The sequence below is a fragment of the Seriola aureovittata genome, chromosome 13, assembly GCF_021018895.1.
Source record: "Seriola aureovittata isolate HTS-2021-v1 ecotype China chromosome 13, ASM2101889v1, whole genome shotgun sequence".
Classification (NCBI taxonomy): domain Eukaryota; kingdom Metazoa; phylum Chordata; class Actinopteri; order Carangiformes; family Carangidae; genus Seriola; species Seriola aureovittata.
The window spans coordinates 3582746-3726321 of record NC_079376.1 but is presented as its reverse complement, the minus strand read 5'-3'; the positions used below and the strand labels follow the sequence as shown (position 1 = coordinate 3726321).

The 143576-nt window shown below is 40.6% G+C and overlaps 8 protein-coding genes, 1 long non-coding RNA gene and 1 gene segment (V, D, J or C); 7 read left to right on the top strand and 3 right to left on the bottom strand.

Moving 5' to 3' along the window:
- The window catches only part of vti1b (vesicle transport through interaction with t-SNAREs 1B), a 4184-nt gene extending 3524 nt beyond the window's left edge, over positions 1 to 660 (top strand). The window contains exon 6 of the mRNA XM_056393498.1: positions 1 to 660. This exon is cut by the window's left edge and continues 258 nt beyond it. The gene's annotated coding sequence lies outside the window, so the exon portion shown is untranslated.
- A 1795-nt stretch (positions 661 to 2455) lies between these two features.
- On the bottom strand, positions 2456 to 9165 carry arg2 (arginase 2). Its single transcript, XM_056393496.1, has 8 exons — positions 8808 to 9165; positions 8621 to 8693; positions 5072 to 5246; positions 4696 to 4855; positions 4113 to 4207; positions 3888 to 3992; positions 3603 to 3739; positions 2456 to 3463 (listed from the first exon to the last, which is right to left on the bottom strand). Exons 1-8 carry the CDS (start codon positions 8919 to 8921, stop codon positions 3273 to 3275), a joined length of 1050 nt encoding a protein of 349 aa, XP_056249471.1. The 5' UTR covers positions 8922 to 9165; the 3' UTR covers positions 2456 to 3272.
- A 1977-nt stretch (positions 9166 to 11142) lies between these two features.
- Positions 11143 to 21418, top strand: rbm25a (RNA binding motif protein 25a). 2 transcript variants are annotated; one of them, XM_056393753.1, is made up of 18 exons: positions 11143 to 11319; positions 11598 to 11721; positions 12063 to 12112; positions 12363 to 12533; positions 12932 to 12989; positions 13121 to 13281; positions 13394 to 13588; positions 13730 to 13810; positions 17427 to 17701; positions 18343 to 18454; positions 18552 to 18641; positions 18724 to 18797; positions 18896 to 19046; positions 19263 to 19671; positions 19774 to 20078; positions 20268 to 20366; positions 20530 to 20577; positions 20953 to 21418. In XM_056393753.1, the coding sequence occupies exons 2-18, from the start codon at positions 11616 to 11618 to the stop codon at positions 21043 to 21045; spliced, it is 2478 nt and encodes an 825-aa protein (XP_056249728.1). In that variant the 5' UTR covers positions 11143 to 11319; positions 11598 to 11615; the 3' UTR covers positions 21046 to 21418. The 2 variants fall into 2 exon arrangements, with proteins under 2 accessions (XP_056249728.1, XP_056249727.1); XM_056393752.1 differs by having other exon boundaries at positions 13727 to 13810.
- Positions 21419 to 42609: 21191 nt separating this feature from the next.
- On the top strand, positions 42610 to 47969 carry slc39a9 (solute carrier family 39 member 9). Its single transcript, XM_056393812.1, has 7 exons — positions 42610 to 43108; positions 43340 to 43448; positions 44328 to 44531; positions 44900 to 44968; positions 45245 to 45330; positions 45560 to 45694; positions 46027 to 47969. The coding sequence occupies exons 1-7, from the start codon at positions 43013 to 43015 to the stop codon at positions 46258 to 46260; spliced, it is 933 nt and encodes a 310-aa protein (XP_056249787.1). The 5' UTR covers positions 42610 to 43012; the 3' UTR covers positions 46261 to 47969.
- Positions 47970 to 49986: 2017 nt separating this feature from the next.
- Positions 49987 to 60403, top strand: plekhd1 (pleckstrin homology domain containing, family D (with coiled-coil domains) member 1). Its single transcript, XM_056392919.1, has 13 exons — positions 49987 to 50417; positions 51657 to 51750; positions 51914 to 52003; positions 52648 to 52724; positions 53602 to 53693; positions 53799 to 53851; positions 54207 to 54301; positions 54407 to 54500; positions 54800 to 54993; positions 56101 to 56233; positions 57310 to 57454; positions 58367 to 58510; positions 59247 to 60403. The coding sequence occupies exons 1-13, from the start codon at positions 50263 to 50265 to the stop codon at positions 59402 to 59404; spliced, it is 1524 nt and encodes a 507-aa protein (XP_056248894.1). The 5' UTR covers positions 49987 to 50262; the 3' UTR covers positions 59405 to 60403.
- Positions 50893 to 55182, bottom strand: LOC130179837 (uncharacterized). The gene is made up of 5 exons (XR_008829330.1): positions 55020 to 55182; positions 54771 to 54931; positions 54341 to 54431; positions 53564 to 53689; positions 50893 to 51778 (listed from the first exon to the last, which is right to left on the bottom strand). It is a non-coding gene; the product is annotated as an uncharacterized LOC130179837 (long non-coding RNA).
- Positions 60404 to 60554: 151 nt separating the features above from the next.
- On the bottom strand, positions 60555 to 67699 carry ccdc177 (coiled-coil domain containing 177). 2 transcript variants are annotated; one of them, XM_056392910.1, is made up of 4 exons: positions 67187 to 67699; positions 66855 to 66990; positions 63055 to 66454; positions 60555 to 61103 (listed from the first exon to the last, which is right to left on the bottom strand). In XM_056392910.1, the coding sequence occupies exon 3, from the start codon at positions 66440 to 66442 to the stop codon at positions 63899 to 63901; it is 2544 nt and encodes an 847-aa protein (XP_056248885.1). In that variant the 5' UTR covers positions 66443 to 66454; positions 66855 to 66990; positions 67187 to 67699; the 3' UTR covers positions 60555 to 61103; positions 63055 to 63898. The 2 variants fall into 2 exon arrangements, with proteins under 2 accessions (XP_056248885.1, XP_056248884.1); XM_056392909.1 differs by lacking the exon at positions 66855 to 66990 and having other exon boundaries at positions 67187 to 67698.
- Positions 67700 to 76378: 8679 nt separating this feature from the next.
- smoc1 (SPARC related modular calcium binding 1) lies at positions 76379 to 124929 on the top strand. 6 transcript variants are annotated; one of them, XM_056392913.1, is made up of 15 exons: positions 76379 to 77384; positions 93261 to 93426; positions 94141 to 94224; positions 96304 to 96416; positions 96578 to 96677; positions 99135 to 99185; positions 99729 to 99776; positions 101630 to 101719; positions 102186 to 102254; positions 108196 to 108388; positions 110452 to 110534; positions 113734 to 113839; positions 114594 to 114838; positions 115731 to 115764; positions 121288 to 124929. In XM_056392913.1, exons 1-15 carry the CDS (start codon positions 77283 to 77285, stop codon positions 121322 to 121324), a joined length of 1521 nt encoding a protein of 506 aa, XP_056248888.1. In that variant the 5' UTR covers positions 76379 to 77282; the 3' UTR covers positions 121325 to 124929. The 6 variants fall into 6 exon arrangements, with proteins under 6 accessions (XP_056248888.1, XP_056248887.1, XP_056248886.1 ...); XM_056392912.1 differs by having other exon boundaries at positions 76381 to 77384; positions 115731 to 115784; positions 121285 to 124929; XM_056392911.1 differs by having other exon boundaries at positions 76383 to 77384; positions 121285 to 124929.
- A 4533-nt stretch (positions 124930 to 129462) lies between these two features.
- LOC130180354 (solute carrier family 2, facilitated glucose transporter member 1) lies at positions 129463 to 133872 on the top strand. The gene is made up of 9 exons (XM_056393847.1): positions 129463 to 129606; positions 130736 to 130896; positions 130985 to 131225; positions 131312 to 131474; positions 131727 to 131911; positions 132162 to 132263; positions 132597 to 132698; positions 132936 to 133139; positions 133686 to 133872. Exons 1-9 carry the CDS (start codon positions 129463 to 129465, stop codon positions 133863 to 133865), a joined length of 1482 nt encoding a protein of 493 aa, XP_056249822.1. The 3' UTR covers positions 133866 to 133872.
- Positions 133873 to 141374: 7502 nt separating this feature from the next.
- On the top strand, positions 141375 to 141859 carry LOC130180353 (T cell receptor beta variable 24-1-like). The segment is given in 2 exon segments: positions 141375 to 141436; positions 141525 to 141859. Coding segments are annotated over 2 exon segments (393 nt in total).
- The last annotated feature ends 1717 nt before the right edge of the window (positions 141860 to 143576 follow it).

Below are 143576 nucleotides of genomic sequence, written 5' to 3'. Positions count from 1 at the left end.
TGAACGTTTACTGAGAGACGATTCTGTCCCTGGCCGGGTGATGTCCATTTGACAAGAATAACATATTGTTGAACCTGTTAATGGACCGAACCCACAGGAGCTCCGTGGTCAAACTGTGAACTGAGATTTGCACTGTTTGCTCAGACTGTTTTCTCCAGTGATGCCCTGCAGGACGATGTGCTGGACTTGGCTGCTACAGATCCCACAGATCGTTCTCTGTGAGGTTTCAGTCGAGACTCAGTCCCCCGTGTGAAGACTCTGTGAAGTGATACTGACGCACAGCAGTTCTGTGAGTTTTATAAATTCTCACAGTGGGATGACTGTTAGTATTCAGCACCATTCTATTGTTGATTATCTTTATAAAACTAACAGTATGTGATAAAATGGCACCAGCTATCTGTTTTTCTAGTGTCTTCATGCACAGTATCCAGATGGTTGGATTGAGTTGATTTTTCCAAATCTGAGATGTGAGGAAGAATTTGTCAGTCAGAGGTGTGAACAGAGAAAAAGTTGGGGGGGGGGGCTCTTAACACAGATACTATGTTCTTAAAGGTCAATAATGTTGTTTAATCTCTGTATAATTCAAACATCATTGTTAGAAATAGGGTTCAGTGTTCTTTATTTGACATTTACACATCATTAAAGCTAATCTTTAACCTCTGTTTGCTTTGCGATATTTTGATTTTTAAGGCTGCCAAACAGGTCATGGTTGAAAACAAACACTATGGAGCTGACATGGCCAAAATTATTTACAGGCTAAAGCTTGAGAGCGGGTCAGGTTAGTGCTGGGTAAACAGCATCTGTTACTATGGAATTAAATCTGAAATAATGGGTGATAAGGTTATTTTTAGTGACGTGTTCCTGAAGTGGCACAGCTGCCGCAATGTTGTTCTTCCGGATAGATATCATGCCTTCCTAGAGTGATGCCAAGTACAACAACACGTCTGGTGACCTGGCCGTGTGGATGAGATACAGAGCGGGAGTTTGGGTAGAAGAAAAGTTTTTAGTTTTTTTTTTTGCTTTTATCTGAAATATTCCTTCACATTCCCTTAAAAAAACTAAACAAAAAGCACACCTGCTGCTCCAGGTTTATAGAGGATTCAAAGGGTAATACTGAAGTTGTATAACCTCTTGTAAATTAATTAGGATTTTATTAATACAACCAATCATATAACTATGTTACCAGCAATAATAACAGTTTATATAAAAGTCCAAACATTTACCAAGCCTTTTTTTCAGATACTTGCATCATTTTTCAGCCATGTCTGATCAGTCCAAACTGAAATATCTCAACATTTTCATGTATTTAATTAGGCCTTAAAGATCATTGAGGTCCCTCTTATTTGCTATGATGTTGAAATACTACTGGGGGACTTGAAGCATAAGACTTAGTAGATCGAGTTCAGTCTGATCCTGTGGTCCAGTCCACCATAGATCATTATATGTGGTGGCAAATGTCCAATCAGGGCTTAATGAATGAAAAGGTTCAGGTGTTTATCAGAGAGGACCAATAAACTTTGTTATTCAAATGCAGAGGTGAGTGTCAGAGAGATCTCTGATAATGAATCTGAGGGCAGAGTGATAGACTGAGTCTGGGGGTTTGAGAGTGAGAGCAGCAGCATGTCTATAGATAATATCACCATAATCTAGGGCTGATAGAAAAACTTTTAACACAGTTCAACCAGAAGCTGGATCTGTTTCTGTACAAAAATCCAGGGTTTTGCTGCAGTTATATAAATACCAACATATTTATACTGTGACTCTTTTGATATTGCTACCATTTAGTGTGGATAGGTGTAGGCTGTTTAAATCTATATCTCTTACTCTAGAGAAAAACATGAAGTTAGGTTTGCTTGCATCGAGCAGCAGCTTTAGGTTGATACAGTAAGTGCATCTTTAATTGCACTAAAAGAGATTTGTAGGTTCTCAACAGCAAGTTGCAGAGTCAGATAAAACAATACAGAACAGTGTCATCAGCGTAAAGATGGACATTACAGTTGGTTAGGGAAGAGACAATATTATGACTATAAATTGTAAATGAAACAGGACCCAGAACTGTTCCCTGTGGAACACCTGATCAGGTTCTTTCCAGCTTTGAGACACTGAATTCTGTCAAAAAGCTGATTTTGAACCATCTACATAGTGTGGCTGACAATGCCTCAGTGCACCCCCAGTTTTAAAATTCAAAACTGATATTGCAATTACATTATAGCGTTTAAATATAAAATACATTAGTAGACTAGAAAAATATATAGATTAAGGCAGATAGCTTATTTTTAATATACCAGTCCATGTAAGAGTAGATAATTAGATATAAATAAAGTTGTCCTCCCAAGAGTCCAATCACAGCAGTCTAGAACCGGACCTGGTGGCTAAAGGCTCTTGTGAAGTCTTGTTCAAATATGTGGAAATGAAACAAACGAGGGAGGAAATAAGACGCCTGTACACGTGAAGAAAAAATGTAATCACATTTATGGAAGACCAAAATATAAACTCTGTTACAAGGACAAGTCATTCAGTGGCCACATCAAGTCAAATATCGACCAGGCATTCGATCAATTCAAGCTTAATTAAGCAAATCATTTGGGGTTTTTTTTTTCCCAGCATTTTTTAGCAAACTTGGATATTACAGTGTTCAAGCCAATCAATACTGATGTAGTAAGTAAATATTTGTACACGCAGTAATCCTAGTACATGTACTGGTAGGTTCATACAAAAGTAAACTCTAAAGAAAATACAGTAACCACACCTGGTCCAAAAGTGCAAACACATCATTACTAGTTTTTAATATCTGGCACAGCCACAAGAGTCCATTTTAAACTGTGGACTTCACACCACGTCAGACTTGGTTTATCATACCTCTGAGGCAGGTTCATTCTCTTGGAAACCATCCACATAACAAAAATGTGGCGGCTCTGTCCTCTAACACTTCACTCATTACTTATTACTTTGTACATAAAGGAGCAAAATAAGTTAGCGTTGCTGTTAAAATGAGTGGTAATCCCATTGCTATGTGTAGTAGTTTCTATGTCCACGGCTTTTCACAATTATCTATGTGAATTTTCTCTCCACAAAATAGTAAAGCCTCCTCACAGGTTTCCATAAATCAAGACATGTTTCATGGTTTAAACATTACACTAAACAGCAAAGAGAAGGGAACAAAAAGTTCAAAACTTGAGCTACTATTAGATTCAGTCTTTGCAGTCTTGTATTCAAAATTGCGGAATGCTCAGGGATGACGTTGATAAAGTTCATAGCGCTGCTTCATGCTCTTAGATGCGGAGCTGCTCTGTGTCGTCCTTTGCAGACGGGCTCTCGTCGATGGACGCGTGAGCCCCTTCTCTCGTCCGTCCGAGAGACGACGCGATGACGTCAACCGCTAAAGATGCGGTGGCCTCCACGGCTTCAGGGGTGGCCCCCAGCACGGGGTTTACTTCCACCAGGTCCATGGCTGACAGCAGGCCTGCCCATCAATACATTCACAAGTTAGATACTAAAACCCCACAATAAAAGTCTTTTAAGGACAGAAAATCGGATAAAATAAGGTGTCTGTTATCTGTCTTTTTAGGCTTTTGCAACCATATATTTGTAGTCATTTGTACCTGTGTTGTGGATTTCCTCTGTGATGTAGATTCCCTCCCTGTAGGTCAAACCTCCATTCACTGGCGTTCCTGTGGCGGGGGCCAGAGACGGGTCGAACGCATCGATGTCAAAGCTCAAGTGGATCGGTCGCTGTTTTCTGTCCAGGAAGGTGAGAAAGTTAAAGTTCATTTCAATTCAGACATGGGCAATCATTTATATTAAATCTTAAAAATAATCATCCAATCATATTAAAATGTTACAGTACCGGAATATCAGCATATATCATAGGTAACACTTAGACATACCTTGCCAACAGATGGTCAAAAGTGACTTCCATAACTCTTTGGATGCCTAGTCTGTCGATATCCCTCATGGTGAAGTACTGGATACCCAGGTTCTTCAGGATGTGGCTGCAAAAAACAACATTGAAAAAACATTAACATCAATTCTCACAGTGCTTAAATGTTGGAAAATAACAGTTATCATACATCAGCCACATGTGCTGAAAGTTTTTATAAGTAACTACTCACTGCTCTCCAGGGTCGACGTCCCGCAGACCGATGTACACCAGGTCCCTCGAGGTGAGGAAAGGCTTTGTCCAGGAGAACCCTGGGATATCTGGCATCTGTGGTAGACGGAGATAATGTAATATAGAATTTATATAAATATAGGAAAACAAAAAAAAAGGGTGATATCTAGACTTTTCTTTAATGTTGGCCCATGATTTACACAAAGGTTATTTTTAACACCTGGAAAACAAGGCTTTAAAAAAATGACAGACACTCCATTATCAAATATTATAATAAAAATGTTTACTGCTTCATAATAAAATATAGAACTGTAGAAACCGTAGAAAGTAAAAGTGTCTGCATTTTTACGTTTTAATTCCTTATTGATAGAGGCAATTAACCTTCTAAATACAGGTGAAGTGTCTGCTTGAGAACCTCGTAACAACCAAACATTTACATATAAGAATGGATTAGTGAAAGCGCCTACAGGCCACGGGCCCCTGGGCCAGACGCTTTGTTCAGTCATTCAGACTGATAAGAGCTGAGGGGGACTGCGTCGGTGGGGGCATGTTTGATTTAATGAGGCCTAATATTTTTTCCTCACCTTATCCTGCAGCTCTTTGAGCATGAACGCCACAGGCTGTCCGTGGAGGTTTCCCGATGGCGAGGTCATGGGCGTGTTCACGTCGGCGTGAGCGTCGACCCAGATGAGACACAGGTCGGGACACTGCTGAGCATGGCCGCTCACCGATCCGATGGCAAGGCTATGAAAGGACAGGGACAGTCTTTAAAATATCTGGTGTCTGTATTGGACAAATTGAGAGACTGAGTACGTCTTTGCAGGAGAGTCAAAGCAGTAACATATGGTGAAGTGATATGCAGTAGCCGTGTAATACTATAGTAGTTGTACTGCATGATTTCTTGCTCTTGACATGCAGTACATTCAGTACTCTGTGCAGTCCACATTCTGAGATAATTACCTGTGATCACCTCCGAGCATGACGAGAGTGTGTCCAGCACCGATGGCTCTGCTCACTGCGCCGGACAGCATCTTATTTGCTGCGCCCACGTTGCGTGGAAATTTCACGTCCATGTAGGGTTCGTCCTTCTCAAGGTGGCGAAAGTTGAGGTCGCCAAAGTCGTGGACAGAGTAATCTGAGGAAGCAAAAACAAGGTGCTATTACATGAAGACAGAAGTGCAGAGTCACCCTTTTGGTGTTGTTTACAAGGACTCAGCAGGGGTTCAATGTTTCACTGTTTAAGGACACACACCAGCTGTTGCACAGAGGGAACCTGTAATTAAATCTCTTCTTGACAGTCTCCAACAGCCCTAATGTCTGTTATGAGAAAAACATTTGTATTTTGAAGACAGCGGGTGTCGCTTTGAGATCAAAAGGCTGCTTAATCCCCAGCTTCTATAGCATGACTTCACCTGCATCTGTCTGACCCTGCAGTCTGATGAGGCTGAGTCATTCAATGCCAGTGGAACATTAGTGACGGAGCACTTTCCACTCGTTTCCCCACCTCAGCTCCGGTTTCAGTCAGAGCCGGTCGCCCTGTGCCGGGGCGGCTGCAGAAGTCAAACACTGAAAAATTTCCACTTAGTTTGGGACACAGACTGCGGCGCAAACAAGTGATGTGATCCACCATAATTGGGGCTTCATCTGGCAATGTGAGCCTTGATGGCAGTGTAGTGTTACTCTGCTGATCTAAGGGGAACCGATGTGGTTCATTGCCATTCGTAGACGGGACAGGAATAGCCCTTGTCTTGTTGCAGCATCTATTGCAGGACAATTCAAAGAGTCTGTTACAGCAGGAACCAGCTGCGAGTTCCGCATGTTTACTGTGAAATTCGCCTTCACGGCTGCTACGTGCACCAAGGATTTACTAGGTTCAAATCCCAATGATTATGAGTTTGATTATATGAATGAATGTTTTATTGAAACAGTTTGTACAAACTGAAACTGACCCTGAGAGTGTAAAGACTTAAAGACGACATGGTATTTAGTGCGGTCAGGGTTTGGTTTCATGTGTTGGGCTCAGTTAGTGACATAGCAGCGATCATATATCTTTTTACACTGCTGCCAATTTTACATCAGGACACCTGGAGAATGACTCCTCACCCACTCACTGCCTCCAGCTTCAGTCCACTTAGATCATTTCTAAAACCTTCGATTTTAAACTTGAAGGTTTTTTTAATAGAACATTTAATATTAAACCCAACAGTTGCAGGCTTTTTCTTTAATTGAAATTTAATTTTTCAAAAAGCAAAAAGCAAGGATTTAATTTCCTATAGTAAAAGAGGTTTTAAGAAACTCATATTTGAAATCAAAGAAAAAAGTAAAAAATAATGTTTGGTTTCCCAATAATCAAAAGAATTGATCACCTGCACCTAGAAATATATCTGTGCCTAAGAAGGAAAATATATTTTTATATAATATATGACTTATTGAATTATGAACAATATTTCTTCACCGTATTCTAGACCAAGTTTAAACACATTGAACCTAACTCTGGTGACTGTGTCAGTTTCAGAAAACAAAATGATGATGTCTGAACTCTGGAACGTGTGATGAGGACAGACAGGGCCGCGCCTGTTGCACAACAGCTGATGTTTACAACTGATAACCAGATGCCAGGGGCCGGGGGCCAGGATTACCTGGCAAATACTTGAACTCTCTGGCTCTGTTCAATGGGCTCCAACACAGGAACAGGTGCTAACATCCTTACCTGTCACACATCTACATCATCTATTGTTTGAACACACACATAATGAATCTGCCATTTTTCTATTAAATTCATATAAGAACTAACAGTCTGTGGAGCTTGGTGAGTTGGTGATATTAGGCTTATACTTGTGCATGGTGCTATTCTCTATAGTGCGTGTATTTATATTTATATATTTTAACCTCCAAGCACTGTTGGCTTCAGACTTACATTTATATTTATTCAAAGCCTATAATATCTTTCTTTTCTTTGGAGTAATTATACTGTTTATAAGTTTATAATTACTTTCATTTCGTAATTTTTTAAAGCAAAGTAATTATTCCTTCAGATAACATTGTTATTGTTATTGTTATTTTTTACTTTTTAACCAAAAACCTGTTACTGTCTGCAGGTCATCCTGCCTCCAGAGCTGCAGAGTCTAGATCTGCACCTAGCACCTGCTGCTAATTTTACTACACTAAATGATCATTATTATTACTGTTATTACCTTTCATTATTACTCACAGTATATGAATAGGATTAGCATTAGTAGCATTACAGTTAGCATTATATTATTATTGCTGTTACTGCTGCTACCATCACTATTATTAATATTACTATCATTGCGTGCTGCCAACCGGCTGTTGTTGGGTCCCTATAAACAATATAAGATAGATAGATAGATATCTGTTGTAAAGTGGCACCGTACAAATAAATAACTTGAAATAAAAAAAAGATTAATTATTAATTAATTACTGTGAATTACAGATCATTAGTTGAAGCTCTGTTGTCTTTATTGGACTGAATGGTTTTATATCTGCTTTGGCACCATATTAATCTACTGTGTCCTTGGTGCTCGGAGAGGAGTTATCTGTGTTTGGACCACAGCCAGACTGTAAGTGTCCTGGGCTGACTATATCATACTAACAGGTATATTTAAACCTCCTACAGCTCTCTGCCCTTACATAACTCCTGGCGGTCTATCGTAGGTCATTTTAATTTCAAGCACAATGCCACCGGGGCAGAGCTAGGTGTCCTCTTTCTTCTACAAAGCAGCCTTCTGCTGGATAATGGAGGCGTTTCCACTGAGACCACAAGAAGAAACAGAAGAAGAAGAAGAAGAAGAAAAAGAAGAAGAAGAGTTGAACAGCGCGTGTGACTCAGCCCGCAGTGACGACACAGTGGAAATAAATGAGCCACCCTCTTCCTGCGCCCTTCTGAGCATGTGCCGGGACCCAGGGTGACTAGACGAGACATGTGGCAACCCGAAAGACATGATTTAGAGCTGCCACAGTGTCCTCTCACAATAAGGCTGTTTCACACTGTCGCTCTGTGCTTCTTTGTGCTTTTATTGCCCTTGTATGGCAGCGTTTTTTCCGCGGTGACTGAAAGAAGCTCTGTCATGAGGTAACAGTCTAGTCGCCATAACTTCACCATTACAACATCTCGACAGGGATTTACATCATTATTCGGGTTGAGTGAGGTTTTTCATTGTGTCTGGTTTACCTACTTATAAAATTATACAGGCGATTTCTCCTATTTAAATTCATAATGTCACGTAGTAATGCACGTCGGCGAAAAGGATCTTGGGAAGACAGAGGGCTTTTATCACCCACTTTGTTGTCTGAGGCATGTGAGCTGGGATAACCTCTGCCTGTCGGATGTTTATATTTACTGTGTCCCGGTGATGTAACTGGCTGTCCAAACACCGGAGGTAGTAATTAAATCTGTCTTTGAACGACCGAGCGAACCTGCAGGTTACACCCATCCACTGTTACATAACGCAGCGGCACCGGATGCTCCATTCTTATCCCCTCACCTACCTAAACCGGAGAGCCTCTCGATGAGCCCCGCATCTCTGATGACTTTAGGACCATGCTCCACACCCCTCCGTTTCTGTCAGGAAAAACCCAGCAGAGAGAGGAGTTGGGTGAACGTTGAAGATGTTGGTTTATTTAAACAAAAACAAATACAAGTGAGATTAAAAACAAATAAAAGTCACATTCTTACCTGTCCTCTTGAAAACGGAGCGCCGAGCACAGCCACAGACTGAGCCCTGCTTTGTTGGCAAGTGGGGCTGAGGTTAGTTCTGAGAAGACGGAACAGAGGTCCTCTCAACGCCATGTTTCTTTTTTATAATAAGGAAGAGCCCAGTCCAAACGAAACCGACTCCAGAAAAGTCTGATGAAAGCGCCGTGAGATGTTGCTCCGGTGGATGCTGCCGCGTTGCTGCAAGAGGCTCCTCTTATGCCTTCTGGATCTCATTAATATTCATGAGCTGGTGAAGCACAAGGCTGAAATGAATAGCGGAGATGATCATATCTTAATTTATTAAAACAAACAACTTTTTACGAGTGTTTCGAAATTATCAGTGAATGTTAAGCGTTTATAACATGTTATTAACGTTTATCATTAACCGTACGTGCCGTCCCATTTATAGCGTCTGACGTCAGGATGAGGAACGGGGGTGATGACACACCTTCGGGTTAGCCAATGGGAGACGGCGAAATATGTGGGTTCGTTCTGTGGGTGTGGCCTGAGCCCACATCTAGGCCAGGCCACAGCCTTTTTGAAATGTTTGTTGTGAAGCGCTTTACTGCAGTCTCATCTAGGTGGAAATTTCCACAGACGCAGCCAAGCGGGGGGTGATAGGCTTGTTTACATTGCGGCCAAAACAGATCGGATTTCAGGTCAAGAGGAAAACACATCAACATCTTCACACCTTCCAACATATTATTGAGGTTATAGTAACAGGTGGATATTCTAAGGCTCCGCTATCAGGGGTGACATAAGCATTCAAACATTTTCCCTTAATTACTAGCTAGATACCACTTTACTTGAGCTGTAGCCTACCGCTTAAAAATACTCTATTACAAATAATACTTTTGTATTCAAAATGCTATTGGTAAAAGTATATGCAAAATGTATCTAAAACTAAAAGTAGCCTACTCATTGTATAGGTTATATATATATTTTTTTAAATATTTGCTTATATCTTATATGGTGGATTATTATTACTGATGCATTCATGTGTACGTAGGAGTTAATCATTATTTCTTTTTATAACTTTTTTAAAATGTTTATTTTTTATTTTTTGCTAGCTCACCAAACCAAATTCCTATTAACTATGTTGTAACAATGGTAGTATTGAAGTACTGACTCTTAATTGATCTTTTTGTTTGATCTGGTCCAGGTAGAGCTAATTTGAACAACATTAGAGATTCTTGGGTCTTTCATAACAGTGCGTTGTTTACGAGCTCAAATGTTTTGCACATAATGCTATAATCTGCCAAGTAAATTATCATTATATTTGTCATCTAAATTGAGTATAGTGTCATAGAATGAAAAAACTCAAATATATTTAATAAAAATCGTCTACCATTATAGGCTATTATATGTGCAATACTTCCTGTATGTAGTTTATAATATTACATCAGAAGCGTTGTCAGTGTCTTACAAAAATAAACAAACAATAAAAAAACACAGATGCAATGTAAATAAAGCAGAAGAACACAGATTTATAGTAGATGTATATGCAAAAACTAAACAAACTAAAAATAAAATTGTTGACTAACACACTAACTGTCGTGAATCCAGTATTTGTTATCTCCTCCTCGATTTTCAGGTGTAGAATTTGAATTGATCTCAGTGGTTACTGGGCAACACCGAGCAGACAACAAGTGTTTTCCTTTCTACGTCATCAGCATACATTTCTGTGGCGTGACGCACCTAACGGCTGAAAAACTCCTGTATGTGGTATGTGCGCGGACACACACGTAAAGAAGTGATTTTAGGTGGTCCCGCTTCAAAAAATAAAGCGAGGTATTTGGCGCCACCAAGCGTTTAAAGTAGGGAAATGCAGAGTATTAGTATTTACCCACCCTGAGTACAGCCTGTCAGGCAAAACCTTCTCCCAGAAAGCATGCATTCATTCATTTGCAGCGATTAGTTTACATTTATTCTACTGTGATAGACTTAATATAGTCGCTGCAAGTAGATTTTCATTCCATACTGAAAAGAGACCGTTTGGAATCAAAAATACATTAAAAAATCATGAGATATGCTTTGAAAAATAGTCAGAAGTACTGTTAAGAGGATAGCAGTGGAGTAAAACGTGCAAAAATATTGGGACCAGCCAGAAAAAACAGACATACAGGGCAGAATAATGAGGTGGTACGGTTGTTGTTATTGTTTTTGTTGTTGTTATTATTAGTATGTATTGGATGGTTTACATAAGAGGCTCCTGAGGGCAAATATCCCCCAGTTTAGGAGCGAGTCCTTGCCTAAGAGACCAAATTTAGGGCACAAAACCCAAGTGCAGCCCTGTGCTATCCCATGATGCATTTCGAAAAGAATAGGTCCTAGTTATTTGTATCCATAGGGGTTCTTGTACCGCACCGGTGATAATTATAACGCAAATCATTAACGTGTCGTTTTTTCCGTTTACCGTGTTTAATGGGATTTTATTCGGACAACCTATACTACTATTAGACACTGATTTTTATTTCATACTTGACTGCAGGTGAGTAACATCCGTACATGACCGCTGCAGCTAATGTGGACTAGCAAGGCCACAGTGCGCGTTAGCTCTCTTGGGCTAACTAGCTAGTTAACGTTAAACGTGGAAGATAGCTGTTTTTCGACTAAGCAGGTATCCCGCCTGCTCAGTTTGCAGTGTTAGCAGTCAGATGCGCGATCTGTGTTAAAAATTCAAAACTGTGATGAGCCTGACATGTCCCAGCTCAACCCTGAAAATAATGTTCCCTTGGTCTGCAGTTGAACGTCCTCTCTCCTCTATAGGTTCCTGTAGGTTTAAGGATGTCCTATCCTCCTCCGCTCAACCGCCAGCAGATTGGCATCCCGCAGCTACCCCCGAGGATCCCACCTCCACAGTACGCGGGGTTTGCCCCAGCAGTCCCGCCAGGTACTGAATCATATTCTGGTCACTTCATCTGTAACAGGTGTGTGTTTTATAAATCAGGCTCTGGATCCTTTGGTGTGATTTTTTTTTTAAGGGTAAACACTCATAGGACCTGAGGGGGTGATTACATTTCGAAGCGCCAGTTTAGTGTTTAGTGTTTGTTTTCCTTCACGTCAACATCTCTGACTAGTTCTTTGACAGTGAAAGTGCAAAGTAAGGAGACACTTGTTGTTTTTAGCTTGGGGGAAATCACACACAGACAATAGAACATCATTGTCAGTGGTCATGTGTGGTTGTGTGCATCAATACATGGTTTGAATATTGTTTTTTGTTTCTATTCGCAGGTACTCCCATGATCCCAGTACATATGGGTGTAGTGACCCCCGCACCCACAGTGAGTTAGAGACAGGAGTTCCTACCTACTGCATGCCAGTTCAAGCATCAGCTGTTCTGAATGATCTGTCATTAAATACACATATTTTTAAAACATGTTAAGAATTCAACTGGGTTCATCCACTTTGTCAAGTGTGCAGCTCAACCCAAACCGGTCTGAGCCACACAGCTGTTATTGGTTGCTGTTGTTGCTGTTGTTGCTCCCGATGAGAGTGACTCTTGAGTGATTGAAATGTAACTTCTCGTTGCAGGTTCTTGTCCCGACCACAGTTGCTGTAGCACAGAAGCCGATGGCTCCAAAGAAGGAGTCCAGCGCCATCAGAGTCAAGGATACGGAGGACGGCGGCGGCCCCACCACCACTGTATTTGTAGGAAACATCTCTGAAAAGGCGTCTGACATGTTGGTCCGACAGCTTCTAGCGGTGAGTGAGTTGACCACACCTAAAATGAGATAATCCAGTCACTCAGAATTGCTTATCTTGTGGTCACTCAACCTGATATGAAATCCAAGCTAGAAGTATTACAGAATAGTAAAAGAATGGGCAGCAATAGTGAGCTACTTAGATTAAAACTTACAGGTGATAAACACTCATAACAGCTTGGACAAATTCACAACAACACTTCCACAATGCCTGCATCACATGTTTTGATCATAGCTGCTCGGGGCGTGTCTCAGGTAACTCCTGGCGAATCCCCAAGAACTAATGTCTTTGGGAAACTCAAATACTGTTGCACCAACTTTCTTATCAGTGATTAATTCATGATTGCATCTGTAATTTCAAATTATATAATTTCTCTTCCCTGTCCTCTTTTGATATAGAAATGTGGCATTGTTCTAAGTTGGAAGAGGGTCCAAGGAGCCTCTGGGAAACTTCAAGGTAAATAAAACAGGCTGTAACACATTTAAACTATTCCCTTACTATCCTCTCTTAATGAATTTCTATAACAAGTTTAGTTTTTGTGATTAACATTTGTGGAACTTTTGTTTTCTCCCGTCAACTCCTGGAAGCCTTTGGGTTCTGTGAGTACAAGGAACCCGAATCTACACTGCGGGCCCTCAGACTTCTGCACGAGTTGCTCTTAGGTGATAAGAAGCTGTTGGTCAAGGTCGATGCCAAGACCAAGGCCCAGCTAGATGAGTGGAAGGCCAAGAAGAGGAGTGCCAATGGGGTATGCTGTTCACCTGTCGAGTAAAAAATAAATTGAACATTTCTGTTATGTCAATTATTTTGTTCAAATTATAAGTTCGTTTTCGTCATATTTGTCCGGCTTGAACATAAAGGGAGCCAGCGGTGGCTCAAAGAACGGGGACGAAGATGAGGAGGAGGTTCTTGACGAGGAAACCTTGCGTCGGGACCAGGTTGTGAAGGGGGCGATAGACGTCCTCATCCGAGAGTATGCAAGTGAGCTGAATGCTCCCTCTCAGGATCCTGACAGTCAACCTCGCAACAAGAAGCGGAAAGAGAAGAAAGAGGAGGTAGCGTTTGCATGATGTCAACGTAAACAAAGCCTGGAGCAACGTCTCCTGGTCTTGTGCTGTGATTTGTTGCGTACTCGTAGAAAGTGGAGAGTACTTAGTGTGTTTGTTTCCTGTCTCTCTCTCTCTTTGCGCAAGGAGGATATCAATGCTATGGAGATGGAGGATGACAAGAGAGACCTGATATCCAGAGAGATCAGCAAATTCCGGGACACACATAAGGTAATGTATCAAACTGCTGTTCATCAATTTGTAGAAATTCCTCAATATCAAATGGAGCTGCAGTTTTTTTATAATTTATGGAGGTTATTCCTCCGTTCTGTCTCTGTCAACCGTAATACGGAGGTAGTCTGTTAACACAAAGATTAGTTATTCACATTCAGACATGGAAGGAATAGAAAGTAGTTGATGTTGATAGAAATATTTCATATTATCTACTCAAGGCTAAAAATATTACAAAAACGACATCAGCCACTCAGATGGCTTTTTAGTATCTGTCAGTATTTCCAAATTGCACAAGAGTTGTTACTATTATTATCATTATTCATAATACTGATTTGAGACTAAAAGTTTTAGCTCTGCACAAGCTAAATTCATCACACAGAGTGCATGGACACAATGTTAAATTCCATCTAAAGCTAATCTATTGATTAAACCCCACCAATATGGTAGAGTTCATTTGGTGACTAGAGCAAGATGAATCTCAGAATCTCAGCTTTGGAAAAAGTTGCGAGGATAGGATGTAAGTATGATCTTTCTTTTCTTCTTTACTCATCTTGGGCGCTCCCTTCTGGAGGTTCTGCAGAGGGGCAACTGGCTCTCGAAGTTAGATCTTTTTTTATTTTTATTTAGGAAGCACAAGCATTCACAAATCTGAAAAGTTCCATCAGTGGTTTGGAAAAGCTCCTTGCAAACATGTTGTAGTTGCACTCTGTGAGTTTGGAGAAGGCCGGGCAGCTCAGTGAACCCCTGCAGGTCCTCGGATGATGAATGAGGTGTTTGAAGAACACACACAGACTGAACGAGCCTAACCACTGCAGTAGTTTGAACTGCAGCCTGTAGCATTACTGAGGGAGGGAGCGCCCCTCCACAGCACTCTGTGGTCTGAAGACTAATGAGGTAAGTCCTTGTTGTGGTGTTTTTTTTTTTTGTTTGTTTTTTTGTTTTCAATTTTTCAATTCTTTACTTTCTCTCTTCCCCTTTCTTGATAACTCCGCCCCCTCACCCTCAGTTAAACGACCAGAGAACAAGGGAAGAAATGAGGGAGTTAGAATGAAAAGCTGCAGGGTTATTTAGCTTCAGCCTTTACGCTCACGGAACATGGAACTGGACTTTACCTCTGAACTCGTCACGTAATCACAGTTTCAAACAGCGGCGGATCGTATCAGGATAAACGCCAGTTAGCAACACGTTCAGGTACTGTATCGAAGGACGTCCTGTCGTCACCTGTGAACACTTTGACACACCCATCAACAAGGACATGACAGATGAGTATACAGTATAAAGTACCTTATACATGGGGTGGGATGTTGACAACTACTGGTACTTGGCATTTATTGAAATATAACCGACCTCTTTGAGCGATTTAGTGGCTTAAACACAGTATTGACAAAATCAGCCATTTTTTCACAATGGAATAATAAAACAAGAGGTAAGTTCTGGGATGAGTTGAGATTACAGCACTAGACAATATAATAAGAGCTAGAGAATAAACTGCAAACCATGGTTTACAATCCCTACGTTAGCTAATTTACAGTGTAGATATATCTCACGTAGAGCAGGTAGTTCAGGCCTCTTCCATCCTTCCCTCCTTTTTACTTTTGTTTGTCACTTAACAGCTGTCAGACCCACATTTCCAACAGTGTTCTTTGAAGATTGTAATGAAGAACAGGACTGAGAGACATTTCTGAAATCAGTCAAGAGGACTGTTTGAACAGTGGGTCTGACTCTGTTGAGGTTTTTCTTGTACTGTTTACTGGGCTGGAGAGGCCAAAGACAGAAGACACCCGACAGGTAAGACTGCTTCACTAATTTCCTTGTGGCAAAATGGAATTCAGTTTCTGATCTGTGACTTTAAAACAAAGCTGTTTATAGATGTTCATGTGAATGAAGTGTGATTAGACCAAGTGCTTCACAGGTATCATGTGGATGTTTTTTTTTTTTTTTTCATGATTTTGACTTTGCACTTTGACCTGCTTTTCCTCCCACACGTAGCCGGTAGGATGTGTAGGGGCAGAGAGGCGCTGAAACTGTAGCTCGTCACCTGTAAGTTGCACACCAGTAGCTCCAGAACGGTCTGTAGAAGATTTTTTTCTGTCGGCTGGTGAGAATGTGGACAAATGGTTTACATCACGCCCTGCAGATAGGCTTGCATCAATATATTGATACTTACTATTGGAAACTTCCTGTGCTCAAAGCTGACAGTTTTCGTCCTGAGGGAGGTGCTCGAGTTATTCAGTAATCTACAGAGTCTCCGCCGAAGCTGAACAAATACACGGATTAGTATTCACCTATTAGTAGTATCATTCGTTTGATTCCATAATTTAACTTTTTTTTAATGCTAATTTTTTGTAATATAACATTTATCCACATGTAATAAAACGCAGATTCTGGTTCTGTCTCTGAGCTCTACTCCAAACTCCCACGCTGCTGCAGGGGAGCACTTGCGTTCCAGTCTGGCGCTGCTCCCCTGCATCTCAAATGACCATGTAGAAAACACATGGGAGCTGATTATGTAATTCACTTAGTTGGGCCGTTTGCCATGTTAAGCTGAGGCTCGTTTTAATCCACTTGGCACCCGGAGATAAGACCAAACCGAGGCATTATTTAGAAGTGTATAGTTAGTACTCTGTGAACTTGGTGACCCGATGGTTTTAAAGGTGACTCAGCACTTTTAATCTTAAGTGCTTTATGTTTCCATGAGTGTGTTTGTAGCATGAGAACTCGAGGACTCCTGTAAAGCTGAGTGCATAAAGCCTAAAGTTAATGTGTTCAGACAAAAATCCCCTCTGCAGCATGAGCCGGTCACTACCACTTATTCACATTGTGGTGCTGTGGTATGACTTACCTAAATCATATTCAGACTTAACGTAGAGTATCTCTCACATCAGGTTTGATCTATCACTTTTCTGCGTCTGCCTGAGTGCACATTGATTTGGAAAGTGAGCGGATGTGCGCCTGACCAATACCTATTTGCCTACAGCTGAATTTCGTATTGGAATGGCCTCTTATTACATCAGATGATAATCTCAGATCACCGTAGAGCACATAGTAACTGCAGAGGACGAGTTGACCTGTTACATATGTGAGAAAAATCATTCAATGTTACTGTTTGTGATAAAGGCGAGCACTGAATACGGGCGCCAGGACAGGAAATGATATCTGTCCTGCACTTACATGTAACAAAAATACAATAATGTAAATGTTTAAAGGTTAAAAAGTGCCGGTCCTAACTTCCACCCCTGCTGCAATCCCTCATATAAACACAGATCACCTTCATTCTTTTGGTGTCTTTCAAGAATCAACTGCAATTTATGGTTTTATGTAAGTGTGTCGTGAACTGAGCAGTATCCTCATTAAACCTGCTCAAGCAGTGGACCGCTCTTCCTGGAGGAAACGTCAGGGCTAAGAGGACTTCCTCACTCGCTGAAGCCAGCCTCTCCAAGGCAATGAGTCATGGCAGTATGTGAGCATGTCTGGCCCAGGGAGTCTAAACCATTTTTCAGTATCATGTGCTGTTGACCTGTTTATATTTCTGTATTACAAGCATGATGGTCTTCATAGTGATTTGAATCTAGTAACACATTCTCCCCCCTTTCTTCCTGTTGGGCTCCTGCAGAAACTGGAGGAGGAAAAAGGAAAGAAAGAGAAGGAGCGACTGGAGCTCGAGAGGGAAAGGAGAGAGAGGGACAAAGAGCGGGAGCGCGAGAGGGAGCGTCGCGACCGCGAGAAAGAGAAGGAAAGGGAGAGAGAGAGGGACAAGGAGCGGGAGAGAGACCGAGATCGTGACCGCGAGCGTGAGAGAGATCGCGAACGGGAGCGGACGAAGGAGCGAGAGAGGGAGCGGGAGAGGGAGAGGAGTCGAGACGTCAGCGAAGATCGCAGCAGGTCGAGGTCAGTGATGTCATACTAGCTGCTCAGTAACCTCCATGCGGTCCGAGCACACGACATTTATGTACATGATGAAGTCCAATACGAAATCTGATTTCCTTTTATAAAACTCAGAAGCTGCTCCACTCATGTAAACGGGGATCGACAAATTAGTAAACACAGATTTCAATAGAAGGCAGTTCAACAGACCCCACGTGTAATTACATCCCCCATTCACTCGACGTCCTCCGACACAGTCTCAGAAGAATGTGCGTGTGATAATCTTCATAACGGGAGTTGATAAAACAAACTCAGCTCAAGGTCCATTTAGTAGCAGCTCTACAGTTTTTAATTATCTGGTTTGATTTGGTTTCCAGGGTAAAAAAATAACATTGAACCTTAATTAATGATGATAATGTACAATATATTCCAGAGCTGCTGTTATTAGATCGCATTAAATGTGGCGAATGCCTCAGGCAGCAGGTGTGGAGGCTTATTTAACCACTGCTCTAACAGGCTGTTCTGCTTTGGCAGTTTGTTTCATGCAGAGACCAAAGGAACACTGATGATAAATGAAATAAGTGCATGACGTGTTTTTTTGGCATTCTTGATATTTAAACTTCAACATTTAAAGGAGACTAACAGCAGTGATGTGTTTTCTGCAGAGAGAGAGCAAGAGAAGATAAAAAACGAGACCGTGAAGATGATGAGGAGGACGTCTACGAGCGGAGGAGACTGGAGAGGAGGCTTCGAGACAAGGAGGCGGCGTACCAAGAAGTACGCATATTAATCTCTTGTCATTTTTGATTCATGACGGTCAAATTAATGTAATGAACGTCTGACTCTGGAATTATCTTCCTCTGTTTTCTCAAAGCGCCTGAAAAACTGGGAGATCCGTGAGAGGAAAAAAGCTCGTGACTACAGCAAAGAAACGGAGAGGGAGGACGAGAGGCGTCGTGAAATGGTAAACAGCATGTAGTTATGTCTATTGGACAGTTTATAATATATGCTGCATTCATGTTCACACACTGTCTGTTTAAAACCAGATGAAAGAAGCCAAGAGACTGAAGGAATTCCTTGAGGATTATGACGACGACAGAGACGACCCAAAGTACTACAGGTAACCTTCTCTCTGCACGTCCAGGAGGGCGGCCACCACTCTTTTTTTTTTTTTTTTGCTCTTGAGAGTACGTGACTTGTTGTGATTGTGACCGCCAGGGGCAGCGCCCTGCAGAAGCGACTCCGTGACCGAGAAAAGGAGACGGAGTTGGACGAGCGAGACCGGAAGAGGGAGAAGGAGGAGCTGGAGGAGATCCGACAGAGACTTCTGGCCGAGGGTCACCCGGACCCTGACGCTGAGCTGCAGAGAGTGAGTCCACCTGGAACTTCTTCTTTCCTCTGGCACACAGGACCTTTGTTCTTGTATCTGTCTTTCATTATGTCTGTGTGATAATCTTTTGTTTAGGCATTCAGGCAAATGTCGGGGAGTTTCCTGGTTTCTGTTCCGGTTTTGTTGCGTGTAATGACAAGAGAGACTCGTCATAAGAGACTCGTCATTGTTCATGTGTAATATGTATCTGTGTAGATGGAGGAGGAGGCAGAGCGCAGGCGACAGCCGCCTCTGAAACTTGAACCCGAGGAGGACGTGAACCAGGAGAAGGCTCACAGGGATCGGGATCGGGAGAAGAGGGCGTCGGGGAGGCCCGTGGAGCCGGCACCCCGAGGCCCTCAGCAGCATTCGGACGATGATGTGGAGGAAGGGGAGGAGGACGACTACCACGACGGAGAGGACTCACAAGAGGCCAAGCCTCAACTCAAACCCATCATGCGACCAATCACTACTGCTCCCTCGGTGTCCTCCGCCAGTGGGAATGTGACTCCGAACACACCCGGCAACGAATCTCCCTGCGGCATCATCATTCCTGGTGAGAACACTCCTGAGGTCCAACCTCCCGAGGAACATCGGCCAAAGATTGGTCTCAGTCTCAAACTGGGTGAGTAGAGCAGCACAATAAGGACACGAAGGGATCTATTTCTTCAGCTTCACCTCTTTGTGTCAGAATAAACTGGGTGTTCCCGCTCTCGTTCTGTTCCAGGTGCCACCAACAGTCCCAGCCAGCTCAACGCAGGAAAGCGGAAGAAGCTGGCGACCGTGGAAAGTGTTTTCAACAAGTTTGATGACGAGGAGGCCGATGAGCAGCCTCGCAAAAGGAAACTGGTTCCACTGGACTATGGTGACGATGACAAGAGTCTGGGGCTGGACGGCGCCGAAATTTCAGGGGCCAAAGGCAGCATCAACACAGAGGAGAAACGCAAGCACATAAAGAGCCTTATCGAGAAGATCCCCACTGCCAGGCCTGAGCTCTTCTCCTACCCTCTGGACTGGGCTATGGTTGACTCGGTAATGAGGCTGTTTCATTAACTTTACTGTGTTTTGTTGTGTTGTTTAAAAGGTAAAGTGAAGCAAGAAATATTCTGTCCTCCATCAGCTACAGTCATTGATTTGGTGATTCATCGTCTTATTTGCTCTCGTGCTGGGATCAGTACCTGACCATTAAATCATGAGGTGTTGTGATTGCTCTTTCTTCAGACTCTGATGGATCGACGCATCAGACCGTGGATCAATAAGAAGATTATTGAATACATTGGCGAGGAGGAACCCACGCTTGTTGATTTTGTCTGTTCAAAGGTTTGTGATTATTCTGTGAAACTCCGAACAGAAAACTAAACGAACTTCATATCAAATTATTCTGTTTTTAAAATTTTGGTTCTCATGAATAATACTTATTAAGTGCTTTTACTTTTGTGCATGTTGCTCACTGTAATCAAATGTTTTTCTCTTGTTTCCCCAGGTCATGGCACACAGCACCCCTCAGGGTATTCTTGATGATGTTGCTATGGTAAGTTGAAATTCCCGATCCCAAACATAAGTCTGTTTAAAGTTATTATTGTAAGTAGAGCTGATAGAACGGCTGTAGACGCTCATGTGAGGTGAAGTGGTGTAAATAAGTGAACAGATTATTTGGTTTTAAATATGTTTTACTCAACCAAAGGAAATCATACATAAAGTTGTTTGAATTGTCGTACCAGTGCTCGTTTTCATGATAGAAAAAAATTACAGAATCATATTAATGTACATTTAATATGATGGTAAAAGGAATGTCCTTGAACAGATTATTTGGAACAGTAATTTTACAGTTGGTCCTAAGTAATCCCTGTAACTCTCATGTAACTTTTGGATATAAAGTTTGTCTAACCTGCCTGTTTGTGTTCAGGTTCTGGATGAAGAAGCAGAAGTATTCATAGTAAAAATGTGGAGGCTGTTGATATATGAAACAGAAGCCAAGAAGATCGGACTGGTGAAATAAAGACCACATGTCTCTCTGACTGACTTCCTTAACTCGCAGTCCTGCTGCCTGTGATTTTCTGGTCCAGCAGACTGTAAACATGTGCCCATACACCCCTCCATTCCTTCAGCAAGGAGCTGCTGCCTTGTATGTGTGTGTGAGTGTGTGTGTGTGTTTGGACGGGAAAGTCTGAGCTGTGAACAGAAAGGGTTTGCACAAACATACTGCATGATAAAACTTTGGTTGTATTTTTTCCTTTGTTGATACTATTGAGGCAAAAAGACGTTTCACCCATCTGTTCTGCAATAAGTTGGACACATTCTGCTTTGATTTACTGTTGTCATGTCGAGGCACTGCTCCATTGTGTGAACTAATAAATATGCTTTTTTAGAAAGCGTTGTCCGTCTTAAATGTGTTGTTGAACAGTTTTATTTTCTCTGGTTTTAAATACATTTATGCCTGACAAACAATTTTTAAAAAAATTCAATAAAAATCACTTTGTGATCGAACATAGACAGATCCTACAGTATTGATATGATGTCATTTCCCCTAATAGATTCCTTATTTGGAACAACAGGCACATTTTGTACCAAGTAGATAATTGGTAAAAAAAAAAATTTTATAAGTCACTTCACTTCACTATACAGATTTTTGATAAAATATAAAACTTATTTTTATTTTTATACAAATATCACATTCATAAATATTGATGAATGTTTCCAAACTGTTTTTTGATAAATCTACGTGCAAAATGTACACAATTGAATTTATTTTTCCAGGTAAAATCTTGTAAATGAAGGACCAGGCTAGTAATATTTTGTCAGCATTAGAACTCCATAATAAAATAAACATATATAGATCACAAATATAAGAAAATAGTATATAACGTCCGTTCCAATAGATTTTAAAGGGGAGTAAGTTTGATCTCAACATTGGTAGGGATGCAAAACCCCGCCACCCCTCCAAAACAGAGATTGGCTTTTTAATGCCATCAACCAATTGGTTTATACTATATAAGATGAATTTACATTCAGAAATGCTCATTGGTGTTTGTGTTGAATTTCCATATATGTACATATGAAGTAAAATCATAAATGTATTGAAAGTATAGCCTAAATATGTCAAAATGACATGAAACCTATTTGAAATTGGAGGAGTATTGTATATTGACATTAATGTCAAGCTAATAGTAACATGTATTTTAGTATGTCTGTTTATTTCATATACGTTACATAAATGTAAATATATATCCGTTCCAAAGCCCATCAGTATATCTTGTTATTGTATATGTAATTATAAAATATAGGCATGTATGTATGAATTTAATAATAAATTATTAAGAATATCGCAAACAATGTACGAAGGCATTAAAACGTCATAATATAGTAAGGAATGATAAGTTGTAGTATAGTAAGGAATAAAAACGTCAAAAGACGTCATAGTATAGTATGTCATAAAAACGTCATAGTATAGTATGTCATGAAAATGTCATAGTTTATTATGTCATAATTACGTCAAAAGAAGTCATAGTATAGTAAGGCATGAATACGTCATAGTATGGTATGTCGATAAAACGTCAAAAAATGTCATAGTATGTCATAAAAACGTCAAAAGATGTCATAGTATAGTGTGTCATAAAAACATCATAGTATAGTATGTCGTAAAAACGTCATAGTTTAGTATGTTGTTAAAACATCAAAAAACGTCATAGTATAATAAGGCCTAAAAACGTAAAAAAATTTAATTGTATAGTATGGCATAAAAACGTCAAAAAACGTCATTGTATAGTATGTCGTGAAATCAGCAAAAAACTTCATATTATAGCACGTCATAAAAACGTCATAGTATAGTAAGGCATGAAAACGTCATAGTATAGTATGTCATAAAAACGCCAAAATATGTCACAGTATAGTATGTCATAAAAACGTCATAGTATAGTATGTCGTAAAATCAGCAAAAAAATGTCATAGTATAGTATGGCATTAAAACGTCATAGTCTAGTCGTTAAAACTTCAAAAAACGCTATAGTATAGTACGTCATAAAAACGTCAAAAAACATCAAAGGATAGTATGGCAATAATACGTCATAGTGTAGTATGGTATATAAACGGCATTGTATAGTAAGGCCTAAAAACGTCAAAAAATGTAATTGCATAGTATGTCGTAAAAACGTCATAGTATAGTATGTCGTAAAATCAGCAGAAAACATCATAGTATAGTGTGTCATAAAAATTTCAAAATACGTCATAGTATAGTATGGCATGAAAACGTCATAGTATAGTATGTCGTAAAATCAGCAAAGAACGTCATAGGATAGTATGGCATAAAAACGTCAAAAAACGTCATAGGATAGTATGGCATAAAACGTCATAGTATAGTATGTCGTAAAATCAGCAAAAAACGTCATAGTATAGTATGTCATAAAAACGTCAAAAAACGTCATAGGATAGTATGTCATAAAAATGTCAAAAAACGTCATAGCATATTATGGCATAAAAATGCCATAGTATAGTATGTTGTTAAAACTTAAAAAAACCTCATAGTATATTATGTCATACAATCGTCACAGTATAGTATGGCATAAAACGTAATAGTATAGTATGTCGTAAAATCAGCAAAAAACGTCATAGTATAGTATGGCATAAAAACTTAAAAAAACGTCATAGGATAGTATGGCATGAAAACGTCATAGTATAGTATGGCATGAAAACGTCATAGTATAGTATGTCCTAAAATCAGCAAAAAACGTCATAGTATAGTATGGCATAAAAACGTCAAAAAACGTCATAGTATAGTTTGTCATAAAAACGTCAAAAAACGTCATAGTATAGTATGGCATGAAAACGTCATAGTATAGTATGTCCTAAAATCAGCAAAAAACGTCATAGTATAGTATGGCATAAAAATGTCATAAAACGTCATAGTATAGTATGTCGTAAAAACAGCAAAAAACGTCATAGTATAGTATGTCATAAAAACGGCAAAAAACATCATAGGATAGTATGGCATGAAAACGTCATAGTATAGTATGTCCTAAAATCAGCAAAAAACGTCATATTATAGTATGTCGTAAAATCAGCAAAAAACGTCATAGTATAGTATGGCATAAAAACTTCAAAAAACGTCATAGGATAGTATGGCATGAAAACGTCATAGTATAGTATGTCCTAAAATCAGCAAAAAACGTCATAGTATAGTATGGCATAAAAACGTCAAAAAACGTCATAGTATAGTATGGCATAAAAATGTCAAAAAACGTCATAGGATAGTATGGCATAAAACGTCATAGTATAGTATGTCGTAAAATCAGCAAAAAACGTCATAGTATAGTATGTCATAAAAACGTCAAAAAACGTCATAGGATAGTATGGCATGAAAACGTCATAGTATAGTATGTCCTAAAATCAGCAAAAAACGTCATAGTATAGTATGGCATAAAAACGTCAAAAAACGTCATAGTATAGTATGTCATAAAAACGGCAAAAAACGTCATAGTATAGTATGTCGTAAAATCAGCAAAAAACGTCATAGTATAGTATGGCATAAAATCAGCAAAAAACGTCATAGTATAGTATGGCATGAAAACGTCATAGTATAGTATGTCGTAAAATCAGCAAAAAACGTCATAGTAAAGTATGGCATACAATCGTCACAGTATAGTAAGGCATGAAAACGTCATAGTATAGCATGTAATAAAAATGTCAAAAAACGTCATAGTATAGTATGTAATAAAACATCGAAAAACGTCATAGTATAGTATGTCATAAAAACGGCAAAAAACGTCATAGGATAGTATGGCATGAAAACGTCATAGTATAGTATGTCATAAAAACGTCAAAAAAACGTCATAGGATAGTATGGCATAAAACTTCATAGTATAGTATGTAATAAAAACATTGAAAAACGTCATAGTATAGTATGTCATAAAAACGGCAAAAAACGTCATAGTATAGTATGTCGTAAAATCAGCAAAAAAAGTCATAGTATAGTATGTAGTAAAATCATCAAAAAACGTCATAGTATAGTATGTCGTAAAATCAGCAAAAAACGTCATAGTATAATATGGCATAAAAACGTCATAGTATAGTATGTCGTAAAATCAGCAAAAAACGTCATAGTATAGTATGTCATAAAAACGGCAAAAAACGTCATAGGATAGTATGTCATAAAAACGGCAAAAAACGTCATAGGATAGTATGGCATAAAAACGTCATAGTATAGTATGTCGTAAAATCAGCAAAAAAAGTCATAGTATAGTATGTCGTAAAATCAGCAAAAAAAGTCATAGTATAGTATGTAGTAAAATCAGCAAAAAACGTCATAGTATAGTATGGCATAAAAATGCCATAGTATAGTAAGGCATGAAAACGTCATAGTATAGCATGTAATAAAAACATCGAAAAACGTCATAGTATAGTATGTCGTAAAAACGTCATAAGATAGTATGGCATGAAAACGTCATAGTATAGTATGTCCTAAAATCAGCAAAAAACGTCATAGTATAGTATGGCATAAAAATGTCAAAAAACGTCATAGGATAGTATGGCATAAAAATGTCAAAAAACGTCATAGGATAGTATGGCATAAAACGTCATAGTATAGTATGTCGTAAAAACAGCAAAAAACGTCATAGTATAGTATGTAATAAAAACATTGAAAAACGTCATAGTATAGTATGTCATAAAAACGTCAAAAAAACGTCATAGGATAGTATGGCATAAAACGTCATAGTATAGTATGTAATAAAAACATTGAAAAACGTCATAGTATAGTATGTCATAAAAACGGCAAAAAACGTCATAGGATAGTATGGCATAAAATCAGCAAAAAACGTCATAGTATAATATGGCATAAAAACGTCATAGTATAGTATGTCGTAAAATCAGCAAAAAACGTCATAGTATAGTATGTCATAAAAACGGCAAAAAACGTCATAGGATAGTATGTCATAAAAACGGCAAAAAACGTCATAGGATAGTATGGCATAAAAACGTCATAGTATAGTATGTCGTAAAATCAGCAAAAAAAGTCATAGTATAGTATGTCGTAAAATCAGCAAAAAAAGTCATAGTATAGTATGTAGTAAAATCAGCAAAAAACGTCATAGTATAGTATGGCATAAAAACGTCAAAAAACGTCATAGTATAGTATGGCATAAAACGTCATAGTATAGTATGTCGTAAAATCAGCAAAAAACGTCATAGTATAGTATGTCGTAAAATCAGCAAAAAACGTCATAGTATAGTATGTCATAAAAACGTCAAAAAACGTCATAGGATAGTATGGCATGAAAACGTCATAGTATAGTATGTCCTAAAATCAGCAAAAAACGTCATAGTATAGTATGGCATAAAAACGTCAAAAAACGTCATAGTATAGTATGTCATAAAAACGGCAAAAAACGTCATAGTATAGTATGGCATAAAATCAGCAAAAAACGTCATAGTATAGTATGGCATGAAAACGTCAAAAAACGTCATAGGATAGTATGGCATCAAAACGTCATAGTATAGTATGTCGTAAAATCAGCAAAAAACGTCATAGTATAGTATGTCGTAAAATCAGCAAAAAACGTCATAGTATAGTATGGCATGAAAACATCAAAAAACGTCATAGGATAGTATGGCATAAAAACATCATAGTATAGTATGTCATAAAACCAGCAAAAAACGTCATAGTATAGTATGGCATAAAATCAGCAAAAAACGTCATAGTATAGTATGTCATAAAAACGTCAAAAAACGTCATAGTATAGTATGTCGTAAAATCAGCAAAAAACGTCATCATATAGTATGTCATAAAAACGGCAAAAAACGTCATAGTATGTCGTAAAATCAGCAAAAAACGTCATAGTATAGTATGTCATAAAAACGGCAAAAAACGTCATAGTATAGTATGTCGTAAAATCAGCAAAAAACGTCATCGTATAATATAGCATAAAAACGTCAAAAAACGTCATAGCATATTATGGCATAAAAATGCCATAGTATAGTATGTAGTAAAATCAGCAAAAAAAGTCATAGTATAGTATGGCATAAAAACGGCAAAAAAACGTCATAGGATAGTATGGCATGAAAACATCATAGTATAGTATGTCGTAAAATCAGCAAAAAACGTCATAGTATAGTATGGCATAAAAACGCCAAAAAACGTCATAGCATATTATGGCATAAAAACGTCATAGTTTAGTATGTTGTTAAAACTTCAAAAAACGTCACAGTATAGTATGTCGTAAAAACGTCATAGTATGTCGTAAAATCAGCAAAAAACGTCATAGTAAAGTATGGCATACAATCGTCACAGTATAGTAAGGCATGAAAACGTCATAGTATGTCGTAAAATCAGCAAAAAACGTCATAGGATAGTATGGCATAAAACTTCAAAAAACGTCATAGGATAGTATGTCGTAAAATCAGCAAAAAACGTCATAGTATAGTATGTCGTAAAATCAGCAAAAAACGTCATAGTATACTGTGTCATAAAACGTCAAAAAACGTCATAGGATAGTATGGCATAAAAACGTCAAAAAACGTCATAGCATATTATGGCATAAAAACGTCATAGTTTAGTATGTTGTTAAAACTTCAAAAAACGTCATAGTAAAGTATGGCATACAATCGTCACAGTATAGTAAGGCATGAAAACGTCATAGTATAGTATGTCATTTAAACGTCAAAAAAACGTCATTGTATAGTATGTCATAAAAACGGCAAAAAACGTCATAGTATGGTATGTTGTAAAATCAGCAAAAAACGTCATAGTATAATATGTCGTAAAATCAGCAAAAAACGTCATAGTATAGTATGTCGTAAAATCAGCAAAAAACGTCATAGTATAATATGTCATAAAAACGTCAAAAAACGTCATAGGATAGTATGGCATAAAAACGTCAAAAAACGTCATAGCATATTATGGCATAAAAATGCCATAGTTTAGTATGTTGTTAAAACTTCAAAAAACCTCATAGTATAGTATGTCATACAATTGTCACAGTATAGTAAGGCATGAAAACGTCATAGTATAGTATGTCATTTAAACGTCAAAAAACGTCATTGTATAGTATGTCATAAAAACGGCAAAAAACGTCATAGTATGGTATGTTGTAAAATCAGCAAAAAACGTCATAGTATAGTATGTCCTAAAATCAGCAAAAAACGTCATATTATAGTATGTCGTAAAATCAGCAAAAAACGTCATAGTATAGTATGGCATAAAACTTCAAAAAACGTCATAGGATAGTATGGCATAAAAACGTCATAGTATAGTATGTCCTAAAATCAGCAAAAAAAGTCATAGTATAGTATGTCATAAAAACAGCAAAAAACGTCATAGTATAGTATGTCGTAAAAACAGCAAAAAACGTCATAGTATAGTATGTCATAAAAACGGCAAAAAACGTCATAGTATAGTATGGCATAAAAACGTCAAAAAACGTCACTGTATAGTATGTCATAAAAACAGCAAAAAACGTCAAAAAACGTCATAGGATAGTATGGCATAAAATCAGCAAAAAAAGTCATAGTATAGTATGGCATGAAAACGTCAAAAAACGTCATAGGATAGTATGGCATAAAAACGTCAAAAAACGTCATAGTATAGTATGTCATAAAAACGGCAAAAAACGTCATAGTATAGTATGTCGTAAAATCAGCAAAAAACGTCATAGTATAGTATGGCATAAAAACGTCAAAAAACGTCATAGTATAATATGGCATAAAAACGTCATAGTATAGTATGTCGTAAAATCAGCAAAAAACGTCATAGTATAGTATGTCATAAAAACGGCAAAAAACGTCATAGGATAGTATGTCATAAAAACGGCAAAAAACGTCATAGGATAGTATGGCATAAAAACGTCATAGTATAGTATGTCGTAAAAACGTCATAGATAGTATGGCATAAAATCAGCAAAAAAAGTCATAGTATAGTATGTCGTAAAATCAGCAAAAAAAGTCATAGTATAGTATGTAGTAAAATCAGCAAAAAACGTCATAGTATAGTATGGCATAAAAATGCCATAGTATAGTAAGGCATGAAAACGTCATAGTATAGCATGTAATAAAAACATCGAAAAACGTCATAGTATAGTATGTCGTAAAAACGTCATAAGATAGTATGGCATGAAAACGTCATAGTATAGTATGTCCTAAAATCAGCAAAAAACGTCATAGTATAGTATGGCATAAAAATGTCAAAAAACGTCATAGGATAGTATGGCATAAAACGTCATAGTATAATATAGCATAAAAACGTCATAGTATAGTATGTCATAAAAACAGCAAAAAACGTCATAGTATAGTATGTAATAAAAACATTGAAAAACGTCATAGTATAGTATGTCATAAAAACGTCAAAAAAACGTCATAGGATAGTATGGCATAAAACGTCATAGTATAGTATGTAATAAAAACATTGAAAAACGTCATAGTATAGTATGTCATAAAAACGGCAAAAAACGTCATAGGATAGTATGGCATAAAATCAGCAAAAAACGTCATAGTATAATATGGCATAAAAACGTCATAGTATAGTATGTCGTAAAATCAGCAAAAAACGTCATAGTATAGTATGTCATAAAAACGGCAAAAAACGTCATAGGATAGTATGTCATAAAAACGGCAAAAAACGTCATAGGATAGTATGGCATAAAAACGTCATAGTATAGTATGTCGTAAAATCAGCAAAAAAAGTCATAGTATAGTATGTCGTAAAATCAGCAAAAAAAGTCATAGTATAGTATGTAGTAAAATCAGCAAAAAACGTCATAGTATAGTATGTCGTAAAATCATCAAAAAACGTCATAGTATAATATGGCATAAAAACGTCATAGTATAGTATGTCGTAAAATCAGCAAAAAACGTCATAGTATAGTATGTCATAAAAACGGCAAAAAACGTCATAGGATAGTATGTCATAAAAACGTCAAAAAACGTCATAAGATAGTATGGCATAAAATCAGCAAAAAACGTCATAGTATAGTATGTCGTAAAATCAGCAAAAAAAGTCATAGTATAGTATGTCGTAAAATCAGCAAAAAAAGTCATAGTATAGTATGTAGTAAAATCAGCAAAAAACGTCATAGTATAGTATGTCGTAAAATCATCAAAAAACGTCATAGTATAGTATGGCATAAAAACGTCATAGTATAATATGGCATAAAAACGTCATAGTATAGTATGTAGTAAAATCAGCAAAAAACGTCATAGTATAGTATGGCATAAAATCAGCAAAAAACGTCATAGTATAGTATGTCATAAAAACGGCAAAAAACATCATAGGATAGTATGTCATAAAATCAGCAAAAAACGTCATAGTATAGTATGGCATGAAAACGTCAAAAAACGTCATAGGATAGTATGTCATAAAATCAGCAAAAAACGTCATAGTATAGTATGGCATGAAAACGTCAAAAAACGTCATAGGATAGTATGGCATAAAAACGTCATAGTATAGTATGTCGTAAAATCAGTAAAAAACGTCATAGTATTATATGGCATAAAAACGTCATAGTATAGTATGTCGTAAAATCAGCAAAAAACGTCATAGTATAGTATGTCATAAAAACGGCAAAAAACGTCAAAAAACGTCATAGTATAGTATGTCATAAAAACGGCAAAAAACGTCATAGGATAGTATGTCATAAAAACGGCAAAAAACATCATAGGATAGTATGGCATAAAAACGTCATAGTATAGTATGTCGTAAAATCAGCAAAAAAAGTCATAGTATAGTATGTCGTAAAATCAGCAAAAAAAGTCATAGTATAGTATGTCGTAAAATCATCAAAAAACGTCATCGTATAATATATCATCAAAAAACGTCACAGTATAGTATGTCATAAAAATGGCAAAAAACGTCATAGGATAGTATGTAGTAAAATCAGCAAAAAACGTCATAGTATAATATGGCATAAAAACGTCATAGTATAGTATGTCATAAAAACGGCAAAAAACATCATAGTATAGTATGGCATAAAATCAGCAAAAAATGTCATAGTATAGTATGGCATAAAATCAGCAAAAAACGTCATAGTATAGTATGGCATGAAAACGTCAAAAAACGTCATAGGATAGTATGGCATCAAAACGTCATAGTATAGTATGTCGTAAAATCAGCAAAAAACGTCATAGTATAGTATGTCGTAAAATCAGCAAAAAACGTCATAGTATAGTATGGCATGAAAACATCAAAAAACGTCATAGGATAGTATGGCATAAAAACATCATAGTATAGTATGTCATAAAAACAGCAAAAAACGTCATAGTATAGTATGGCATAAAATCAGCAAAAAACGTCATAGTATAGTATGTCATAAAAACGTCAAAAAACGTCATAGTATAGTATGTCGTAAAATCAGCAAAAAACGTCATCATATAGTATGTCATAAAAACGGCAAAAAACGTCATAGTATGTCGTAAAATCAGCAAAAAACGTCATAGTATAGTATGTCATAAAAACGGCAAAAAACGTCATAGTATAGTATGTCGTAAAATCAGCAAAAAACGTCATCGTATAATATAGCATAAAAACGTCAAAAAACGTCATAGCATATTATGGCATAAAAATGCCATAGTATAGTATGTAGTAAAATCAGCAAAAAAAGTCATAGTATAGTATGGCATAAAAACGGCAAAAAAACGTCATAGGATAGTATGGCATGAAAACATCATAGTATAGTATGTCGTAAAATCAGCAAAAAACGTCATAGTATAGTATGGCATAAAAACGCCAAAAAACGTCATAGCATATTATGGCATAAAAATGCCATAGTCTAGTATGTTGTTGGGACTTCAAAACAGGGGCGTCGTGTGGCATAGTGGTCTAAGCAGGCGCCCCATGTACAATCATCACTGCAGTCGGCCCCGGTTCAAATCCCGCATCGGACGGCCCTTCGCTTACCGCATAGTATAATATGTCGTAAAATCAGCAAAAAACGTCATAGTATAGTATGTCGTAAAATCAGCAAAAAACGTCATAGTATACTGTGTCATAAAACGTCAAAAAACGTCATAGGATAGTATGGCATAAAAACGTCAAAAAACGTCATAGCATATTATGGCATAAAAATGCCATAGTTTAGTATGTTGTTAAAACTTCAAAAAACCTCATAATATAGTATGTCATACAATTGTCACAGTATAGTAAGGCATGAAAACGTCATAGTATAGTATGTCATTTAAACGTCAAAAAACGTCATTGTATAGTATGTCGTAAAATCAGCAAAAAACGTCATAGTATGGTATGTTGTAAAATCAGCAAAAAACGTCATAGTATAGTATGTCATAAAAACGGCAAAAAACGTCATAGGATAGTATGGCATAAAAACGTCAAAAAACGTCACTGTATAGTATGTCATAAAAACGGCAAAAAACGTCATAGGATAGTATGGCATAAAAACGTCATAGTATAGTATGTCGTAAAATCAGCAAAAAAAGTCATAGTATAGTATGTCGTAAAATCAGCAAAAAACGTCATAGTATGGTATGTTGTAAAATCAGCAAAAAACGTCATAGTATAGTATGTCATAAAAACGGCAAAAAACGTCATAGGATAGTATGGCATAAAAACGTCAAAAAACGTCACTGTATAGTATGTCATAAGAACGGCAAAAAACGTCATAGGATAGTATGGCATAAAAACGTCATAGTATAGTATGGCATAAAATCAGCAAAAAACGTCATAGTATAGTATGGCATGAAAACGTCAAAAAACGTCATAGGATAGTATGGCATCAAAACGTCATAGTATAGTATGTCGTAAAATCAGCAAAAAACGTCATAGTATAGTATGTCGTAAAATCAGCAAAAAACGTCATAGTATAGTATGTCATAAAAATGGCAAAAAACGTCATAGGATAGTATGGCATAAAAACGTCATAGTATAGTATGTCATAAAAACGGCAAAAAACATCATAGTATAGTATGGCATGAAAACGTCAAAAAACGTCATAGTATAGTATGTCCTAAAATCAGCAAAAAACGTCATAGTATAGTATGGCATAAAATCAGCAAAAAACGTCATAGTATAGTATGGCATGAAAACGTCAAAAAACGTCATAGGATAGTATGGCATCAAAACGTCATAGTATAGTATGTCGTAAAATCAGCAAAAAACGTCATAGTATAGTATGGCATAAAATCAGCAAAAAACGTCATAGTATAGTATGGCATGAAAACGTCAAAAAACGTCATAGGATAGTATGGCATAAAAACATCATAGTATAGTATGTCACAAAACTAGCAAAAAACGTCATAGTATAGTATGGCATAAAATCAGCAAAAAACGTCATAGTATAGTATGTCATAAAAACGTCAAAAAACGTCATAGTATAGTATGTCATAAAAACGTCAAAAAACGTCATAGGATAGTATGGCATAAAACGTCATAGTATAGTATGTCATAAAAACGTCAAAAAACGTCATCGTATAGTATAGCATAAAAACGTCATAGTATGGCATAAAAACGTCAAAAAACGTCATAGTATAGTATGTCGTAAAATCAGCAAAAAACGTCATCGTATAGTATAGCATAAAAACGTCAAAAAACGTCATAGTATAGTATGGCATAAAATGCCATAGTATAGTATGTAGTAAAATCAGCAAAAAAAGTCATAGTATAGTATGGCATAAAAACGGCAAAAAAACGTCATAGGATAGTATGTCATACAAATGCCATAGTCTAGTATGTTGTTGGGACTTCAGAAGTCGTAAAATCAGCAAAAAACGTCATAGCATATTATGGCATAAAAATGCCATAGTCTAGTATGTTGTTGGGACTTCAAAACAGGGGCGTCGTGTGGCATAGTGGTCTAAGAAGGCGCCCCATGTACAATCATCACTGCAGTCGGCCCCGGTTCAAATCCCGCATCGGACGGCCCTTCGCTGCGTGTCGTTCCCCCTCTCTCTGCCTCCCTGTTTCCTGTCTATCTCCACTGTGCTGTCCAATAAAGGCATAAAAAGCCCAAAAACACATACTTATAAAAAAAAAAATTCAAAACGCATATGGCATAAAAATGCCATAGTATAGTATGTCATACAATCGTCACAGTATAGTAAGGCATGAAAACGTCATAGTATAGTATGTAATAAAAACATCGAAAAACGTCATAGTATAGTATGTCATAAAAACGGCAAAAAACGTCATAGGATAGTATGGCATGAAAACGTCATAGTATAGTAAGGCATGAAAACGTCATAGTTTAGCATGTAATAAAAACGTCAAAAAACGTCATAGTATAGTATGTCATAAAAACGGCAAAAAACGTCATAGTATAGTATGTCATAAAAACGGCAAAAAACGTCATAGGATAGTATGGTATGTTGTAAAATCAGCAAAAAACGTCATAGTATAGCATGTCATAAAAACAGCAAAAAACGTCATAGGATAGTATGGCATAAAAACGTCATAGTATAGTATTTCGTAAAATCAGCAAAAAAAGTCATAGTATAGTATGTCGTAAAATCAGCAAATCAGCGACATAAAAACGTTCCCCCTCTCTCTGCCTCCCTGTTTCCTGTCTATCTCCACTGTGCTGTCCAATAAAGGCATAAAAAGCCCAAAAACACATACTTATAAAAAAAAAAATTCAAAACGCATATGGCATAAAAATGCCATAGTATAGTATGTCATACAATCGTCACAGTATAGTAAGGCATGAAAACGTCATAGTATAGTATGTAATAAAAACATCGAAAAACGTCATAGTATAGTATGTCATAAAAACGTCAAAAAACGTCATAGGATAGTATGGCATGAAAACGTCATAGTATAGTAAGGCATGAAAACGTCATAGTTTAGCATGTAATAAAAACGTCAAAAAACGTCATAGTATAGTATGTCATAAAAACGGCAAAAAACGTCATAGTATAGTATGTCATAAAAACGGCAAAAAACGTCATAGGATAGTATGGCATAAAAACGTCATAGTATAGTATGTCGTAAAATCATCAAAAAATGTCATAGTATAGTATGTCGTAAAATCAGCAAAAAACGTCATAGTATAATATGGCATAAAAACGTCATAGTATAGTATGTCATAAAAACGTCAAAAAACGTCATAGTATAGTATGGCATAAAAACGTCAAAAAACGTCATAGTATAGTATGTAATAAAAACATCGAAAAACGTCATAGTATAGCATGTCATAAAAACGGCAAAAAACGTCATAGGATAGTATGGCATGAAAACGTCATAGTATAGTAAGGCATGAAAACGTCATAGTTTAGCATGTAATAAAAACGTCAAAAAACGTCATAGTATAGTATGTCATAAAAACGGCAAAAAACGTCATAGTATAGTATGTCATAAAAACGGCAAAAAACGTCATAGGATAGTATGGCATAAAAACGTCATAGTATAGTATGTCGTAAAATCATCAAAAAATGTCATAGTATAGTATGTCGTAAAATCTGCAAAAAACATCATAGTATAATATGGCATAAAAACGTCATAGTATAGTATGTCATAAAAACGTCAAAAAACGTCATAGTATAGTATGTCATAAAAACGTCAAAAAACGTCATAGTATGGTATGTTGTAAAATCAGCAAAAAACGTCATAGTATAGCATGTCATAAAAACAGCAAAAAACGTCATAGGATAGTATGGCATAAAAACGTCATAGTATAGTATTTCGTAAAATCAGCAAAAAAAGTCATAGTATAGTATGTCGTAAAATCAGCAAAAAAAGTCATAGTATAGTATGTAGTAAAATCATCAAAAAACGTCATAGTATAGTATGTCATAAAAATGGCAAAAAACGTCATAGGATAGTATGGCATAAAAACGTCATAGTATAGTATGTAGTAAAATCATCAAAAAACGTCATAGTATAGTATGTCATAAAAACAGCAAAAAACATCATAGGATAGTATGGCATGAAAACGTCAAAAAACGTCATAGGATGGTATAGCATAAAAACGTCATAGTATAGTATGTCGTAAAATCAGCAAAAAACGTCATAGTATAGTATGGCATGAAAACGTCAAAAAACGTCATAGGATAGTATGGCATAAAAACATCATAGTATAGTATGTCATAAAACCAGCAAAAAACGTCATAGTATAGTATGTCATAAAAACGTCAAAAAACGTCATAGTATAGTATGTCATAAAAACGTCAAAAAACGTCATAGGATAGTATGGCATAAAACGTCATAGTATAGTATGTCATAAAAACGGCATAAAACGTCATAGTATAGTATGTCGTAAAATCAGCAAAAAACGTCATAGTATAGTATGTCATAAAAACGGCAAAAAACGTCATAGTATAGTATGTCGTAAAATCAGCAAAAAACGTCATCGTATAGTATAGCATAAAAACGTCAAAAAACGTCATAGGATAGTATGGCATAAAATGCCATAGTATAGTATGTAGTAAAATCAGCAAAAAAAGTCATAGTATAGTATGGCATAAAAACGGCAAAAAAACGTCATAGGATAGTAAGGCATGAAAACGTCATAGTATATTATGGCATACAAATGCCATAGTCTAGTATGTTGTTGGGACTTCAGAAGTCGTAAAATCAGCAAAAAACGTCATAGCATATTATGGCATAAAAATGCCATAGTCTAGTATGTTGTTGGGACTTCAAAACAGGGGCGTCGTGTGGCATAGTGGTCTAAGAAGGCGCCCCATGTACAATCATCACTGCAGTCGGCCCCGGTTCAAATCCCGCATCGGACGGCCCTTCGCTGCGTGTCGTTCCCCCTCTCTCTGCCTCCCTGTTTCCTGTCTATCTCCACTGTGCTGTCCAATAAAGGCATAAAAAGCCCAAAAACACATACTTATAAAAAAAAAATTCAAAACGCATATGGCATAAAAATGCCATAGTATAGTATGTCATACAATCGTCACAGTATAGTAAGGCATGAAAACGTCATAGTATAGTATGTAATAAAAACATCGAAAAACGTCATAGTATAGTATGTCATAAAAACGGCAAAAAACGTCATAGGATAGTATGGCATGAAAACGTCATAGTATAGTAAGGCATGAAAACGTCATAGTTTAGCATGTAATAAAAACGTCAAAAAACGTCATAGTATAGTATGTCGTAAAATCAGCAAAAAACGTCATAGTATAATATGGCATAAAAACGTCATAGTATAGTATGTCATAAAAACGTCAAAAAACGTCATAGTATAGTATGGCATAAAAACGTCAAAAAACGTCATAGTATAGTATGTAATAAAAACATCGAAAAACGTCATAGTATAGCATGTCATAAAAACGGCAAAAAACGTCATAGGATAGTATGGCATGAAAACGTCATAGTTTAGCATGTAATAAAAACGTCAAAAAACGTCATAGTATAGTATGTCATAAAAACGGCAAAAAACGTCATAGTATAGTATGTCATAAAAACGGCAAAAAACGTCATAGGATAGTATGGCATAAAAACGTCATAGTATAGTATGTCGTAAAATCATCAAAAAATGTCATAGTATAGTATGTCGTAAAATCTGCAAAAAACGTCATAGTATAATATGGCATAAAAACGTCATAGTATAGTATGTCATAAAAACGTCAAAAAACGTCATAGTATAGTATGTCATAAAAACGTCAAAAAACGTCATAGTATGGTATGTTGTAAAATCAGCAAAAAACGTCATAGTATAGCATGTCATAAAAACAGCAAAAAACGTCATAGGATAGTATGGCATAAAAACGTCATAGTATAGTATTTCGTAAAATCAGCAAAAAAAGTCATAGTATAGTATGTCGTAAAATCAGCAAAAAAAGTCATAGTATAGTATGTAGTAAAATCAGCAAAAAACATCATAGTATAGTATGTAGTAAAATCAGCAAAAAAAGTCATAGTATAGTATGTCGTAAAATCAGCAAAAAACGTCATAGTATAGTATGTCATAAAAACGGCAAAAAATGTCATAGTATAGTATGGCATAAAAACGGCAAAAAACGTCATAGGATAGTATGGCATAAAAACGTCATAGTATAGTATGTCGTAAAATCAGCAAAAAACGTCATAGTATAGTATGTCGTAAAATCAGTAAAAAACATCATAGTATACTGTGTCATAAAACGTCATAGTATAGTATGTAATAAAAACATCAAAAAACGTCATAGTATATTTATGTCGTAAAATCAGCAAAAAACGTCATAGTATACTGTGTCATAAAACGTAAAAAAACGTCATAGCATATTATGGCATGAAAATGACAGTCTAGTATGTTGTTAAAACTTCAAAAAACCTCATAGTATAGTATGCCATACAATTGTCACAGTATAGTAAGGCATGAAAACGTCATAGTATAGCATGTAATAAAAACGTCAAAAAACGTCATGGGATAGTATGTCGTAAAATCAGCAAAAAACGTCATAGTATAGTATGTCGTAAAATTAGCAAAAAACGTCATAGGATAGTATGGCATGAAAACGTCAAAAAACGTCATAGGATAGTATGGCATGAAAACGTCAAAAAACGTCATAGGATAGTATGGCATAAAACGTCATAGTATAGTATGGCATGAAAACGTCAAAAAATGTCATAGGATAGTATGTCGTAAAATCAGCAAAAAACGTCATAGTATAGTATGTCGTAAAATTAGCAAAAAACGTCATAGTATAGTATGGCATAAAAACGTCATAGTATAGTATGTCGTAAAATCAGCAAAAAACGTCATAGTATAGTATGTCGTAAAATCAGCAAAAAACATCATAGTATACTGTGTCATAAAACGTCATAGTATAGTATGTAATAAAATCAGCAAAAAACGTCATAGTATAGTATGTCGTAAAATCAGCAAAAAACATCATAGTATACTGTGTCATAAAACGTCATAGTATAGTATGTAATAAAAACATCAAAAAACGTCATAGTATATTTATGTCGTAAAATCAGCAAAAAACGTCATAGTATACTGTGTCATAAAACGTAAAAAAACGTCATAGCATATTATGGCATGAAAATGACAGTCTAGTATGTTGTTAAAACTTCAAAAAACGTTATAGTATATTATGTCTTAAAAATGTCATAGTATAGTATGGCATAAAACGTCATAGTATAGCATGTAATAAAAACGTCAAAAAACGTCACGGGATAGTATGTCGTAAAATCAGCAAAAAACTTCATAGTATAGTATGTCGTAAAATTAGCAAAAAACGTCATAGGATAGTATGGCATGAAAACGTCAAAAAACGTCATAGGATAGTATGGCATAAAACGTCATAGTATAGTATGGCATGAAAACGTCAAAAAACGTCATAGGATAGTATGGCATAAAACGTCATAGTATAGTATGGCATGAAAACGTCAAAAAACGTCATAGGATAGTATGTCGTAAAATCAGCAAAAAACGTCATAGGATAGTATGGCATGAAAACGTCAAAAAACGTCATAGGATAGTATGGCATGAAAACGTCAAAAAACGTCATAGGATAGTATGGCATAAAATCAGCAAAAAACGTCATAGTATAGTATGGCATGAAAACGTCAAAAAACGTCATAGGATAGTATGTCGTAAAATCAGCAAAAAACGTCATAGTATAGTATGTCGTAAAATTAGCAAAAAACGTCATAGGATAGTATGGCATGAAAACGTCAAAAAACGTCATAGGATAGTATGGCATGAAAACGTCAAAAAACGTCATAGGATAGTATGGCATAAAATCAGCAAAAAACGTCATAGTATACTGTGTCATAAAACGTCAAAAAACGTCATAGTATACTGTGTCATAAAAACGTCAAAAAACGTCATAGCATATTATGGCATAAAAATGCCATAGTCTAGTATGTTATTAAAACTTCAAAAAACCTCATAGTATAGTATGTCATACAATTGTCACAGTATAGTAAGGCATGAAAACGTCATCGTATAGTATGTCATAAAAACTTCAAAAAACGTTATAGTATATTATGTCTTAAAAACGTCATAGTATAGTATGTCGTAAAATCAGCAAAAAACATTATATGGTATGTCATAAAAACATCAAAAAATGTCATGGTATAGTATGTCATAAAAACATCAAATGACATCATAGTAAAGTATGTCATAAAAACGTCATAGTATAGCATGTCATAAAAACTTCAAAAGACGTCAATTCATAGTATGTCATAAAAACTTCAAAAAACGTCATTGTATAGTATGTCATAAAAACGTCATAGTATAGTAAGGAATGAAAACGTCATAGTACAGTATGGCGTTAAAAGATCAAAAACAGTATAGTATGGCACAAAAACGTCATACTATAGTAAGGCATGAAAACTTCATAGTACAGTATGTCGTAAAAATATCAAAAAAGGTCATAGTATAGTAAGGCAAAAAAACAATTGAGATACAGACACAATGTGGCAAAAGTTCTTTAATGGCAACTGTTCAATGAGTGAGGGATAGAGTTTAGGGGGAATGTTGGGGGGGGGCGAAGGACCCGGGTAGAAAAATGTCAGAGTAAAATGTCAGAGTATATAAGGCATGAACAGTTATAAGAATGTCATAGTATAGAAAGACATAAGTCATAAAAATGTCATGGTATATTATGTCATAAAAACAGCAAAAAACGAATAGTATAGTATGGCATAGAAATGTAAGATGTAAAATGTAAGGCATGAAAACGATTCAGACACAGAAACAACCAGTGTGGTAACAGTTCTTTAATGGCAACTGTTCAATGAGTGAGGGACAGAGTTTTGGGGGAATGTTGGGGGGTGAAGGATCCGGGTTGTTGCAGAAGGAGAGTGGAGGTTGAGGAACAGGTGAGCGAGGTACCCAGTGCTGGACAACGCCCCTGCTTCAACGCACACACAAGGCGGAACATTGGAAAACTGCTGCAGTCAGAGAGGGGCTGTGACAGTGACGCATAAAAAGTCATAGTATAACAAGGAGTAAAACTGTCATGGTACAGTAAGGCATATAACGTCATAAAAACATCATAGTATATTAAAGCATGAACAGTCATAAGAATGTCATAGTAAAGTATGGCATAAAAAGTCATAAAAACCTCATAGTATAGTAAGGCATAAAAACAAAAAATTTCATAATATATTATGTCATAAAACCATCATGGTAAATAAGGCATAAAAACATCATAGTACAGTATGGCATGAAAACGTCATATTGTAGTATGTCATAAAAACAGCAAAAAACATCAAAGTATAGTAAGACATAAAAAGTCATAAAAACCTCATAGTATAGTAAGGTATAAAAACAGCAAAAAATGGCATAGTAAATAAGGTATTAAAACGTCATAGTATAGTATGTCATAAAAACAGCAAAAAACTTCATAGAATAGTATGTTATAAAATAGTATGTAACATCATAGTATAGCATGGCAAAAAAAAACTCATAGTATAGCAAGGCATAAAACCTCATAAAAACATCATAGTATATTAAAGCATGAAAGGTAAGAAAAACGTCAGAGTATATTAAGGCGTGAACAGTGATTAGAATGTTATATTAAAGTAAGGCATGAAAACGTCAAAAATCTTCATAGCATAGTTTGGCATGAAAACGTCATAATTTAGTATGTTATTAAATAGGGAAAAAAAAGTCATGGTAAGGCATGAAAACATCACAGTATAAATAAGGAATAAAAAGTCATAGTATGGTAAGGCGTCACGTTCTGGTTAAAATGCTGTTTGGACCCCAGTGCAGATTCAGACACAGAAACAACCAGTAATTAAAGTCCGGCCAGTGAGTGGAGAGCTTGGGTTCTAATTACACACAGGTGAGCCAGGTACCCAGTGCTGTCACTCCCTTGCTAGGAAGCACACACGTAGACAAGGGGGAAGAAACACAGGGGAAGACAGACAGGGAAAATAAACACGGGAAACACTGGGAAACTCCTGCAGTCACAGAGAGGCTGTGACAGTGAGGCGTAAAAAGTCATAGTATAGTAGTATTATATATTTTATTATAGCATTATAGTCGCCAAATAAACTAATGTGCATGTCTTTGGACTGTTGGAGGAAGCCAGAGCGAACTCGGAGCAGGCAAAGGGAGAACATGCAAATGCCACACAAAAAGGCCCCAGGTCCAGGGTTCGAAGCTTCTCATTGTGAGGCGACAGTTCTAACCACTTTACCACTGTGTCGTCCCATAAATAAAATCATGTTATAGTAAGGCATAATAAAATCATAGTATTCATGGCAACATTCTCATGGGATTTTTCGGGAGTAATTAAACTTTCAGCCAATCAAGAGTTAGCAAGCTTAAATCGGTTCCTCTTGGAGACATAACCTCTTGGAGATCACATCGGAATGATCTAATATGAATTTAATCCAGACATAGTGCGAACGAGTTCACTCAAATATAGGCAGGGACAATTCTGTCCTCTCAAAGTATTAGTAGGGACATGTCCCCACCGTCCATATGCAAACCTACAACTTCGAATTTGATGTGGTGAATTTCAAAAATATATTATTATTTGTTACCCGTTTGTTTTTAAATTTTATAAACATTGGACATATCAGTTCTTAAATAAAAGAACAAATGCAATTTCAATGAAGGGACACCTCATCATCATCCTCCTCCTCCTCCTCCTCTTCTTCTTCCAGCGGGTCTCGCGGAGACGTGGCAGCTGGCTGACGGGATGAACTGTGACCCGGAAGTATTTTTATCGGCACCAAACAAGAAGATGATCAGTTAGCCACTCTGTGAGCTGCTAACCTAGTCGGGAAGTTGCAATATTATGTTGTTGACAGCTGAATCTTGAAGAAACGATGCGGGTTATCGGCTGTTTGCAGGTGAAGGTTAACGTGTCAGGGTTCTTCATTGTTAAGATTTGAGAGCCGGAAAAATTACCGAAGCTAGTTAGCTTAGCTTCGCTAACGGTATCGAGGCCAGAGGCTGTATCGTCTCTGTTTAGTTAACGTGGATGTTCGGCAGGAGGCTGAACTAAACTAACAACGGTCGTTAACTAACGGCCACTGTACGGGGCATGCTGTTTAACTCGACGAGCACGAATAAGAGTCCGTGTTAAAAGTGTAGGTGTATTTTAGCAGGAGATTAGCCGAAAAGAAAAGTGCAGCCATGGACGATTTTAGCTCGATCAGCCTGCTCTCTCTTGCGATGCTGGTGGGATGTTATGTGGCCGGGACAATTCCTTTAGCAGTCAACTTTTCAGAGGTGAGTTTCTAACACGCGAGTGCTTCCTGAAAGCTTGCACTGCTAAGCTAACTTTCTCAACAGTCACATTCCCAAAGTGATAGTTCACCCGTCAGTGCCTTTTGATCAGAGGTATTGATTGTATCATGAGCTGTGTAATGTTATCAGGCGGCGACCTGTGTTTTATAGGACAAAACAAACAATCAGTGAGACCGTCTTATGCTTGAGATTTGTTTCTCTTTGTTTCTCCAGGAGAAGCTGAAGCTGATCACTGTGCTGGGAGCCGGGCTGCTCTGTGGAACTGCACTTGCTGTTATCATTCCTGAAGGGGTCCACGCACTGTATGAGGAAATCCTTGAAGGTAGACTTCAGTCACGTGGTTCCCGAGTGTATTTCTATCATAACTAATGCCACAGTGACACTGAAGGGTGATCTTGAACACAGCTCTTAGTGTCAGCTCGTTCGATTACTCTACAAGTTACCTGGAAAAGTTTGTACTTACAGTTTGTGGTTCTTGTCCTGTGTTTAAACTAATTTGATGATGGGTGTCCTATTGGCCTCAGGGTGAAGACTCAGACCATTTAATTGAAATGTTCTGTATGTGACCGGATGCTCTTTGTCAGGAGTGCCACAGGCCAGAAAGACACTGGCAGAAAACTAAGAGTAGAGCCTTTGCACACACTGAGCGATTAATTAGGAACACCTGTGCACCTGCTTTGTTACGCAATTATCCAATCAGCCCATCGTGTTGCAGCAGTGCAATGCATAAGATCATGCGGATACAGGTCATGAAACAAACCTGAAGAATGTGATGCAATCATGTCAACATGGACATAGTCAAGCCAAGCAAAGGGAGACTAATACCCAGTACTAGTAATAAAAATGCTCTGTTAGTGTAAAGACATAAATACTTGCCTGTGTACAGTTTGAATCATATTCAAACAGAGCAAAGTTCTGTGAGAGGTAAAGTACAACCGGCTGATGTTATGTAACATGCTGTGTACAACGCATGAGGAATGCTACATGGGTTTGTGACGGTCTCTCTGCTCAGCAGCGTCACTCTGTTCTTGATACATTAAGCTAACTGTGTTGTTGAACAGTCCATCCGCCTCTGTCTGTTCTCTCCTGACCTACGTGTGTGTGTGTGTGTGTGTGTGTGTGTGTGTGTGTGTGTGTGTGTGTGTGTGTGTGTGTGTGTGTGTGTGTGTGTGTGTGTGCGTGCGTGCGTGCGTGCGTGCAGGTGGAAGCCACAGTCAGGGCCAGGTTGGAGTTGTGGAGGTGTCCGAGACGAAGGCTGAAGCAGAAGTGGCCCTCGGTGCCGGTGGGAAACATGAACACAGCCACGAGCAGCTTCACGCCTGCATCGGAGTGTCTCTGGTCCTGGGCTTCGTCTTCATGCTGCTGGTGGACCAGATAGGAAGTTCTCATGTGCACAACACTGAAGGTCAGTGTTACAAGATGAAAGCATCCACAGGACTCGCTCCTTTTTAAAATTCACAGTTCGCAGGTCTGGAATGAGTTCTGGGAAAACGTGGCTTGGTGACAGCAGCTTTGTCAATAATATTCTCCAGAAGACAATCATTTTGTTGAATTACACCCAATCCACCCACACACTCAGCACAGTCAGCACAGAACCAGCCCAGAGCTTTTGTTTGAGCAGCTAATGCGTGCCAACATGCGACACCACGCGATTCTTATCCAGATTCAGATTCAATCTATAATTATTGCTTTGTTCTGCTTTTATATATTTGTTAAACATATAAAAATGGTCATTGCAAATATTTTCAGACAGTTTTTTTGTGTCTGGTTTAGATCCAGAGTCAGCGAGAGTCACCTCTTCAAAAATCACCACCACCCTGGGTCTGGTGGTCCACGCTGCAGGTAGGTCTCAGGTCTCCTGATGGTACAAGATCTCATCAGTGTAACTGTCAACACTGGTGCTGTGATAAAGGCCACGTCCACACTGCTACGTTTTCCTTTTAAAACGCATCTATTTTGAAATGAAAACATAGTCGTGTGGATGTAGCCAGAGAATGTTCTTCTCACTACTTTACTCCAACAAAATGCAAATGTGATCAGACAACTCAGATATTCACTGACTTTATTATAATCAATACTTTGTTAATGCTGTTGTCATGAACGTCCTCTTTGTCTCAGCTGATGGAGTGGCGCTCGGAGCTGCTGCCTCTACCTCTCAGACCAGCGTTCAGCTCATTGTCTTTGTAGCCATCATGCTGCACAAGGTAATAATGCTTCATATCATGTTCATAGTTTAGATTTATGGGATGTGTATGTACAAATTAATGCACATGTGAGAATTAGCTGAGTTTAAAAAAGCCATTTAGGAATTCGTGATGGGCACTTTTCATTGTTTTATAGACCAAATGATTAAGTGATAAAATAATCTGCCAGTCATTCAATAAGCAGCAGTGCATTATGGATGTGAATCTATGTGAACCTTGTCGTCTGCAGGCCCCAGCAGCGTTTGGCCTGGTCTCTTTCCTGATGCATGCTGGTCTTGAGAGGAACCGCATCCGCAAACATCTCCTGGTCTTCGCCCTGGCAGCACCCGTCCTCGCCATGCTCACGTTTTTAGGCCTCAGTCAGGTAAATATTACAATCTATGAAATATAAGTTATCACATTTATTTCTCTCTCCTCTCCTAGAGGATTATTTCTTGTCAGTCATGTGTCTTAAATTTTACTCTGAAATGACCCAGCCTGAGCTCGAGCAGCTGTCATCTTCTTACACTGTATTACACAAATGTGAGTCAGGGCTTTGTCTTGGAACACCAGTGTGGATGGTAAGACTTCAGACAAGACATGTTTGAGATAAGATTAAATTTCATTAGCAATAAGAAATTAAATAACTGTGATAACGATAAATGGATTTCATCAGTATGTGATCCAGCTGAGAGGAAATGTTTCTTCTCCCCTCAGAGCAGCAAAGAGGCCCTGTCAGACATCAACGCCACAGGTGTCGCCATGCTGTTCTCCGCCGGCACCTTCCTCTACGTGGCCACCGTCCACGTCCTCCCTGAGGTGGGCGGCGGCGGCCACAGCCACGCTCCGGCGGGAGGGAACGGAGGGAAAGGACTGAGCAAGGTGGAAGTGGGAGCGCTGGTGCTGGGCTGCCTCATCCCTCTGGTGCTGTCAGTCGGTCACCACCATTAGACCCCGCGGCTCAGGACGGAGTGAAGACGGGTGTACAGGGGAAAGAAGCAGAAACAGAGACTTCAAACATTGTGGATTTAAATGTCTTATTGCTTGTCTGCTGATGGACCTCGCGGACCAGACTGGTGCTCGTTGCGGGGACATCTCATGACTCAAAACTGAATATGAAACAGGGAACGAATGATGTTAGGGAAATCAGAGTTGTTGCGGTGACGACCAAGGCACACGACAATGTTTTTTTTTTGTTTTTTTCTTCTTCTTCTTCTTCCTCCTGACACTGATGACGAAACATGGTACAGCTACTGTATGTGTCCATTTCTGCCACCAGATATATTGATCTTCTTCTGCGAGGCCAGAGGACAGTCAGCTCAGTTAATCTAGATCACTGTGGAGCTTTCAGTGTTGCATTATTGTGCTTGTCCAAAAGTCAAAGAACCAACCCTGATTTCATCACAGTGACGTTTTGCTAGACGGCAGTTGCACAGTGAGATTTAGATAGTCTTGATCAAACTTGTGATATCGAGAAAGTAAAACCTTTTTTTAATATAATTGTACAGATCTCTTAGCAACAATCCAGACTGATTTGAACTGATTTTCAAGTGCCATATTAGCGAGTTTGGAGCAGAAGAAACTGCGGCGTGAGGACGTTACAGTTTGTAGTTTCTTATTTTTCTTAGCAACACAGATGTTGTTCTCGCAGCCAGCTGTGGAGCAGGAGGAGGGATCAGCCTGAGTAAACCAGCCAGAAGCTCCTTACAGTTTTTGCTTTGGTTGGCGAGTTCGTCAAACATGCGGATGTTTATCCTGTTAGAAAAATCAGTGGTGACGAGCTGTTTCTTGGCCTGATGGGAAGCCGAGTTATAATGGCCACTGATGGTGTGTTTCTTATAAAACCACGCGCTTAGGTTTCTGGTCTCGTCAGTTCAAAGTGGAGCTCTGCGTGAGGACGAGACGCAGCCAGCTTCAACGCATCGCAACAAAATCTGTCACTTTTCTTTGACCTGTTTAGTTTCTGGATGTTTATTTCTGTTCTGTTTTACCTGGAGAGTAATTCTAGAGATTACAGGAAAGATGTATAGAAGTGTCTTCAGTGACTCTGACTACAGAGCGTTACTAAGCTTCTTTAGAGATGGAGGGTCATTTCAGCAGCTCTGAATGAATGAGTGACTCGTCCTCTGGAGGTCGTGACCTGGATGAACTTGTGTAGGGACCATCGGCTCAGGAGGACAGACATCTTACAGGTTTTGTGAGAATTTTGAACAAACCTATTTTTTTTAGTTAGTTTGCTCCTCAATAATTAATTATACCTGAGCAATAATTGTAAGAAAAAAGAAAAAAAAAAAGGGGGCGAACTCGGGAGTGCAGCTGAGTGAAATGGCTACAGAAGGTTCGCCTTCATCTTCAAAGCACTCGTTATGTGATTCACATATCAAGGTCTGTCAGATAGATGCTCTTGAACGCAGCCTTGCCCCGACGTCCCCGTCTCTGCTCCATTAGAACGTGAAGCGGTTGATGCATTAAAATCTTAAGTAGGCTGCTCCCTCTTCTATCAGGACACATGGATATTGTGAGTGTTTCTGTATCACTGTGCCTGCTCACAGCAGAGCTCATGTGTATGTATATGTATGTTGTACAGAGAAACTTCTTCTTCCACAGTCACCACAGGTGGAACTGCTTACTCACAAATACATTTTTATTTTTTAACTTGAGTTTGTTTGGACATGGACGGACTGGTGTTTTCAGCACCGACACAAGAGGCTGCAGACGGTCTGACGAGTCTCTGTTTTATGTCTAAATTTAATGGTTTTACGCTCAACCTCTCAGTTAATTCCAACTTCTATGACGAGAAGAACCTCCTGTGATGTTTTAACGAGATACAGCAGCGGGTCGCACACAGACCAGCAGCTGCATGACTGTTTCATTTGTTGCGGGACGCTGTGTATGTAATACAAAAGGGAAAAACACACCACTGTGTTGCTCTACGCCCGGGTGTGTTGGCGGACGGCCCCATTATGTGCAATTTCCTCTTTCTTAACAACGTTACGTAAGAATACCTGCTGAGATCTGGTTTTCCATCCTTACAAAAAAACATATAGATGAATTCAGGGTTTATGCGTATATGATTAGTGATTAGCATAATTGTTGCTGATTCATTTCCTGTCCCTTGGTCAGGCTTTGAAGCCCCTGAACTGTTTTTCTCAGATTAAATACTCATGACTAAATAAGCAGCAAAGTTAAAGTTGAAGAAAAAAACACCAGCTCTTATTCATTAATATTGAAACACTCAGCTCATATGCTTCATCAGGACCGTGTGGGAGCCCATTGATCAGATCTGACTGACGGCGCCCAGACAAAAACACAAAGCTCAGAGCCTTTACAATTCATTCATGTTGGTCACATTTCTTCTTCTGGGGGGATTAAGACTCAATAACTAAATAAAACCTGCTGGATTATCTGGAGAAGGTGAAACAGGACTGTTTTCCTTCAATTCATGTTTAGGAGATACATGGTTTTCACAGGACAGGGTTCGTAGAGTTTATAATGTTTCAGTCTGGTTCACTGATGCAGTTAAAGGTGTTTTATCGTCACTTCCTGGACAGTCAGAATACTGGATTTTGATTGGCCAACAGCACCAGCCCCTGATGTTAAAGTGATGTAAACCGGCTCAGAGACTTTACAATGTGGGTAAAATACTTTACTCAGAAGGTGAAGTGTTACCGGGACAAACAGGAAGAGATGACGTCACATACTGGGGCCGTTCAGAGGTTTCCCTCTGGATCAGTTTCACGATCAGGTTCATATTTGTAATCCTTTCAGTCGGGGTGGGTGTGTCTTTATTTTGTTTTTATTTTCTGTCATTCCAGAATGAGTCTTGCCTTATTTCCATATTTTTGATTGTGAAAATCGGTTGTAAAGCAATGTGTTTTATGACGACTAAATTAAAGGTTTTTTAACTGGTGAAAATCCTGCGTCATATCTTGATTTCATTCAATTCAATTCATTTTTATTTGAATAGCGCCAAATCATAATATACATTATAATAATAACGATAATGAGTGATGTGGTGGCAGATCTGGATGCTGAGAGAGAGAGAGAGAGAGAGAGAGAGAGAGAGAGCTCAGTGTTCCTATGAATGAAGTATTTGTGTTAACGTTACTTTTTGTCACATTATTTAAATAGAAATTTTCTCTTGAATTAAATGTTTAAAATGTTCTTTTTCGACCCTGATGTCTCACTAACGCAAACTGAAAAAAAAAAAGAAATGTCAGCACGCTCACACATTTCACTGTTGAAGGCTGAGCTGTCAATATCTTTATAATCTGCTGTCTATCCACTCTGACACATGTTCTGTAAATTAATCTGATACTCACGATGCTAAAGCTGCATGTCAACCGCTCTGACTCTCCATCCTCTTTACTAGAGAGTTGTGCAGCCTCGCCTCCGCCACAGATGTTCTCCTAAGTCACTGCCGATGGACTGATGGATGGACTGATGGATGGATGGATGGATGGACGGACCGACCAGAGAGTCCATACCTGCCAAGAGCTGGACACTGGTGCTTCCTGTGAGTACAGTAATCTGAATAACAGCTTTTACTGGCTGGAATGTATTGACTTCAGATTTAGAAACTCAGTACTAAAGCTTCCCTCCCTCCCTCCCCCATCGCCTCCCAGTATCCTCCCTCCCTCCCTCCCTCCCTCTTTCTCTCTGTCATCCCTGATTTCATCTGGGTGCACTCTGCAGTCAGTCTGCCTCCATCAGATGAGTGTATTGGCAGCTGCATCATTCCACCCTGCTGAGTTATTGGGATTTGTTTGCTACTTTTCCTGTTTTGTATTGAAGCTGTCCCCACAGCTGTACATGCATCCATACGAGTGTGTGCGTTATCGAGTTTTATTGGGCTAATTGTTATTGATTGACTGCGTTGTGGGTTATTTTTTTTAACTCTATTGATAGTTTTTTTTTTGGCACCACCTCCCTGTGCGAGTGAAGCCAGAGAGGATGTTCTCGTCTTCATCCAGAAACTCTCTGTTCTCGCCCTGGACGTCCATGGAGCAGTCGGACGCTGAAGTGCTGGACATCAGCACCAAGGTGCAGCTGCACGGCGTGCTGTGGAAGAGGCCCTTCGGACGGCCGTCGGCCAAGTGGTCTCGCAGGTGAGGGCGAGGTGTGACTTCTGTCCTGGGTCATTTTTATCTTATAATTTCATATAGAGCTTCACGTGTTCATTTTGGCTGCTGGGGGTCGATTCTGTCTCCACAGAGTTTATAACAGAGAATCAGGGTGAGTTTAACAGGGAATCCTGTTTTACTTTGGTTCCTAAAAAGCTGCGTTTTAGAAAGTGTGCAGTCTTTCCTGTTCCTGTCCTTTTCCTCCCAAGAAGTGTCGGAGACTAAACTAGAATGATTCTCTTCTGTAATTTATTTGACACGATGAAAACTTCTGAAGTGATTTTCCTCATCACAAATTAAAGTTAATCATTTTTTATGGCAGCAGCTTCAGTTCCTGATCGATCGGTTGATAAAACTTGTGTCTGACTGTGTTTCTGATGTTGAATGAGGAACATCTGATTTTAAAAGCAAACTTGTCGTGTATCAGAGGATTGTTTTACATAACGCCAGGACTCCGGTGTCAGTATGTCCTGACGGCAGCGCACCGTATATTTGGATGGTAAAGTGCCTGGATTGGCACCTTATGTCATGATAATGCTCTTAGTTTACATAACAGTTAAAACGACAATACACAGCGAGTCCGGTCCAGAGAGTCCATTTGCTGCTGCACACTCTTCCTTCCCATTCGCTCGAGTCATAAAGGTCAAAAGAATTTAGTTTTTGGTGCCAAACTGGAGACGATAGAACTCTGTGATTTAGTGTCTGTTGTTGTTGTTGTTGTTGTTTGATTAAAATCAAATAAAGTCTATTTTGACTTGAGTCAAAACATAGCAGCATATTTAATAAGTGAAATTACAGGTGCACTCCTCATGGAGCACATGACTCAGCCCCCCCCACCCCCAAACCAAAACTGATATATGAGTTAATAAAAATCAGATTTAACATTAGTTAATATGTCTTTTCTGAACATAAATACATAACAAACATTTTTAAATAAAATGAGTTTACAGTTATTTGGTTATTTAATATTTATGACGAGGATATGTACCGAGTCAAAAATACATTTGTCTCAGGACAAAAAAGGTTAACGATAGAGTGATGAAGATGAAATAATAAATTACTAAAACAGAGGAGATGTATTAAAGTGAGTAAAACCAGAAGTAAAAGGTAGGATATTATTAGGATAGATTATTAAGATTATACAGATTTGTGTGGAGAACGTTGGTTCCTTTCAGTCCCACAGGATTGACTCACTGCTGCTTTATTGTCTTCCTCGGTACAAAGGTTCTTCATCATCAAAGACAGCTTCTTGCTCTACTACGCCGAGAGCGAGAAGAGAAACTTTGAGACCAACAGGTTCTTCAACATCCACCCCAAGGTGAGCGGCCGCGTGCTCTCTGACGCCTCTGCAACAACACGAAGAAGAAACCGTGACTGTCGGGAGCTTTACACCGATAACTGTGTGTTTCTGTAACTTATGATCCACAAACACGGAAACATCATCACAACAATATAAATAACTGATGCGCTCCTGTTGTCAGGGAGTCATTCCTTTGGGAGGATGTGTGGTGTCGGCTAATGAAGAAATGGGGATGCCCTTTGCCGTCGTGATCAACCTGGAAGATTTCACAGTAAGAGCATCATCTCTTCATCATTAATCCGCATCACACTGGTTTAATCTGTCATTTAGTGTGCAGCTTTTTTATTTTTATTTTTTTAAAGGAATTTGCTCTTATTTTTACTCTTCTAACTGGTTTCTGTTTTTATTTTCATTTACATCTTTCATCATCTTCTGTCTTTCTGTCGTCTCATTTCATTGTCCTTCAATCTGCCCTGATTTCATTGTACTATCTCTTATTGTAAAGCACTTTAAGCTACATCTCTTGTATGAAAAGTGCTCTACAAGTAAAGTTTATTATTATTATTATTATTAATTTTTAAGACAGATGTGGACATAAAGTTGCAGATGAACAACATTAAAAAACAAATCAATGCAAAAAAGGCTTCATATAAACAGAAAGTCACAGCTGAGTGTTGGACAGATCAGAGCCAAGCTGAAATGTCTCTTTCTAAATTGTACGATTAAAGCTGTAATAATGTGAGGAATCAGTCTAATCCTGCCACAAACAGGACACATAATGGAGAGAATTTAACTGCACGCTGGGGCACGACCGAATCACAAGCCCCTCTACTTTCCCAGCAGCACAAAGATAGAAATGTACTGTGTGTTCTACAGCCGGAGCCCATTACTGACAATATACTGTGTGTGTCCCAGGGGACTGTGGTCCTGGCTGCTGAGTCTGAGGAGGAGCAGGTGCAGTGGATGGAGATGCTCCAGGAGTCAGGGAAAGTGTGAGTGAAAAATACACAGACGGAACATAGAAAGTTCAGAAATCACACAGAGACTTAAAATGGAAGAGGAGACCAGGGATCGTTGTAACGCTTCCAATTTCTCCAATCAGGAGAAAGTTAGGAATCACCTGATTCACTGTACACCTGCTCAGTCTAGTCCTTATTCCACCTGGGCAAAGTTAGAATGTAAGAACTAGCATTAAGATAAGAAAGTAACAGCATCGTCTGCTCTGTGGTTCAGCTCTTCAAACTTAAGTCTGTTTATTCGTGAGTCTACGTTGACATTATTCATGCTAGTTGTCAGTGCTAATGTTGTAGCTGTTAGCTGTGAGTTAAGCTAGTTCATGGCTACAAGAGCCTGTGTTAGTTGTAACAATAGTATAACAGCACACACACGCACGCACGCACGCACGCACGCACGCACGCACGCACGCACGCACGCACGCACGCACGCACACACACACACACACACACACACACACACACACACACACACACACACACACACACACACACACACACACAGTGACCTGGACAATGAGGTGAATTGTAACATTTCACTCCTTGTGTCTGAGACATTTTCTGTTTGTGTTGCACAGATACGTCAATACTATTTAATAACGGACACATGGAACTAGTTTGAGTTAAAGTTCGAACACACTGGATTAAAAGCTGCAGACAGAAATGTCAAAGATGTGACGACATGTGGCAGCTGATGCAAACTGAACTGTCACGATAACTTTCTGTATAATGTATCACAGTTTCAGTTCACTGGAGAAATTACAGCCTCCACTCATCAGCTTTTTAAAATAATGGCAACCAGCTATTGACTCGCTCACTGTTTTAATGTAACTTGACGTCCGTGTTGGACCGACAGCACGTGGAAGAACGCCCAGCTGGGGGAGGCCATGATCGAGAGTCTGGAGGCCCAGGGGCTGCAGCTGGCCAAGGAGAAGCAGGAGTACCTGGGTAAACACGGAGACAGTCACCTGACTAAATGAATGAATGAGCTTTTAACGAGCTGGAGCAGGTCATGTGAAACGGGTCGGTCATGTGAAATGTTTTTGTCTCCAGATAAACTGATGGAGGAGACGGAGGAGCTCAGTCATCAAAGAGCAGAGAGAGAGGTGAGACGTCTTTACTCTGTCACCTGTTGTTGTTGTTGTTGTTGTTTTGGGATCAGGGAATAAAAAGATTATAACTTGTTCAGATGTTGATGAACTTTAGATGTACTTTATATTTATATGTGGAGCTGCAATGATTATTTTTCTTGAGTTTCTTCACGTCTTCTTTTGTCCGACCAGAAACCCTGATGTTCAGTTTACAGATTTTAAACAGAGAAAAGCAGCAAATCAAAACAGAGGATGTTTGAAAATGATTTAAAATTTCACTTGTTGTTATTCGAGTCATTGTTTCAGCTCTATTCGTACGTTTTCACTGGTGTGTGTGTGTGTGTGTGCGTGCGTGCCTGCGTGTGTGTAGGAGCTGGAGCGTTTGAACCAGATCCTGGAGGAGGAGAAGATGAAGTTTGAGGAGGTGGTGCTGGAGCTGAAGGCAGAACAGGAGCAAATTAAACTGTAAAAACTCAGAGCTGTCGTGTGTTTGTGTTTCTTTACCCACTGATGACTGTGTACAGGCCTGTGAGGTCATGTGACTTGTCTCCTGTCCTGTGTTGATGGCAGAGACCTGGACGGCACGGCTCAGTCCCTGAAAGGTGTCGAGAGTGAAAAAGAAGAACTGAGCAACTTAACAGTGATGCTGCAGAAATCCATCGAGGTATGAAAAACACTGATTCGCCTCCATGTGTCGAGTGACGAGGTTAACTCATTGACTCGGATCATGTAACGTTGCAGTAACGTCCTGATTCTCCTCTGAACTTTTCTTCTTGTTAATAAGAAACTTGTATTTCCTTATGAAATTTGGTTTTTACAAATGATGTCATATGTGTAAACGCTGTGCAGCAAAACTATAATTTTAACCCATGAATGTGGATTTTTGGTTGAGGTGTCGTATCTGAGGAACATATGAAAATGTATTGGAGCAAACCCTGATCTGCATCTTTTTCTGACCCTCAGGAGCTGTCGCAGGAGAAGCAGCGAACCCTGGAGCTGCTGGGGGTGAAGGAGCAGGAGGAGGCGGCGGCGGCGGAGAGCGACAGGAAGTCTGCGGATGGAGAGGGGCTGGTAGACGGGGAGCTGCTGCAGGACCTGCGACACATCGAGGACCAAATGAAGATCCTGCTGAACGAGAAGGAGCAGGCTGACGACAAGTGAGAGACTTAATATTATTCCTCACGTCACGTCATCGGTTACATGGCTGTTTGAAATCCTCTGAAAAACAGCTGGATACTTTCAAAATAAGTCGTCATCAACATTAAAGCAGCTGTTTCCTTTAGTTCCTGAAGAGTTTCTGAATGTTTGAATATACAAACGGGACATTAGCCTTTGTCCTGTTGAAACTCTGAGCAAACAAAACTCCATGTGATCCAGGTCACATGTTTACTGTATGAAACTGAAGTACAACTGCAGCAGAGCTTCAGACTGCGCTCGTGTTTTGGCATCCAAAGGGTCAAACGCTCTGGCCTTTCCAGGGAACTTCTGTGCTAATGGCTCAGAGGTTGTAACTACTTGTGGAAATGTGTATTGATCCCTAAACAGCCAGCCCATTAATCAGCACCAGTAAGTGGAATATTACAGGCAGCTGTTATTGACTGTGTAGCACTAATGTTCCTGCAGCGATCACTGAAATATACGACTAACGTTTCCAGGATCTCCGTCCCTCAGTTTCCTTTAACGTATTCACAAAAGAACAACAAAATAATCCTGAGGACAGTAACTGAACTGACTCACATGAATCTAATTGAACTGAAAGCAAGAGTTCAACATTTTGGGAAACACACTTATTGGCGAGTAGAAACAACAACGTCACTCTGGTGTCAGTCATTAAATGTGAAACCAATCAGCAGCTTGTTAGCTTAGCATAAAGACTGGAAACAGGGGGAAACAGCTAGCGAACAACAGCTCTGACCACAGATAACAGAATCCTCCTACCAGCACCTCTATAGCTCGCTAACATGTTATATTCCATTTTGTTAAATTAATATAAAAGTGTAAAAATGACAAATCACTGTAATGACAATGTATTTCACACAAATACAAGATGTCAGACCTTATCTACAAAAAACATCTTCTGTGGTCACTGTTTTATCCTTGAAATGACATCACACGTGTCAGTGAACACATCACTGTAATCTTTTGAAAAGGTTTAAAATGGGCCAAAGGAACTGAAACATTAAAATCATCCAAAATTGTAGATGTGTCCTTCCAGAGAATGCGCATGATGTTCTGTGTGTGTGTGTCGTGTTCCTGTCGTTCAGGCTCAGGGAGAAGGAGCAGCGAGCTAAAGTCCTGCAGCAGGAGAGGGAGTACTACTCGTCTCAGGCCCGGACGCTGCAGCAGTCGCTCTCTCAGCTCACTGTGGACAAGCAGCAGACCGAAGCCGAGCTCAAGGTAACACAGCGTGACTCAGCCGCTCTCAGCCTGCGGACACGCACACACGCACACACAAGCACACACGCACACACACGCACACGCACACACACACACAGGCTTGACTTTGTTTTTCCTGCAGATAAAAAAGTCGTCACAATGTCAAATGGTGAAAATCACGAGCTAATCAAACACTTCAGTTTCAACTTTTACATTTAATAACTCACTAAACATCATTTTCACAGAGTTTTCATTTAATACGTGAAACCACACAGACTTCCTTTATTTTGGTTGATTAGACCTCGTCAGTTCAGACATCTCCTCGACTCTCATATTAGCTTGTTGCACCTGATCGTGTGGAACTAATTACACCTTTATTACACTATAATATCTGTGACCTCATGTAATCCCCAGCAGAGGTCTAATGAGGCTGACAGCTGAACAAGCCCGTGAGCGCCGAGCTTCTACAGTGACTGACTTGGTCACTGTTGTTAAAATGAGTGTGTTTTTAATAACAGGTTTTTACTATGACATATAGGCAAGGAAAGATAATAGGTAAACAATAATAGCAGTATTCCTCCTGAGTGGAGTCTATGTCCTAAACACAATCCTTCCGCTCTTTCTCTTTCTTCCCTCAGGCCTCAGTCAGACTGAATTATTAAGAACAGACAAATAGCTTCAGATATAAACTCCTGTGATGATGAAGAGCCCTCGAGCAAAATACCAAAACCTCCACAGACTGGTTGTATCAGTCCTCTCAAGTTTTTCTCTGAACTGTGTCTCCAGGCGAATGCAGTAAATAATATTCCGTTTGTAGGTTTTTACAGAATAATATTAATAATGTTGTTTTTGGACTAAAGCTAACGGCTAGCAATATTTATTCTGTAAAATTAAATTCAACTTTGTCATATTTAAATCCATGTTTTCAGTGTGTTTCCCTGAACATTTTGTTCTTTACAGCCTGGACAAACCTGTAGAGCTGCTTTCAGTTGATCATGTGACAGTAACAAACAGATCTATTATATCGACCCTGTAAGTCATCTTGCAAGCTTTTTTCTTTTTAATCAAACATGGTGTGTGTTTCCTGTGTGTCTCAGGCGGAGATCGAGTCTCGGGTGGAGCTGGAGAAGAGGCTGAAGCAGGCGGAGGAGGCTCTGCAGGACCTGGAGAAAGGCCTGAACTCAGTGGAACGAACCAAAGAGAGAGACGAGAAGATGAAGGGGGATGTGACTCACCTGAGGAGTGAGTGCATTCACTGACACACTCACATCTGAATGTGGTCGACCCAAAACCTGCTGCCAGACTGTATTTGATTCACTAGGAGAAAGAGTCACATTTTCATCTGCCAGATTATTGTGTGGAGTCTGGTGTAATGTTTGTATCTCCCAGTCAAACACAAACACACACACACACAAAAACAAACACACACACACACACACACAGAGTACTGAAACAGATGTACAGACAGATGTAAACACACTTAAACACATATGCAGTGGAGCTTTGTGGAGTATAATCTGATGTGATCTGATGTGTCACCTTTATCTCCTGTGTGATTCGCTGCCTCCCTCTGGATGGAACATGTATTACATGTTTATTTTCACACACGACTTACTGTACTGTACATCAGTCAGGATCAAGTATATGTGTGTATATATGTGTGTATATGTGTGTATATGTATATGTGTGAGGGATCATTCATCGTTCCAGGAGAGAAAACACAAAAAGTGATTTCTGAGTTTTATCTTCTTTGATTTAATTCACAAGAAAAAAACAAAAAAACAGTGTAAGAAACGTAATCTCATTAATCATCTCTCATGGTGGTTCACTGGTGGTTTTGTTACTGACACTTTGGCTCAATGGGACTCGTCACTGAAGAGGAGGCGCAGATGTTACTAATAACAGTAACAACGGTTCAGTTCAGTTAAACTGTCCCAGTAAACCATGACAGTGACACCGGGGCCCTGAAGCAGCTAAATGGAATCCAGCCATGGTTCATGTTATTGTTTACACCTGTTTCTGCTACAGTGACGTGTCAACATGTGGTTACGTTTGTGGCTGTTTGGGTTACGTGCAAACAACAAGTACTCTGTGTATCTGAAGCGTGTGTGTGTGTGTGTGTGTGTGTGTGTGTGTCTGTGTGTGTTTACCCAGAGTTCTTTGAGGAGTGTATCTGTGCAGCAGAGATCGAGGCGAAGCTTCCGGCGATAATGAAGAACGCTGTGTATCTCCACAAAGCTGCTGCTCGCAGAATCAAAAGCTGCCGAATCCAGAGGAGAGCCTCCAGACGCCACTGGTGTAAGTCTGAACATCACACACGTCACGTCATTACTGAGTCCGTCTGTGTTCTGACTGCAGCAGAACGCTCCCAGCAGCATCCTCAAGTTCTCCTGCACTCGTCTTCACATTTTATCCACGGAGTGTTGCACATTTTTAAAAATATTATAAGAAATATAAGAAATATTATGAACATTAGATAGTGGTGTTTACTAGTAGCCCCGGATGGATCAGTGGTTGTCATGTTTTAGTAGATTACATTTTGAATTTGTCCAGTTTTATTGTTGACACTTGTTATTATATTATATTATGTTATTATATTATTATTGTGAATCTCTTTCTGTTATTGAGAGAATGTTGTGTTGCATTTTATATGTGAACTGTAGATAGAAGCATTAGTGGCAGCAGATGATGTAGTAAAAGCAGTTATAGTAGCAGTAGTAGTTGTAGTTGCATTGGGAGCTTAATTTGTAATATATAGGGCTGCAAATTATGATTATTGATTAATCATGAAATTTATAAAATGTCAGAAAATAGTAAAAAATTTAATTTAGTTACTTATTTCCTCCGACCAACCGTCTGACAGCTCAAGAGGTTCGAGTTACACTGACAGAGATTTCCGCCTTTTTGTTCAGTAAATGACCAAAATTCTTTTCTGTTGATTTACTAAAGGATTAATGTAATCTGATCAGGAGTTACATCATCATAGTATGTTAATCACTTGTTATGTTTTTCACATGTCACCGTCTCTCTGCAGTGAAACACTCGAAGTCCTTCGCTGTAGCGAACACCGACAGCGGCAGCATGGAGGATCTGAGGGAGACGGCCCGACGACTGACCTCCGACAGCAGCTTCAGAGAGAGTGTGTACAAGATCATCACTCGCAAGGACGGCACAAACAAAATGGAGGACTGAGAGAGAGAGAGAGCGAGGTAGCGGAGGAGAAAAGGTCCTCAGCTTTACCTCAGTTCACACAGTGGATGATGTAGAGATCCTGATCCCAAACCCACCATTAAAGTATTGTAGATGAATGTACACAGACGTCAGTTTGATGGAATCTGCCGCTGCGAAGTTCAACAGACACGGACTGAACCCATCACAACACTAACACACATGTTCCTTCATGGACTGACCGGTCTGTTCCAGGAACTACAGAACCACAGGAACTCAATCAGAAGAACCGATCAGAAACAAGTCACCCTGATGTTCAGCTCCACAGAGACATCAGCTGAGTTTTGAGTTAATTTACTGAAAATACATTTACAGTATTTATTCTGAACAATTTACTAGTTTGAATATTTTGAATTTTAATGGGCTCCAATAATCTGGAGAATGCGCCAGTTTGTTTTTCCTCACATTTACCTCAGTCTTCATGATGAAGGGTGGGAAGCAGTAAAGCGCTGCACTGCTGATAACAACGCCCAGATTTAATGAGTTTATACACAAACTAAAGCCGTGAGCATCAGGTCCTCTGCTTGAAACAGTCAGAGGTAAATGCCTGAACAGGTTCTTAGTTTGAGTTGCTGTGGTTCTGCAGCTGCTGGAACCGTTTGGTTCAAAGTGCTTTAAGAAACCTTCAGATTTGATTCAACTGAAATTCATTGTACGTCAGTAGAGTTCTGTTCAAGCTACTGAATATTTGAAAAACATCTGCAGTGGTGGAAAGTAACTAAGTACATTTAGTAAGTATTGAACTTCAACATAATATAAGCTGTAGTCACGTGTTACTTCTCAGCTGAAGAACATATGATACCTAATATTATGTCTCTCTGACCACGAGGTTGGGAACCACTGAACTAATTGTAACTTACTGACTGTAAAATGTGTATTAAGTGGTTGAAAATGGCAACAACAGAAAAATGTTTCTTCGAAAAATAAAACTGTACTTTCACTGAAGTAAACTTCTCCCACCACTGAACATTTAGGACTCACAGGAGCGTAGTAATTAAGAAACACCGTCACACGTAATGAGATCACAGTATACTGTCAACCACGCAGTGATAATTTCACAGTCTACTGTCAAAGATTTCCAGTTTGTTTAGCTGATAGCAAATACAATTCAAACCCATGTTGAAAAATGTTTGTTTTTATTTTTCTGGTTTTGATTGTGTCCTTTTCTTTAACAGAGGGTCGATGAAAACAATGAGCTCACAGATGTGTCTGATATTAACCTTGACCATTTCATTATTGCTACATCTGAAAATCTGTTCTTGACGAAGCAACTCAATGTAATTCACAGAAGCGAGCAAATTATGATCCTGTACAAACGCTAAGTAACGTAACACCGGAGATGATAGAGAAAAGACGCGTCACAGTCGGGTGAGAAGGAACATATTATGGACTGAACAACATGCCTTGATGCTAATAAAGCTGTGTTTGATCCTGGTAAATGTCGTTTCATTTATACAGGTAAAAGGCTGAAGGTTCACATCTGGGTTAGCTTTTCTCAGTCCCCGCTCTCAGCAGCACAATAGATGGCACCGTGAATACAAAAACTGTGATATGGATGCATGTCCATCAGAGGAGAGACTTGTTTGTTGTACACTTACAAAGCTCAGTGTGGGGAGGAAGAAGGGGTTCAGCTGGGGAGGATTGTAGGTTTCATCACCAGGACCTGCAGCACAGAACACAAGAAGGTGTTGGATGAAGGTTTCAACAGCACAAATACAGATTATTTACTTCACTAAAACATGTTTCTGCTCCTCACTTCAAGAATTCTGTTTTTTTTTGAGACACAGGAAACACTTTATTCAACCTCCTGATTTAGCGTTTATAAGTATTTTAAAAGCCCTTAATAAATGGATCATAAAACAATATAAAGAAATGGTTTGTGTTCATTCATGTCACTGGTTCATGTTTTTAATTATACATCATATTTGATCCCAGCTGTGTAAAGGTTTTCACATGTGAAATGGTTTTTCTACATATCACATGATTAACATGATTCATTAGAGGAATTATAGATGTCGATAAATACGTTCACAAACACTTAAATCCTTGTATCTGTTCACAGCTCCATCACAGTGTGTTATAAACCATCTATTAAGGGTCTGATGAGCACTTTATACATGTATTTAAATACATGACAACTTATGAACACACTCTCATTGTTTCACTTTTAGTTACTGTTCAAAAACGTTTTAAACGAGTTAGTGTCGTGTGTGTGAGACAATTTAAAAAATATCATCTACTGTACAAGGATTTGGGGGAATCTGTATTTTGGATTATTATTATTGTCATTATTTGAATTATTATATGTTTGAAATTGATAAATTAAAGTTTATATATGTTACTTTTAAATGCCAATAATACTAGTGTCGATAGTGAAGCGCAGCCTCTTGAGCTTTACTGCAAAATCTATTTAATATAAACTTAAATTACATTTCACATTAAGTAATAAAGCTTGAGCCACAGTGTTTTTACTGACCTGAGATAAGAATATATTTCTGACACTAGACTATTTAACGATCTGGTTAGATCGATAGTTCTCAGACAATCAACAGACAGTTCAGAGCTTTCAGGGGAGCCGTGAAGCTCATACCTGAGTTTCCCATATTAGAAGTGCTGAATCACTCCCCTCCACCTGTCTGTGATGACCCCAGCTCTGACACACGGAAGAACTCATTTCATATAATTTAGGATTTAGTTTCAGTAGCTGTCGAGTCTCTGCAACATCAGCGAGTTAAAATCGTATTTTCTGTCATAAACTGATTGAATTAAAATAAATAGATCCTCTCTGATCTACTACTAGTTAACTCTGAGCCTTTTATTGTTACTTCATGTTAATGTTAATGACCTTTTTCTAGATTGGTGACACCATCTTTGCAGTTAGCATCATAAGCACCCACAAATCTGCCGTCTCATCCGCTAACCTCACATCACCTCCCCCGCGATTATCTGCCCGGAACAGCGCGGCTCAGTCAGTGACATAAGCCCGTCAGTCCTCTGCTGCTTTAATGCTGCATTTCAAACTCATTTTGGCTTTTTCTCTCAGTGGTTACGCAGGTATCGGACACGTGACTGTCTGAAACGCTCGTTCCAGTCCACTTCCTGGCCACAGATGTGCGACGGGGACTGTGGTTGAAGGGCTGGAGTCGTGTCTCTGCCAAACAAAGATGCAAATGTGACAAGCCTCCACAGAAACAGCCAGAACGAGCCACCACAGAGCCAGCTCCCCACAGGAGGCCCCCTCATATTCCCACGCAGTCTCTCTCTCTGCTCAGTCATTCACCTCCTGCCGCTCTATCCTGATTTCTATCGCTATGGCAACAGCTACATCAGACGGCAAAAACTGTGTATCACCCTTTTCTTTCTTTTTTTTTTTTAATCTGAGAGATTGTAGGATTAGTGCGGCCAGAGGCCTTTAGAGCCTGTTGTTGGCTCGCATGTCGGCTCATGAGTAGATGCTTTTTTTTTTTTTTCCTGTCAAGTTGAGGCCAGAGTTTCCGAGGATTGTTGTGTTTTTTGTTTAATTGCAAGTGTTGAAAGGCAACAGCATGAACCCAAAGCTGAACCGTTGCATAATGTGTAAAAGCAACAAAAAAAAAAAAAACAACAACTCGTACCTGTTGACCTTGGCAGGGTCCCCAGGCTGCTGTGCTGGTAGCAGATTTGACTGCAGGGGGGGGGGGGAGTCAAGAGGCGTCTGTCTCTCAGAGCACTTCACTGTTTATTGTAATGTGACATGAGGAGGACAGACAGACGGAGGGAGTCTTTGAAGAAGATGAGCGAGAGGAAGGATGGCTCTGCTGCAGAGGCCGCCGTCCTCTGATGCTTCGTCAGCACGGGGCCCGTGCACACGGCCCTCCTGTGCTGCACTGACAGCAGTTAGGTACAGACGAGTGTCCGGCCCGGGGCTTTATTTCCATGCTTTATTTAGCCGTGTCGCAGTGTGTCTACAAAAGGATCCCTCGGTTGCTCTGGGGTTGGAGAACCATTTGCATTCTGCTTTTGATTTCTTCTTACGCTTAATTTTCCCTTAAAAGCCTCTGCAGTTGTCATGGAGTTGTGCTTCCTGGTAAACAATGACTCTTTTCATTCCAGCACAGCTTTCAGTCCAGTAGCTGAGACAGACGGAGCAGAGGGCGAAGAGGAAGAGAGCGAGGGGTTGTGTTACTCTCTCTACACTCATCTAATATGAAGTCTACTGGAGTCCCACACAGGCTTTACTGTTAATGTGTAACAGCTGATGATATAGTTTGTAGTCTCATTACATCCGTGATACAAAATGATTTGGTTTGCTTTGATGGAACAAAAATGTGATCAAACAAGCAGATGGGTAAAGATACATAAGGACAAAACAACACTGTGTATGAGAAGAAGGGTAAAGCTTTGAGTGACGAGGGTCATAACGAAGGCAGGAGCCGAGCACATGACCAGAAGGAGAGAGCTGACAGCAAAGCTGAGGGTTTACTTCTCATCCAGACTGGCTTTCAGCTGTGCTTCCAGGGCCATTTTATCAAAAGTGCGCATGTTGGTCTCCTCCCGCACTTTGTCTCGCACATGAAAAGAGGCTCGAGCCACGGAGCGAGCGCTCTCCAGCACCGCCCTCTTCTCTCTGAAGATCTGCTCGCTCTTCTCCAGCTTCCTCTCGATGGACTGGAGCAGCTCCAGGCGCCTCTGCTTCTCCTCCTCCTCCACACGCTGTCGGTTGAGTTTCTGGAGCCGCTCCTTCTCCTGCCGGCTCTGGACGGCCCGCTGAGCTTTCTCTTTGGCCTTCTCCTCGGCCACTAGCGCTGCCTGTTGGGCTCGTTTCTCGGCCTCCTTCACGCGAGCCTCCAGCAGCTGCTGCTGCTGCTTCTCACGCTTCTCCGCCGCCTTGCGTGCTTTCTGGATCTGCTTCTCCTCACGTTTGGCCTTTTCTTTCAGCTCCTGCCCTCGACGCTCAACTATCTGTTCGTAATTCTCCAGGGAGCGGCTGAGCTTCACCTCCGCCGCCCTCCTGGCCTCCTCCCTCTCCTCCTTCTCTCTGCGAGCTATTTCCTGTATCAGGGCAGCGTGACGTCTCTTCTCAGCTTTGTTCAGACCCAGTCTCTCCTCTTGGGCCTGGTGCTCCTTCTCTTGTCTCTTCAGCTCAGCCATGGTGAGCTTCTCTCTCAGCAGCAGCCTCTCCTGCTCCAGCATGGCCGCCCTCTCCTCCTCCAGAGCCTTCAGGTTCTGTTCCTGAAGCGCTTTCTTATGCTTCTCCTCTCGTGCCGCCTGCTGTAACCTCAGCAGGCGGCTTCGCTCCTGCTGCTCCGCGAGCTCTCTCCATCGCTCCTCGTTCTCCTCAGCTTGTCGCATTTTGGCAGCTGCTGATTCTCGCTCCTGCTGGCTCAGTCGTCTCTGACGTATTGACACTTGTGTCTGCCACACTCGCTGGCACTGAAGCACCGCTCGCTGCTTCTCTCTGTCCTCCTGCTCTCGCCGTAGCTCCTCCATTCTGCGCTCGCTGTCCCACTGAAGATGAGCCACATAGCGAGTCTGACTCATGATGTCTTCCTCCTGATATCGAGCGAGCATCAACGCCGCGATCTTGCGGTCTCGCTCGGACACGGCCTTCAGGCCTCTGCGTTTCACCTCCTTCACTATGCGCTCCACCTTCTGTGTCGTCTGAGGAGAGTGGCTCAGGTCACCGAGGCTGAGGCTGCGGCCCATCAGGGAGTTGAAAGTCGCCATGGTGCGAGCACGGGGGCTGGAGAATTTAGCCCAGTGATCTCGTGCACCGTCCCAACTGTAAGAGGAGGAAGCACCTGACTCTGATGAGGTGCATGTGGTGGTAGTGGTGGTGGTGGAGGTGGAGGAGCAGACGGGATCCATCCTTCGCTGTAGGGACTCCAGCGAATGGCTTCTTCCTTTCACCTTGGACTGAAGTCCAAGATGTCCGTTGTGCTGAGTGAACGGTCCTCCTGTCACACCGTTCAGAGGCGTCCCGGCGCTCTGAGGTGCAGGTTTGGACACCGATGATGTCAACGTGGTATTGGCTCTGGGGAAGGCGGGCGGTTTTGGCGTTGACCTGGGGAAAGTGTTTGAAGATTTACCACCAGAGGACTTCCTGACCACCGGCGGAGGGCCGGACGAGAGCGGCCGTGTGGCTTTCACATGTTCAGTTGATGAGGTCAAAGGATGCTTGGCAGGTCCCTGGAAACCAGCCTTGGAAGGTGGTGTAGAGGTTGTAGAACCAGTTTTTGATGACTGAGGAGATCCTGCAGATTTAGGGGAGGTACTGAGACCGGAGGCAGGGGCTTTAGATACGAGAGCTGTACCAGTTTTAGAGGTTGGAGCTGATGCTGTGGCTCTAGAGGACGCTCCGACATCCGGGGCTGAGCTGGAGGTCACTGGCACAGCTGCAGGAGGCTGACTGGAGCCAGAAGGGGCTTTGTCCACAGAAGAGGATGACACACTGCTACTGCTATTGACTGTCGCCTGCATAATCCGTCTTTTCTCCTCCCTAACAATCCTCTCCCTCTCCTCCCTGCACTGCCTCAGCTTGGCGTGCCTGTCCCTCTCGTACACTTCATACAGTCCTGTAGCGACACGCATGGAGCGTCCAGGAGCCTCGCGGGCGAAGTCAGTGAGCGGGCGGGGCAGCAGCTCCACAGGTTTGACCCCACATCGCGCACACGCCTCCAATGAGCGGGGGCTTGTTAGCACATAGCGACTGCCCTCTGCGGCTGGTGAGTCAAAGTTGAACAGGTCCAGGTGCAGCCTGGGAGGTGGATCCGTCTGAGTCTGTGGTTGCTGAGGCGCTGCCCCCTGAGAGGCAGCGTCTGGCCCCACCGGGGACGCGGAGTGGCAGGGACTCGGCTCAGAACTGCCGGTGGGTGGTGTTTCGAAACCGGCGTCTCCATCCTCCTCTGTCGTCGTGCCATCGGCTTCTTGTGGCAGTCGAGGGTCTTCAGTGGCCACAGCCGGAGCTTCGAGCTGCGGACCTTTACACTTATTCTGCTCCTCAGGCTCCGAGGGGTCAACCATCGTTGGCTAATACTGCAGGTAGAGAGAGGGTGGAGGGGTGGGGGTGGGGGTGGGGGGTTGTATGATACATGAAGGGAAGTGGATAAAATAGTGGAAAAGGTTTCAATTAGAGGATTATAACATTCAGTCCAGAGCTTAAGAGGGATGCAGTCTGTGGGGGAGGGTCATAATGCAGGTTTAGAGCTGCATGCATGCATGAACACATATTCATCACTCACTGATTTTTACAACAGATGATACATTTTCCCTTCAGGGAAGTGACATAACAGACGAATAAACACCACAGTCCGTTAATAGAGAATCTATTTTTGGCAGAGTTACTGGGCTGAGAGAATCTGATCACTCTATTTTTCACTCTACATCACACAATCAACCTACAACTCCTCCCAGGCCTGCTACATGTGTTATTCACCTGCTGATAGTAGAAGCTTCATCTGCAAAACTTGACTGAGACGCTGCTCTGTGGTAAACAGGCCCTGGGCAGATCCATTATGCTCTGCTCACCAACATGGACTCACACCTCACAAACAGAGAAGGCCTAGACTTTTCTACAGTGTATCAGCAGAAAAAAAAACAGATGCACTCTCATTAAAAATGACTCGGTCCAACAGATTCCATCAGGTTCTGGTAAATGTGCGGCTGCTGCTGCTTCTGCTGCTGCTACAAAGACGTGATTTACTGCCGTTTGATCCCGGGGTTGGGTTGTATTTGACGCGGCGTCGCACCACACAAACATCCACTCACCTGCCAGTGTGCAAAACGTTTTCTGTACCGGTGCTTTGTTCCCCTGTGATCCGTCCACCCCCCCTTGTTCCCTGCATAATATCAGGTTTCAGGGAAAAAGGCTTCGGCCGTCGACCCTGCGATGGAGCATCACATCGTCGCAACCTCCGGCGACACGACAGACACAGACGGAGCCTCTCGCAGCCTCTCGGTCAGATGTGTGCCCCCCCCACCTCCACCTTCCTCCTCTCACCGATTAAAAACACATACAGAACCGTCCTCTGCGTGAAATCTACTCTTTTAAAAGTCTCTTATCCGGCCTCCTCCGTTACTCCTTCGGCAAAGCGCATCCCGTAAACATCCGCGGTCTCCACCTGCTATTCAGCAGCATCCCTCCGTCTCAGCCTCCTTAGCTCCGCCTGCTTGTGGCAAATACGGTACAAAAAATAATACGGTGTGTACGCTGCAATTAACCGAGCGCCTATCCACTCCACTCACATGCTCTCCACATACAACAGCACCCCGGCCTGATGGAGGGGAAGCTGTTTGCCTGGAGCAAGTTCCTCTTACAGGCCTATTTTCCTTTCAGAGACATTTAACTGGCTTTATAAGTAACAGCGTGTTCGCGATCATTTTAATCCGTTTAATAAATTATTTAACACTTTATTATTATTATTTGTTTTGTATGTGAGGTGACCCACACATCTGTCAAACGTCACACACGTTGAATAGAAAGAGGAGAGCTTTAGACATGTTTCAGTGTTTGCAGTCAGGCCCATCAAGAGTCACATCACAGTGTGTAACAGCTGCCATCTGCTGTGACATCCGACAGACTGTAGCTGCTACAAACAGCCACTAGAGGTCACTATTACATCATACATATACAAACCATCAGCTAGAGAGAGGGAGATACAGTTTTATACATTTCTACATTTATTAAATATTTCTATTGAATGTTTCCTGTTTTCTAAAACGACTAAGTCGAGCTTCAGTGGTTTCTAAAACATCACACAAGAGTTTCCACAGGGATAATACAGACCCAGAATAGGAAGAAACTGGAAGAAAAGAGGAGTAATTTAACAAACATGAACAGGGACATGTGCTGTCTCACAACTATATACTTAATTGATCCCTGTGCAGATTTGATCTGAGGTCAAAGGTCGGGTCATAGACAGAACAGCAGCAATAATCCAACAAACTTCTCCCATCAGTCTAATCCTGCAATCTTATATGCAAACTTTAAAGTTTACTACTGTTACTATTACTACTATATTGTATCTTTACTACAACAACTATTACTAGCACTGCCACTAATATGATACTATTACATGTTAGTAGCAGCAAGTACAGTTATTGTTAGAATCAGTTTCTACTGTTACTGCCAGAGGTTCCAACAGCAGACGTTTCCTCTTCTTTGACTACACACCACCACATGGATAAATGTAGTGTAATTATTGAAAGCCACTTTAAGAAGACAGACAGGAGCCGGTTTCACAAAGACAGACTTTGACTCTTAGATAGACCAAACAGTCGGACCTCAGATAGACTCAGATAGAGTCTAAATTCATCTGTTGCAAGAAGCAGTTTAGTTCTTGACTATCTTAACTCGGACTGTGGTACAGTGAACCGCTCAGCTGTTTACCCCCCCGCACATTTTACCTGGGAGATTCAGCAAAAAGTGAAACAATACAAAGAAAAATTTACTGTAATTTTGAAAAAAAAAATGGCTGCCGTCTCTACAAACTCTTTCCCTTCTCTTTGCTCTCTCACTGTCAGCAAACCCCAAATTATGAGCCATGTTTTCCTGTCTCTTCTTGTTGGGTGCTACTGCTCAGCACAGGTGTCATTGGTTGTTACCATGGTAACATTGGTTTTAGGCCTGAGTTAGCCTCGGGGTAAAGTGTCTAATGTTTTACTCTTAAAATGAGTCAGTCTTTATGTCTGTGAAACAGCCCGACTGACATCAGGCTGATCTCTGAGCAACATGAGGACTGGGCCGCCACCACACACCAGGCCGACACGTCTGTGTGAAACCGGCTCCTGGTCTGGTTTGGTCCAGTCAGAGCGGTTGAATCAGGATTAGATAACTCTGGGTGAAAATCGCAGCGATGATGACCCACTAAACTCCTGACCCGGTGTGGGGAACAGTGCGAGTTTAATTGGCCCCGCCCGTGAGCCGTATCAGGAGGACAGTGGGTAACAAGTGACAACAGGGAACGTGCTGGCTGGCTTGTTAACCAGGGGCATGGGGTCTGTGGAGGGGAGGGGGGGGGGCATGGTGTGGTTGCTGCACAGTTCACTGGTGCGGGGGTATGCTCGACAGAATTTTGGTGTTTTTGTTTTTGTTTTTGGTAGGGCATGCTCCCCACCACTAAAACTGGACTCGGGGTTCATCGAGAGGTGAGCGGCTCGGCGCAGTCATGGAGACCACTGCAACACCCGGCTGGTGGCGAGGGCCCGGAGCATTCCCCTCATCTGCTGGTTTTGTACTGGGAACCAGTCTAGAGGTGCCAAATCCTGATTCTGAAGATGAACAATCAAAATGAGATGAATTTAAAAGTATCTGTGAAAACATGAAGACGCTGAAGACAAAGACTAGACCCTGAAATCCACCGGCCTGACTCCTCCCAGATCTCCTCAACCTCAGTTTATTCTTTGTCTGTTCTATGTAGAAAGAGTGAGGCATTAGTTTATTATATTATATAACTTTTTTTATAGATGCTATGAAATACACTATATATGGTCATGACATTGACAACACTTGAGTAAATAAAGTAAAAACGTGATTTTTCCTCTGTTGTTTGACTGAATGTACAGAACCTGCAGATGGTTGGTAGGGACAGATATTTTCTGCTCTTATGTTTTTGTTAAGTTTTGTTTGTCACTGAAAAACCGAAGGTAAATATATTGATACAACATGTATCAGTCACCGGTGTTTTCCTCTTTAGCTCCTCGCACTGTCTCACGTCTGTTTCTTCGACAGCTTCACTTGGTGGTTTGCCATTTTGGAAACTATGTATATAAATATATTTTAACATAGTACTTACTGTAAAACACAGTCAGGAAACGTTAAAATAAACTGTCTCTGTCTCTCTCTATGATAATACAGACGTGTCCATCATCATTAAAAGTCATAACTCTTTCATGCATGATAACGGACTGGCACGGTATTTCAAAAATAATCATTAATCATGTCCTCGGAGAACAAACTGATCTCCTACTTTGGAAAATCTGTTAGAGGACTGAGAGATCCACAAGCAAGTGATTGATTAAGAAAACTGTGGTTAGAATAACAAAGTTGGGGCAGTATCAGAGCGGTCTGGAAGATCTATGTGCCGTTCACTCCACTTTAGAAAGCCAATTTTTACACAGAGGCAACGGATGAATCCAGAAGAGATTATAAAGAGAGAGAAACTCAGACAAAACCACTTTTGGCTGAGTGACCCTGACAGTCAGCAGCCTCAGCTGAGATGAATTCACCCATTTCATTTCTCTTTAAGAGGCAGATCTGATTTTCAGCTCTGCATGTGTGCTGAGCTTTGACAAGCACGGATAACGGCATGGCAAACTGAGCTGGAAATAAAGAGGATACAGTCGGTCTCAGTGCATTTCCACCTCTTCAGAGGGCTTCTGATTTTCCACATTATTATATTTTACTACTATTGTAAGTGGATCGTGCCAAGAGGACACTGTAGGGGTGTTTGCTGAGAGTGGAACATTTTTACTGAGTGTATAATGTGGTTCAGACAAGCTCAGTGAACCAAACATGATGATATCCCTGGTATTTTTCTAGGACACCTACAGTCTTATTATCATTTTTTACTATTTCTAATATCCAAAGACAGAAAAATACAAATGATTGAACATATTAATAAAATTATAAATATATAAATATTAGATATTGGTCTTTCACTTCTAATATGATGTAAATTTTCACCAGACCATGAAGACAGAACAGCAGGATCTATAACTTCTTTATAAAATATGATTTAGCTTTTACTGTTTTCTCTTTAAAATACTAAATTGATTAATGACATATTTGTGAGTAATTCTTGGATTGTATTGGTGCTGACAGTTAACAGCGTAGTAAAAAAAACAAATGATGTTTATTTTGTCAGTGTTTTCTCTAAGATTTTCTTGTGTTTTGCTGGATGATGTCACCTTTGAAAATGATTCATGTACCACAAAGAAAGTTGCTCTTTGGTTAAATGGGTCAGAACCAGTTACTCAAACACAGTGAATTAGCTTCATTTTAAGGGGATACAAGCCAAAAAGGCAGCTTCTGTACTTCATTCATTAGACTTCTAATTATTCTTCTTTCTCCATTTTATTTACAGCAGTTAGAAGTAACTTTACAAATGTATTTATAAAGTAAAGCCAATGTTATATTAAATAGTTAAAGTTAGCTCCAACCCAATCAGCTGCAACACTATACATGCTACTTACACATTAATGCAACAATAAGAATAAAACAATAATAATATATAAAGGATATTTTTCTGAGTACTTTCATGAGCTGAGTACTTTTATTTTGGCTACTTTAATGGTAATACTATGAACCTTTCCTGCAGTAACTTGTGATACTGTATCTTTAATTGAAGGATATAGACGCCTCTTCTACCACTGCAAAAAGGATGGAGAGCACTTAAAACATTATATATGTATATTTACATATACACATATATATTCTCACTATTTCAGACTTTCCTTTAAAATGTCACTCCTATCCAGCAATTAATATCAGCACAGCAAACAGACAGAAAAACCCACTGCAGTATTACTGTCCGGATGTGGATGGTGAGAGAGGTAGCACCACACAAACACTGGAACGTGAGCGTACAGTTCTGTATCCTGATGTTCTCAACAATCCCGTCTTTTTCCTCGGCCCTGTCCTGCACGCTCGCTGCCCCTGCTGGAACTCACTGGTCCTGTGAAGACTGAGACCTTTCGTTGCCCCCCGTTCACATTTCCAGCCTCGGTTTGCCAACAGAAAGGGACACGTTTTCTGGACAGTTTCGACAACTCCCCCTTCTGACCCTTTGCTTTCTCCAGCCACCGACCCCCTCCCTCTGCTCTGTCTTCTGTCGGATGGTACAGGGGTCCCATGCGGGTGTGGAATAGTCCCCCTCCTCAGTGGAAGGGGAAAAGGTCCCAGAGACAGAGCTGTTAATTCAATCAGCAGAGCGGTATGCTCAATTAGGCATCCATAAGGGCCCTGGATGGGTCCAGGGGCCCTGTAGAGGGCAGGCAGCCCAGTCCCCAGGAGGTATTAATTGTGGATGACAGTGTGTAAACAGTGGGGTGAATAGACAGCGCAGGTGCGGGACACCCCAGTCCAGACTCAATAGCCCTTTTAACACCCGTGGCTCTCTGTTGCCACTTTCTCTTTCATTCTCTCACTATGTAAAAATCCCTCACATCTCTGATTAATGTCATGGATAATTCGGCTTTGTGGGCTTATTTATTTGTTGCTGTGCGTTTCCGTCACTAGGCATGTTTCTACACCAGCCTCAGTGTGTGTGTGGTTGTGTGTGTGTTTATGTACGAGTGTGTGTTTGAAGAGGGTAATAAGAGGCCAGGTTTCTGATGTCCAGAAGTATTGGCCAGCCAAGGGCTATACACAGCTCCTCGTTTTCAGGAGCTAGTGAAAATTGCGGCCAGTACATGTAAAATATGTGGAATTTATGAAATGAAATCCAGATGACACTTAAAAAGGAGAGGGCTTTCTATCTGACCTCCGATTTTTCCATTCAGCACACGGCCCCCCCCCCCCCCCCTGTCTGTCTTTCATTCAGAGCTGTAATTGTGTTTGGTTGTGTTTGACAATACTAACTTTTTAAGAGCTATCACACACACATTAGAGCGCTGCAGTGGAGGAAAGACTTAGACACTGTACTGAGGTAGTAGGAGTAATAGTACCTCAGGGTAAAAGTACTTCATTAGAGTTTAGTGTACGACATTCAAAAATGTACTCAAGTAATAGTACAGAGGAGTTATCAGTAAGATGTACTGATTATTATTACTGATGCATTAACATGTAAGCAGGATTTTAATGATGACCGTTGGGCACTTTAATCGATACCAATACAGACAATGCAACAGGTAACTGTCAGATAAGTGTTGCGCTTATACAGATTAATGTCAATAAATTACCTTTAAGTGCTTTTGATTGAGAATGGCCCCTTTCTGTTATCATTTATCATTGATGAATCAACATGTAAACTGCATTTTAATACAGAAGCTGGTCAAAGTGGAGCTAATTCTAACCACTTTTTTTTTATTTCACTGGTTTTGCATTAAAAATCTTATTTTGAAAAGTAAGTAGTAACTACAGCTGTAAAAATAATGTAGTGGAGTAAAAAGTACAATATTTTCCCTCTGAAATATAAAGTGACAAAATTGAAATACTCAGGTGAAGCATAATATAATTGTACATACAGTACGGTAAGTACAATTACCACTAAAGTTTAATGTACATTTACCATGTATCATATCATTTGAGTTCATTATACTGTATATTAAACATGTTTACAGAGAGTTGCAGTCTATAGTTGTAAAGTAAATGTAGTGGAGTAAAAAGTACATTACCCTCTAAAATATAGTTGAGTTGAAAAATAAAGTTGCACTACATGGAAAGTAAAGTACAAATACTTTTCAACTGTGTAGAATATCTGGTTTTTCCCTCTTTACAGACATTACATTAAAACGATCGCAGGGTTTCTGATGCTTGGTTATTAAAATGCATGAACAACAATGTATAAGTGCAGCTTTTATTTTGAAAGGAAAGTAATGAATCAAGTATTATACTGTGAATTAGTTATACAACTAGTTTGCACCTCTGCTATCACCCACAACATGCAGCGTACCACATCTGAACTCTGTGTGTGTGTGTACTCTTCGTACATGTGACATCATGGTTGAACATCTGTGCTAAAAGCCCCCCCCCCCCCCTCTGGCCGTCAGATCTCTGGGTGGCCTCCGTCCTGCTCTGTCTGTTTCTGTGTCTACAGACACCTGCTAATTTTCGGCCGTATGTAGTTGGTGTAAGCCGGCGGGGGGACAGCGGCTGGGGCGGCTTTGGAAGGGCCGCTGCAGTAATTGGGAAGTACATTTCCTTTCAGCAGGCCCATTCATTCCTTCTTTGTTTTTGTTGTCAGAGGTTTTCTTTCATGCTTGGCCAAATGACAACAGAATTAAAGTGTCGAGCCATGCTTTCCCTACAACAGCTTTACACCCCAGAAAACTCTGTCTTCTTTGTTAGAGGTGGAGGGTTGAGGCGAGAGGGAAGAGCAGATATTAACTGATCTCGTTAACATTCCAAGAGACACTCCTGTTCCCCCTCTCCGCTCCTCATCCTCACCTCCCACAGCATTTCTCCACTCACACCGGGACATGAGTGGACTGGCTGGCACGGGGGGGGGGGGGGGGGGGGGGGGGGGGGGCGCGAAGCCCCTGGGGTGAGAGACAGCAGCAATGGGAGGCGCAACCCACCTCTCACAGCGCTGATAATGATACTACACTGAGGCTCTACAGTGGTCTAATAAATAAGAATCCAGATAATTCACTGTCTGCAGTTTGTTTAGGCCTCATTTTCTCTCCCTTTATGTGCGACCGCCCCTTCTTTTTACTTCTCTCCAACTCAGCTTGACCCTCTTCATGAATTCTCTCCATCCTTTCTGAGAAAATAGCTCTGCTGAAGCCGCCTGGTGCACACAGAAATCATTAATGCTGACCCTAATTGTGCCAATTCCAGCAGCTCAATAGCTCTAATTACAAGGCTCTTCACTGAGGCACTCAAAAAGCCGCTGAACTGTCATAGCTAACAATTAAAAAATATCTATAGGGACAAAGACTGAGGAAAAAAAAGGATTTGGGGAGGGGGGCTGTTACCCATTCCAGCAAAGGGTGACCGGATGGCCCTTTTCAGCTCTTAAAAGCCCACTTTCTGTGGATTGAGGGGTTGCTGAACTGAAGCTGGACACCTGCACTAAACTGCTTCCCTCGCTCACCCTCTCCGGTCTCTCCTCCTTCTTTTTAACTCGCTCTCAATGGGCCACACAATTTATCTGAAAGGGAAAAGATGGAGAAAGAGAGAGCGAGAGAGAGCGAGAGAGAGCACAGAGGGAAAGAGGACGTGGGAGCCAGAAGTTGAGAGTTCGCAGGACGACTACAGTGTGGGACCAGTTGTATGAGTTCACAGTACTGTGCTTTTATGTAAGACTGGGCCTCACATAAGTTACATTAATGCAACATGAAGTACTCAGATCCTTCACTGAAGAAACAGTGTCAATACTGTAATACAGAAATAAAAATATCAAATATAAGAAGAAAAATATTTATAGCAAAATGTTCATAAAGTAACTAAAGTAAAGCAGAAAATAGTTTCCATGTCATTGATATAGTGTTATATAGTTTATCCTATTATTGGATTATTACTGATGTCTTAATGTATAATTAGCATTTTATTTTTGTAGTTGACTGAGGTGTAGTTAAGTTAAAGAATTTCACATGTTGTTGGTTAATTAATGAATAGAATAAATGTGGTGAAAGAGTAAAAAGAGAAAACATATGAGTAGCATGAAATACTCATCTACAAGTACATCACATTTGTACTTAAGTACTTAACATTTACATGGCTTTTGTTTTTTATTTATATGATATAATCATATTCTGTTATTGTTTTACATAAGTCTGTTGTTGCCACTGTCTTTAATTAAATCAGATAATTACTAATTTCTTATATTGTACTGTAACTTCTACTCTAGTATCTCTTTTTTTCTTATTTTCAATAATTCAACCGTTTTTATTTTCTACCTTTTAAATTTTGTCTCCATGCATTTAATGTTGTATATAAAACTCTGAGTTGCCTTGTTGTTCATATGTGCTAAACATTTCATCATCATCATCATCAATTTGATTATTTTATCTGTAAGTTCTTATACACTTATATTGTGACATATATATATATATATATATGCTAATATTTATTTCAGCCTCATCACCCAGTCATAATTTAATTAACTGTGGATCATAAGCAAATGTATTATATAGTATATAGTTTATGTATTGTATAGGTATTTTAAAAGATGTATACTACTGAGTTTATGTGTTAGAATAACTTTAAAAGTGTTTCCTGTTCATTTTCAAATACTGTAACCAACTTATTGTCAAGGACTTTTTACATGTTAGACAATTTATTTTGAAAAACGTCTCCATAGTGATCAGTGGTCTTCCTCTTCCAGATAATGAGATCTAGTGTTAAATATGAATTCAACATATTAACAGTAATTACAAATAAAGTGTCACAGCCAGCTGTTTTCACCCAGTCAACCACTGAATCTTCATCCTACACACACACACACACTCACACACACACACTCTCACACACACACACACACACACACTAACTACAAACACAGGCTGACCCCCTGCAGTGTTCCTGACAGCTATTGACTTTACTCAATAGATGTTTTCCATTGTACCCCAAGTACACAGGCTAAATGTCAAGGCAGCAGGACACTGGGCTATTATACAGCATTATATGTCTGTGAATGGGGATGAGAACCTAAAATTTGACCTCACAATTGCTCAGCCATTGTCCCTGCTCTCAAAGACGATGATAATACACTGAGTGTCCCTGCAGCTGCTGGGTCTCCTGCTCCTCTCTCTCACTCTTCTCCGACCACAGCAGCCCTTTTTTCTCCTCTGCGGAGGGTTCATCTTGGACCAGTTTGCGGTGGGCGTGGCCTCAACGCCGAGCCTCGCTGTTATTGGACGGCTGAGGTGTCAGTCAGTGCTGCTGCTCACGCCTTTGCTTTTAAATGAAGTTGCAATGGATACAGGCGCGACTCAACCTGTGGAAGCCGCGATGAACAGCTGATTCTCCCGCAGTGGATAAAACCGATCACGATGGTCACCGCCGAGTCATGATTTGTCATCCCACGCGCGGCGCTGTGAAAAGTTACTGGAGAAGTAGACAAAGGAGAACAGAGTGGAGAGAGTGAAGGAGCGTTTGATTCTCTCACGGCTTGGACCTGTTGATCATCAGTGTGACAGAGCGACACTGAGCGCTCAGCCTACCTGCCGCTCCCTGCTCCGCGCTCACCGACGCGCAATTATGTTATTGTCAAGTTTTCTGATCTTCACCCTTCTTCACTTTTTGGCGCCTCTGTTGCTCTGTTACCTGCCTCAAGTCTCCGCACAGAAGCCTGGTTCCCGGGTGAGTACATACCTGTGTGTCTGCTGGATCACAGTCATCCCCCGGGGATCGATTACAAAAGTGATAGCCTACTGTCCCCAGTTTTACACTGCGTTATTGATCAAACTGCAGATTAGCGATGAATTTAACCTTTTTAAAACTATTGGCTACCGGCCGATACTTATGCATGACTTACTGCTTTGTTAAATAGAAGAGTTAAAAAGTAGAAGTAATGCTGGCATGTGTTCTTATGATAGAAAGTGCAGTTAATTAATCACATAATATTGGAAATACAGCGCTGAAATGTAGGAGCCTATATGCAACCCCACCAGACCATTCATATCTCCATTTTGACCCAGACCAGTTGTGAACTGAGGGGTAACCTGTAAGTGGACCCTGGTATGACGAGTCCCACAAAGAAATCAATAAAGTCAACAACTGGTATCAAATTCAAGGACTTTCCAAACTGAAACTGAACGACTCCAACATGACACGTTGTGGGGGTGGGACATGAATAAATTCGTCCGATACACAAATTAAATCACCAATTAATGGCCGATCAAGTAAAGAAATGCTGCTGCTGCAATAAAGCAATGAATGATCCTGTTTATGAGGCAGAAACCACAAACTATCACCGACAAACATTCAAGGTCTGTGTTGTTTTCATTTGAGAAAAATCTGATCTCCCTCTTCCAGAAAATGACATCTTGCCTGTTTTATTATTTTTGACAATTTTCTTATTGAGTCATTGGAGAGAGAGAGAGAGACTGTAGACAGATGTGTCCTCCAGGTGGGTTAGATGTGCTGTAACACACCTCAATCCACTGTCTCCACTTCTGGTTAGAGTTTAATTTACGTTGGTGAAATCACAGTGTAAGACGTGATAAAAAAAAAGCTCTTTTATAAGGAATATAAATGAGTGTTGTTCTCTTCACAGCATTTCCTCCTCCACAGCATCCCTCCTCCAGCCCCCTCTTCTTTTCTAGGACAGATCTTTGTCACTGTCACATCTCTCCATCTCTTTCTTTAAACTCCCACTCTCTCTCTCACACACACACACACACACACACACACACACACACACACACACTACTTTATTTGTTCTCTCTCGTGTTTGAGCTTTTTTTTTTTTTTTTTTTACAACTATAGCAGTGTCCAGGCTGAGAGGGAAATAAGTGATGTGAAGTGGAGGAGAACAGCACTGTTTCACTTCACAGTGATATTATTTGTGGTCAGGGGGGAAGATATTTCGGGGGGTGGGGGGGTGAATATGTAACACCGTCTCACAGACTGGAACTATTTCACAATGTCCTTTAAGCCCCCCCACCCCCACACACAACACACTGTGGTCAAGGCTGTTCTATGGAGAAAGTCACAGAGAATTTATAGTTTGCGTAATCACTTCTTTGTTTTTTGGGATTTATTATTGTTTTTCCTATTGGCCGAATTATGAAGAGATCCAAGTGGCGAGTGTGGTTTTCACTGTCATGCAAAGTGCGCCTGGTGTGGCTGATTCAGGTGGCAGATCTGCGGTCAGCCACACTGGATAACACAACAAGTGCCAGGATGTTTAGGAAACCAGAAGAAATGTGATTTATTGGACTAATCAATAAGAGATGTCTCGCTTTCCTTCTTTCTTTCTTCTTGTTTAAGGATTTCATGCTCCTCTGCAGCCTGAAAAAACTATCACCCCCTGCCGAAGGAAACCCTTTCAAAACCACACTGGATAAACTCCAACATACAGAGCGGTCGCTGCGAAATAAGGCTTTTCAGTCCTCAGTAACAGAACACAAGGCAGACGAAAGCTTTTCACGAGAGCAATAAAATGCTGTGCGAGGCTCAGGGAACAGTCGTAGCATCTCTGTCGATTTTAACCCCCAGTCAAATTAAACCCTCTGCATCCACTTCATCCTCCTCCTGGCCTGGATTAGGCAGCGAGGAGGAACAGTCACACTCACTCGGCCCGCTGCACACCCCCACTCGCACCGCAGTAGATACTTTTAACATTGCTCACAGCTGCTGTAATACCAGAATTCACACCCCCACTTTCCACGTTGATATCAGGGGTGAAAGCCGGAGTTAACTTCACCGCATAGCACTTCTCCTTTCTCATTTTCCCCCGAGGCTCCATGATGCAATAAGTGCACCAGTCCAACTTTTCTCAGAGCTGGGGAATACGAGTAATTGGGCTCCTAACAAAGCTTCAGACGATTCAAACTGTTTTTCCTTGTGATTGTTGCTGTTTGTGCCGCTCAGATACGTCTGTCCTTCCCTCTCTGAGTTTAACTGTGATGAGGTGTCCTTTACTGTTTCAGTCATTCGTTCATCAGATGGTGGGAGGACAGCACCACTCAAAATGAAAAGGATGTGTGATGACAGATAATGATGGAAGCTCCAACACCATCTCTGCATAACCTGCCACGTGCAGAGTGACAAGGCTGTAAATGATGTTTACTTTAGAGTCTAAGAGGATTAAGGTTCACGTCTAATTGCGCTTCGTAATGACTGCAGCAAGATATTTTGCAGCCTTTCTGGTCCTTAGTACCGGGCATGATCTGTCTAATTAGGCAGGTGGTGGACAGACAGAGTCTCATTTCCACAAGGTTTTTTTGCCCGGGGGGCGACGACGACACACGTGTGGTCACAAACTGAGGCGAACAAATGAGAATGCCATCCACGTTTACCCCATCTATCCTTAATCCCCTTCATCAAATCAACCTGTTAGCGCTGCGGTTGGGACTTGACGATCAGTCAACCTACATACTTTAGAGACAGCATCAGTGAAGACTCATAAACAAACAAATAAACAAACAAACACACAGGCCTGAGTGGTGAAGCAGCCAAGAACACATGCCTTCAGAGCCCTGGTTCAAAAGCAGGAAAGCCTTTTTATTGGCGTGAGGTAGATCACAGTCACGGTGCAGGTGTGAGGGGTCTGCATGTAACGTATGGGTGCAGGTGCCTGTGGGTGACTGTTGTATGGTCGGCCAGTGACTCCTTAGTTATGCTTACAGTGCACAAAGGAATGGAGGTCAGGGACTTCACCAGGTTTTGGTGAATCATCGGATTCTTCCAGAAGCAGCAGAGATATCAGCTTTCCTCCTGCATTAGTGGCTGAATACAATTTATTTTTCTAGACTGATAAACTCATATTACTTTCTGTTTTCCCTTAGACTTGAAAAAAAAAAAACAAGTTCACATTTGTTATCTGGTGATTGTCGAGAAGAATGCAGGAAAATCTGATCAGGGATCAGAAACTGATCAGAGAGAGTAAAGCAGATTTACACCACTCAAGTTAAACATCAAAATATTTCATGGTGTTTATGAATTTTTAGAAACATGTTTGTCGACTAGACGCCGGATACAAACATTATATAACATTAATCATACGGGAAACGCAGTGTAGTTTAGTTAACTTTAGAGCTTTATTTTCCTCAAGAGGAAGTTATTTTTGCAGAAAAACTAAAAAGACAATAAAAAGCCACAAGAAGACGAGTTGGGGGACTCACAAGAGAAAGATTCAGTTTCAGCCCATTGGATCCTACATTTCCTATAATGCAACCAATAACATCATTACTTTTAAACTTCCTTTCTTGGTAAAAAGACTCTGTGTTTCAAACTATTTGCATCCGTTTGTAAAGCGATAACCCAAGTGACATTTATCCAGACGAACTCTTGACAGGCTGAGTAGTCTCCCTCATGGCGAGTACGTTTTGTTCTATAATCTCAAACGCTCCAGACAATATTAATCATTTAGTTATAGCAAATTCACTGGGTTGATCCCTCCATCTGAAGCGCTTTTCAAACCCATCAACTCAGCAGTTTTGCTGCCAATCTGCATTCATCAGGCTGAACAGCAGCAGAATAATGAAGAATGATGAAGAAATGCAAGAAATGGACTGGACTTTTAAGGAATCCTAACCATTCCTGCAATGTGCTGGGAATGTGCTCGTCAGTATCTGGGACAGCTGCTCAAATGACAGCTCTCCAGAACAATTTTCATATACAAAAAGGGTAAAAGGGAAGATATTCAGAGTAATAGCTGCATGTAGTCGATGTGAAAAGGCCCACGACCAACAAAGCATCTTGCCTTCTTACAGATGAGAGAAAAGAGGTTAAAAGCTGATTTTATCAATATATTACAGAGGCTTCTTCGTGATCAGTACCTTTTCAAAATAAGATGAGTACTGTACTTTGGAGACAATCTCCTTGACATGAAACGGGGAGAAAGAAAAGAGGACAGAGAGAAAGGTTTGTCCGTTAACCATCAAACCGCTGAGACGCATGGAAGAAGAGCTGTTGACCATAATCACGCAGATGTGCAGTGCACATTTCTCCATTTAGTCTTTATGGGGAAAAACATTCTTGGCAAAGTGATAAGGTCATAGTTTGGCATCACCGTCTTCTGTGAAGAGTCATGAAATACAAACCTTTTAGATTAACTTTGTCCTGACTTTTTGTTCAGCAGCAGTTTCTGATTAGGCACTTAAGGGGAAAAACCCTAAAGAGAGTTACTGGTGATGAAGCTTGAGGTTCTGGGATCTTTTGTTGTACGGTGGTGGGATTTTGTAAACTGATACAACAACATACATATGCATGAATGTGCATCCTTCTCGCTAAGAACAGTTCTATTGAACTGAAGACGGAAACGGAAAATTCGGAAGGATTCTTCCTCTGGGGGTCATGAATGTGCTCCATAACCAGCATATGGCTTTATACAGTATCGTATGTGCATGAGGAAATTACATGCGATCGTAGTGTGAGGAAAAAAAAAAAAAAAAGGCCACAGGATTGGCAAACCCATAGGATATATCCTCTGGGGGCCACGACTATTGAAAGAAAACTTCATGGTAATCAAGTCGTAACATGAGAAGTTTGTTGTGTGTAAAGTTGGCAGCCTGAAGGTGGTGCTAGAGGAAACGTCATATTAAGATGAATCCTCTTGGGATCATGATCTGAAAGACACTGGGATTATTGGGATTATTTTCCTCTATTGGAGTGAAAATGTTGGCGACCGATGGATGGATTATTATTTCTATGCTTTTTCATGCTGTTTGTCCATTTCCTTGGTTCATCTATCAAGCAGTTCTTTACGATGGGCCTCACAGAGCTAGTCTCGTTAGCCTCACAACCATATGACAACTAAAGGCAGAAAGAGTCACATGTATTCTGTTGTGGTGGTTAATGGCCGTTCTGAGAAATTTGGGAAATTTCTAAGCGAAGTGAATAAAAGAAACAATTTGAGGGAAATACTAAGAAATTAAATGACAACTTGGTTTTCTTTAAAAGAAAAAACAACAGGTTAAAACACACAGGTTCACAAGCCAAGATCTCACATAGACACCTGGACTCCAGTTATATTTCACAGGACACTGACAGATGGCTTTAAGGGTGACTCCACAAGCAGCCAATCAAATTGCTTACATATGTCAATTCCCTCTGATGAATGCGAGATTTCATGCTCAACTGTGGTGCTTTCTAATCAGTGTAATGAAATGCAGTCAAAGTCCAGCTCTGGGATTTCAGGCCAGTGAGCTCCGCACATGGATCACTGCGACTTCACTCAACCTTTGTTTCTGCCTGGAGATCCTCCTGATGGTCGTGGTTTATGTGATTGTCTTCTCCACTTTGGGAACTTGCTTTATGTAAATTCAATGCGTTTGTGACACACACAGGCTCTTGTTTGAGAGGAATACTGCCTGCTGAAAGAGTTATGCCTCTCCGTAATCCATCAGATTATCATGACGGCAGAAACACTTCCTCTTTCCTGTCAAACTAGCTCAGCAGATTAGCCTCTGCTCCGCCACATGTTTAATCATTTCCTTTGATATGGGAGAGTGTGGTCCCAGCTTAAGTGTGCAGTGGTGGGGTGGAATCTATTGTAATGTGTGATGGACACGGACACGGACACGGACACGGACACACACACACACACACACACACACACACACACACACACACACACACACACACACACACACACTTCCTGGGAACAGCAGAGACAGTCGACTGTTCTGTAGCCAGGATGTAGCATTAGTGACAAACAAGGAATGTTGTTAATCAGATTTAGAGCCATTTCCGAAAAGGAAGAACACCCCCCCCTCCCTCCCCTTACTCACACTTTCATTTTTATTTCTTTACACCACTTCAAAAAGGAAAATAGGGAAGTAATCCTTCTCATTAATCTCATATTTAATCTCCTGACCATCACCAAAGAGGAAATCTGATTTCAGCCGGGTGTGAGAATGTTTTTCATCAGCTCCTTATCAGATGTTTTAGATCTGCTGGAGTTTATAACCATAACACTAACAATACATACATGAGTTTACACAGTCTGTTAGTGTCATTGTTTTACACATATTTCAGTACAAACATAAGAGAGTGAATATTGGACAATTATATCCATCACTGTATATGTCACTATTGTGTTTACAGTTTGTCTCTGCTGCCCCCGAGTGGCCAAAAAAAAATCTGTTAAGGAAGAATCATTTACGAAAAGCATTTACGCCTCCATGATGCCATTACACGTTTCAATTGTACTGTCCTGAAGCGTGTAGATTACGGGCCAGAGTTTGTGTTTCAATCTGCAGAGCCAACACCAAACTGCCAGACGCTTCAGTGAAGTTACAAACACACAAAAATCTTATTTTGAAAGGGAAGCTCAGGTTTTTGCAGCTGTTCATTTCTTCGTAGGTTCAGCCCAGCGGGAGAGATGAAAGAAAACAAAAGGTTATTGCTTTGCGCTTTCTCCACAAGTCGCCTTTAAGAACTACTTTGCCAAAACTTTATCTACTGAAACATGACAGTAATTACATTAAGAGGTCAAATTAAAAAGAGATGGTGGAGTAGGGGACTACGCTTTAGTGCTTTAAGGCTAATCCACGCACTCCTGCTGCGAGCGGCACACACACTTTGTGCCTCCTGTGTGAAAGTTGTCCAACTCCCTTTTGCACTTTCCAGCTCACAACAACGGTTTTAAAGGGTTACTTTGAAAACCTTAGATTACAGGTTTCTGTTTTAAGACAAAACCCAATTAGAATTTTAAAAGGAATAAGTGGGAGGAGAAGAAGGGCACAACTTTTAATACATTCCTTTTTATTTTCTCCACTTTTTTTTATAACACGGTTAAGTAAAGTGTGTTAATTGAAACAGCGTGAGGGATGGCATTCGCTTTATAGATTTCCTGAAAACTAAATGCTAATTATCGGACAAAAGTGATTACCTCGGCCCGTTAAAAGCATACAACAGCACACAATTAGCCCCGACTTTGGTGGACAACTTTCATTGGCTTGTTACCTCTGTGGTTGGCTCACTTTTATCCTCCTTTTCCTCTATTTGACTAATCCACTTGTTGGCTGGTGGGAATGCCAAAAATGCCAGGTGATTAATGACACAGGGCTGCGTTAGACGGCCATATATGTATGTATTTATGTATGTGTTGGGGTTGTTGCATTGTTTGTTGCTGTTGAGCCCAAAGGGGATAATGAGCCCATCACACGTTAGCGAGGAGCTGGCACACAGAGCTCTCTCTCTGTCTCACACACACACACACACACACACACACACACACACACACACACACACACACACACACACTCATGTAGTCCAGCCTGTAATGAATCTCCTGCATGCAAGAGCCTTTTTCCTTAGAAGCAGTGATGTCATTCATGTCAAGGTGCATGTTCCTGTTACTTAAGTACAACAGACATTTTTTTTCTCCACTAAACAGGATCTGATTTAAGCGCCTTGTGATAATCAAGTCAGGGTAAAAGCTTCAGTCGAGGCTTGTTAGAGCAGAGTGCAGAGGCTCGTCACTGCAGTGGGTTTCAATGCGTCAATCAGGAGAATCAACGGCAGATTTTGGATCATTCGGCTTCACAATAACGAGCGTATTGCGACCTGCACTTGTATTGTTCTGCCTCCAGTTTTACATTAGACCACACAGCAAAAAACCTACAGTATTTTTCTTTCAGCATAAAGATTTTCCTTCACTCTGCGAACATCAGAGTTAACTCTTCATGACCTCTGTGACAGGACAGACGGCGCTCCAGAAACATCATTTCTAAGTAACAAAGGGAACTTTGCTGTGAAGCACAGATCAAACCCAAACGATGCACCACCAATACTTCTGTGTTATTAAGTCATTAAGATGCTTCAGTTACAGTTATTTGGAGATGAAAACTCAGATATCTGGCAGTAAGACTTTAAAACTAAACAGAAGTATTAAATTAACTGTAATGCCTGCGGACCAGTATACTATAATTTTGAGTTTTAACAGCGACAGCAGTACATTTCCAAATGCAACACCGGCCTCAAGTACGACATGTAGATTATTGGAAGGCCTGACTGCAGGTTTGAAACCTTATCTCTCTTTGCAGCTCATAAACGGTATTGTTCTACCATTCCAGCGGCACAGCTGACTCTTTATACAACCTTCCACATTACCGAAAGAAACACAGAGAGCACATTACGACTCATTGTTAGCTAATGTCAAGCTGCCAATGCTACCACAGCTGCGCTTTCTAACATCATCAAACGCTAAATCAAAAGAACCTCGGCAGAGGGTTTGCAAGTTTTAGCTCCTCGGCTATAAATCATGTAGACTTTACATATTTACAACATTTTCAAAAGCAGGTTATAGAGTTTTACCTGCTATACCAGACACACAGTCGTTTCCATTCATTTCGGTATCTATGAAAATCCATGAGTTTCAGTGCAATGTGAATCTATCTATTCTCTCTAATCTATTATCTTAAATGTGCTGGTAACACATTTCTCAGCAGATAGATTTAAGTCTGCACTACATTACCTCATGGACAGTGTTACATGACAAAAAATAATGTTGACTTGGGGGTTCACTGTGGTGAATTACACAACTTGAGCAAGTTTCAAAAGTCTGCTAATAGATTTTCATACCACATGGAAAAATATGAAAACCAATGGCTGGCTGGAAGGTCCACAAGTAGATTCACTTCTGTAAAACACGGCGGCACAGTTTCACAACTGGGTTATAGCAGTATTTGAGTCAGAAAAAGAATGTGATGCTAGTCTTGTATTTGTCCAGTCTTATTATTCATGCCACTACATCTGTGGTGTATGAATCAGCTAACATGTTGTTAAACAATACTTTAGCCTGTTCCCTACTAGAGAGCTGATAGCTATTTATATTGTGTACGTTTGTTTGTTTACTTGAAGAAACGAGCTCTACCTTATATAAAACACATAAAACCAGTTGGAGAGTTTTTCTTAATTGCATTTACTGTAGTAGACGTAATGCACTAATTTGTTTATTCACTACCTTTGTTGTGTTTCACAGAGCCTGCTTTTTTTTCCCCCTCTGTCAGCCCGTTAAGCATGCATATATAAAGATGATTATTTTCTAATCTTATTCTTTCTTCTTGCTCCACTGCTGTGGCTTAGGCTGGAACAGATTCCCTGCCAGTGATGGTAAAAAAAAGGCCATTTTGCTAATGCTGTAATGGTTGCACAATGGGGGTTGCATTTCACTTATTTTATGAGTGGTGGAGAGAGAACTCAGGGCTCTGTGTGCTTCTGGCTGAGATGTGTGTGTGTGTTGGGGGAATTTGGCTTGTTAAATGTGAGAATCTCGGTGCTCATTGTTTCCCGGTCAAGATATCAGTACCAAACCGTCGTGTAACTCCCCTGGTGTTTACCGTCGGCTCATCTTTGATTTCATCCCTCTTGGTGGGCCATCGGGCAGACGAGGAAACCATGTCCTCACAGTGCTATAGGGGATTTATATCTGAGCTGCTTCTCTGTCAATTAAAGACAGAGAAAATACATTTCTCCTCGTCCTCTTTGAAAATTAAAGAAAGGGCCTATGAGCGGTTGTTAAAGTGAGATGATTCCCTCGGGGGTCCATTCACGACTCCATTATGTTGTTTGGCGCTCAGGCCTCTCTGTAAATCTTTGATGTGCTGCCTGTTGTACTACGATGTAAAACTTTGCATAATGACCTTCAACAGGGGAGTAAGAAGAGTTTAGGTAATGAATGTTATTTTGAGCAGCGCGTGTTCCTCTGCAGATCCAGTAATAGCTCCTGTTACATGTTAGCCTATTTAATTTGGATGTGTTTGTTTGACTTTGATTATGGGATGCCGGGTGGGTCTCAACCTCAGCCATTATTGTCCTAACAGGAGGGGCGGCTGTTTTCCCTCAGGAGATAATGCCAGGTCCCGTCATCCTGGCTAATACTGTAGCAGCTGATTGCTGTCAAACAGACCTGGTTCAGACAGTAACTGGAAATATCTCTTAGTGTTTGTTTTAAACTTCTTCAGTTGCCAGATGGGTGGGGTTTACCACATCAGGAAAATTCAGATAGTATTTAGCAAAGCTGGAAACCACAGAAAAGTGTAAGTATGTTGTCAAATGTTTTGCTGATTGCCCACAAACTACTCTGGTGCTAAAAGACAAACCTCACGCATCTGGTCGCCCCTGCTGCTTCAGAGAGCTGTCCTTCAGAAACCACGTGATCCAGACTCAGTGTCATTCGCTGCTGGTGTGAGTGAACTTTATTTTGGCAGGATTTAAATGTGAACCATATGCATGAGGAATTAATGTAAAGCAATGGTCCCTTGGAGACTGTTGTGACACTGGATCAGCCCTGAGGGGTGTCAGCAGATTAGATTAGACGCAGTTTAGTATATTTGATATCCTCTTCAGGGGACTCGGCTTTTTAAAGCATTTTCTTTCTCCATGAATTAAGTTACACTCGTTTTTAGTTTTTGCCACTGCTGTCATATTCTGAAACTGTTCTTTGGCAATTATCCAAGTGTTTCAGGGTTTTAAAAATGATGTAGTGATATTTCTTACACAGAACAATATACAGCTCCTTGTAAATTTTCATCAGTCACTGGCCGACTGCCATTAGCAGTGACTCTTAAGGGAATAGTTAGATAATTTGGGAAAGATGCTTGTTTGCTTTGTTACAGAGACTTGAATGAGAAAGTCAATACCATTCTGTGTCAAATATGAAGCTACAGCCAGCAGCCTGTTAGCTTAGCATTAAGACTGGAAACAGTCTTTACTGCTGACTTGGCTCCGTCAAAAAGGTGAAATCATCCCTCTACCAGCATCTCTAACGCTAATCAACACTTAATATCCTGCTTGTTCAAAAACCGAAGTGTAAAACAAGTTGTGTTTCTTTCTCAAGATACAGTCCAGAGTATAACTCCCAGTTCAACCACAAGTTCTTGTTTTCTGTGCAGATTAAGTAACTGCGATATAACATGACAATGTGCAAGTTTTAGAAGTGCCAGTAGATTTTGTTACATTAGGCAGGCCAAGCAGTGTCACCCCATTCCCAGTCTTTACACTAAGCTAAGCTAAGCTAACTTAACTATCGGCTGGCTGTAGCTTCATGTTTACTGTAGTAGTATTTACTGAAATGTGGAACTATTCCTCTAAGTCACCTAAGAATTGAAGATGTTATTTACAACACTTAATTACTTTGTGCTTTTTCATAAGTGTCTGGTCTAAATTCTGTCCATCCTTGATAAATTTTCATGCTTATAAATACGTATCTTAGTGTCACCATCGACACCTTCAAAGCTAAACAACATGTCAAAATGTTCCAGTCACTGTTTTTAAGTCACATTTTCCTGCTTTTATTCAAATTTAAATCTTCAGTTTGAGTAAAAGAAGCTCTTATGTGCCGGAGTCTCTGGTTTCACCTTTATGGGAGACGAGTCTGTGTGTGGGACAGTATGACTAAGAAATGACTACATGTGGGAGACTTGGTAAGAGTGTTTATTTCCACTTTACCGGACAATGTCGTCTCAAAATCTGTGATTTAATGCTTTATTATGACAGCGGAGGTAGAAAGGCTGCATCCATTAAGGTTGTGAGTCAGGGATGGGGAGCACAGGTCAGTCTGTGGGCAGAGGCCAGACTCTGTGGCTCTTAACCTGGAGGAGTAGCTGAATACAGCTAAATCATTTTTATAGAATAGCTTTCTTTGGATACTTTTTTTTTTTTTTTTTACCGATTTAACAGTTCATCACATAGACAAACTGCTTTCCATCCACAGCACTTTGGCTCAGTCTAGTCCACTCCTTTTTAACCACTTCTGCTGGAAGAAACATGTAACTTCTATTTTCTTTTCTTACACTTGAGCTCCACTGTCTGTACTATGAAATAAATAACAAAATAGCCATAAACTTATTGATTATGAAAAGAAAAATGGCTACAATGCAGATACATAATTTCTTCCAACTACTGAACTGTTCCTGTCCAAGAGGACGACACACGTTGAAATTGAAATGATGTGCTATGTATTCCTCGCTGTCTGCACGTCTTCATAAAGAGGCACATCATGACTTAGTTTTACCCCGAGCTGTTTGACAAGAGCTTTTCAACTGCGCTTCAATGCCAAGGCTGAAATCACATTAAACTGTCTGGCTTGATCTGGACATATTGTTACAGCTAGGCGAGTTGGATGTGTCCCATTGTATCCTGAAAGTATTATTCCCCTTTTGTCTAAACTTCCTTTCACCTTGTTGTACGAGGTTTTTTTTTTTGAGTCTATTGAAGGGAAGTATCAACATTTTCATTGGAGAAGTTAAAGCGGCCAAAACTGTGTCTCTGTGTTCGGAACTTGGATATTTTAACAGAGACATTGTTTTATGTGGGGATTTAACCTGTGACCCTGCAGATCCATGACACTTTCTTAAACTCCGGACCACCATGTTACCTCACCTCCTGATTTTATCTGGCAGATACTGAAGCTCCATTATCTTTTTTCTATTTCAGGAAGAGCCTTATCTCTATATTTGCTCTTTACAGATAACGGAGCATCTGCTTATTCTGACAGCTGTGACAGCCTCGATAATTACCAAGATAATTTCTCCACTGCAAAACACTTCCCAAACTGTCAACTTAATGTTATAATTAGTTGTAAAAAAAATCTCAGTTTTCAGACACAGTTTAAATATCCTGTCTATGGAGTGAAATTATTCCACATTTTTTCCAAATGAGGTTTCATCTGTTTGAGTAAAAGTGTTAAAATAAGCCAGAAATAAGCAGCTCTCTTCATTAATATGAAGAAAATGATCCAGAGAAAGTCTTGAAACCAGTTCATTTGCATTGGACACGTTTAATATTAGCTCAGCAATTGGCAGATTTTCACTTATTGAATTTTGGACTCAGTTTTTGATTAAATTGCTGGGATTTACAAATTAATGTTCATGACTGTCATAACTGTCAGAGCTGGCAGAAACGGTTTGGTATCTGTAAAGTACAAAAACCACAGAGGACTGTAAATAGATTACTTTCTGACCCGCGTCTCATTTTCCTCACCACATCTTGGATTGGTAATTCGGGCTATAACAAGTTTAAATTTCTGTGTAGTTTCCAGCTCGTCTGAGAGAGATATTAGCCAGAAAATGACAACGAACATAAAATTCAAGTAGTAAAAATGTGCTGCCGCTGTGGCTGAACGAGTCTTCATCATTCTTTCGCCACACTGGCAGCGTGGCTCAAGGAATGTTTGTTGAACAGAACTGAAATATCTGAACAACTATTCGATGGATTGCAATGAAATTTTGTACAGCGCAGCTTTCAACACCACGGCAACATGAAAGCAGCATTTTCACTGCTGGGTTCCTTATGAAGGAGAGAGTAAGACTCCTGGAGCTCTTAAGAAAAGACCAGTTGTCTCTTTGGCGTGACAGCTAACAGCATCATAGCCTGTGACGTGTGCCTGAGTCGTCTATGACTCATAATCTAGCAACAGACACATGGTGCATGTTTATGTTTTTATACTGAGTGGGTCAGAACATTATAAACTTCAATCTACGCTTTGAAAGAGAGTAAAATATAATAACTGTGTGAAAACTGAGACGATTTGATGATGCATGTTGAACACTGGGACATTTTAGTGTTGGACACCCAGCGTGAAACTGTGACAGTCCTGTACAAACCAGGACGTCTGGTCACTGTGAATTTGATAGATTAAGATGAAATTTTGAAGACGTTCATGTTCCCCTCAGGACCGTTGTAATGACTTTGGTGATCTCATGACTTTTCCTCTAACGCCATCATCAGGTCAATACTTAGTTTTTGACCAAATACCTGCTAAACTAATGACATTCCCATCAACCTCAGCTGTTACTCTGGGTTTAGTGCTAAGTACCATGTGTTAGCATGCTAACACATTACACTAATACGGCGAACATGGTAAACATTAAACGTGCTAAACATCAGCATATTAACAATGTCACTGGGAGCATGTGAGCATTTAACTCAAAGTCATGCTGTGTCTAAGTGCAGCCTTACAGAGCCACAAAGTCACATTTTCCAGCAGCAGATATTTAGAGTATGATTTTATTGGCAGTTTTAAAAGGTGGAAAGACAAAAGGATTCAGGACTCTCTCTGTTTCTGGAGATGCCTGGCACCTTCATGATGATACCAACGCAGAGGCAAAGCCAGATGTACGGCAGTGCCATTCAAGTGATCTGTGTGGAGCATGTGAGATGAAAACTCCTGGTGATTCATTTGTATATGAGATCCAGTTGTGCACCAGCTCATTCATGACATCAGTGACTTGGCTTTGTTACCATCTACACTTTGTCTGATTGCTCTTTATATGTTCGGAGAGAATCTGTCTCCAAGCAACATTTTTGATGTTTTTCAAAATAGTTTTTTTTTTTTTTTCCGGGTCAGTGGGAGAATGACAAAGAGAGAAATTGTGCTTGTGTACATGCAACCTTAATGCACACGTGCATTTCTACTGTGGATAATTCTAAAAATGGCCTCAGATCATCTGATAGGAGCTGGCAAATAAAGGGATGGAAACTGTGCCCTTCGTTTCTGGCTGGGTCTCATTTTCCATCACCTTCTTCCCTCCGTACCTGCCCTTAATGAGATCTCCTGTGTCGGGCTCAGAGCTCCAACCAGCGCTCTGGTAATTGCTTGAGAGCCCTTGGGTGAAAAATGCATTTGAGAAAGTTTTCCCATGCAGTATTTTCCTACTTCAGAACTGCTTGATTTTCCTTTTCTTTTATTAAACAGGTGTTCTAGCAGCCACGAAACTTTAATCATCGCTTACGAGATAAGGCACATCAAGTGTTCTTTGTGTGTGTGTGTGTGTGTGTGTTTTTTTTATAGTTGAAACCTTTTCAACAAGAGTTGGCGCAGGTCTGCCGCGGAGCCGCTTCACAGCAGAGGATTCTGGTGCTGCTCAGTGCACACCTACTCTCTCTCCTCACCAACCCACAACTCCATCTTTTTGGCAGAGTCTGTGCTCCCCTGAAATCCTTTAGACCTTAAATATATTTGAGGCAGCTGTGAAGCCAAGAGCCATTACTGTTGTCAGGGAAAAGGCCGTCGTCCAACAGTAGAGTAGAATCGACTCACTAATAGATCACGAGTAAAGATCTGGGGAGAGAGCGAGAAGGATTCCCATTGCTCCGAGTGTGGTTTGGCTCCTTTGAAACTTAATCAAGGTTCAACCTGTCTTCAGCCAAACACCAATTAGACAAATTAGCTTCTAGGCTGAGCTTCAGTTCAGTGCAGCTCACACTCTTGTTACAGTAGCCTAAACAAAGGAAGGCAGCAGCCGGCAAGTGTTTGAGGAATGCAGAAATGTTTTGAGTAAAATGGGCAAATGACCCATGAGTCCAATTTGTACATTAGTTTGGCATAATCTCAGATTCAGCTGAATACAGCCTTTGTTTAAACACAGGGAAACTAGAAAGAAAGAAAGAAAAGGAGCCAAAAAGAAAGAACAAACCAATATTTCATAGACTGAAAAAAAGAGCTCTAAATTCAGTAATCTTAAAATGTATCTGTCCCGTTATGTGAAACCTGAAGTGAGTTAAATTTCTCCTGTATTGCATCATTGTTATGCTAACATATTATTGTATTTCTCATTGCAGTGGCTGATTGGAGACAGAGACAGTCACTGTGGAGTCATCTGCTCACGGACGCAGGGGAAGCCGGTGTGCGGCTCAGATGGGCGGAGCTATGAGACCGGCTGTGAGCTGCAGAGGGCGCGCTGTAAAGATAAGACACTCACACTGGCGCACCGCGGCCGATGTCGAGGTGAGAGCTGAGCTGGTTTTAAATCTATACCTGCAGCCCCTGTCTTTACGATGAGTAATCAGTCAGGGTGCGTTCAAGGAAACTCACATCTATGATTCATCTGACAATTTTCAATGATATTCATTTTCATGAAGTGCATGTTTGCAAATTGTTTGTTTTATTTGCAGCAAGGATTTTGTAAACAGCCTGTGCTAAAACTCCATCACCGTGTGACAGTAATGTGACTCCTAGTCTTTTTCACAACGTGCTGTTTATCGTGGTCATTTTACATCACGACATCAAAATATATTGTGATATAATATATTTTCTGGAGAATCAATATGATTCAAATTTAAGCACCTCATCATATTCATGCATAAATCATCAAAATCCAGTATTGGAACTAAGGCAGTCACTATAGTTTAGTACATCTAAAGACATTAAAGGGACAGTACATGGTATAAATTATATGTCAAAGTCTCTCTCTCTCTTTCTCACTCACTCACTCACACACACACACACACACACACACACACACACACACACACACACACACACACACACACACACACACACACACACACACACACACACACACTATATATGGTATGATATGAAACAGTATAACATATGATTGTCAAGCTAACGAAGGATGTCTGAAAGGACGTGTGACGTGGAAACTAAAGCTGGTACTGTGACGTTTACATACATCAGACCGTCATGTGACTTTTACAGGTAAAAACTGGGTGAAAATCGATCAGCTGCCAGTGGCTCCAGCACCGACCTCAACATCCGAGGGGAGAGACCTGGAGCTCAAAGGTGAGGAACCTTAGACGTGTTAAAATAATTCTGAACCCAATCATAACCTGATCTTCTCTACGAGACTGTGTCCTCTAAACTTAAAAAGCAGTAAGCGTGTTTAAGAGGTTGCAGTTTGGAAACACAGACAACAACAGAAAGTTTGAGGAAAGTGGAACTGAATGAGAAGATGGCTTTCATTTTCCGCCTCTCTGTAGGCGTGTAAGTTTTTACAGACCAGGATCACACACTTCCTCAGTGTCTGGATGCCAGCCACTCGACAACAGCAGAGATTGATAGGCCTGGAGTCAAGGTTGGAACTTGGCATTTCCCCCCCTTTTTTTTTTTCAGCCCCCCCCTCATCAGGGAAAGCAACAGTCCCAACCAAATCCATTTTTGGAGTGAATTTTGTTCCCTCTGTATGGTGATACGTGGTTTCGTTTCATAATGTCAGTGGTGTGCCAAGGAAAGGAAAGCCGGGCAGAGCTCGCTCAGTCTTTGCAGATGCGGCAGGCCTGTTTTGTTGTAATGAAATGGCAGCTTTATTTAAGCAGGCAGTTCACGAACCAATCCTTGTTTACAATGGCAACGACTGGCAAGGGCTTACTGAGGTGTGCGTGAGATTCAGATTAAACACAACAGATCAATTTGACTGCAGGGCATATGAATTGTTAACAGGTACAACAAACAACCACAAACAACAACAAACACAAAACTATGGCCGTTACAACAGACAGAGCTGTTTATCCATTATTTAGCCAGGGATACAAAAACATGGGGAAGATCAACACGTCATGAAACAGCTCATTAATCCAAATCTCTTAAATAAAGTGATGCCTTTTTGTTCACTCACGTTATGTCCTGTGTCAGTGTAGATTTTTCAAACTGTTTGCAACATAAAGAGAGAAAGAAACAAACCTCTGAATGTGGGGTTTTGCTGCTTTGTCACAACTAACAAGCACCGACAAACAAAAGGCCAGACATGATGAAGACACTGCAAAGAGTCTCTGATCATTACGTTGTTTTACATTTCCATAAATCTGACTTATTTAAATAAGAAGCTTCTGTAGGACATTGGACTGACATGAGCACTACAATATTTAATGAGCCTTGTTTCTAAAGTGAGACTGAATATATTCACGTCATGTAACCATGTCACAGGTCTGGCTCTGCCAGTATTTCCCTCTGAAGGAGACAACATGTCTGTCTCCTCTCAGGTCCAGAGATGACTTAAAGCTTGTATTTATCTAGGGGGAAGGGGAGGAATGTTTGCCAAAAGTGGAGGACTGCGGTTCCACTGGTCAGCTTCCTGGTGTGACTGTGTATACACGTACAATCAGACGTGAAGCTCGACTCCACAGGAGCTGTGAGTGCAATAAAAACAGTAGTTCGCTGATGGGATTTTGAACCGGTGACCATCTGCTGCCGAGCCACTTTATTCTATGACCTTTCAGCCACTTCCATCTGTGTCCCCTGAGAACAGGTCTGGCTCATCAGAGCTGCAGAAACACAAGCTCAGTTTCCACTGACATTTCAAAAACATCAATGTAGAGTTCATGACGCACTCCTCAGCACTAACAATGTGCGGCTTACAGCCTCGCTCTGGCACTAGTAGTGGTCAATGGCAGTGTAATTTGTCGGGGAATGTGTTGTTTTAGCATTTTGGAACGGGGTAATAAATGGTCTCTGACTTGTCTGTGCTTGATGTATCTGCAGTGTGAAGGGTTTTTAAAACCAGTAGAGATGGAGAGGTTTGATTTTCAGACTCATGAGCAACCATCACCGCAGGTGCTAAAAACCTGTTCATGTTTGTAATCCTTAATCCAACAACGGTGGATATTATGATAAGAGCAAGTGCGGTTTAATAATAATAATAATAATAATAAAAAATGCATTTCCTCCCTTTATAGCTGACATTCAGATGTCAGACGGAGCTCAGTGGCCAAACAGTAGTAAATTGTGGTGGTGCTTGTCAGCTTGCAGGTGTGAACAGGGTGGTGTTCAACATGAACATGTGTCTTCAGAAAAAAAAAAACAACAGTAGTGCTGGAGGTTTGTGAGCAGTGTCTGAGAACAGACTGTCCTGTCAATACGTTACAGATGCAGGTCAGTCCAAGTGTCGTGTTGAGAGGAACCAGGCTTTAGAACAAGCCAGGAGACCGCAGGAGTCCATGTTTATCCCAGAATGCAACGAGGACGGAACATTTGCCCAGGTCTGTCCCCTGCACCTCCACGGATGAGTGTTTTTCACTCTTACTTTCCCTCAGTGTCCGAACTGACAAACATTCGACCAAAACTCTTCACCCTCTGCTGAATCATGCACGTTACAAAGCTATTGTCATTTCTGGTGTGATTTACCTTTTTGCCTCTGCAGGTCCAGTGCCATACTCTGACAGGTTACTGCTGGTGTGTCACCAGCGACGGGAAGCCAGTGAGTGGCTCCTCTGTGCAGAACCGGACCCCGGTGTGCTCAGGTACTGGGAGGTTAACAGCCTGGAAACCTGTGGATGAAATATCCAGAGTTTTACAAAGAATCTTCAAAGTTTGTTCTGTACAAAGTTGCATATGAAATTATAAGACTTATTTATTTGTGCATCCAGAGTAATGTTTAACAGGCTGTACGACTAAAACTATGGTAGGAGGGTAGGATGTTTCCTGACAGTTCTTTATTACAGTTGAGAAGCAGCATAACAAGCATGTAAAAACTTCAATGGTGGCTACATTTGTAGGATGTTGAGGCCGGGAGTGTTTGGAAGCCAAGGCGCTGGGGTTTGGGCCAATTGACTCTCAGTCACTTCAGAATTCAAAAACAACTGGAAATAATTTATGGCTTCGGTTCCGTATCAAAGACGAGATTGAGGATGGATGGGTTGTATTAGTACAGTACGCAGCACATTCAAGGCAGAACTTAAACTAGGTGAATTATCTGAAATAAATGACTTTCAGGAACTCTGACTGCGCTGATGAAAGATAAAGAGTGAACGCAGCCTGTGGGTTACAGTTAAAGAGGGTCTGTCTCTCCATACTACGGGCACATGTGTATTACATGTCATGTGGCATGTAGCAGGTGCAGGGTCAACGAGACAGCTAATGGCCATAGATCCAGGGGCCTCTCAGCCCCCCCCCTCCCTTTAAGTGCTCTCAGCAGGCTGGAGGAGAGAGCGCGGGCCTCTGCACACTCATCCTGGATGGGAACACTTTATGATAATCACCATCATTTTCCCTCAGAAGATAATACACGGGGGTGTTTGCCAGAATTGGATTGCACAGTCACTAGAGCATATGGTGCAAATTTTGTACGGAGAGTGCGGTGAGAATGGTCGCATGCCCTTCTGAAGCTGTTCAGCAGACAGCCAGAGGCTTCCTGCTCTCTCTCTCTCTTCTCCTCTCTCAATTTCTTTATCTTTCTCTCTGCCTCAGTCTCCTGCTCCCTCTTTTCTCTGCGTTTCCCACTTGCCACTAATCAACTGTCGAGCCCCTCGAACAGAATGAGTCAAGTTCACAAATGGAGCGTGTCCATTCGTACCAGGAAACCACATAACTTTTCCTATTTAGAAATAAGTACTGAGATGTCGTACAAATGCAGGTCTCAAGTTATTCTTTATTTCTGCAAGATTTAATAAAAGCATGTTTTGGATCTAGGGAGTGTCTTTTATGTGCATGTGTCTGCACCTGGCAGCTTCATAAGGTGATTTTCAAAATCTTAAAAAGAAAAACCTTTAAACTTTCATCCCAAACAAAGACTGATGCAGTTTACGAATGTGTTGTCAGCTGAGAAAGAGAAACAGCAAATAAGTGCTGTTGAAATCTTGTTTACGACTTGCCCTCTTTGCCCTCAGTTTCTAACTAGTCAGTAACTTCATGCCAGCCTGCAGAGTTCTCACCACTTTCAGTTGTGCTCGTTATGCATTTAAAAATGGATCCTGATTTGTTTATATTACGTGCACAAGGACACATGCACATGGCAACGTAATTCACAGTCCTCTGAAGGTTTCACACTATTCTAGTTATTGACAACGGACAACAGTGATGAGCCAACAGAGGCAGGGCAGAAGACAATGCAGAATTTAATGTATTAAATAATAAACTTTGCAGATGTTTTATGCAGAAGCACTGAACACGTAGAACATGTTAGGATACAGGAAGAAAAACTAAATGTAAACATAAATGTCGTTTACAAGAAAAGTCCCCAGGGCACCTTTAATTATCAGATTTGTATATCTACTTCTGTAAAGCATCTAAATTGTACAGTTTACACTCTGGGCAGCAGGACCATATGAAACTGGATTGTTTGAATCACCCAGAATAATAGCTTCATCACCTTAACTGTGAAGCACTCTGAAGACAGTTTACAATTAGTCAAAAGCACAAATTTGTGTCTTAAAGTTTCCAATAGTTGAACTCAACCCAAAACTCATGGATTTACTTTGTCTCTGCAAGTGAGTTCACTGACTGCAGCAGCTCCACTGAAGGGAAATTCATTTTAATGCTTGTGTGATTTTAATTTTTTTAAAATTCAGAATGAAGAAGTTTGATAAATTCTCGTGCAGAAATTATTCTTGATCTCATGTGTGGGGAGTTTTGAACTTTTCCTGCACTCAATGGAGTCAATACTTTCAGTTGTACAGGGTTAAAAAATCTCTTTTGAAATACTGAAATATATTTGGTGGCACAACACAATCTCTAGCGGTCGCTTTTCTGTCCTGCATAAGATCCGATATCTTCATTGTTTCTTGCAAAGGTATTTATGACACTGGAACCAGAATCTGGGCAAAATAAACCTGATATACAGCTGCTACGGTCGAACACGCCCAACTCTTCTTTCTTTTACAATCCCTTCCCTCTCAGCTGACAGCAATTAACCTTTCCTGACATGCTCAGACGCCCCTGTACACTATGACCCGAATCAATCATCTCACATACATTTGCAGGAAACTTCCATGAATTTATGGGAACTCATGCTGCGACAAGTGGATTGTCAGGTAGTAAATTTCCTTCTAGTTGCCTTCACACAAAATTTCTCCCCTTTGTCCTTCTATTGTAATTGGCTGCACTTTCTAATTTAGCTCTTTTTCTCCATGCATCCATGCATGACACCAACTATCTGCATGCACCCAGCGACAATTTTATTTTGATAATTTCTAAGATGTATTAGATCACTCAGGTTTGCGTTAGTCAGCACTAAGATAATGTTTCAATGTGTGCCTCTGAAGTACTAACTGAATGTGCTCATCAAACTGTGATGAACCTGAGCATCTAATTCTAAGACAAGACGTCGGTGGGAAATCTGTGGTGTTTTTCTGTCGGCGTGTGTTCTGCGTTCAGTTGGAACAATCAAGTTGAAATCTAAATCATAAGAAAGCTATTAAGTGACTCAAGCTCTTGCAAAATAATTTATTTTCAGTAAGGTGGTAATTCGTAAGTTTTTTTGTTTTTAAACTGGATAAACAACATTTCTTCAAAGCTCCAGAGCAGCTTTCTTTGCTTTGTACATGTTGTGTTGTGTTTTTGTTTTTTCCACACAGGGTCAGTAACCGATAAACCGCCTGGGCCACCGAACTCTGGTAGAAAAGGTGAGCTGAGATCTGCTGTATGTTGTGTGTGCGTGTGTGTGCGTGTTTGTGTGTGTGTGTGTGTTTGCATGAGAGACAGAAAGAGAGCATAAGTTCAAAATGTCTTCTGACTTGTAATGTTAACGGGATGGAGGACTCAGGGAAAGAGAGAGTGACAGTCGACGTTTACATTAACTGTTTTTCTCCCCTCACAGTCCAGACCTGGATCAAACAAATCGAGAAATACTGTAAACTACAGGTTGTTTTAACGAGCTCAGGAAGAAGCAGGAAGTTGCAGGAACGCTGGTATTTGTGACTAGTGTTTGAGCCAGGGTTGCACTTGTCTGAGACGAGCCAAGTAACTATTGTATTTCATTTACAGTTTGACCAGCTCAGGTCAGTCTGACCCCGAGTGTTCCAACATACTGACATGTCGTCTGATTTAAAGACTTACTTTAGTGCTTGTAGAATGAAGTGTTTGTAGAATGACTCCAATCAAAGTTTTTTTTTCTGTGGTTTGCTTTTGACTGAATTATTTCCAAAGGGATTTTCCAGATGCGACTAAACTGCACACGGGTGAGTATTCCAGGTAGCTCAAACCCACAGCATTACATACGATCCATTACAAATCATCCACCGTTTAGTAAAGAACAATTCACCGCTGCTATGAATAGCTGTGTTTATTTTACACTGGGATAAACAGTAGTGAGTCTAAGAGTGTAATCAGTTCTATTGTCCTATCACATAATATCGTAGGAGGCGAGACACAGACAACACAGTGGAACTTTACTATTGACTGTGGTCTGTGATAACAGCAGTATAACTTTTATCTTTGTGCTAGTTCACACAAGATTTCACTTCACTTCTAAACGTCTCGTAAATGACTCGTTCTTCTTAATGATGAAATGTTTTTCGCCAGCAGTGGCTGAGAAAACTGAAGATGAGAGAAGAATATTGATCCAGTCTGCAGCTGAGAAACGAGACCAAACTTTAGAGACTTCATAGTGATCCACTGCCGGTTATACAGTTTGTTGCGTGGGTTCGTAAGTGGTGAAATACAACCGAGAAACACTGTATTAACAGGTACAGTCAGAACGCTTGTTAGTGCCAACCATTATTCATATACTAGAAACAGTTCATCCTGAAGATGAGGAAGGCCAAGGGGTCGTTAAATCCTACAGCATTAACTCGACTGGGAGAATAAAGTTTATGGCTGAGATCTCGGGCTGATTGTGGCACCGGAGGAAAGGTCGGGGGGGGGGGGGGGACACGGGACGGGACGACTAAAAATACTATAATTCAATCTTTAGAGTATCATTAATATTCATCTGGACATCTTGAGATATCCTTCATCATGGACTGAGGCGTTAGAGCAGCGGTCACACCACTGTCAAAGTCATGTCAAATTATCCTCTGGAAACCGTCGTCGTCATCATCATCGCCATCAGTGCAGTCTGTCAACCTGCTGCGATCGGTGGGGGGGGGGGGGGGGGGGGGGGGGGTCGTAGGTCGTCTCCTCATATGAGTGTATGTCCGTGTATGTTTGCGGTACGACTGTGATGTTACTGTAAGAATGTCAGAGTGAGAAGTTGATTTATTGATGTGCGCATGTGTATGTGTGTGCATGTGTGTGCATGTGTGCGTGCGTGTGTGTGTGTGCATGTGTGTGTGTGTGCGTGCGTTCGTGCAGGTGTGTGTCTGTGTGTGTGTGTGTGAGAGAGATGCAGAGCCACACGTGGGTGGTCGTCCTCTGTTTTTGTATTATTCAATCTGTCTCTCTGCCTGTTTTTCTATCTGTCTTGGCCGGGCCATGTGCAAATCCCAACCATTCAACAGTTCTGGAGAGTAGATTGTATTAACCTCAATAATGGTAGTCTCTTTCCGTTTCTTTCTCACCCTTAACCCAGATGATGGCTCCAAGCCCACACCCACCATGGAGACTCACGTCCCCCCTGAGGGTGACGGTAAGTCTCCTCTAACTACTTCTCCACCTGTGACACAGTGGTAATATGGTCACTTCGTTAGCTAAGGTCAATGCAGTGAATTTATGCTGACCGTCATGATTTAAAAGCTGGCTCACAGTTGTTGCTTTGTGTACTTTTAGGCTTTAGATCCGCAACGTCTTCCAAGATTTTAGTGAAGCTACAGTATTTCACGAATTTAATACTGAAACCCAATAAGCTATTTCTTAAAAAACGCACCATTACATCAAATGGAAAAGTCCAGATGTCAAAAATACTAGATGACATATTTGATATTTTTTGGAACTAATGGGATCCTGGATGGACTTTTAATTTTGGTTTTGTGGGCAAAGCTTGGCTGTACAAACTGTGTCTGAAATATGCAACTGCTGGTGGTGTCGGCGCAGCTGACGAGCTGAAGTAACGTGTGAAAGCTATTGATCTCTCCTCTGTCCTCCCACCACTGCAGAGATAACGGCTCCAACGCTGTGGATAAAACAGCTGGCCAAGCAGAACAGCTCCACTTCCAAGAAGCAAGGTGAGAGAAAGAAACACCTCCTTATTCTGATACTCATATATTCAGCCGAGGGATGTTCCTTATTAATATGATGTAGTGCGCTATCAACACAGTGCCATGTCAAACTAAAGCCAGCGAGGGATCGTGTCCTTGAATATACCAGATACACCGCCCTCTCCTCCCAGTGTAACCACCTCCTCAAATAGCACCACTGCTCTGTTTTCAGGACGCAGTTATGAGCCACACATTGATCTGAAGAAGCCTGAACCCTAAATAAAGCGTACATCAACTCGTCTCCGGTGTTACCCGGGTTTCAAAGCCACCAGTTTTGAGATGGAAATGTGAAACATTTCCAGTTTGAGGACAGGCCCGCGCTGCCAGGATTATGTTTCTTGGTTTCTTCCCTTTGGTGTAATTTGTTTAGCTTTCTCTGTCTCCTTTTCAATTACGCCTCAACATGTTCACTACCCTCTGGGCAGCTGGACGCCTTTGACACTGCTGCAACAAGTCAAGGAGTGAATGTGGTGGGGGTTGTGAGTAAGTGAGTGAGTGAGTGAGTGTGTGAGTGTGTGTGTGTGTGTGTGTGTGTTGTGTGTGTGTGTGTGTGTGTGTGTAGTCTCAAATTATGCATTTTTGCTTTGGTGTCGATGGGCGTATTAATATTTAGAATAAATAAATGTTACTGTGTGCATGCTATGTCACTGTCTCTTCACTGTTTCATATTCAGCTCATGCTCTTACTTATTTACAGGCTAGACTCCCACACAATAGAGCACACAAACATTTGATTGTAATATAAGGTTTCTTTTGAGTGATGGTGATGTGGCAGGGGAAACTGTGGTCAGAGCAGCGTCTTGGATTGTGTTTGAGCTGAGAGAGATTCGCTGTGACAGCTCTTTGAAACGTCTGTGGAAAGGCCAGCTTCCTGTTTCCAATTAGCATCCGGTGTCATCAAAGGACAAAGCGACAAGGCCAACAGAGAGGGGTCATCACATTTGAGACATGACTGTGTGTGTGTGTGTGTGTCTGCCAGTGCATCTGTATGTGATTGCAAACAGTATGTGTGTGTGTGTTGGTTTGTTTGCGGACGTGCGTTTGTAAGTCCGTTTCTGTGCGTCTGAACACGTATATCTACATGAAAAGTGTGTTTATCTGTGCGTGTCATAACTGTACTGTACAGAACTCTGAGGTTCTGGTTCTTAAGAATTTTCCTTTGGGCAGACCTTGTCTTCGTTTTCAGAAAGAAATATTGCACGTCTCTACGTTGACGAGACAGCTGTAGCTAACGCTGTAGCTACTCTACAGATTCACATTTTACATCCACAGTCACGTGACACAACCCTCGCCAACCGTTTAGGGCTGAAAAAACGATCAACATCGATCATTTCAGTCATTCATTCAGTCAGTTTTGAACTGTTGGTCACTATTTTCTCACATTTTATAGACAAAACAATAAATCAATTAAAAAAATAACTGTCCAGTTAATCATAATAAAAATTAATTTACATTTATTCTTTCACTGCACCAACTGATGTTTTGGCCACTTGGGGGAAGCAGATAGAAACTGTGAACACATTGATACAGTATCATCACCTTTTCTTTAGCAGCTAAACAGCAACATGGTCGGAGTCATGTTTCTTGCCATTTAGTGAATATAAATTAAAATAAACATTCACTCTGTTTGAGCTCTGTGTTTGGTCTCCACCACCTGAGTTAAGGTATTTGCCAGACAGCTAAGTGCTAAGTTGTTATACAGCTCTGTACAGCTGAGGGGAACTGCAGATTCAGGTGACAACTCTCTGTAGGTTCATCACAGAGACCCCTCCCACATAGTTTTTTCCATAATTGTAAAATGAAGTTTAAGTAACATTTAAATGCAGGACTTCTGCTTGTAGCATGGAATCTACTAAAGTAAAGGATGTGAATACTTCTTCCATCACTGGTGTGTGTGAGTTTGTTTTTGCCTGAATCCAGAGAGTCTGTAATTGCAAGCAGTCAAGTGGAGAGATCATGATACAGAGTTTGCTTTCTTTCTTCTTTCCTTTGTGAGAGATTTGGTGCAACAAGTGCTCAATATTACACCTCCTCTCTGTCTTTCTCTCCCTGCATGCTGGAAAACCTGAGTGCTCACAAAGTAGCCCTCCTGTGTGCACATAAACTTCATTATTCATTTACTGGCTCCGTGTCTCTGGATACCCCATAATTATGATTTAAGGTGATGCGGAGATTGTGTTAGTGAAACCTGTTTGCTTAGGCAGAGCAATGCAAAGTCCATTTTTCACACAGATGCTTTGTTGCCAGACTGTGACGTGCTGTTGTTCCAGTGTTGCGAGGGGGGGGGGGGGGGGGGGGGGGTGCTCTGTCGTGCATTTCATTTATAAAAGTGTAGAGAACCAGAAACTCACTAACCACCACTCCTCCCTTGTGGCGAGGCCAAACAACAGAGACACAAAATGTTGAAAGAATATAATGCGATTGTGTCAGAGAGAGCATGAGTCTGTATGAGAGTCTGCAGCTTAAAAGGGGTTTTTTTGTTTCTTTTAATCACATCTTTATGTCTCATTTGAGGGAACCTGCACTTGTGTTTTACTTTTCAGCACAATAAGCGACAACAGTAACCAAACCCACTGATGAATGATGTGTCAAAAATTACATATCCATTGTTAGGGGTGAACCCTCCATCATCTCTCTGGTTTTGTTGCACCCTCAGTCATAAAGACAAACACATGCACCTACATACCTCCACACAGAGTTCCCCTATTACTGACATTTCCGCTATTTTAACTGCAGAGGAGGTTTGCTAGAGACAATATTGCAGTGATTACTCCACAGCTGAAAACCATTGGGATGAAGTGAAGAGGAGAGAGAGCGCTGGGTGGGTGGGGGGTGGGAGGGAGGTATTAGGATGGAGAGAGGCAGAGAGAGAGAGAGAGAGGGAAAGGGAAAGAATGAGAGGCTTATAGAGGTGGGAGGAAGGGATTGACTGAGAGATGGAGGTCGAATGATAAATGAAGGAAAAGAGAAACTTAGAAATAAAGTAAGTAGGAGAGGATTTGAAAATACTTTCACTTGGCCTGGAGCGTGGAGGACAAGGGCCAAACTGAAAGGCATAAAACGGGGCAGGACTGTTCTCATCAAAGATACTACAGACGGTCGCATTTCGTCCATTATCGGCTGGGCCTAAAGAAAATCAGCACAACAACGAGCAAATTGTTACAACTGTTCCTGACCTGTGTGTGTGTGTGTGTGTGTGTGTGTGTGTGTGTGTTTGTGTGTGTGTGTGTGTGTTTTTTCAGGACAATATTTGTTTGCTGAGGGTTTGTGTTTCTCATCATTCAGCTCTTGCCAGAGGAAGAGAAATTAAATTGAAAAAGAAACAAAAACAAAAAATAAATAGAGCAGAAATGCAGATATCCAGGGGAGGCAAAGAAGTTGTAGATTGAATTTCAAATCCACACAAAACAGAGGATTACATTGCAAGCGTCCAGCCTTTTTCCATTTATATGTATAAAAACAATTTTCTTTTGGGAATCCTAGCTCCTGGCGCCAGTATAACCTCTGTATAATAAACAGTGCTAAATAATTTGGATGTGAAGAAACCTTGGCGGGGACCCGAGCCACGGCGCAGCACTAAGAACACTTGAGTGTGAGTCTTCACAGAAGAAAAAGTTCACTGGTGCGGGGACACGTTTAGTTTTGTGTTGGCAGCTATGCTCAGGAAACATGAACACCCCCCCACCCAACACACACACACACACACACACACACCCTCCTCAGCCAGGCCTCAGGCCCGCTGCTCAACCTGCTGCTCATCACTTCTCCTGAGCTGTGAACTGCTAATGCCTGGGTGTGCTCGTTTTGACAAAAGCAAAGTAAGATGCAGATTTACTCTTTGTTGTTCAACATGTACCGTAACTTGTTGTATTCCTAATTAAACCTGCATTCGCTGACTTTTTGGGCCACTTCAGGGTAGCGCAGAAAGCTACAGACACAACATTATCATATTGCCACCTCACAACACTTTAACGCCGAATGTGTCAGGAAACTAGTCACACAGTTGTGAATGTAAGTCCAATGCTCGCTCTCGTTTTTGCTCTGTTTTGTTTTCTACAGAGTCCTGAGAAAAACATTTTTCTCTTTAGCTGATAAATGTTCTACTTGCTTTCCCAGCTAGTTGCTAACTTTGTCCATCTGCCATTTACTGCTGTGGTTTGGTTTCCTAAAAACAGCTGCTCGCTGCATCTGGAAACGAGGTTGATGAGAGCGATGAGACTGAACCAAAACAGTAAAGTTGTGGGCTGTCAAACCAAAACAACGACGGAAAACACACAAAGTCTCAGCAGAGCGAAGGGGAACTGCAGAGTCTGTTGATGATTCTCAGTGGGATTGTCACTACAAGCGAACCCTCTCACATCACAGTCATTTGATTTATTGTTGATATAAAAATGTTGACTGGAGCAGCTCTGTGTAAAGGATGTGAGTACTTCATCCATCTTTGTTCTGGGGTCGAGAATATGCTCGAAATTCTGTACAAGCGGTTCCATATTGAATTTCACAAGCTTCCTTTCCTGATGGTGACTTGAACCAGACAGTGACTGTGCCGTATTGTTCTAATTATGCTTTGGTTACTGGAACTGTGTGAGCTGAGACTACCGGCACCGCTGTGGCACTAATAAGCTCCACAATGTGAAAATACCACATGTCACCACCCCGTAGAAAACCCTCCAAACGGTTAGTGTGACCCTGTTATTGTAGCTTAATGCTTCATAGCGCACTTGAATGTAAAATGAGAAATGGATCAGGAGTGGTAAAAGCACACTTCATCGCCATGGTAACGCGCTTTGCATGCAGCTCTGTTGTACTTGGCTTAAGAGTGAGCAATGGACTAAATGGATGTGAAAGTAAATACAGTGTGGTGGGACAAGGTGCTGCAGGAGCATCTCTCAAGGGGCCGAGTGGCTGTTGTTGAACAGATAAATATGAGACATCATGGTGGGGAAAGAATTCCTGGTGAGGGTTTTATGGCAACAGTCCTTCATGCTGAAGTCACACTGCATGAAACAGGACCAGTCCAACATGTCTCTAGGTACAGATTAGTCGATACAGCTTGGTGTGCTTCGTTTGTTTACACCCTACATGTGGTGGATCCATAGACTTATTAGGAAGGTGGACGTACAGCAGCAGGGAGTTTCTGAAGGGACGTTATTGAAGCCAAGTACTTGGAACCCAAACAACTCGGATGGAGCAATCACAAACTGATTTCACAAAAAGCCTTAAATGAAGATCCACTTATTTGTTTTATCCACATCTCACCGTCATCAGCAGATGTTTTCCTGAGACGGCTCAGTTGTCATCACATGACAATCTCAGTATTGAACTTCTGCCACTTGACAACAGGTGGTTGTATATGGTCAAATCTCTTTGTAAAAGCTAAAAAAAAGTTGGACTTAATTTAAGATTTTTGTGTCAAACTCCTCCCTGCTCAAAATATCACAGACGAGTGATGCCTGACATCCAGCTGCATACGCCCGTGAGATGAAGCAGTTACGTTATAATCCTGGTCACAACTCAATCCTACATAACTCTGCTGCCACTCTATCCACATACAGTGCCAGGATATAGAGTGTGTAGGGTAACTTTTCCGACATCGACACAACAATGTCAGACAGCAGGTCCCACACATACAACAGCTGGTCTGCAGAGATAGCATCATCTGTCAACGTGTAGCTGGCTAGTCCCAATTGAAAGTGGTTGATTGACAGCAAACTGCAGTGCAGGACAACTTGCCTCCAAATAGTGACATATACCAAGCACAGCACACAGAAGCATGGCATTATATATACATTTTGAAACGACGATAAATGTCCTACACCGTCACCAATAACCATGTGACAGATGCTTAATGTTTTTCTGTGTGTCCACATCGTGTCTCTCTGTATTGAGTGTGTTTCTCATGGTTTTAGAGAAAGTTCCCTCTTGTGACCAGGAGAGACAGAGCGCCCTGGACGAGGATCGGCAGAACCCTCGTGAGGCCATTTTCATCCCCGACTGTGGACCCGGAGGCCTTTACAAACCGGTCCAGTGCCACCAGTCCACAGGCTACTGCTGGTGTGTTCTGGTGGACACGGGGCGGCCCATTCCTGGAACCTCCACCAGGTGAGATAGTTATAAGAATTGGCAATTAACTCTTATCTCTGGTTTTTATTGTAGTAGCACTAAGTTTTGTATCTTCTAGTCCTTGCTGTTGGTTGCTACTGTGATAGTCAGATGTCCACTGGTAAAAACACTCAGCTTCTTTCTTTATCTAATTAAATGTCTACTTCATTTATCTGCCAAAGTGGGCATGATTATCTGATATCCTGGCAGCAGAACATAGGCACAAAAACATACCGTCTGTTCAGCTTTGTTGGTACCAGAGCTGGGAAACACACACTTGGAAGCACAAGCCAGGCTCCATACTATGCTAACATCAGCATGCTAAGATGCCCAAAACGATAATGCTAACAAGCTAAAGTTAAGCAGGTATAATGTTTATCATGTTCACCATCTTATTTGAATGTGTTAGCATGCTAATTATTTAGCACTAAAAGTGCAAAACAAAACCACAAATGTGAACCTCATGGTGGCGCTAGAAAAAGTCAAAGACTCACTAAAGTCAGTGCGATTCATCCTTTGGGAAACATGAATGTCTCTAACAAATTGACTGACCAATCAACCAACAGAACAACACTGACATCCCTGGAGCAGATGGCTAAAAGCCACTTTAGCTGCACACACGTTAAACATCTCGAGGAATTGTGGATCCATGCTGCTGTTGCCAGTTTATTTGGCCAAAAAAAAGATGCTTCAAGCCCTGATGGGAATATCATTTAGCTTGCCATAAACAATCAGCATTTGGTATGACATTTGTTTTCAGTGCAGTTGCTACTGTTTATATTGTCTTCGGGGAAACGGGAAAGATACAATGGGTTTTTGCAAGAGCTGTGTGTCAGAGGGATGGAGATGAAGCAACATAGAAAAGGTTAAATAAATGATGCGCATTGCTCGTGTTTTGGTTGTTTAAAAAGGTTTTTATGATTTGTATCTACGACATGAAACACAGCTCTAGACAAAGAGAGAGAGAGATTGATTTGAAAAATGAAGCACACACTGGTAAACTGATGAACTGGTTTTGTTCCTGAAGGGGTTATCATCCTTCTCTCTCCACAAGAGGGCTTATGTTTTACAGGATGAGGTTCAGACTCTTTTCAAATCATAAAAAAATGACTTGGTTTTTGCAGTTAGGATAACACAGGTTGTGTTTCTTGGAGAGATATAATTTAGTATCTAATGGATACGATATCTTTTTTTTTTTTTTTTTTTTTAAAGCCAACTCAAAACAATTGACAGTCCATAAAAATAAAATAAACCACATGCATAGAAGTAAATCTTTCAGATGAAATTATCATCTGCATTTTAGATCTATTGAGTGACAACTCTGAGGCGAATATTTCTTCACTTTAGAATTTACTGCATTTTGGACCAGACCTTATGTCATTCATCCCAATTTCCTTCCCCTGGACGGCAATGTGCAGAGTCATGCATCAGACATCCCATCTTGGATCAGTGGCCATGCAGACTGTGAAAAAAGAAATGACAACTTGATTTTACTTTGAAAAAAAAAAAAAAAAGCCAAATGAGACACACATGCTCAATTTTCCAAGCAGCACTGATACAATAGCCAGGAGAAAACGAGTCATGCCACGCATAATGCCGAACAGTTTGTTATGGCTCTGAAACAAAGCTCTGTGCACGTCAAATCAAATTTATTTATTAAGTGTTAATAAAAAGAAAGATTAATCACTGTCAATAATTCTTTCCAGAGCGACAGTGGACATGCAGATCAAAACCAAAGAGCAACAGGTTGCAGATTAAGCCGGTTGCATGTGATCATAAAGGTCTTGATGGTATAATAAGTACAGTATTTCTCCAGCACCAGTAACATTTCCTAGTCTTAAACTCCACCTCAGATTATTTTTAGGGCTGGAAGGAAACCAGGAAAATCTTTTGTTTTGTAGAGTGTTCGGTTACAGACTGTGTTTAATTTCCTTTTGTTTTCTATCATTGAAAATTTTTCACTGTGGATTAGTAGCTCCTTAAACGACAGGTTTATTGTTTCCTCCTTCTGTTTCTGTCTCATGCAGCCATGTTCCTGCTGTCCTCTCGTCTCTGTGTAACAGGTACCAGAAGCCGGAGTGCGACAGTGCTGCACGATCTCGCATCTCAGACACAGAGGATCCCTTCCAGGGCAGAGACCTGACAGGTTAAATCCACTTTTCAGTTTGGGATTTTAGAAACTTTCTTGGATTCAATTGACTGCCTTTTAACAATGATTATTAGATAACAAATGAAGAGGCTAAAATACTCAAGGATATTAATAATAAAACCTTAAAACATTCAAGTTAGTTTGCTAACCCCCACCCCTGTAATTACTGTTGCTATGTCTGTTAAGCTTTCATCATTGTAAACCAAATTTCGTTTACAAAGGTAACTCTAACTTTCAAGTAGTTTTTGTTACAGTGGGTCAAAGGCAGGCGGCAGATTCTGCTAACATTAACTCTGTGGGTTGGTGGAACTCGACTTCAGTGTTTCAAGCTCTCAACCCACTAGAAGGGTTTTAAATATGCACATGTTGGCTCCATTTACCCAGACAAAAAAGTCTGCAAGCTCATCAGTTGATAATCACAGCTTCCACATACTTGGATAAACCATTCAGCAGTTAAGGTCGTGCTTATTTATTTGCATTTTCAAACTATGTTTCACAGTTTTTTACTTTTAGGACACAGACTGTCCGATGTGTTTGGCGAACATAGTGCTATCTCGAATAACCTGAAACCTGGAGTGTGAACTTCTCAGTATTGAGTGGGACAGAGCTGCCAACTTTATCCTAAACACTGTTAGCATCCACAGTGGGTGTGCTGGTCATGAATGGGATGTTTGAAAAAAAAAAAAGGAACTTGTAACGACACAAACTTATGTAGTATGACAACTCCTTGGCCCCGGGACACTTCCCTACATTTCTATCTCCAGCTTTATGTTACCTGACCAGATATCGCTCTGATTAACAGTCGACCAAGCCGCACCTTGAGGTGTTTGATTCCCCGGCAGCAAAGATCAGAGACTCTCCTCTAACCTGGAGGTCGTAACCTCGGCTCATACTCCTCTGCCCTTGTTACTGCTCACTTACTTTTGTTGCCCCTCTGTTTCCCCATCATTTAAGGTTGCATTGTAACTCTTATTTAATTCCCCATCTGGTGAGTTTACAGAGTCAAGCATGACTCCTGACTGTGCAGCAGATGTGTGGCATGTTTTATGGAAGGTGTGAGTGTTGCGGGGTGCGGCGGTGAGGGTGTGGGGGGCTGCTGGGGGTGATGGAGACTGCGGGTTGCTGAGTGGAGATATTTTTATGTACTGTAGACGGATGTTCTGAACCGCCACAACAAAGCACGGCATTTCACATCCAGGCAGGAGGAGAGAAGAATGTTGGAGAGGGCAGTCTGTTAACAGCATGCAGCAACAGGTTCAATCTCACTGTACACAAAATGCCACAATACCACCTCTGTGAGCAGTAGCAGACAAGAGCTCTTCCCCTGAGACCAAAGGCCGGGATCTGTTCACGTCTAGTTCAGTGAACTGCATTTTGTTCCTTGAAATTTAAAAACCATTGAGAATAGTTTTATCTAGTCTATCGTCACATAATTTAACATTTAGGCACTGTCCTGACAGAATACTGTAAAAGACCAGGACTGAAATATAGGCTTGGATTTTATTGCTGCTTTAAAGATCATTTTTTATGCTTGAAGCTGAACTCTGCGCAGTGGTCGAGCGGCAGCTGGAAATAAATTTAGCAACCAGCATTTTTGTAATGTAGTAACAGTAAACTGGACCACACACTAAAGCTCACCTTACATTTTCCCCATCTATGGACTATTAAGAGTCAGAGTGATGTATATTTTGCCACCTGCTAATTTCAGTGGACGCTATGTGTCTACAAACTCACCGACTGTACAAGGTGTGAGACTCATCCACATTTGCAGAGGATTTAATGTTGACTAAACCAGCTGCTCTGTGATCAGTTTAAACCAAGCTTCATCTGGCCAGAGTTCTTACTCACTGCTGCACATCACTTTCTGTAAGTGGAAAAGTCTGAACTTGCTGAATTTTTTTGGGCCATTTAAGCAAATCTTGAGGCTCTCAATCTGACAGAGATTGTTCTGAGGGAAAAAGATTCCTGCACAAAATTATGTTTTTTCTCAGTTTTCTCTAATCTTTGCTTCTTTTTTTTTTCTTGTCAATGTTTTACCTTTTAAGAGCCTTTTTCTTTGAACTTCTCATAGTTTATAGACATGCAAATTGTGACAAGGTGCTGCAGGTGAATATTGCTTTAAGGAGTTACCAGCCAAATAACTTGGTAGCCAGTGATTTAGGAATCTCAATTTAGGCATAATGGGAATTCCTTCGTTACTATAAACCCTCTGTCTGTCTGCACTTGATAAGATGTGTGTACTTTTAACTTGTTTGGCGCAGCTTTAATGTGTTTTCAAGTCTTTGGAACAAATCTAAGTGGCTCAGAGCCTGTTCGACACTGCCAGCAGTCCTGCACCACACTGTGCCCTTCACACCTTGCCACATAGGCTCCATACAACATAACGGTTTGCGCTTCATAACACCCCAATTTAACACTTGGATTAAGGCACAGCAAGGCGGTGCTTCTCCGAGCTTGTCATGTCGTACGAAATGCTAATTGGATTCACCTGGCAGGGCAGCGGATCACCTCCCACAGAACGTCCCGAGCCAGCACAAAAGGAATGAAAAGAAGTGAACAGAGCAGGGGACGAGGAGGCCACAAACGCTGAGAGGAAGAGGAGGAGGGGATTGACTCAGAGAGCCTGAGAGAAAGAAGGAGAGACTGAAAAAAAAAAAGAAAAGACAGAATGAGAAGATTAGTTTACTATGCAGCTGTGTTTGAAGTTTCCCTTTAAGAGACACAATTAGGAGGGAAAAATTTGCACTGGTTTAGCGTGCTATTAAAACCATACATCTGGGCAATTAAAAAGAGCTACCCAAGGTGTTCAGAATTGTGTCATAAAAGTTAACAGGTCTGCACTGCTCAACAAAGCTCTCTCATCACCGCACACTTCTGTTCCACCTCTCGCCATGTGCCTCAGCTCTGTTTTTCTCAAGTCTTACAAAACAGCCAAACTGTGTATTTCACCTCTGCTGAAAATACATCCATAATGATTCATCAGTAACGATGAGCATTTAACACATACACCAGGTTTGTCACTGAGCTTTGGACGTGGTTCGCATGCTTCTTTTTACAGCTGTTTTCTGTTTGACATCTGTCATACTGGTTGAGTGCAGCCGACGCTGTGGAGGCTCTTCAGCTTCACTCCGCCATAATGACTCAAATTAGTTGTGGAAGGTAATTCTGCTGTATTTTTGTCTCCGATTTGTGCCAGGCTGCCCGGAGGGGAAAAAAGTGGAATTCATTACAAGCTTATTAGATGCCCTCACCACAGACATGGTGCAAGCTATAAACTCACCAGCCCCCTCTGGTGGTGGGAGGTAAGTGGTGTCAGGACTCTACTGTACTGTACGTGAGCAAGATACCTCATGGCTGATTATTCGTGGAAAACTTCCACCTCTTCTGGTTTTTCTCAAATTGCATGCTAATATTTTCTCTCTGACATGCAATGCACAGATTTTGGCACAGACCCTGACAGGCTTTAGTGTTCCCGCTCCATCAATGCTAGAACCGTATACACAGATGGGACTGAGAGGTATTTTGGAGTACAGCTGTCCATATCATGGAATATGTCGATGTAGCTGAGTTAGTTACCGCCTGAAAAGGTGAATTCGTTCTGCGAAGCAGAAATTTTAAAATAATTCTATTGCAAGCTAAGCTGCAATAAAACAAGTTGTCAGTTTCTGCCATAAAACAAAAAGCCTGAAGGAACCAGAGTTACATCTCTTTTGCATTGGATGTTGTGATTTCATTTCAATTAGCTCCACAAAATGGAGCATTGTTTTTGAGTGAGAAGGGATGTGATCACATATCAAACGGCAGGGTTAAGAAGTGTTTATCAGCCTCTTAGATAAACTTCAACATGTGATCTTTACAGTATTTATGTGAAGCTCCTCGTCTGTGTTTCCAGTTTATTCTGGCCTGGTTTATATTGAAATGTTCTGTGTAATTGCTATGACTAATGGTTAAAAGGTGTCACTGTCTGTAAATGACTTTTCCCTTTATCTCAGTTTTTCTGGGTTTGTTACATCCATGTTTTTTTTTTCTCCCATCTGCTCCTCTGACCTTCATCAGGTTTGTCGAGCCTGACCCCAGTCACACTTTAGAGGAGCGGGTGGTGCACTGGTACTTTGCCCAGTTGGATAACAACGGCAGCCATGACATAAACAAGAAGGAACTAAAACCTTTCAAGAAGTACCTGAAGAAGAAAGCCAAACCCAAGAAATGCTCCCGCAAGTTCATCGACTACTGTGACCTGAATAAGGACAGGGCCATTTCTCTGCAGGAGCTGAAGGGCTGTCTGGGCGTCAGCAAGGAGGGTAAGACAGGAAGAGGGAAGCTGGGTTGGCAGGGTCATGGAGTAGGGTCATGACCTTGGTATGAACCTCAGGCCAGCTGGGAAACTCTGCATACAGCCAGTCAGACACACAACACTCACTTTCTACAGTTGATCTGCTCCTCTAATGGTTCAGATCGGGTAAATCTTGAACCAGTGGAGAGGCTTCAAAACTAGAATGAGTTCATTCAGAAATGCCGAATTTAGGATGTACAAGAATAAAAATGGTCCTTGTTTGTTATAAGATGACATTTCCATTTACTCTTACATTAGATTTTTACTAATCTTTTCATCGTGTCAAAGTTTAAAAAAAAAAAAAAAGTCCGTCTCAGTCAGAGGATGAAGTAAGTGTGCTGCATGTGACAAACAGATGTGTTGGCAGTCTAAATAAGGTGCACTGCTCCACTCAGCACTCACTGATGAATATTTAGACAAGACTAATGTAGTCGTGGATCCTAGACACTGTCTGGGCCGGAAAACTGTAACTACTCATCATGAGTTTACAGACTGGCCCTAATATAGATCAGTAACAACTGTCACAGCAGCTTACAGGGAGAGGCTGCTGCCAGCTACAATCCACATATCATCCAGCACAGAGAAAAGGGATGTTCTCACTGACACTCATCTTTAGAGGTTTTGAAATAAGGTTTTACCTGGTTAGAAAAAGGCCAGCAGTCATGAAACAAACTCAAAATGAGAGTCACAGTCATAAGTGTTAAATGTAATGAACCAAATCGTTTTTTGAATTGTTATTTTTTTAAATATTCTGATACAGTTACTGCAAAGGTACTTGCATATTTTTTCTTTAGTGACCTAAAAAACAAAAACATCTGCCTCCATTACCTTCAGTCGTCTTTGTTTTCTCTCTGTTGCAGGTAGCTCAACAACAAGCGGCAGCCAAGGGACAAGGCAAGGGACAAATTTGTTCAGTAAGGCAAACTAATATGCTTCCACTAACCACGCCTCTGGCTTTGGGTGCTGCTGTAGTTGGCTCAATGCGTAATCCATTAACCAGCACTTTGGTGAAATTAGTTAGTTTGGGGCAGTTCCGGCTATTTGGCAAAGCAGCAATCGTTTACACGCAAAGCAAAGCACACTTCAGGTTGAGCTCTTTGTGCTGGCGGTGCCTGTGTGCATGTGCTCTTTTGTCAAGAGTGTGGTGTGTGTTCGTTCATGTCAGCGGCTCAATACGAGTCAGATTTTGTCTCCAGTGAGTCGCCATAAAGCCAATTCTTAACATGACTTGTTGTCAGAAAATTGTGGGAAAATGTCCATTATAAATTGTTTAAGCCCAAGGTTTCATCATGAGATATTTTTTTTTTATCCGACCAACGTCTAAAACCCAAAGATATTTAGTTTTCTATCATATGTGACAAAGAAAAGCAGCAAATATTCACACTGAGCTGAGATCAGAGAATTTTGGGCATTTTTGCTTGAAAAATTACTAAAACATTTAAGTGACAATAAAAAGAGTACTATTCTATTGTCTTTCTCTCTGTTAGTCCATCTCACTCTTTTTCAGTCTATCTCTTCCTTATCCTAATCTCTTTTTTTTTTCAATCTGTCGGGATTCCCCCCATTGAGCGATTATTGGTCCCATTGATGCTGTTGACTCTGGCCACTCGGCTGGTTCAGCGCCACAAAGCGCTGAGGTCATGTGTTTACCCTGGCGCTGCCCCGCTGTGCCTGGAGAACAGTGGCTCAGAGCGGGCATAACGTCAGGTCTCTCGGACCCTGGGCAGGGCTGCCAGGATAAACAGCTCGGGTATTGGAGGAGCAGAGAAGGAGCCTCGGCCGGTTGTTTTCCCTGTAGTCACTGAATCTCTCACCTTCATGCTTAAGAGCTACAGTTAAATGTCCTGACAGCTTTATATGGCTCCTTATGCTGCCACTCAGGCACTGATGGTGGACAGAGTGAGGTATGTAAAAAGAGAAAGAGAGAGACAGAAAGCCTGCGAGAAAGAAGCAGGAGTCTGTGAGAACATATGGCAGCGTTCTGCCTTGACAGAGATAGACGGCCATTGTGTTCAGGTATGCTTAGCTGATCCTTAATGGCCTGGATCCCTTTAAGTCAAGCTGCCTTTGCCAGGCCTTAAATCTTATCATGCTCTGTCGCAGCTTTGGACCGTCACTGGAGTGTTGTTGGACATATTTACAGTTTACAGTACGTGCTCTGAGGTGAAGGATAGTGAGAGCATGTGGGGCAGCGTGGAGCACATCTGTATGAGGCTCCCCACTCTCGACACGTTGGAAACGGCAAAGGAAAACATCTGAATACCTTGTGTGAGTTCTGAAGTGCTGGAGAGGGTGGCATCCATCCTCTGAAGAGACTGGAAATCTCATTACAGATGAGATATGTAACAGAAGCCCAGGGCGGTGATTTTCTCTGTGAAGCCTTCTCACAGCGAGGCCGCGGCTGAGAAGCAGGTCTGCTGCTTCAGACGGTTCCAGCAGTTTGTCTCGTTCACTGCGACGAGAAAAACACAAAAAAATGTTTCACCGTTAAACTTCCTGCGATGGGCTTTGGCAGCAGGGTTCATGATGTTCTCTTCAGAAGTCTTAATTCTATTTAGAAAGACGTAAACACACTTTTGAATAAGTACAAACACATGCGGGTGTGCATGTATGAATGTTTGCACACACACAAAAACACACTGAACACGGACACACACAATTATAAGATATTAGAGGATCCGTTATGATTGCTTACAGAGGTTTTAGACAAAGGGTTTATGTTGCAGAAAACATCAGCTGTTGTTGAGCATGAGTAGTTGTGTATTTGATAACTAGGAGGAACAAACAGTGTGTGCTACATACACAACTTCAGTCTCAGCAACAGGGACTAAAAGCCATTCCTTTATATAGATGATAATGGACAGTGCTGTTTGTAGCCTCTGCATCTGTTTGCAACTATCGCCTATTCTTAAACTTTGTGTCAGAAATGGACAGTTATAAAAATTATTTAGGCAATTTTATTCATGACACAATTTACATGCTAAACCCTGCATCACAATACAATTACATCACATTAAACATATCAGTAAGCATGACTTTATAATCCCTCAGAGGAATGAGCGTCTCTGACTTCAGGCCGTGTCTCAGTTTATTCCAGGACTGAGAGACCTGCCCCAGTTTAGTTGGTATGAGGAACTTCAAAAGCCGAGACTGATCCAGTGATCTGGTGTCATGTTTGTTCACTTTGAACTCAACTGAGGCTTTTAAATATATCGGCAACTTAAGATAGCAAGGCCTTACAAATGAGACACAGGTACGATGCTGCTGCTTTGTTGTTGTCAGAGATGAACATCCTGTATTTTCATATATCACACAGTGGAGAGTTTGTAATGAATGGAATGGGACTGTGGTTAAATGGCGTCCAGTGGTTTAAGGTAGTGACAGGAGCATGCAGCATTTCTCCATGAGCCAGTATAATGGTAGGTTTATAATCATATAAATATCAATCTGACATCATTAAGTAGGAGTGACTGAGAAGGAACATGAATATATTGCCATCTCGTCACTGAAGTCATTTAGAGACTTATTTCACCTGACAAAGACCATCTGAATCTCCCTGTACTGCTCTGTAGCTGCAGCCGGCTCCGACACGAGCAGTCAGATGTGCACATGGCCTTATGCTTTCAGTGTCCTGTCTGCTGTTTTATGTCAAACTCCTCTCCGCTCTTCCTCTCTCGTCTCGTCTCCTGTTTGTCCTGGCCGTGTCTGTCATTAGGCGGGAATGAAAGGAGGGCATTATGAGGCAGGTCTGGCACCGGGGCTGTAGGACCATTAGAGAGCCCGGAGCCCTGTCCTCTCAGAGCCAGCAGCAATTACTCCACACCACTTGTGTTTTAATTACTGTGACATCAGCTCGACACACTGTACTGTTAAAGGTAACAGAGGTCAACAGAGAGGATGGTGACAGTTAGATAAGCATTGCTTTGCTCACCGTCACTCCCTGTATTTTTGGGTGATTTTGCTACAGAAATCCTTCACAGTGAATTTATATGCATCTTTCCTGTTGGCCAAGTCCTCTCCCCCCAGTCGCCACCATGTACAGGTATACCATGATTCCCAGCTACCGAGCCAAGTGTCTTTATTGGCCGGTCCCAGGTGAGTCGAGGCGATTCACTTCTAGACGGGATCTGCTTTCAGCTCTTTATCACAAGTGGGGCCAAGGTGTCCAGGGAGAGGCCGGGGAGCTTTGTGTTGTTAATGGCACAGACAGTGTCCTCAGTGACTGGGAGGAAAGGAGGGAGAGGACCATTCGCTGCTCTGGAGCCTGGTAATTGCAAAGCCGATTCATCAGCACCACTGTAGCTCAGCTCGGTACAACAGAGACATTTATCTGAACTAAAGAGAGGAGCAGCATGACTTCACTGGAAAGAGGCATCGGGAAATACTGTGGCACTGCACAGCTCAACAGGTAGAACCAACGCTGCCAGGGCTGTGACGTCTAAATCACACTGAATATACAAAGTGCTACAGTTACAGATGCTGATTAAAAATCCATTTACAACATTAAAATGATTCTTTATATCCTAAAACGATGTTAGGACTTAGGCCAGCTGGTTGCCATATTGTTCAGATCATGACATGAAATTAGTCTTTTATGTTCCGCAGAGGTTAGACTCTAACGTCATCCATGATCAGACCGAAACCTCCACTTGTATATGAAAGCTGCCTAAACCCTAATGTGCAAATCACTATTTAGTCTGTTGAGCATTCTCAGGCTTCCGAGGGGATAAATGTTTTGGACACTGCCAAGAGCTTGTACCTCGTGCCCTCCAGTCACCCTAACACAAAATGTCAAAGTTAAAGTCCACACAGTTGTAGGTTTATGCGCTGCATGCCAAACAAACCCCTGTGGCTGGGGCTGGTCTGTTTTACATGTTTGTGTTTATAGCGGATAATGTGAAAGCTCTGTACTGTGTTGATGCAGGTGGATTCAGTGTTGTGTTTTTGCAACAGACTAATACAGTAGTCACCTGAATGAATCCAACCAGTCACAGTACAAATATGTGGCTGTAATATTTTATTCACGGCTTCATGCTGAACACTTAAAGTATAGGTGAAAACATTCACCAGTAAACTGACTCATGTGGAACGTAGCCAGTGATTTATGGAGCTGTGGGGAGATTGTGATGCTTTAGAGTTTGAGGAGAGCACTCGACTCTGGAGTAGATGTTTTAGCCTCAGACTACAGAAGCTTCCAGAGTGTGTAGTGAAATCAGCTGGACTTCTATTTCATGGCTAACATAACCAGCACTGACATGGACCGCACCTGCATATCCCCACCCCCACCGACTGCTGCACTCTCTCTCTCTCTCTCACACACAAACACACACACACACACACACACACACACACACATAGACACAGGCTGGTAGATACAGCATATACACAAGCTTGCAAAGACAAACTAATACACAGGAAATGCAAATCGACTGAGATACTATACACACATACACATTTACACATGCTCAGACACTTTCTTTACCATGCACATGAAAAATACAGAGGTGCATACAAACTTACACACACACACACACACACACACACAAAACCTGGACTCTCACAGTGCTCTGGACCTCTGCTCCCCTCTCACAGCCATCTGTAAGCAATCTAAGCTCTTTACCCATCTCTTCTTCTCCCAGGCCTTTCCTTCCTTCTTTCTTTCACTCTCCCTCTCCGCCGCCTGCCCCTCTCACCCACTGCTCCATTGATGAGCGAGCAGTCAGTCTCTTGTGCTGCACACTGACTGACTGTCCCATGCAGTTTCAGCACGAGTGCAACACAACACACAGCTTCAGAGACCTGTAGAGTTATAGCCATGTTGTAACCTAACATCAGCACATGTGGCGGTGCATGTGGATCTTCTGGTGGTGGAGCAGTCAATCTTTAGGAGGTAACCAAAGATTTTATTGCTCTTTTACCGAATTAATAAAAGAACAATAAACTCGTAATTTAAATGAAACATTTACTATTTCTAATTATTCACTGTCATCCCCGTTGCTTCACATTGCATTTAAAGTACTTATATCAACACAGTAAGGAGCAGAATTGCTGTGTTACAGTTTTAGTGAGTGAAGGGTACAATTATTTATTTTTGTTTTTTTGGGTAAACTTCAGTCTGGACTTGAGTTTATTTTATTGTTTCACTGCGGAAAATGATTCTGGTGCGATGAGGACGGATCTGCTTTCCACAGGAGCGCAGCATCCATCTCTAATGATGGTTTTAAGAAAATTATATTTCTTAAACTATGTATATTAGATTTTACATACATTATTTAAAGTGTGCTTGTGCTGGTTTGTCCAAGTTAGCTCATGCAACAGCACATGTGTGGCCTGGACACTGAAACTAACATGTGAATACGTTTTCTTTTCTTTTTCTCTCTCCTTCCCGCCCTCGTCTGCCCGTCCTGCTCCCAGTAGGTCGTCTGGTGTGAGAAGAGAAGGATCCAGAAGCTGAGACGAGAGCAGAGGGCGCAGAGGGAAGGCATCTGTACGCTTGCTGACAGGAAAGAGAAAGATGGAGCAGAAAAATTAAGAAGTTCCTGAGTTTAAAAAAAAAAAAAAAAAAAAAAAAAATGAACAGAAAAACAAGAAAAGAAAATGAAGCAGCGCCAAAATATTTGCACTTTCTCCTCCCTATGTTTGACATTTTATCTGTTTGTACGTGTTGTTTTTCTCCTGAAGCGACTGAAGAGGTCTAGGTAAGAATGAGAATATATTTGTAAAGAGAAGACCGGCTCACCACTGGAAGAACGAGTATGTTCATGTTACCACATTTCCCCATGTGATCCGTCTGCCGCATTCAGTGGTTAGGAAATTAAACATACATGTCCCCTGTTACATATAGTAGCATGCAGGCAGTGGCAGCCCGCTAAAGAGGAGCTTACATTGAGTCACATTCAGTACAAAGATTGCCTTGATACACACAAACTATGGCGATGCAGACCAGTTCAAACAAGTGTGTCATGTTGTATGTGAACATGCAATATTAAGTGAACCGCATGCATTAGAAGTAGACTGTGATCAAAGTCTAATTTATCAGTGCAGAATTAGCTGCATCAATCCCCTTTGCACTGTAAAGAACTTTTTAGCATTAACAATTCGGCTCAAGATGTTTGTCAGATGTTTGTTAAACAAAATCTGATGTGTGATTTTTTTTGTTCACTAAATACCAGAGATGAAAATAAATTATAGTTAAAAAAAACATTTGAAAAGCAAATTGTAACAGATGTGAGACTTGTGAGAATTGGAAAACTTAAAGCAGCTATTGGTAATATCAAAAGGTGAAAGAGTACTTTGACTGTCATGTCCAATCTTCCCCTCATAATACAGTGTGTACACAATCCTAGCAGTATACTTTACACTGCAGCACCCAGCAGATGAAACATGTCTATGTGTTTACATGCATGTGGCAGTATGAACATATCAAAAACACATTAAAGCTTAGGAGATACACTCCAAAACTAGAGACACACAACCCTGGAATATTATTGCCTTATAAAACTATTGTGGCTAACATGTTAGCAAAAGGTTGCCTTCCATTCCCAAATCTAATATTCACGTTCCTTTTAGCTCTGCTTTGGTTTCCACCAACTCCTGGGAAACATATCTGGCTGATTAGCTGCTCCACTATGGTCACTACTGACCATTTTCTCCGTCTGGTTTTTGGTGCCAAGCTGGAAGCGTGAAGTGGGTTTATTTAGCAGTTTGCTGACGGCACTGAGACTGAACTACACAGTAAAGTCGCCATAAAAACAAACAACAGTGAGCCAAAAGAAGTTGATTGAAGTTCAAACCACAATGAAGGCCATTGGTTACCACAGATCTTACACGGTGTGTCATGCTGCTGTGTAATTTTATGTGAAGTTACAAGTCATTGTGGCTCATATTGTCCCTCTAATAAGTTAACGTTAATAATCATTTTCTATAAAACAGTGAAAGACGCTGGTATTTCCAACACGTTAACGCTGAATTTTCTGTATAGTGATCAAGAGTTCATCGGTTTCTATTGGTTACCATTACTAATGGCGACAGCTTTCCCAAAACAGATTATAGTCCAGAGAATGAGTTTTAAATGTTCTTAATAGGACCAGGAAAAAGAGGTAACTGATCCCAACCAGTAAGATGTTTATGTGGGCGAGTATCCCATTAATATCAGCTCGTTTCAGCCGTCATATTCACGTTTATCCCTGTTATTGTAAACAAGATGTGGCATTTACAAATGCCAGGTCCTAAAATAAATATTTGAGTCTGCCCAGTAATATCAGAGTACATTTTGTGTATGTAAGCACATTCATTGTCTGTCCTCCAACAGTTGATGTCAGCCCTGCTCTGTGAAACATTTACCACCACACATACTTGGAGCTTTGCCACCCTATGGAAGACAGTGCATTAAGTAAAATACCCCCCAGGGTGTCCGATTAATAGGAAAGTGACTGAGCAAGGAGGAAAAAGTCCAGAGAAAGACCTTGTGAACAAGTTTTAGAATGTGAAAAATAAAAGTTTCTTCCTCACATTTGGGAACAATTGAGTTTCGAGAAAGGAGAATTGCGAGTTGCTATTGTGGTCTGAATGCTTGTGTATTTTGTTTTGAGTTGTGTATTTCTTACCATATTCCCAAGAGTCACTGCAGTGGCTCATGAATGCGAGACAAAAAAAGGCTCCTATTGTAAATATGTACAATAACCTTTGTTTGTTTGTTTGTTTTACTAAATTGCATTGTGGGGCATATGGGAGTTCACTTACTTCACTGTCATTCTGGCTTATTGTAAAAAAAAAAAAAAAAAAAAATTATATACCTTTCTGTGTTTACATCATGTCAAACGTTAGGCTATTACAGTAGCTAATTCACAACATTGAAATGCTTAGACCAGACTGTATGTTATCAGCTCAGAGCGGTGTTTATTTTATCTGTGGCGGGGTTATTTGACTTTTTCGGCTTGTGTTTTACGATTCCTGTCATCGTCACTATACACGGTCAAGAATGTATACAGTATCTGGTGCTTAATCCACTACAATCACAAGTCCAGTCGCGTCTAATTTGAACTGGACAGTTATGCCAAGAATGAGAGAAGAAACCTGTCTTTTTTAGAGGGCTGTGCAGTCTCTCCTGAGCGCCTGTCTCAGTCCAGGTTTGAACACTAGGCTTGTGTGTGTCTGCTGAAGTGCTTCCAGACGCCGTAGACCTGCAGATTACATGCAAGATCTAAAACAACCTAACAGGCTAGTAATCACTGCTAATCACGATGGGGGGACATATAGTGAAGGAGGCTTACAGATGATCGTCAGCCTGACAGCAGGAAGCCAAGACTGTCTTGCTCCTCACCGGCCACTTTTCCACTGCAAGATGTTTTGACAACATTTCTTATTCATGGCTGAAGAAATTAGATCTGTAGGAAAACAAAACACAGACGTGTTGTCTTTGGGTGAAATTGGTCAATGTAAATTACGTGGCTTGAGGTGCAGCTGTTTGGCTCTGCAACGAGAACTAAAATGCTTGTCCACTGTAATATAGGCCTTAATTCCTGAGCTTGTGTCACAATAGACACACACAAGACAGAACAATGGAGAGGACCGGTCTTGGAGAAGGCCATTTTTTAACTTCTTGCAAACACATATGAAGAGAAGAGCTTGTTAATCATAAACTGGAAAGATGTTCAGATGGATTTTTCTGTCACAGAACTACAGAGTTTCTCTTCTCTTCCTATTTCTATTAAACCATCAGAGTCACACTGGTCCATGTGCTACAGTAATGCTAGAAAACAACAACAAAGGAAACAATAATATGGAACTGATCCTGATGCTGTTTTATACCACATCTATTCAAACTATGCTCAGTTTGGACTTCTTGTGCAGTGGGAAAGCATTTAGAGCTGGAACAGAGGACAAGCTGTCTGAGGGGGGAAGAACCAGTTCCACACTGACCCCTAATGGTGAGGACAGGTCTCTGCAGGCTGCAAGTTCACACACTGAACCCTGTTAGCCAGGTACACACACATACTACACAGCATCAGCCAAGCCATTTGAGTTTCATGAACTGACAATAAATATTTTTAAAGAAAAGTTATGTGTTGTGCATTTTTTTTTAAACTCTACTGGGGTTGCACATGCCACTTTTTGATGTGCAAGTTATTTCAAGCTTGTATAGCATGAAACCTGACAGGAAGCTGGTTGAACATTTGAACAATTATTAAAAGTGGACCCTCTGGTTGCTACATAAATATTTGAGGTTAATTATCCCCTTGTTTGAATGTCAAAACCTGCCTACAGAGATGCTCTCTGTTGGGCCTGTTGATTTGTGTGTGGTGGGAGATGTTCTGATTTAGTGATGAGACTTCAAAGGTGCGGATGTTGTCAGTGCATGATGGGAGGCGGAGGGCTTCAGGGTGAGGTTGCTGGTGATGGGGGTGGTATGGGAGTGAAGGGAGGGGGGCGGGGTTGCTAGTGAGGGAGAGAGGGTGAGAGAGAGAGGCTTGTATCACAGATGAAATTGGAGCCAAGAGGCAGCTGCAGTACATCTGTCTTGTACTGACACATGTGGCATTTGACTTCCAGTGTGAAGTTCAAAAGAGTTTTATAATGACGCAGCTGCTTAGGGATGCATGTGTGTGTGTGTGTGTGTGTGTGTGTGTGTGTGTTTTAGAGAGAGCGTGTGTGTGTTTTCCCCTTTGTTGAAGGTGGCGTGGAGAGTAGGTGGGCTGGCAAAGGGGTTTCACAGGTGAAGATTGGAATTTGGGGTTTTGAAAGTGACGTGCGGGCAGTGCAGGTGCTGCGTGATGTTGTTCAAGGAGATTCAGAACTTTATGTTTTCTGATATTCAGACGTAGGTCATTGAAATGGCTTTTATTATTGACTGATTTTACGCTAAAAACTTTTCACCTATTAAAAAAAACAGGAATAAAATATTTAGTATGTCTACAGATAGAAAATCCAATTTTTTATGCATTTCAAACAAAAAATTATAAATAAATACATTAATGACAGGGATCATTTGGGTAAGTGTGAGATATAAACGAGTTCTCCAGTACAATGACCTACTATTTTACATTTCCCACATTTTGGCAGTGGTGAGTAATTTTGTGCAGTTTTTTTTTCTCCCTCCTTTGTGCACTGAAACACTTAGAAACAGATCAAACACCATTACAGGTAATTAGAGAGGACCATTAGTTTGTGTGATAGCTGGACATTAGCAGTGGGGGGATGATAGTGTACACTGCTCACCATTTGTGCCTGATGCCCTCTGATCCTGCAGCAGCACCTGCCCAGCAGCCTGAGCAGGGTCAGGGGGTTGCCTGCCAGGAGGCCAGGGCTCAGGGGTCAAAGGTCATGTTCCAGACAGGCGTATCCACATGCTAATTGAGAACTCAGCTGCAAGAACAGAGCTTGCAGGTGGACAACGCATTTTACCCCCTGATGCTAACTATTTTTTCCACTCTTTTTTGCTTTAATGTACGATAAGAACATCTGAGGGTTTGTTTTAAATACAGTCCTGTGACAGGTACAGCAAGTACAGCCAGAAATAAGTGTTGGTGAGAACTTCAGCTCTATAAAATGGAAATAAAGAGGGATTGTATTTCTCATTTATGTTAGACTACAGACATCTTCAGTTTTATTATAGGTTATTTAAAAACACACATGTTCTCTAAGGTCTGACAATAAATAACTAAAAAATACAAAAAATACAGAATATTCAGAAGAAGCTATGAATAAATTACAGTACATAGTTTATAAGAAATAAATATTTGACATGTGAAACTATCACTGTTTTGCAAATATGAGGTTAAAGAAGAGGTCTTTTATTTCCTGTTTTCAGCACAACTCAAGTATTTCACATGAGTCAGTGCAGCTCAGTCTTTTCTGTGGATTGAAATGATCTGCTTTTCATCACTTCCATCAGGGCCCACTTAATATTTAATTTGTACATATTTTACTTAAGCTTTAATAATAAAGATTATTTTCAAGCACAAATGATGTGGTTTGTGGTGAGGCTGAGGTTTCCTCACCCAACATTATTATGAAGTTCATCTTTCTCCTTCATACTTTTATTTATTTGGCTTGTGCACCTCGGCAGTCAGGTCTGTGTGTGTGTGTGTGTGTGTGTGTGTGTGTGTGTCTCTTTTTTTGTGTCATTTTACTAGTGTATATGCCTCATGTGCACACATATAGCTTATACAGCAAGATGTGTTTGCACATTCAACACACACACACACAAACAGAAACATTCGTAACTGTGTAACAGTCATTCGATAAGACTGGATTGGATTAAACTTCAATGATCCATGTGAAGAAGTGAATAAAGGAAGGCTCTTCCAGTAAGGCCACGCAGTTCATCAGCTGAAACTAAAGCATGAAAACCATAAAACTGAGGTAATGAGATTCAGGATTTTAAGAACTGTATGACTTCATAGATGGGAAATTTTGGGAGAGCTGGTTATTACCTGCATGTGAGATATGGATACTCAACTTGAATCATGCAACCCACAGAATCACACACACATTTCCATGCTAACAACACATCCATGTACAAACAAAAAAACACACATAATCACTCTTATTATTAAGAACATGAATGACCAGATTATAATAATAACATACAAACACTCAACCCTTACTGCTCCATCGTTCCCCCTCATGTATCTGGATTTTGGAGAGGAGGAGGAGGTCAAAGAAGAGAGGGGAGAGTATGCACACACATATACGTCCTCCTGATACTGTCTGTTAAATCCTTGAGGCTCTAAATTGTCACAGCATTGTGTGATGGGTGTTGTCTTTTAGGACTGTCCTTGAAAGCACCACAGAGTGTCTCCGTCAGCGAACATCTTGACCCAACAAAGTACGGTTTGATTTATCTAAAAACATAATTTACATTACATTACACAGCAAGTTGGCTCGAAGAAATACAGGAAGTATTTCTCTTTAATACTCCAAAAGAAGAACATGTGTCAAAATGAGAACACCACCACAGAGGAAGATAGGCAATAACAAGACAGTTCCTAGAAAGACACTGGGAAATTCAAGGTCACCAGACACTCTTGAATTCTTCATTTTAGTGAGCATCATCACAGCACACAGACAAAATTACCCACAATTACACACACACACACACACACACACACACAGCTAAAGCACGAGGCTGTGTTATTGCCAAAATGCCTATTCAGTACTACTCAGTTTAGCTGCGGCCTGGGAACAGCCGTGTTGTTAATTTAATGTTTGGATGTAGCTGGTAAACTGATCCTCAGTCAGTGAGAACTCAGGACGCTGATCAGCTGGTCCATGAGAACCAGAGGAGGCCCGAGGCTGCCATTCTGTCAGGCCTGCCCCAAATTCACCAGCTGGGTGTGACTTCATCACTGGACTCACTGGTTCTGTGTGTGTGTGTGTGTGTGTGTGTGTGTGTGTGTGTGTATACAGTTTCCAGTGCTGGTGTTTGCATGTTCAGACAGGAAAATTTACACAGTCATATTTGAAACTCAGGGATGAAGACGGGATCATCGTGTGACTGAGGAACTGTGGTGAGAACTTGAAAAACTATGTAAAGATATAGATGTTAATATAGATAACAGTCAGTAAAGGTGTTTGTTTTTACTATTACATAATAATATATATAGGGATTTTAAGAATAAACCTGTCATCGTGTCCATTTTCAAACGCACTGATGAAACTAGGTAAATCCAGTTCACTCATGAAGTTTGATCACATTTTAATTTGCCTTTAATATGAATGTTAGAGAAGTTATTCTCCTCACAGCAGCAACTAACTGGATTTCTTTCTTCTCTTTTTTTCACTTTTTGGATTTATATTTTCAACACGACAAGCAATTTGTTTTACTCCACAGCACAGGTAAGAAGAACAGCTGTACATTAAAAGCATATAATTTCACTGATTGATTTGATTTCTACAACGTTCTACAACATATTTGACATCTTTTCTCAAAAAACTAAAATCATTGTGTGCTGTGAAGCATACAGGACATCGCTCCACCTGGACGGATGTTATTTGATGTCATGCTGCCGGGAGACTATAATAAAATTGTAATTTCAAAACACACACACAAAAAAAAAGATTTTACCTAACATACAGCAAGTCCATTAAATATTTAATATGTATGAAATCTTGTTGCTGTGTTAGCACATGTACAGTATCTCTGTGATCATACTCAGTCTAATTCTGGCATCATTTGGGTTTTTCACAGCAGAGAAAGTCAGAAGAAAATAAATGCACCTACATCTGGACGGAGTGACACTCACCCAAACAAATGGCGTCCCAGGAGGTTTGTTGTTTTAGCCATTTTTCTACAAATGAACACAGTCTGGCAGAAGGAGCCCTAACACTCACTTGTGGTAATTAAAATTCTGGACATCTTGTCAGTGTGTGAAAACACTGTGGTTCCTGCCACCCTTGACCTTAATAAATAGTGAGAGAGTCACTTATGTTGGGAGAGCCATGATGGGTCAGTGAGGTTGAGTCTGTACTGTAGATTTAAAAAAGTTGCATTCAAAACATCTTATTGTAGCTACTGTTCATTTAACTTTCGGTGGTTTCATTTTTGTTGAGAAAATAAGAAGGAGGAAGTTAGAGTGTTGTGAATCTGATATGAATAAGAATGACTTACATCACCCCGACACTGTTACTGCACAGAGCCATCTGACTGCCACGCTCCTGACCTCCATCCTGGCAGCGGTGCTGGGCTCCCTGCAGATTGGCTACCACACCGGCAACATCAATGCACCAGGCAAGGTGAGCAGGACACACAGGAGCTAAAGGGGGAACATGACATGATGTTGGTTGATACTGAAAACAACATTTGGCTTCAAAGATCTCTCTTCTATTTTTAGTGTTAAAATTATCTTTATGAATATACCGTCCATCAGTGTTGTAGTTCTGGAGTCCAGGACTCAGACTCAAGTCCAACTCGAGTCCTGCTTTTCAGGACTTGTGACTTGGACTTAAACACTGATGACTTGGACTTAGACTTGAGCGTTGACTCAAAAGTTGGAGACAAGGACTCCAACTATCATGTCACACACAGTAAATAAACTCCGTTTGCACTGGAACCCGTCTCTGAACTGGACTCAGACTCGACCTAGATGACTCAGACTTGGACTTGGGTCATTGGGACTCTACTTGTACTCGACTTGTGATCTTCTTTGGTGACTCGGATTCAAACACTTGGGACTCAAGACTCGACTACACCACTGCTGTACATTAACATCCATCCCGACATGAAACCCATCAGTACCTGTCTCAATGAAAGAATACAAATTCCTACGTTGAAATAATGACTATATCTATCAAGACTTCGTGCAGGAGGTCTCGCAGAGCAATAATGGACTTTAAATGCAAGTGAAGTACAGAACTGCAGCACAGAGCGCCAGTATCAGCCCAGGTTATCATCCGTTCAGAGGGGAAGGCCGAAAAAGTTGCTGATGGCCAAACAAATATCTCACAGCCCAAATAAAACACTGAATGAACTTAATCTGCTGAAACCCTCCGGCTCAACTCCAGGCCTGGCTCCTCTGGGCTGGCAGAGGTTTGATTTTTAACAGGTTGACTAAACTTTTGCAATAAATGACTTTTTTTAATTTATTTTTAATTACTTTTGTTTGAATTTAGTCTTAAACAGACCTTCAGATTTTATACATTTCTCACGACACATTCAGTCGGAAATAATTAGTGCAACATAAAAGGTTTTTAATTCCAGATGGATTTAATGATTTAGATTATTGAATAAAATTTTCGATCAGAAACTTGTTTGGTTGTACGTTGAGAAAAAAAAAGCAGTTTTAAAGGTGAATTCCTCAATTTGAAGTTTTGCTTATCATGTATTTAGTGACGCAGATTGCCTCGCTTTACAATTGTTGTTCAGATCATCGAAGAGTTCTTCAACCACACCTGGAGAGCCAGACACAACCAGTCGATGCCAGATCACAGTCTGACTCTGCTGTGGTCCCTCTCCGTCAGCATTAAGGACTTTGGAGCCTTGCTTGGTTCCCTGGGAGTCAAATATGTAGCAGATTCTTATGGACGGTATGAAAATTATTATTTTTCTTAATATTTCCGTCATATTTTTTTTAACTTTTCTTGTGTTTGTCATTTCTCACATCTTCCCCTCCAGGCGTAACTCCATTCTAATAGTGAACTGTCTCTCCGTGGTGGGAGCATGTCTGATGTCCGCATCCAAAGCCTGCGAGTCATTTGAAGTTCTCATCCTGGGACGGCTGGTGTTCGGTCTGTTCTGCGGCCTGGTGATGACTCTTAATCCGCTGTACATCCAGGAAGTGTCCCCCACTAACCTGAGAGGCGCCTTTGCTACACTCAACCAGGTGTCCTTTGCCTCGGGCATCCTGGTGGGGATGGTGAGGAATCAGAGATAAATGAAAAAGCAGTTTGAGGTTGTTGAGGAAGTGAAACTGTCAAACAGTCCTGAATTTGTTTGCTGCAGGTTGCTGGTCTGGAGACAGTGTTGGGTACAGAGCATTACTGGGCCATGATGCTGTCCCTGTCTCTCATCCCGGCCTTGACCCAGTACCTGGTCCTGCCTTTCTGCCCTGAGAGCCCTCGATACCTGCTCATCAACCGCGGAGAGGAGAGCAAGGCAGAGGCTGGTGGGTTGCACTGTCTCTGCAGTTTTCACATCACCGGTCACATTATTTCACTGGAGCTCCATCACGCAACAGTTAAATGTCCTCCTACAGCTCCATTGATTATTGAAAAGAGTTTCTGTATAGATGTCGCCAGTGATGACCTGAAGAAGCTTTATTACCAGTTTATGGATTCATGGCTGAATCAAAACATGAAAATGCTTTTAATGCACTCCAGTATCTCAGCTTCTTTATAGAAGGTGTTTTACCCCCCAGCCCTGCTGCGACTGAGAGGCAGAGCAGAGAAAGTGTTTGCTGAGCTGGAAGAGATGAAGGAAGAGGCCGCCCACACTCAGAGCGGTGTCACCATCCACGAGTTCTTCAAGAAGCGCAGCTACAAGCAGCCGATCATCATCGTCCTCATCATTAACTTAGGCAGCCAGCTGTCCGGATTCAACGCAGTGAGTCGCATGAAATGAGTTTTGAACAGTTTCACACAAGGCGAAGGTGGTACTCCTAAAATATTATTTGGTAAATTACTGGTAAAACATAAATAAAACAACGATACTCTCAGAGTGAAGCTCAGTTTTTTGCTGGCTCGCTCACTCTCTGATGAATATTCAGCCCAGCTCTCTGGTAAATCTATAAATTATTCAACCTCAGCACCAACCACCCACTAAATTAAAGTCAATTTCTGCTCTTTTCCTTCAGATCATCAATTATTCCACCAGAATGTTCCAGGCCAAGTTTGATGAGGCCAAATACCTGACTCTGGGTGTGGGGGCTGTCAATGTGACCTTCACTTTGGTAGCAGTAAGTACAAAATCTAGTTGTGAGCCTTTATAATTGCAGCTTCACATGTAATTGTAACAATATGATTGATATCATGATAAAAGGGCTGCTCAACAGAAACTCACAAGTCTGATCACTAAACTTTAAATCTATTTAATATATAAGGTGAATCACATTTTGTAGATTTTGCCACAAGCTGAACCCAAATGTTGGACTAAAGATAAAGTGTTGAATCTTCTGAGTCTTGAATGGTTTTACAGCCTGAACCACAACAGGTATAATGTTGCATTTTAATTCAAAAAAGCCGGATGAAATGTGAGCAGAGTCACCGCTGAGTTGTTTTTTCCTCTCCAGTTCTTCCTGATGGAAAGGGCAGGGAGGAGGAGATTGCTCCTGACTGGTTTCATCTCCATAGCAGTGTGCAATTTACTCATGACCATAGTCGATTCTGTCCTGGTGAGATCATTTTGCTCAGTGCAATTGTTATTTTCATTTGTGCAGGAAAAGTTGTATTGTAATATTGGATATGCACTAGATGTCCAACGTTTGATATTTATAGCATTCGCAGTTGAATTGTTAAAACACACTATGGTATCTTTTTGAGAACGGTTTGAAACTTAAGTCCAGTCTAATTTTCCTCTTAAACATTAACAAATACACAATGACGAAGAAACTCGTCTGTCCACCGTTCAGCACCTGGCCCCGGAGCTGCGGAGCCTGCAGGTCCTGCTGGTTTTCTGCCTGATTTCGGCCTATGAGCTGGGCCCTGGCCCCATCTCCTGGTTCATCGCGGCCGAGCTGTTCGACCAGCCTGGCAGACCCATCGCCATGGCCTTCACCAGCATGCTCAACTGGGGAGGGAAGTTTGTTCTGGCGCTCCTCTTTCCTCCATTACTGGTGGGTTTATAATGTTGGCCTGCATGCTGAGTGACCGAGCTAAACGTCAGGGGAAACTTTAGAGGTGGATTTCTTGTTTGCTTTTGCCAGTTCGCTTGCACCTCAGAGACACGGCTGTTGAATACAGACTATAAATCTGTTCAGTCTGTTATATACATATGAATCGACTATAAAAAAAAGACATAAATCTGTTCAATGTTAAATATGTATAAATCTGTTTCTAAATCCTTTAAAATCAGGTTTAAATAATAGTGAGTAAATTAACAGTTAACCAGGGAAACATCTGTTTGAACAGCAGAGACTGCAGCCAACCTGAAACTAAGACCAATGAACCAAATAAAACAACCTTGTTGTTTTTCTCCTTTCTTGTTTTAAAGCTCTTCTTTCTTCTCTTTTTCTTCTTTTACTTCTTACTCTGAGATTCTGTGTTGTTTCACATGGTATGATTGTGCTGCAGTTTGGGCCAGAATTTAGATCTACTGTTTGATATACAAAGGTCAAATTCCCTGCTTAAAGGAATTCTTGTGGTGTCTCTTCCACAAACAGAAAGTCTGCGGTGAGTACATCTACCTCCTCTTCATGATCGTGGCTCTGCTCGCCTTCACCTTCACCTGGATTCGCCTCCCTGAGACGAAGGGGCGCACATTCGATGACATTGCAGAGGAGTTCAGAGGAGCAGAGGGGATTCCTCTGCACAATAAGACTGGATTCAACACTTTCACCTGACAGACCTTTCCACCCTTACTAAATCTGCTCATAGTCATACTGTTAAAGGCTCAGTCCACCCCATTTACAACTGAAATATCTTACCAAATATTAGTGGTATGCAAGGATATTGTTTTTGGTTTTATTTGCGTAATTTAAAAAAAAATGATAATAACTGTCCTCTTTACAGTTTGTGTGCCAAACCACAATATGATTTCTAGAGGGACATTTTAAAGCTCAGTGCACCAAAAACAAAATTGCACTCAGTAATTTGGGTGGACTGACCCTTTAACCGTCTTAATGGTGATCGCAAAGGACAAAATGCTGTTTATCCTCGAGGGTACCAGTGAGTCACAACATTAGGTCTGTGTGTGTCCTGAAGACGCTGACATGGACTCAGTTAACTTGGCTTTTCAACATTATTATGATTATCAGTTTGAAATCATTGATATTTATACTGCATATTTTAATGCATTTTGTAACCATTGTATTGTTATTTTGAAAAGCAAAGAGACCTTTTCGGGGGCAGACAGCGGACAATTTCCAAACGTTAAACAGTGAAAAAACTCTGCATCACCCAGGGGCTCACAGTAATTTACTTCGTTTAGTTTATGAGGACTAAAATTGGATTTGTTCTCTCCCTAGAGACCAAAGTTTGCAAAGGTTTATTTGACAGCTGGCTTTGTTTTTAACACAAATAGCGTTATGACGCACAGACCACAACATCATGGAAAATTTTCCCATGTGTCATAATTTTCATCCGAAATCCTGAGGATACTCATTTGTCTCACTGGGTTCAGTGGAAGAAAGGGTTTTTGGAGACGTTCCAGAAACGCTTGTTGATGTCACAACATTACATCACTGTCATTTTTGTAAATAAATATCCTGTTACGTCAAGATCTTTACTGACTTTTTATGAAACTGAATAATATCAGATGAAGGAAAAAAGACTGATTGACTGAGTTTATGAGATTAATTAGAATTTTTAAATTATTTTTATTAATGTTTTTGTAGTTTATCTTTAGAGTGATCTAATCATAGATCACACTTAAATGCAATAGTGTTAGTACGCTTGATCATATTAAACTAAATTATATAGTAACTGCACATAAATGTACCAGGTGAGTGTCAGGTGAAGCCAGCAGCTGTTCCTGATCCCCCCTCGAACCGGTCTCACCAATGAACAGTTTGAGCTTCCTGCCGCACAGACACAGCATCCTTCCTGTTCAATATTGGGTTGTGAAATCTCACATATCTCTGAACTGTGTACACTTGTAAGATGTCTGTGAAAACCAACCACAGCTGTGTGAATAAATATTTCATCCAATATGATCTACAGTGACTTGCAGAAACCGCACAGGGAGAGGAGCCAGGAGATCAGAGGACATGCTTGGGCTTTAAAACACCAGGGGGCGGAATCAAATTTAAATGTAAATGACTGTACTTGTGCTTTCAAAGCCGTCTAATAACTCATGACTCACAGTCTAAGTCTGGACTCAGATTCAGAGGAAAGGTTCGTCCCAAGTTTGTTTTTATTTATTTTATTTCTGTCTCACTGCAAAAGTATGAGAACGGTGCCACCTACTGGTCCAAACTTTATAGGAGCTGTAAATGAAACTACAGTAGAACTGTGTCTTACAGCAAGAGCACTTTTTGGAGCTATATATGGCAACTTCTACGATCCATTTAAAAACTAAATACTGATGTCAACAGCATGAATAGCTGCAGTGCTTTCATGTGAGTCACCAATTCAGCTCTGTAAATCTGTAGCCATACTTGGCGCCTCCGTCTCGCTCGCAGCCACATTCAGTGCGTGGGAGAAGTCACCTTCAGTGACCTGCACGGACTCAAAGAGGAAACTGCCTTTTGTTTCTTTTTTTCAATTTAAAATATGTTCATTATTTTTCACACCAATCATGACAACAGCAGCCACAGCCACAGATATATTAAGTGCAAGTTAGTGATTCTTTTAAAGAACTAAATTATACTTACATATTACAAATACCTTTTGGGAGGAAAAAGGAAACAAAATACACAGCATGATGCTTTACATTGAACTCAACACAAGAATTCTTAGCCTGAAAGACTTTTATCACATGGTCCCAGATCAAACACACCTCTATCTTCATGTAAAATCTAGCTCTAAAATCTAAAGTGTAGTGTGTTTGCCATTTCTCCCAACCGCTGATCATATGTGGGGACAGTGTCCAGCTTCTGCATTCGTAAAATTAACTTCTTTGCAGTTACTTTTCCAAACAAGACAGACATTTTTTTCTTATTTATTGACAGAAAATTAAGAGCTAGTTGCTCCAAGAATCACCATCATCGGATCTGTCTCCCAACGTTTCCCAAAAGCCCCAGGAAAACAGGGTGCTGCATGACCAGAAAGAATGTGTGAGATTACTAATCATAGATTTACACCGATTGCAAGAAGGTGAAACATCAGAAGAAAAAAAAAAACAGTGCAACTTTTCCTGGAAAATGTCATTTTGTTGAACAGCCAGTGAGTCACCACCAGCAGCTGTTCAGCTTCAGAGAAGACGGTAAATTTATGACTGAGTGAATGTGAACAGTATGTTGGTGTGGAAATGAGGGTCTATCACTTGATCTTCAACACTTCTATTCTGTCCATTTATGGTTTGAAATTTCTCGCTAAAACATTTATAGAATCTGAAATTGAACCTGAAAGTTAAAACTTCATCAGGTGTTAGTTTTTTTAGATGTTTGCTGGCACAGAAAGATCTTTCATGTTTTCTTCATCAAAAAAAAAAATCACTGACAAGCAGCTTTTTATTATAACTGACTGGAATTAGAGTTATTGCAGATAAGAGTGATTGACTGAAGGGGGAACTCTACCACTTACTATACTCAACATTACATAACACAAAGAACTAACACTCCCACCTGCAGCTGTTCATATTTTTGTCACTAAATGAGACTGTGTTAGTTTCTGCATGACACAACATGGATATTATCATCAAACAAAACCTCCTCACACTGTCTGTCTGTTTGCTTTGGACTTCAGGTAATAAACAAGAGAATCAACCGAGGACTAAATGGATTTGTAAATAGAAATAAAAATGTACATTTTTATGTTTTTGTGTTCATTAAATTTTTTTGCTTTTATACCTAATAAGAGTTTATCATTTGAAATGGCAGTGATGTCAGAGAATAATAAGAGAATATAAGAGTTTGCATGTGTTAACATCTACTGTTGAACACACAGGTCCTACTGGTAGCAATGATGTCAACCAGACCCCCATACTGTGGAAGAACCAGGGTGAAAGTGCAAAGATGCATTGCAACCACACCAAGGGTGTTACCTATTACCAGATGTACTGGTACAGACAGCTGCCAGGAAAAAACATGAAACCAATACTTTTCATTCCAAATGAAAAAGCTCAAAATGAACCTGATTTCGGAGAGGATAAATTTCCAGCCACTAAGCCTGATGCTCAAAGTGGGACACTGACGGTAAAGAATCTGGAGCCTGGAGATCAATGCTTGTATTTCTGTGCTGTGAGCCAACACAGTGATACAGACACACTTGGTAGATGAACAAAAACCCCAGTGTATTGCTAGCACACCTCTATCCCTCACTAATCAGTCTCATGTACTGTAGGGGGACCTCAAGCACCACAAATACTCCCAGCTACATCCTGATTCACTGAGAGGCTTTTGATACAGCTGCAGGATCAGGCGTCACACACTAGTGACACTCCCACTTACAACTCTTTATATCTCTGTGAATAACATGACAGTTATACATGAGCCTCAGACTGTGATAACATGGACGTGATCAAACACGGACCCTGCAGCTTTTTCATATTTCTGCTTTGGATTAAAGGTAAGTTAACCTTTTATTTTAGGGATGGCAGTAGAGGGTTGAAGAGTGGTCTACTTTAAAATTCTCAATGTCAATGTGTTGTACACAGGTTTTATTGATGGGAGTGATGTCAACCAGATCCCCATACTGTGGAAAGACAAGGGTGACAATGCAACAATACACTGCAACCACACTAAGGATAGCAGATACTCCCAGATGTACTGGTACAGACAGCTGCCTGGAGAAAATATGGAACTAATTGTGTTCACGACAACATCTAAAAACGACTTTGGAGATTTCGACAAAAAGAAATTCTCAGCCACTAAACCTGGTATTGAGAGCGGGACATTCACAGTGGAGAATCTGGAGCCTGGAGATCAAGGCTTGTATTTCTGTGCTGTGAGTCAACACAGTGATACAGACACATGTGGAAGCTGAACAAAAACCCCACAGCACTTTTCACAACTGTTACCAAAACTATAATCTCCTGTACTGTAGGGGGACCTCGAGTACCATAGATTCTCCTAGTAACACTTTGATCACACGCCACACAATATGTGACACTCCCACCTGCCACTCTTCATATCTCTGTAACTAACTGACAGTTCTGTGTAAGACTCTGACTCTCTGAACATGGACATTATCAAACACGGTCTCGTCAGCTTGCTGCTATTTCTGCTCTGGATAAAAGGTAAAGTACAAAAAGATCAGCACACTGCATTACTGACTTCATATTCTATTAGAAGGAACAAGCAAAACCTCAAATCACTGTAAATGTTCTGCCGTATGTGAGTTAAAACAAACTTTGGTAACCTTTACTGTCACACACAGGTCTGACTGATGGGAGTGACGTCCATCAGACTTCAACACTGTGGGAAACCAAGGGTGACAATGCAACAGTAGAATGCAACCACACCAAGGGTGGTGGCTACGTATATATGTACTGGTACAGACAGCTGCCTGGAGAAAATATGGAACTAATTGTGTCTACAACAGCTGGTAACGATGATCATGACTTTGGAAAGTCCAGTAAAGAGAAATTCTCAGCCACTAAACCTAATGCTGAGAGCGGGACATTGATAGTGAAGAATCTGGAGCCTGGAGATCAAGGCTTGTATTTCTGTGCTGTGAGTCAACACAGTGATACAGACACATGTTGAAGCTGAACAAAAACCTCTGTACTAAAGTCTCTCCTGATGTTATGTAATAACATGACAACATAGTTATTACTATAACAAAGGTAAGATTTGCTGACATGGTAAATTCAGTTTTTGAGATATTTTCTTTTTTAGGCGTCATAACCAGTTTCTCTACACAATTTGACTGTTGTGCTTATTAAAAGATACGGGATAATCCATTGTTATTCAAGAGAAAGAGGCATGTGTGGACCATCATAACCATTATGAGCTGATGGAGAACAGTTAACCTACAGTATCAACTCATTTAATTGGAATCATTGAAAAGGCTCGTCCTTTTTTGGACTAAATAAAGCATATCAATAATCATATCAATAATGTACACTTCTCTTTGTGTGTCTGTCGTCTGATTATTTCCTCAAATATCACAAATACTGGTCAAAAATATTTCACTCTTGAAGAGAATCATCCAACAACCATGGGACATTTCCACAAACTGCAGCAATGGAGTGAAATAACAATCAGCCATAATGTGAGTTGTGCCTTGACAGTATTTTTCACACCAGCAGGGGGAAACAAACCTCAACAAATGACAGGAGGCCAACAACCTACACTTTCACTGACCACAGTATCAAGATAACACCACCCCCCTTCCATGCTGATAATGTTAAAGCTATGCCTCTCTGACACCTCCCCTTTTCATTATACTGTGATAGAGACACACTCTCATCCACAGGCGCTGGATCAACAGGACCTGAAAGGAAAGCTGATAGTGGAGTCTCACACCTTAACTTCTTTAACATGATCTTCATGGGCTTTGTATTTTGTGTTCTTCATTTACTAGGAGATAAAGGTGAGAAAAACAAATATACAAATATACAAGACGATGCAGAATTCATAATTTCAATCTTTAAAATCTGTTCTTTTTACAGCAGGAGCCTCTGACACCAAACGTGTTGATCAAACACCTCCGTTCATCGTAAAGAGAACTGGTCAATCTGTTGACAGTGAGATCAACTGTGCACACAGCATAACAGATTATCAGCAAATTCTCTGGTACAAACAAGACAAACACAAGTTAAAGTTCCTGGGATATCTAAATGTGGATAACCCAAACCCTGAGGACGACGTGAAGGGGAAAATCAGCTTTAAAGGAGACGGCCGCAAACACTCAAACCTCACCATTTCTAATGTTTCACTGAATGACAGTGGTGTGTATTTCTGTGCTGCCAGTTACCACAGTGCTGCAGATTCTCCTCAAGTCAATACAAAAACCTTCAAGTCAGAACCCAACACCAGACACACAAGACTTTCAGGCCCCTGAACACCTGCAGCCAGCCTCCATCTAAACCAGGCCTTGGAAGATTTTACCAGCTGTTTTTCACACAGGTCTGACCCCCTCTGAGGTCATGGTGTAGACCCACAGTTCAACAACATGTAGTCATGGCAACCTTTGGATGTGCACAACATAATGTTTGTGATATTGTCTCATCAGCTACAGGATTGATAAAAGCAACACCTCTAAACCTCCTACAGTCAGTTTGATGACTGTATTGATAAAGAAACACCATGTCAAGGATTTTAAAATCAGACTAGATCATAAGTTAGACTTTTACTTTAGTGCTGCTCTGGAAGAACAGAGATACCTCCCATTTTCTGTTTTTAACACAATCACAAAATACATCAGTTAATAAAACCTTACTTCCTCAGCCTGGTCAATGTTACTGATCTGAATTACAGGTATTGTTCGTGGTGGTGATGAAATGTAGGGCGACCTACAGCACCACCTATACAACCATGTACATACAGATCATTTGAATACAGTGACACTCCCACCTTCAACTCCTCATGTCTCTGTAACTAAGAGACTCAGGCGGCTTCTGTCTCACAGAACATGGACATCATCATCATCAAACAAGACCTCCTCATATTGTCAGTCTTTTTGCTGTGGACTTCAGGTAATTCATAAAAAATTAGTATATTTAATATTACAAGTTTGTTGTTGTTTGTTTAGGTTTACAGTTAGTAACTTTAACTGCTTAAATACACAGGTACTACTGATGGCAATGATGTCAACCAGACCCCCATACTGTGGAAAGACAAGGGTGACAATGCAACAATACACTGCAACCACACCAAGGATGCTAGCTACTACCAGATGTACTGGTACAGACAGCTGCCAGCTCAAAATGAACCTGATTTCGGAGAGGATAAATTACAAGCCACTAAGCCTGATGCTCAAAGTGGGACACTGACGGTAAAGAATCTGGAGCCTGGAGATCAAGGCTTGTATTTCTGTGCCGTTAGTGAGCACAGTGATACAGACACACTTGGTAGATGAACAAAAACCCCAGTGTATTGCTAGCACACCTCTATCCCTCACTAATCAGTCTCATGTACTGTAGGGGGACCTCAAGCACCACAAATACTCCCAGCTACATCCTGATTCACTGAGAGGCTTTTGATACAGCTGCAGGATCAGGCGTAACACACTAGTGACACTCCCACCTACAACTCTTTATATCTCTGTGAATAACATGACAGTTATACATGAGCCTCAGTCTTTGTTAATATGGACGTGATCAAACACGGACCCTGCAGCTTTTTCATATTTCTGCTTTGGATTAAAGGTAAGTTAACCTTTTATTTTAGGGATGGCAGTAGAGGGTTGTAGAGTGGTCTAGTTTAAAATTCTCACTTTCAATGTGTTGTACATAGGTTTTATTGATGGGAGTGATGTCAACCAGACCCCCATACTGTGGAAGAACCAGGGTGACAATGCAACTATAGGATGCAACCACACCAAGGGTGGTGGCTACTTCCAGATGTACTGGTACAGACAGCTGCCTGGAGAAACTATGGAACTAATTGTGTTCACAACACCGTTTAATAAAGATCACGACTTTGAAGATGTCAGCAAAAAGAAATTCTCAGCCACTAAACCTGGTGCTGAGAGCGGGACATTCACAGTGGAGAATCTGGAGCCTGGAGATCAAGGCTTGTATTTCTGTGCTGTGAGTCAACACAGTGATACAGACACATGTGGAAGCTGAACAAAAACCCCACAGCACTTTTCACAACTGTTACCAAAACTATAATCTCCTGTACTGTAGGGGGACCTCGAGTACCACAGATTCTCCCAGTTATACTTATATGACACTCCCCCCTGCCACTCTTCATATCTCTGTAACTAACTGACAGTTCTGTGTAAGACTCTGACTCTCTGAACATGGACATTATCAAACACGGTCTCGTCAGCTTGCTGCTATTTCTGCTCTGGATAAAAGGTAAAGTACAAAAAGATCAGCACACTGCATTACTGACTTCATCTTCTATTAGAAGGAACAAGCAAAACCTCAAATCACTGTAAATGTTCTGCTGTATGTGAGTTAAAACAAACTTTGGTAACCTTTACTGTCACACACAGGTCAGACTGATGGGAGTGACGTCCATCAGACTTCAACACTGTGGGAAAACAAGGGTGACAATGCAACAATACACTGCAACCACACCAAGGGTGGTGGCTACGTATATATGTACTGGTACAGACAGCTGCCTGGAGAAACTATGGAGCTTATTGTCTTCACAACAACAGCTAAAAATGACTTTGGAAATTTCGACAAGAAGAAATTCTCAGCCACTAAACCTAATGCTGAAAGCGGGACATTCACAGTGGAGAATCTGGAGCCTGGAGATCAAGGCTTGTATTTCTGTGCTGTGAGTGAACACAGTGATACAGACACATGTGGAAGCTGAACAAAAACCTCTGTACTAAAGTCTCTCCTGATGTTATGTAATAACATGACAACATAGTTATTACTGTAACAAAGGTAAGATTTGCTGACATGGTAAATTCAGTTATTGAGATATTTTCTTTTGTAGGCGTCATAACCAGTTTCTCTACACAATTTGACTGTTGTGCTTATTAAAGGATACGGGATAATCCATTGTTATTCAAGAGAAAGAGGCATGTGTGGACCATCATAACCATTATGAGCTGATGAAAAACAGTTAACCTACAGTATCAACTCATTTAATTGGAATTATTGAAAAGGCTCGTCCTTTTTTGGACTAAATAAAGCATATCAATAATCATATCAATAATGTACACTTCTCTTTATGTGTTTGTCGTCTTATTATTTCATTAAATATCACAAATACTGGTCAAAAATATTTCACTCTAGAAAAGAATCATCCAACAATCATGAGACATTTCCACAAACTGCAGCAATGGAGTGAAATAACAATCAGCCATAATGTGAGATGTGCCTTGACAGTATTTTTCACACCAGCAGGGGGAAACAAACCTCAACAAATGACAGGAGGCCAACAACCTACACTTTCACTGACCACAGTATCAAGATAACACCACCCCCCCTCCATGCTGATAATGTTAAAGCTATGCCTCTCTGACACCTTCCCTTTTCATTATACTGTGATAGAGACACACTCTCATCCACAGGCGCTGGGTCAACAGGACCTGAAAGGAAAGCTGATAGTGGAGTCTCACACCTTAACTTCTTTAACATGATCTTCATGGGCTTTGTATTTTGTGTTCTTCAGTTACTAGGAGATAAAGGTGAGAAAAACAAAAATACAAATATACAAGACGATGCAGAGTTCATAATTTCAGTCTTTAAAATCTGTTCTTTTTACAGCAGGAGCCTCTGACACCAAACGTGTCGATCAAACACCTCCGTTCATCGTAAAGAGAACTGGTCAATCTGTTGACAGTGAGATCAACTGTGCACACAGCATAACAAATTATAA

Excerpts from the sequence above, each read along its gene's own strand:
- arg2 (XM_056393496.1), bottom strand. The coding sequence starts at position 8,921 with ATGGCGTTGAGAGGACCTCTGTTCCGTCTTCTCAGAACTAACCTCAGC. Across the intron at positions 5,247-8,620 it reads CGAGAGGCTCTCCGGTTTAG|ATTACTCTGTCCACGACTTT; the intron begins GTAGGTGAGGGG and ends TTGCTTCCTCAG. Across the intron at positions 4,208-4,695 it reads TCAAAGAGCTGCAGGATAAG|ATGCCAGATATCCCAGGGTT; the intron begins GTGAGGAAAAAA and ends CGTCTACCACAG.
- rbm25a (XM_056393752.1), top strand. The coding sequence starts at position 11,616 with ATGTCCTATCCTCCTCCGCTCAACCGCCAGCAGATTGGCATCCCGCAG. Across the intron at positions 12,113-12,362 it reads TAGTGACCCCCGCACCCACA|GTTCTTGTCCCGACCACAGT; the intron begins GTGAGTTAGAGA and ends TTCTCGTTGCAG. Across the intron at positions 20,367-20,529 it reads TTGATTTTGTCTGTTCAAAG|GTCATGGCACACAGCACCCC; the intron begins GTTTGTGATTAT and ends TTGTTTCCCCAG.
- slc39a9 (XM_056393812.1), top strand. The coding sequence starts at position 43,013 with ATGGACGATTTTAGCTCGATCAGCCTGCTCTCTCTTGCGATGCTGGTG. Across the intron at positions 43,449-44,327 it reads GTATGAGGAAATCCTTGAAG|GTGGAAGCCACAGTCAGGGC; the intron begins GTAGACTTCAGT and ends GCGTGCGTGCAG. Across the intron at positions 45,331-45,559 it reads TAGCCATCATGCTGCACAAG|GCCCCAGCAGCGTTTGGCCT; the intron begins GTAATAATGCTT and ends TGTCGTCTGCAG.
- plekhd1 (XM_056392919.1), top strand. The coding sequence starts at position 50,263 with ATGTTCTCGTCTTCATCCAGAAACTCTCTGTTCTCGCCCTGGACGTCC. Across the intron at positions 51,751-51,913 it reads TCTTCAACATCCACCCCAAG|GGAGTCATTCCTTTGGGAGG; the intron begins GTGAGCGGCCGC and ends TCCTGTTGTCAG. Across the intron at positions 58,511-59,246 it reads AGCCTCCAGACGCCACTGGT|TGAAACACTCGAAGTCCTTC; the intron begins GTAAGTCTGAAC and ends GTCTCTCTGCAG.
- ccdc177 (XM_056392910.1), bottom strand. The coding sequence starts at position 66,442 with ATGGTTGACCCCTCGGAGCCTGAGGAGCAGAATAAGTGTAAAGGTCCG.
- smoc1 (XM_056392911.1), top strand. The coding sequence starts at position 77,283 with ATGTTATTGTCAAGTTTTCTGATCTTCACCCTTCTTCACTTTTTGGCG. Across the intron at positions 96,417-96,577 it reads AGGACGGAACATTTGCCCAG|GTCCAGTGCCATACTCTGAC; the intron begins GTCTGTCCCCTG and ends TTGCCTCTGCAG. Across the intron at positions 102,255-108,195 it reads CTCCACTTCCAAGAAGCAAG|AGAAAGTTCCCTCTTGTGAC; the intron begins GTGAGAGAAAGA and ends TCATGGTTTTAG.
- LOC130180354 (XM_056393847.1), top strand. The coding sequence starts at position 129,463 with ATGAATAAGAATGACTTACATCACCCCGACACTGTTACTGCACAGAGC. Across the intron at positions 130,897-130,984 it reads GTAGCAGATTCTTATGGACG|GCGTAACTCCATTCTAATAG; the intron begins GTATGAAAATTA and ends CTTCCCCTCCAG. Across the intron at positions 132,264-132,596 it reads TGACCTTCACTTTGGTAGCA|TTCTTCCTGATGGAAAGGGC; the intron begins GTAAGTACAAAA and ends TTTCCTCTCCAG.